The sequence below is a fragment of the Peromyscus leucopus genome, chromosome 8a, assembly GCF_004664715.2.
Source record: "Peromyscus leucopus breed LL Stock chromosome 8a, UCI_PerLeu_2.1, whole genome shotgun sequence".
Classification (NCBI taxonomy): Eukaryota; Metazoa; Chordata; class Mammalia; order Rodentia; family Cricetidae; genus Peromyscus; species Peromyscus leucopus.
The window spans coordinates 50,126,918-50,271,096 of record NC_051085.1 but is presented as its reverse complement, the minus strand read 5'-3'; the positions used below and the strand labels follow the sequence as shown (position 1 = coordinate 50,271,096).

The 144,179-nt window shown below is 48.2% G+C and overlaps 1 protein-coding gene across 1 annotated transcript; it reads left to right on the top strand.

Moving 5' to 3' along the window:
- The first annotated feature begins 54,420 nt into the window (after positions 1 to 54,420).
- On the top strand, positions 54,421 to 136,007 carry Agpat4 (1-acylglycerol-3-phosphate O-acyltransferase 4). Its single transcript, XM_037200439.1, is given in 10 exon segments — positions 54,421 to 55,056; positions 62,291 to 62,388; positions 62,391 to 62,552; positions 114,343 to 114,512; positions 126,085 to 126,246; positions 126,464 to 126,617; positions 128,777 to 128,879; positions 131,566 to 131,641; positions 133,253 to 133,451; positions 135,335 to 136,007. Coding segments are annotated over 10 exon segments (1,401 nt in total). The 5' UTR covers positions 54,421 to 54,874; the 3' UTR covers positions 135,430 to 136,007.
- Positions 136,008 to 144,179: the final 8,172 nt, after the last annotated feature.

Here is a 144,179-nt window from a genome sequence, read left to right as displayed (position 1 = left end):
TATGATAACTTTTTGAAAATGTGTCATACATACATACATACACACACACACACACACACACACACACACACACACACACGTGCATACACAATGAAGTTTTGCTCAACCGAAGAGAAAAAGAAAATTATGAAATTTGCAGGAAAATGGACAGATCTATTAAGTGAGGTGTCTCAGGCTCAGGAAGGTAAGAATCCCATATTGTCTCTCATGTGTGGATCCTAACTTTTATTGTTCTGCGTATGTAATAAAGGGGTGAGACAGTGCATGTAGACCGTGGGACTAGCCAGGAGCCCACCAGAGAAACGGGAGGTATTGAGGAGGAAGGGGAGGGCAAGAGGTCACTTGGGAAGAACAGGAAGTTACCAGGAGGAAGAAGGAGAGGGAGGGGGAAGAAACAAACAGAAATTGGTTTGGAAAGTGCCATGAGAGACCTAATATTTGTATGCTAGTAAGAAGAAAATTTTAAAGAGGTCAGTTGTCTGCTCAAGGGTTATTTATGCATTAAAAAAAAAAAAAGGTCCTAGAACCATTACCATGTCTGTCTTCCCTGCCTCATTCACTGTAACCTGAGCCACGAAAGGGATAATTATGGACCAAGTGGTGTCCCAACCATCAGAAGTTACCAGTGTTTGGGAAAATAAATAGCCTTTGAAGAGATCAATTAAAGGGGCGCCATTAGGGTGAGCCCTAAATATCATGACTGGTGTCCCAATAAGGAGGTCAGAGTGCTGACAGACACAAAGGAGGGGACGCCTGTGACCCAAGGAGAGCCATTTGTAAGCCAGGGCAATGCCCACCCTGCAGACACCTTGCTCTTAAACATCTTCCTTCAGGCCTGTGACAAATGGCCGCAGTTTGGTGGCCAGTCCTAAGAGTAAGAGTAGGGGAAAGAAGTTGGGATTCTCACAAAGAAGGGTGCCGAGGCTGCCCCAGGGACCTGAGACAGCAGGCAGAGAACAGAGCTGGGGTTCACGCGGAAAGGCTCCCGTGAGCCCCACTGCGGTATCTCATGGCCGTGGAAGCCCCGGCAGAGGAGCACTCTTCCTCTAGTCCTCCCTGCAGGAAACTGCAGAGGCAGAGCTGCAGGGGGCAGAGCACAGGGTGGTGGCCTACCCTGCCGAGTGGTGTCTGGCCCGGCAGCACCCACAGCACGCGTGGGTGGCCAGGCTTCGGATGTGGGAATCAGAACCATGACCGAAGGGTGAAGTGGGAGCTCCAGACCAGCCCCCTCCAAATGCACAGCCCATCCTGCACCTTCTCAGCACCCCTACACCTCCAGCCGGGCTTCTGGAATATGGACAGCCAGAGATAACTGGTCTCCGAGGTGCCTTTTTGCACTAAAATTCTGTGTTTTGGATTCATAATGATGATTCATGATGAGTCAACACGGAAAAGGTTAGAGTGTGTTCTGAAAACCCTGCTGAAGAGAACAGGCAATCATGCACTCCATTGTACAAAGGCTTCAGAGCTGAAAACCACTTTGTTGTTGAACCATAGAACGCTCCGATGCCGGGAGGACGGACTTCAGCGGAGCGGTTCGGTGTGCGGTGCTAACAGATGGACGGTCTGCAGGCCCAGCTGCCCCTGCCGAGCCCTCTGCTCGGGCATGAGACTGTGTAGTGTGGTCCTCACAGTCAGAGAATGCAATTGGTGTGAAAGAGCGGGTGACGTCAGTGTGTGTGATAGCATTAAAGCTTGGCATCTGCACCAGTCAGTTTTTCTCAAAAATACCTGGAAAAAAAATGCAGCTTCATGAAGGAATGCTTTACTTTGGCTCACAGCCTAGTGGTAGTGTCCATCAAGGTGTGGAAGGCGAAGCGGCAGGAACGTGAGGCAGCTGGTCGCGTTGCGTCCACAGTCAGGAAGCAGAGAGAGATGGACACTGATGCTCAGCTTCCTTTCTCATTTTCATTCAGTCTGGGCCCCCAGCTCATGGAACAGAGCTGCCCACAGTCAAGGCGGTGGTTGAAAAGAAAATGGCCCCCAAAGGGAATGGCACTATTAGGAGGTGCGGCCTTGTTGGAGGAAGTGTGTCACTGTGGAGGTGAGCTTTGAGGGCTCATATATGCTCAAGCCACACCCAGTGTCTCAGTTCACTTCCTGTTGCCTGCCGATCAAGACGTAAGGACTCTCAGCTCCTGCTCAGGCACTATGCTTGCCTGCACATCACCATGGTGTGACATGGTGGTAATGGACTAAACCTCTGAAACTGTAAGGTACCCCATTAAATGTTTTTATTTATAAGAGTTGTTGTGGCCATGGTATCTCTTCACAGCAATAGAAACCCTAACTAAGACAGTTCTCCCACCTCAGTCAACTCAATCTAGAAGCATCCCTCCAGACATTGGTGATTTGTCCCTTGTGGTGATATAATTGTATATCCCAATAAAGTCACTAGATTAGACTAGAGGCCAGACAGTGGTGACACTCACCTTTAATCCCAGTACTGGGAAGTACACATGCCTTTAATCCCAGGAAGTGATGTCTGGGCAGAGAAAGGTATGTATATAAGCCGTGAGGAAACAGGAACTCTCTGTTGAGGCTGAGGATTTCATAGAGGTAAGCTAGTGGCTGGCTGTTCTGCTTCCCTTCTTTCAGTTTTCACCCCAATATCTGGCTCCAGGTTTTCTATTAATGAGACCTTTTTAGATCCACTTTACAGTCCCCTATGTGAATCTAGCTCTTGTCAAATTGACACAGTGTTAACCATCACCACACTCATATGTAACTCCAGCTTTCCTTCAGAAATAGGGTTATCTGTGAAAACAAGTTGTGAATCTATAATGCAGCTGGCATTGCCTTTCTTGAGAACTTGGTGGTTTCCAAATATTAAAAATCTTGTCTTAAAAAATTGTTTCAAAATTAGAAGGACAGCATCATGGTTTGAATGTGAAATGCCCTGCATGGGATTCATGTATTTGAACGCTTGATCCCCAGCTGGTGGGAGTGTTTTTGGAAGGCTGTAGAACTGTGAGTCTCTAGAGGAAGGCCTTGAAAGTGATCCCTGCTTCTGCTGGTACCCAAGCTTCTGTTTTTGAATCTGCCATGATGTGAAAAGTAGCAGCCCGAGGCTATGGTAACATCCATGGAACAGGTACCCACCATGCCCTCTCCACCATAATGTACTATAATCCCTGAAACATAGCCAAAATCATCCTTCCTCTTTAGTTGCTTCTGTTGGAAACTAATTAACTAGTTATTTAATTTTTATGTGTATGAGTGTGTTACCTGTATGTATGTCTGTGTACCACATGTGTGCCTGGTGCCTGGGTAGAGCAGAAGACAACGTTGGATCCCCTGTGACTAGAGTTATACATGGTTGTGAACTATGCTGTAGGTTCTAAGAATCAAGACCAAGTCCTCTGAAGGAGCAGCTAGTGCTCTTATCTGCTGAGCCATCTCTCTAGCCCCTTTTCTTGGGTATTTTGTCCCACAAAGAGAAAAGGAACAAATATAGAAGGTCTTTAAAAATCACATTTCTGGGGCTGGAGAGATGGTTCAGAGGTTGGGAATGCTGGCTGCTCTTCCAGAGGTCCTGGGTTTGGTTCCCAGCAACCACATGGTGGCTCACAACCATCTGTAATGAGATCTGGTGCCCTCTTCTGGCCTGCAATCATACATGCTGTATACATAATAAATAAATAAATCTTTAAAAAAAAAATCACATCTCTGCCTCTTTGCTTTTGGCTGAAAATAAATATTTTTTCCCAAACAAACCCTTCCAAGTAGACAGAACACTTTTCTCTCTCCCTCCACCTGCAGCATCTCCAGCTGCAGAACATGGCTCAACCCCAGGAGGATCGTTTTGCCTGGGGAGACCCAGTTCTGACCTTCCTATCTGGATCCTTCTGTCAAGTTGTGATGTCCTCATCCTTCCCTCACCCTTGACCCCTCAGAAAAGCATCCATTACCCTAAGAACATGGGTCATTATCTCTGTGCCCATCATTAGGAACACCAGAATTTCCTTCTTGCCCTGAGATTAAGCAATGGAAAATACCTTCTCTGACTTTGTATGGGCAGAGGTAACAAGTGCTCAGCCCTACCCTGCTTCTTCCGTCCCTCTAGAGGACCCTCCCCCAGTTCACTCTTGGGACAGGCAAATACTTATGCTCACTTTACTCATTCAATAAACAAGCCTAACATCTTCAGGTAGACTGAAGAATGCTGGAGCTGCAAGGTATTGAAGCCCTAACGAGGTCTACCACTTTCCTGCTGGAGTGAGAAAACTAAAGGTCCCAGAGAACTGAAGATTGTGAAACTCAGCATTGACAGAACAGGACTGGAATCCAGTTGCCTCAGTCCCAGCCTGAGCCTGTTGGGGTTGGCATCATTTTCTGCAGGCTGTAGCATCAAGAAGGGTGAGGAAAGGGGTGTCAGCCCCACGCCCATGAAGACATTGTTCCCAGGAAAGAATGCACACCCTCTCCCTGCCCAGCACCCATGGAGAAGCTCCTCGTGGAAGCATCCTTGGCCTAATTTGCAGGTGTCAGCACACACTGATGATGGACGAGAGCATTTCTGAATAAAATACCCTAAGACTCATTGCATTTTCTTTCTTTCTATCTATCTGTCTATCTGTCTGCCTATCTATCTGTCTATCTATCATCTATCTATCTATCTATCTATCTATCTATCTATCTATCTATCTATCTATCTACCTGTCTATCTGTCTCTCTGAGTGTTATATATATGAGTGTGTGTGATGTGTGTACACTTGTGTATAGGACGGTGAGACCAGAGCAGGACATCAAGTATCTTGATGTATCACTTTCCACTTTATTGCCCTGAGACAGGGTCTCACCTTCAAGTAGAGTTCATGTTTTTTGTTAGGAGCCATCAAGTCCCAGCAATCCTTTCTCTAAACTCCCGAGGTGCTGTAGTTATAGGTATGTGCATAGCAACAGCCAGCTTTTCACATGGGTGATGGGGATTTGAACTCAGGTCTTCATGCTTCGCAGCAAGCGCTCCTACTTACTAAACCGTCTTTCCTGCCTGCCCCCCTAATCTTTGGTAGAACGTACCATGTTCCATTTTCACTGTTAGTGTTCAGTGAGTGGCATTTTAACTGCATTCACATCAGTGCACAGCATTGCTATTGTTCATTTCCAGAACTTGTCATCACATCACTCACTCTGTCCCCATTTGCAATGTGCTAGGTTGTGTCCGCCCCAGTGATTTATGTTGAAATTCCATTCCCCACTACCTCAAGTGTCTTTACATTTGGAGAGGTGCTGTGGATATCACTCTATGTAAATAAAACACTGATGGCCAATGACCAGGCAGGAGGTAGGTGGGACAAGGAGAGAGGAGAATTCTGGGAAGCGGAAGGCTGGGAGAGAGAGACACTGCAGCCACTGCCAGGAGAAGAGCATGTAGAGATGCCGGTAAGCCACCAGCCACGTGGCAAGCTATAGATATATAGAAATGGGTTAATTTAAGATAAAAGAGCAGTTAACAAGAAGCCTGCCACGGCCATACAGTTTATAAGTGATATAAGCGTCTGAGTGATTATTTTATAAGTGGATTGTGGGACTGCAGGGCTTGGGGAACCTGGAGAGAAGCCCTCCAGCTACAAATGGCGCCCAACGGCTCGAGTTTCCACCTTAAACCTGAGAATATTTAATAACCAATTCTAAACAGAGCCAAAACCAGGTTCCTGCTTCTTGTCTCATATGAGCAGCTAGACGCCGCAAAACGCAGGTTTGAACACTGGCGGGTTCCTGGCGGGTGCGTTTGACCGGCAGTATGGCGGAAATGAGGCATCTGCCAGCGGCAAATTAAGCTGTGTGGTAGATTTAGTCTTTACTAGTATTTAAAAAAAAAAAAAAAAAAAAAGAGGTTTCTGGGCTACATGCTGCTTTGATAAAAGCTTAGACCCACTATTTCTGAGACTTGATGACTCCCAGAGCTGGCGGAAAACTTACCACTGCCATGTTGGGAAGCTGAAGTGGGCGGAGCCAGCAGCCACAGCGCCGTTTCAGGCTTAGAAGGATGCAGTTTAAAGCAATAGGCTCACAAAAAGACTGATTCAGATAACATCGTTTACAATGTGTGTAAAATATACGTAGGCTTGAAAGAGACAAAACATTAATGTAAAAAGACACGTAAAGATGAATATTACACAGACAATCTGGATTGTGTTGTCTTTGGGATTTTTAACTGCAAAAAAACATTTGATCAAAAAAGATGTTGAATTAAACCAATATGTATATTTTAAAGGTAACTTGACTTCAAAATTTGGATATAAGGATATGTTACTTTGGAAAAGAAGTTCTGCTTTTGTCTCCACAGAAAGCCAGAGGCTGTGGATTTGTTCCAGATTAAGATACATCAGGTTTCACCAGCCAAGACCCCCTGAAAGGTCTCCGATGACACCATGGCCCAGATGATCCAACATCCAGACCGGTTTCAAGGCAACTGGTTCACACAATACAGCCTCACGACTACCCCATAGGTCTAAAATTTTCTTTGTATCCCCATAAGATACAGCGCCCCCCTCCAGCAGGAAGTAGTAAGAGATGCTACGCCCAAATTCCCAAATATACCAAGCTGGCTTTAGAGGTGGAATTGGCTCACTCCCCCTCTAAACCCAGACATATTGCTTTAAAAAAAATGGTTAAGAGATTCTTGTGTCCCAAATCAGAAGAGCCCTCTGGTGTGGGACAGAGAAAAACCAATATTTTTATTTAAAACAGGTTGATTATAAATGTGATCTCTTTCTAAAAAAAAAGAAAAGGGATATAATATAGATATATAGGAGGATATGGAGATGATAAGATAAAAGGGTAGATTAATGAACCTACTTTTAAAGAACAACTTGTTTAAAATGTTTTACATTGGTATAGATTTTAGTTTATGTTTAAAATATTTTACATTGGTATAAATTTTAGTTTATTAATACAAACTTGAAGTTAATTTTGTTATACTGTATATATATATTTCTATTCTTGTTTGAGGTATTATGTTTAACTCATTTAAAATTGTAATGGATGATTAAAAATAGATTAATAATCAGTCATCTATGATAATCATATTTGTAGCCATGTTAGTTAAGTCTTCTAGGTATACATAGATATATTTCAGATAGATAGGTAATCTTCAAACACTTCATAGACCTAGAGAATATGGCATTTAAATAACTTAGAATTCTGTTGACGTGAGACACAATTGCTCCTGGCTGCACCAATTGATCCCGAGAGAATGTTGGGCTTCTAAGACATTTCCATTTGGAAGTTTGTCTTTTTGGCACAAAATGGCCTACTGGGCAAAGAACTGCCCTTGCCTTGACGGCTGACAGTACAAATGCAATGCTGTCCTTTCTGGACAAGCGGGACACAAGGAAAGCGACCACTGTACTCTGCCAAGACAGGGTAAGATGGTCTCTCAGAATTCCTGCTTCTGAAAATGGTCTGTCAGATACTCTAGGCCTGTAGCCAATTTGAATGCACCAACAATGCTGAAAAACATCAGGTGACTGTCCAGGCTGCCAGCTGTCTTGGTCTACTCTTGCAAGATTCCCGAAGTTGCTTGCATCCGTCTACCATTTCTCAGGTACCATTATGTTCCTTCTCAGGTCTTTGATGTGGTTGAAGGCTAGATAGTCGTAATTTCCTCAGTTATGATAAAAGATAAGTTAGCTATAAAACCTTAAACTCACAAATATAAGATAGATAGGACATCTTCTTTAATATTGTAACTATAATTCTTGCTCGGTAATTGTTTTGTTATATGTAATTTTACCATGTTAAAGTTAAAACCTTCCTTTTTAAAAAAAGAAGAAAGGGGAAGTGCTGTGGATATCACTCTATGTAAATAAAACACTGATGGCCAATGACCAGGCAGGAGGTAGGTGGGACAAGGAGAGAGGAGAATTCTGGGAAGCGGAAGGCTGGGAGAGAGAGACACTGCAGCCACTGCCAGGAGAAGAGCATGTAGAGATGCCGGTAAGCCACCAGCCACGTGGCAAGCTATAGATATATAGAAATGGGTTAATTTAAGATAAAAGAGCAGTTAACAAGAAGCCTGCCACGGCCATACAGTTTATAAGTGATATAAGCGTCTGAGTGATTATTTTATAAGTGGATTGTGGGACTGCAGGGCTTGGGGAACCTGGAGAGAAGCCCTCCAGCTACAGAGAGGGGATCTTTAAAGAGGTAACTGGTTGGGATGAGGTCATTCAGGTGGGTCCTAATCACTGTGAATGTGCTCTTGTAAGAAGTGGAGGTCTGGACAGAGTCTCACATAGAGGCCAGATCACATGAGAACACGTAGAGAGTGGAGCCATCTGTGAGCCCTGGAGGGAGGTCCAAGAAAAAACCCACCCGCGACACACTGAACTCAGACTTCTGTCCTCTACACCTGAGAGAAAATGGATTTATTTTGTTCAAACCTCCTGGTTGTCGGTATTTTGTTATGAAAGTCCTAACAAACTAGTGCTCCATTAACTCAAAACTCCCCCTTCCTCCCCATGCCCAGCCCCTGGCAGCTTCCATTGCCCAGTCTCTGTCAGCCTATTATAATATCACATATAGTGGAATTACACAATGTTTGTCTTTTTGCCTCTGGCTTTTTTCTGTTAAGCATGCATCCATGATTCATCTATGCCACATTGTGAATCAGTACTTAGTCTGTTTATGTGTCAAAGTCATATTGCATTGTGTGTATATTCCTGTAATGGTTTGAATCTAGAACGTTCTCCACAGGCTTGCATTTTAAGCACTTGGTCCCCAGCTTGCAGTGTGTTTTGAAGGCCATAGAGCCTTAGAGGGTGGGGCCTGACCAATAAAAGTCATGGAGCCTAAGAGTAGGCCCACTCTTCCTGCTTCCTGATCAGAGACTATGTCAACAACAGCCACCTCACACCTTGACCCCCTGGACCAGGACAGTCCACTGTGACAGTCTGCAATTGTCTTAGTTACTTCTCCATTGCCGTGTTATACACAATGACCAACATAACCTATAGAAGCAGAAATTTATTTGGGGCTTACAGTTTTAGAGGGTTAGTCTACAACCATCATGAAGGGAAGAAAGGCAGCTAACAGGCAGGCATGGTGATGGAGCAGGGTTAGTCTACAACCATCATGGAGAGAAGCATGGTAGCTGACAGTTTACATCTCGAGACACAACCAAGACCTGGGAACCTTCCAGAGAGATAAATTCTCAGGTTCCACCCACATACTGAATCATAAACTCTGGGGGTGGGGCCCTGAGCTCTGTGAGCTGACAAGCCCCCGAGGTGGTTCTAGTGTGCTCTACAGTGTGAGAACTACTGCTTTGATGAAAATGAAAAGGCTGAGTTTGCAGGGTGGTGGAATTCAGCCTCACCACTTTACCTCTGGGAAAATAATAAAATGGGAATGGCATGTGTTCAAAATTTGTTACATGTTGGAAAAAAAAGTCACAACACACAGCTTCTGTACCAGGCTGCACTGATTATGTTCTCACAAATAATTTATAAATATGTATCCTCCCATTTATTGTAATGCAATAGAATACTTTATATTTCCTATAGAAAAACCAGCAGCATGGTTGACCAGTTATCCCCATTGATTATGTCACACATAAATAAGGTCTTGTTTTAACTAGTTTGTGGAGATCCCAGAAATTGTCTTTCAAGCCACACCATTGACACTTTCAGGTGGATAACTTGGAAGAACAGGATGAATAAGGTGTAAGGCTGTGTGTGCCTAGTCACAAGGTTGTGAGAGTGAACGTTATTCTTTTAAGTCACGTAGAGTACCCCTACCAACTTCCAGCTTGTCGTGAGTGCAGAAGTGGGAGCTTTCCAGCCATGACATAATTTAAGTGGACCAAAAGATGAGTTCTGTGTAATCAAGTATGAATGGGAATGGTCTGAGTTGCAGCCTTAGTTTGTTCTCAACGTGACAAAATGCCTTAATCTAGGCTGACATTATACTGTGTGACAGTTGCCTCTTCCCCCACACTCACCACTGTTTTCAACAGCTGAAGGCTGAGATGTGAGATGTGTATTGTCTGTATCTCTTTTAGCTCTAAAATGAAATCCTATTTGCTGTAATACAGTGCTTTTCAAATGAACACGGAATGCTGTTTCCCCTTCAGTTAAGGAACTTAATGCTAGTAGCTACATTTAAAAAGATGTAAAGGATTCACGTGGCACCAATGAGTCTCCTTTTCCAGAAAAATAGACTTGAAATCCAGGTCTCAGTGTGCATTGCAGCAGGACAGTTCCAAGAGTGCGCAGCTCTTGAGCAGCATGGTCCCCAGCCAGTCTTACCTTCCCGTTCCCCATGGTCACAGGAGTAAGGCTCAGCCGCCTCCGTGATGCCCAGGATGGTAACCCCCATCCTCTTCTTGTAGGTCAGCTCATCTGTCGTCCCTGTGCGTGCTGCCCCTTGTCTCTGTGACTTGATGTGCTCAAGGCTGCTCTTCCCTGAGGAAGACTAGCAGCGAACACATAGAAAACTGGATTGTTTGTATTCTCTGGGGGCAACGTCCAGGAGGCAGAAGGCAGGTGTGAACCACAAAATGAAATTCGTCATCCACGCTTTTAAAAACTATTGAATTGCTCATGTTGTGTACGTGGGCTTCTGTGTGTAAGTGATGGGGGGAGGGGAGACCACAGAGGACCCTTGCAGAAGTCAGGTCTTTCCTTCCACCTTGTCGGTCACGATGGGGCTCGAACTCGGGGCATCAGGCTAAGCAGCAAGTGCCTTTATTTGCTGAACCCTTTTGCCGACCCCCTCTTCAACACTGTTCTCCACTGAGTGTGAATGAGCAGACCCAAATCTAACAGTCACAGCTTTGCCAAATGCTCCTGGTCTGGGAAGATCCTGCCATTAAGTCCCCAGTGGCTGCCCCAGTGGCAGGCACAGGTTAACTGACATCTTTGTCAAAGCCCTGGAGACCTGAGGATCGCGTCCTCTTCTCTGATGACCTTTGCCCCCAGGTGTCCCAGGCCGCTGCACACCGGGCACTTCCTTCCTGTCTCAGTCACCATCCATCCTTCTTCCTTTATTCTCTCTCTCTTTCCTAAACTCTTTTTAAATATTTCCAATTGTATTTTTAAATATATGCATTTTTTTTTCTGCATATAGGTCTGTGCGCCAGGTGCATGCAGTGCTCACAGAGGCGAGAAGAGAGCATTAGATGCCCTGGGACTGGAGTTACAGATATTGTGAGCCATGGTGTGGGTTTGAGGACCTGAACCCAGGTCCTCTGGAAGAGCAACCAGGTCTCTCAACCACTGAGCCATCTCTCCAGCCTTCCATCTGAAACTCCTATTACTACAGGACCCAGATTTCAGTCTTAGCCCCCCCCCTCAGTGTTGCTTGGACACGTGCTCAATAAAAGGGCACAACTCCAGGTTAAATTTAAATTTCAGATGCGTGTCTCATTTTATAGTGCAAGCATGTCTCACCTATCACGTGGCTCCCAACATTTACCTGTCAACCAGGTACACGTGAGCTTCATGGAGAAGTAAATATTGCATCAAACAGGCTGGCAATTGTTCCCTGCTTATCTGATTGAAATGTAATTAGTGTGCTGTGCTTCACCTGTCTACCCTAAGGTCGCAGCTGCCAGTATTCTGCTGACAACACCAAGATGCTTATCTCCAGTTTAGGTCTCTCTTACATCTCAGACTCCTGCTGTACAGGACCTTCCACCGCCCAGGTAATGAATGGGTGCTTAATCTTAATATTAAAACTGTATAAACTGTCCCCATGACTGCTCCATGGTGTGGTCAAAGGGAAGGTTCTTACTGTAGATGTGTGTGTGTGTGTGTGTGTGTGTGTGTGTGTGTGTGAGAGAGAGAGAGAGAGAGAGAGAGAGAGAGAGAGAGAGAGAGGAAGGGAGGGAGAGAGAACAGCAGTGGGCATCTGGAAGAGTCCAGAACAGAGAGAGAAAGAAGTAGACTGAACATGGCCTGCTGTTGTGGAATAATCTTTTTGTACACTGTGAGGATGTGTCTTTGCCAAAGTGTCTTCTTATTGGTTTAATAAAAAGCTAAATGGCCATTAGCTAGGCAGGAGGTATAGGCAGGACAGCCAGACACAGAGGATACTGGAAAGAAGAAAAATGGAGAAGCCAAGATACAGAACGAGTTGGACACACAAAATGGGATAGAGGTAAAAGCTACATGGTAGAACATAGATTAATAAAAATATGGGTTAATTTAAGTTATAAGAACTAGTTAGAAACAAGCCTAAGCTTTCATAATTAGTAAGAAGTCTCCATGTGGGTATTTGGGAGCTGGCTGGTGGGACAAAAAAAGGTCCTACTACAGCCAACAGATTGGACCTGGCCATGAGAGAAGCAGGCGAGCATAGGGAGAAGGAGAGAGGGAGAAGAGATGGGGGAGACAGATGGTGAGGGGAGACCAAGAGAGGAAGAGCCAGAGGACAAAAAGAAAGCATGACCAAAATAGCAGGCTTTAAGGAGAATGAGCAGCTGAGCAGACAGGTTTAGGGTGGGGAGGAGGTACTTGTGATACTGGGAAAGCCTGGAGGCCAGCAGGCACTTGGTATGCTAATAGGCACCATAGATAACCATCGGTCCCTTCTGACACCAATAAGGAAAATGACTCCTTTTGGTAGGAGGAAACTGGCTTCACAAGTTTCTGAAGAATGCTCCATTTTGCCTAACTGCCAGCATTTGGGGGAAATGGAGTTTCCTTTGGACCCTACAATAACCAGTATTAACTTTCAGTGATGGTCTTAGTTTGGGTTTCTATCGCTGTGAAGAAACACCAAAAGCAAGTTGGGCAAGAAAGGGTTTATTTGGCTTACATATCAGAATCCCAGTCCATTGAGGAGTGTTAAGGCAGGAACTCAAACAGGGCAGGATCTTGGAGGCAGGAGCTGATGCAGAAGCCATGGAAGGGTGCTGCTTACTGGCTTGCTCGTCATGGCTTGCTCAGCCTTCTTTCTTATAGAATCCAAAACCACCAGCCCAGGGATGGCACCACCCACAATGCGTTGGCCGCTCCCAGCCTGATCACTAATTAAGAAAATGTCCTATGAGCTTGCCTACAGCCTGATCTTCTAGAAGCACTTTCTCAATTGAGGATCCCTCCTCTGAGAAAACTATATCTTGTGTCAAGCTGCCATAAAACGACCTAGCACAGCCCAGATCTTTGCAGAAAATGTCCTCCAGGTATGCCACCTAAAACCTCAGACTCTTCTTTATTACCTGGTTTTATTGTTTTGTTTGTCTTTCCCATGCCACAAGTCCAGTGTCAGCCAGTCCTTTGGTCCATCCTAACCTGAACCAGCAGGCTGTCTTCCTTGGCTGGATCATTTTGGTCAGCTCTTGCCAATATCCATCAAACCCATCTTTAATAGGCCACTATTTATTAGAAGCTTGCCAGCACTATAAAAAAATAATAATTAAAACTACTAAGCTATGGGATGTGTCCTCATGTCACAGAAAGGTGTCAAAACAAATGCCTGTGGGATCAGAAAAACCCACAGAATTACCACAAAAAATCTCTCTCAATAGCTGCGTTACAATGTATGCCAATCATATCCAGCCACACTTCCTAAAATATGCTTCCTGAAGCCCTTTTTATAAGTCAAAGCTAAAATTAATTCTGCTCCAGTGTACCCTGAACAAATAGAAACTTACTTTCAAATCAGTGCTGGGCTTTGAGAGACTCAAGTTGGCTGAGTTGGAGGTGAGGTCGAGAGTCTTCCTTTGAACCGAAAGTGGAGAAGTTGGGTGTCTTAGTTAGAGTTTCTACTGCTCTGAAGAGACACCATGACCATGGCAACTCTTAAAAAGGAAAACATTTAACTGAGGTGGCGGCTTACAGTTTCAGAGGATCGGTCCATTATCATCATGGTGGGAAGCATGGCAGCATGCAGGCAGACATGGTGCTAGAGAAGGAGCTGCTGCATGTTAATATGAACCAACAGGAAGTAGACTGTCTCACTGGGTGTGGCTTGAGCATATATGAGACCTTAGTGCCCACCTCCACAGTGACATACTTCCTCCAACAAGACCACACCTACTCCAATAAGGCCACACCTCCTAATAGTGCCACTCCCTTTGGGGGCCATTTTCCTCAAACCACCACATTGGGATATGTAGTTTTCTCTTTAGCCATTTGATTTTGAGTATTTTGCATCAATTCTAGAGCCTCATACATCCTAAACAAGCACTCTACCACCAAGCTGCATCCCACAAGTCCCCTTTTGAGATTTTTTTTTTTCTAAAACAACGTGAATATGAAGGGCACAAATCTTAAGGGTACATAAATCAGTTTATTTCCCCAAAGGGAATAAATCCATATAGTAGTTGATTGAAAATGAGTAGCAGAATGTAATGGCACCTCCTGAGATTCCTGTCCCCTCCTACTCTGTCTTCTTCTGGATCTCCAAAGTCAGGGCACTTGCCTGTGTTCTGACAACACAATTTTAACCTAATCAGTGGAACTGCAGAGTAGGTGATCTTTTATTTTATTTTATTTTATTTAAGGCAGGGTCTTTTTATATAGCTCCTACTGTCCTGGAACTCACTATGTAGACCAGGTTGGCTTGAAACATAACAGAGATCCTCCTGCCTCAGCCTCCCAAGTGCTGGGACTAAAGGCATGCTCTATTACTAAACCCAGATGGAGTAGGTGATCTTCAGTGCCTAGCCTTTGGGAGTTAAAAATTACAGGTGTGATAGTCTTTCCTGTCATGACATATAGCTGAGCTCCATTCATTTCCATGGCTGAATAATACAGCATGGACATATCAAAATGGATGTGTTTACTTCTTATGCTGTGCATGAGCATCCAACTGTTTGCTATCTCAGCTCACCCTCAGATTACCATGCATGTTCTGATTCTCCTGGGCATGTGTTTCCTCTGGGTAGATGCCTAAATGATGTAAATGCTGGACCACAGGCTCGGCATGTCTTCAATGTCATTGGAACTATTCCATGACTATCCAAATTGACTGGGACAATTAGAAGGATGAGAGACTCTCAAAGGATGAGAGACATCCTTTGGTGTCTATCTCTCTGTCTCTGTGCCTCTCTCTGACTCTCTCTGTCTCTGTCTCTCTCTGTCTCTCTCTCTCTCTCTTGTTTTTTTATGAGACTGGGTCTCTCTATTGTGTAGCTATGGCTGTCCTGGAACTCACCATGTAGACCAGGCTGTTCTTGAACTCAGATCCATCTGCCTGACTCCTGAGTACTGAGATTAATGGCGTGGGCCATCATGCCTGGCCACTTTGTCTTCCAGTGCAGTGTCTCTATCAACTGTTCTATGGTCTTGGCAGGCATATCCCATCTTTTGTTTAGCTGCCATTCTGATGGATGTGTTCCATTGAAGTTGGCCATCTTGAATGTTTGCTAGTGAGTTTGATATTTCCTTCTGTAACATGCCCTTCCAAGTATCTCACATTATCTACGGAGTTGGTCTTTTCTTGCTTATTTGAAGGACATCTAAATACCTTCTGGATAAGGGCTTTTTGTCAGCACCACGTGTGACAAGTTTGTCCCTGAGCTCTGCAGTTTGCCTTGGGACTATTCATGGTAGCGTCTAGAAATCAGAACCTCTTCATTCTAAAGTAGCTCAGTTTCTTTCCTTTATGAGGAGGCTTCTTGAGTCCTGCTCAGGAAAGCTCTCCCTGAAGGTGATGAAGGTAATCTCCCACTTTGTACTGAAGATGTCTTACCCTTCTCCTTTGAACTCTGACTCCCTGGGCGGGACTTCAGTGGGTAGTGTGAGGAAGGAGTCACGTTTTGTTTTTGCTGGGTGGTGATCCAGCTCACTCACTCGGCACTGTTCATTTCTTTTCGTTTTTTACTCATTGTTCTTCACTTCTCTACAGTGCCACTTGCATGATAAATAAGTCCCTGTAAGTACTTGATTTTCATTCTGTATCCTAATGATATGTGTAACATAAGAATATCATATACTGTGTTATGGTATCAAATATACTATAAATTAATTGTAATATTTAATACAGTGTTGCATATTATATAATCATAGTTATAATGATATGGGTCTATCTCTGTAGCCTGGGCTAGCCTCATTCTGCAATCCAGGTTGGTCTCAAACTGTGGTGGTATTGTGTTCCCCAAAATATTGTGCATGCTAATAAACTTATCTGGGGTCAGAGAACAGAACAGCCACAATATTAAACATAGGGGATAGGCAGTGGTAGCACACGCCTTTAATCCTAGCATTCCAGAGGCAGAGATCTACCTGGATCTCTGTGTGTTCAAGGATACAGCCAAGCATGGTGACTCATCCCTTTAATCCCAGAAAGTGAGCCTTTAATCCCAGGGAGTGATGGCAGAAAGCAGAAAGGTATATAAGGCGTGAAGACTAGAAACTAGAAGCTTTTAGCTGGTTAAGCATTCAGGCTTTTGAGAAGCAGTTCAGCTGAGATTCATTTAGATGAGGACTCAGAGGCTTCCAGTCTGAGGAAACAGAATCAGCTGAGGAACTAGTGAGGTGAGGTAGCTGTGGCTTGTTTTGCTTCTTTGATTTCCCAGCGTTCACCCCAATACCAGGCCCTCAGGTTTGATTTTATTAATAAGACCATTTAAGATTCATGCTACAACAAACTCATGATAATCCTCCTCCCTCAGCCTCCTAAATGCTAACGTCACTGTAACTTTGCAATACACACACACACACACACACACACACACACACACACACACTCTTGGAGTCTGAAGCAGGTGGAATACCCATCTAGTTCCTAGTGGTGTTTTGGCTCTTTGCATTTCCATGTAAGTATTAGAATCAGCCTGTACATTTCATAATTTTTATAAGTTTAATACTTGAAAACTATAGACCAGTTTCATGAAGATGTGCAGCTCCACATAAATATTTGAATCTGTGTTTTTCTGTAATATTCCCCTACTTATGCATGTTGTCTTTAATTTCTCTTATTTTACTGTCCTTTTCTCAGTGACCAGACATACTTCCCTTGGATTTATTCTTTGGCACTGGGTTTTTGGTGCTATTATAAACATTTTTTTATTTCATTTTTCTGACTTTATTAGTACATGTTTTGCTTATTCAAAACTATATGGTAAACCATTCTAAACTTTGAGGTTTGAAGGTCATAGAGGTCAGATGAGCAGTTCAGATCACACACACACAGAGGGGTTCTCTCTGCTCCAGATATCCAGGGCTGCATGCAGCTGAGAAAGTAAACAGATGGACTGACTCCCGTGGCCAGGCCTGGATCCCTCTGAAAGCTTCTCTGGTCACATGTTGCATACTTGGACTGGTCCGATACATAGGCTAGATTCTATGGGGACTGTCCTTAAAACCCCTCCACAGGACCACTCCTGTGCGTGGGCTCTGAAAGGGACAACACAGAGTGACTTTGGAGACCCAAGAACTTCAGGAGCCCCAGGAAGTCTACCAGCCTTTCCAAACTCTACCCTCGTAGTTACACAGTGACATTTGTCCCACCATCTGGGATATGGGCAGGCCATGCTGTAATCCTGAGTCTCAGAAGGGAAGGAAACCCCATCTCAGGGGGGATGGTGTGTCCTGAGGACATGGAGGATAGCAGGTACAGCCAGAGCATCTTTGGAAAGATGGGTTTCTCTGGGATGCGTACAGGCCACTGACTTAGCATGTCGACTTTGCTAACATCATTTACTGATTCTTATAAACTGCTGTAGATTCATCCAGGGTTTTAGGGATACAGATGTGTCTCCTGGAAATGGTTGTAATTTTAGCACTTCTTTTTTTTTTTAATTCTTACACTTTGCATATCATGTTTTGCATATCATTTTTCTCGTTGGCTAGTGACACCACTAGACTATCGAGGTTCCTTGTCCTCTCTTCTCAGGATGTAATCCTCTGGAAAATATTCTATTGAAGGTGAAAAACCAAAGAAAAAGCATTCAAAGAAAGGATGGAGGGAGAGGGTGGTGGGTATTGAAGGGGTGGGGGAAGGGCAGGAAGGTTGGAAGTAGGAGGTGTTAGGAAGGGAGAGGACAGGGAAAATGGAGGACACGTTTTCTTCCTAAATTGAATGTTCAAAACTCTCAGTTGAATTTTCCCCAGTAGGCAAAACTAAATAATTATTTTGGAACAGTTTATTTCATAATTTAGATAATCCTATGTTAGGGTTTCCTAACAGTGGGAACTGGGGCTGGCTCTGACTCTGTTGCCTGCTTTTGGGACCCTTTTCCTCCTACTGGGTTGCCTCGTCCAGCAGCTTTGATATGAGGGGATGGGCCTAGTCTTATTGCAACATGTTATGCCGTGTTTGGTTGCTGTCCCTGGGAGGCCCACTCTTTTCTGAAGGAAAAAGGAGGAGGAGTGGATCTGGGAGAGAAGGGATAAGAGGGGGTGGGAAACCGGCCCGGATGTAATCCATGAGAGAAGAATAAATAAAAAAGAAAAGAAATGCACCAAGGGGTTTCTCTGAGAAATAAATGACTCAAACCTCCCTTTATTTTAGCAAAAATTGCCTTTAGGAGACACCTAGTCTTTGCTAGGCCACTCAAGGTAGAGCCACCAGAGAGCTATCTGATGAGGACCTGCAGTCTGGAGACCTAGCAAGAAGGGCACACAGAATGTGAGAAATCAGGGTGCCCACAGAATGTAAGACACCAGGATGCCCACAGAGTCTAAACGGATGGAGCAGCCTAGGGACAGTGCTCCCCAGCTCAGCATTGTCCTTGCAATGTTGGTTTGCAAATATACCAGACAAAGCACAGGAAACAAAGAAAGCACCAAAGGGTCCCTACCCCATGGGAGAGGTCAGGGAATGCTGAGCTGGTGAGGTCCTTGCCAGCTCTGCCTAGGGAGACAGGGTAGAGCAGGCTGAACAGTCAGGTGCTGCCATCTGTGCCCATGACAACAGTCTCACACTCATGTTGTCTTTGTATGTGCATGTGTGGGGGGGGATCGGAGGACCGCTCCTGGGAGTCGCCTTTCTCCTTCCACCGTATGCACCCAGAGAATGAACATGCTCACTGGCAGGTCCCTCTCCCCACAGAGCCATCTCCCTGCTTTCTCCTTTAGAATGTTCCTGCTCGGCTGCCTCAGCTCTTCCCATTGCTCTGGGCTGCTCGAGTCACTAGAAGACACTTGGCTGCATTCTTGGCCTGAAGCTTCAACCTGCAGGCATGCTTCTGTTCTCCAGACTGGCTCCGTTGGAGTGTGAGTGATGCAGGGGAAGGAGAAGTCTGCCATTTCTCTCTGTCCTGTATTCCTAAGCCCTGTCCAGTGGGGAGTCAGAGAAGCGTGGGAACTGTACAGGTGAGCCTCCACAGCCAGGATCCTAAAAACTGTTTCTTTAAAGACCTACACTTTTAGTGGCAGAGCAATTCTCCAGCATGTGTGAGGTCCCGGGCTCAACCACCTGTGCCCACGGGGAAAAGAGTGTTAGTGAAAGATTCATTCTGACAAGACAGTGCGCATGTAGGCTGTATGGCTGCAGACAGAAGAGTCGTTCTGTGTCATGCCACAATGGTGGCAGCTGGTAATGATTTACCTCTCTCTCTCTCTGAAAACAAGAATGTGAATAGAAAATGGTGCTATGCTGTAGCTCAGTAGTAGAGCATTTGCCTAGCATGTATGAGGTCCTGTGTGTTCTCATCCCCAGTATCAGGAAGGAAGGGAGGGAGGGAGGGAGGAAGGGAGGAAAATAAAAGAGAAGAGAAGCATGAGGTTCAACTGCGATGCAGGAGTAGCAGCCAAGAGTCCCAGCTGCCAGTGGTCAAAAGAAAGACTTTTTCACTCATCAGCATTTACAGAGCCCACGGTGCCAGGCCTCTGAAAGGGTGAATCCTGCTCTCACAGGCTAGCATGGAGTAAACGTGTGAAACAACCAAACAGATTTCGCCGCAATATTTGCATGAGCAGAGATTGGCCTAAGGTAACTCTGCCTTCTGGAGATCGAGGCTAAGCATGGGCTGGAAGCAGACAGCCTGCTGGTGAAGGCTGGGGGACAAGGAAGCCACCGAAGAGGATGGGGGGAAAAAGACTTGAGAGATGCGGCCAGATCATAAAGGGTCTTGCATGTGACCTGAGGAGTCTGAGTTCTACACAGAATTGAAATATTGCAGGATTTTGCAGTGACCTCAGAATGAGAGAGGCCTGGGCTGGTACGAGAGCAGTGGAGTGAGGAGAGGATTGGTCACGAACGTCTTCAGAAGTGGCAGGATGGTAAGGCAAAAGAAAAGCAATGATGATAGAGAAGAATCGAGAGACTCGGGACAGCAGTGAGTGCCACCAAAAAGGATGCGATACTCCAGAGACGTGGGGCTCAGAGGTCTTGTTTTGAACCTGCTCAGCTCGAGGCCTTTAGACTACCTGCATGAGAGCATCATGCTATTGAACAAACAACTCTGGGATACGGAAGAGCTGTGTCAGCCACATGGACACATCTGCCCATGGATGATCGGGATGGGGAGGGGGAAGCAAGCTTCTCTGCAGCTCCACAGTGCCTCTGGGCCTCCATGAACAGTGTCCCATTAGGTGCCCCAGCCCCCAGAGCTATGTGGACAAGCAAAGCAAGGTGCCTGCCTGAAGCTTTAGGAAGGAATCGGTACTCTGTTGCAGGCAACAAAGCCAGGTAAGTGGTAGAACTTGCCTGAGGACACAGGGGACTCTTGTAGCACCCAGAGACGGCAATTCAAGAGAACAGCATCAGCTCTTCCTGCCACAGCATGCCGTCGGCCAAAGCTGGGAGGTGAGTAGTGATCTGAGTGCTAGGAACTAAGAACAAATTCTCTACAAGAGACTTACACACTCTTAACCATTGGGCCATCTCTCTAGCCCCTAAAGATGCTATTTGAATCCAATTTCATCTTCCCTGGTCTGGGCTGCACCTGGCATTCTGTATTTCTAACAAGTTTCCAGGTAAAATGATCACACACTAAGGAGGTCACTTATCATGATGGAAGCTCAAAGTCTGTCAAACCAACATGTCAGTTCATGACAATACATGTTTATTGTAGAAAATAGGCTTACGTTTATGTTTGTAAAAATTATACTAGATAGGTAGGTAGATAGATAGATAGATAGATAGATAGATAGATAGATAGATAGATAGATAGATGATAGACAGATAGACAGGCAGGCCTGGGATGAAGCTGAATGGTAGAGCATTTGTCTAGCATAAAGAAGGCCCTAAATTTGATCTGAATATATATATTGAGCTGAGGATCGAACTCAGGGCCTTGCGCTTGCTAGGCAAGCGCTCTACCACTGAGCTAAATCCCCAACCCTTACTGAATATATATATATATATATTTAGTTAAAATTTAGTTATTAATATAAGATTATACATTCCCAATGTCAAATTAACCTCATTAATACATACTTTCCCTTTGCCCCATCTAGGCAGCCACAGTTTCTGACTGCATCTACAATGAGATTATTACAACTGCAAACTTGTGAGCTCTTTAAACTTTATAACAAGGGAAATTGCAAACTGTGAATATATCTACATGGACATCTATATCAATGTTCCCAACAGCAAGCAAAACATTGCCCATGTAGGGCTAACACCATGCTAGACAAAGAGTAGTTTGAAATAGCACCCAGTGCAACAGTTAAATATATAGTATGTAAGTTCACATTTCACATGAGCAGTGGGCATCATAAATACCAGAACCTAGTGCAGAAAAGCATTTCAGACACACAGACCTCCCCCTGCACAGGAGCCTAGGAACACACTTTCCTCTGTGATGGAAAACTCTGTAATCCTCTGAGTCTTTGCGTCTGCCCTAACTTTCGCTAGAATGCTTTTAGGAATCTTAGACCATTTTTTAAAAAAAGATTAATTTTAATTTTTAACTTATGTGTATGTTTGGATCTGTGCATGTGTGAGTGCAGGTGCCCACAGAGTCCAGAAGAGGGTGTCATAGACCCTGGAACTGAAGTTACAGGCATCGGTTGTGAGTACTCCAACGTGAGTACTGGGAATGAACTTGGGTCCTATATACAAACAAAATGTAAGATTAACTACTCAACTGTCCATTCCAGCCCTAGGATTGTTTTATTAGCCACAATGTTCTTCCGATCAAAGTCATATATGTAAATTGCAGAAAGTGCACATGAGGCAATAAACAGCCAACGAAAGGCTGAGTTTCCTTCTCGAGGAGAGGTTGGTCACCTTGAGCGGTGGAGCAGCCTGTACGTGTGCCGTGCTGGCTTCCCTGGGGTCCCATGGGGAATGGCTGCATATCATAGGCTTTAAAACATGAACAGTATGTGCTCTCGGCGGCCAGTAGACTGTGCCTGAGGAGTCAACCGGGCTGGTCCTCCTGGAGGCTCAAAGAAGAGCCTGTTCTGGTGTCCCCCCAGCCTTTGGTGGTGTTAGCAGGACTTGGTGTCCCTTGACTGATGACGTCAGCAGTCCAGTCTGCCTGTCTTTACTTGTGCTAGGTCTCTCCTAGTCTCATAAACTCATCGGGTCTAAGGGCCACCCTAATCCTTAGGACTCTCTCTCCCAGCTCCCCCAGGGTACAAATGAAGACCCAACACTGCATACCTCTGGCCAAGGCTCTGGCCAAGGCCTATGCTTCTAAGCTACACCTCCAGCCCCATCATAGCTAATCACATCTACAGAGACCCTGTTTCTAAGTAAGGTCACATTTTGGGGTTCTGGGTGAACATGAATGTTGGGGGACACTTACTGAATCACTACACACAATACAGTTTATATTTGTGTAATTGTTATAAAGAAGGCATGATAGTGAGTGATTTGTCAGGTTGACAGAGCTTGAGTCAAGGAAGAGGCAGGCCCCTGGACATGTCTGTCAGGGATTCTCTAGATAACTGAGATGCTCCTCTTGCTCTGATAGATTACCATGACAAGGGGTTGGAGAGATGGTGTGGTGGTCTGAATAGGAATGCCCCGTGGGCTCCAGTGTTAGAGCTCTCTCTCTCTCTCTCTCTCTCTCTCTCTCTCTCTCTCTCTCCCTCTCTCTCTCTCTCTCTCTCTCTCTCTCTCTCTCTCTCTCTCTCTCTCTCTCTCTCTCTCTCCAGCTATACCTAGGAAGTGGGCTGGGAATTCCGTATAGGAATAGGACAGGATGTAGCTCTCAGCTACTGCTCCAGCATCCCTCCTGTGTGCCGCCATGCTTCCTGCTATGATGGTAGTGACTAAACCTCTACTGCCATAAGCCGGCTTCAGTTCAATGTTTTCTCTGATTATAGTTGCCTTGGCCATGGTCTCTTCACAGCAGCAGAACACTAAGACAATTTGCTTAGTGGTTAGAAGCACCTGTTGCTCTTGTGGAGGACTTGAGTTCAGTTCCCAGCATCCATGACAGGCTGTAACTCCAGCTCCTGTGCTGTCATGGTCACCTACCGTATGTGGTACACACACACACACACACACACACACACACACACACACACACATTTTTAAACACCCTGACAAAAGCTACTTAAGATAGAAGGGTTTCCTTTAACAGTTCAAGGTTCTGTCCATCATGACAGGAAGCCAAGACAGCAGGTGCTTGAAGTAGCTGGCGGCATCACATCCACGATCAGGAAGCAGAGAGCGATGGATCTATGCTGGTGCTTAGCTCCATTTCACCATTTACACAGTCCAGGATCCAATCTAGGGAACGACTCCACCCACGGTGGTTGGGTCTTTCCACATCCATTAATGCAGTCAAGATAACGTCCCAAGGAAGGCCATCTCTCAGGTGATTCTAGATTCTGTCAAATTGACAACACCAACCCTCACAAGGTGGGAAGACCTACCCTAAGTGTAGGCAACACCATGCTATGGGCTGAGGTTCCAAACTGCTTAAGGGGGAAGCTAGCTGAGCACTAGAACTGATCATTTTTTTGCTGACTGTGGATACAATGTGACTAGCTGCCTCATACACCTGCAGCCTTCCTTGACTGTGAGTGGAAATCAACTCCTCCTCTAAGTGGCCTTTGCTGGGTATTTCAACACAGTAACATGAGAAGTAACTAATACAGAAGGTTGTGTTTTTACATAGCCTGGCTCCCTTTCCACTTATTTTCTATAGCATGAAAATCTCCCTGGTTTTCAAAAATAGGAGTTTCCATCTTTGGAAAAGGCTCACCTGGTGGCCAAGCCATGGTTTACAGAGCTGGCCTGCAGCTTCCAGCATGAATACACTCCTGGACTGCCACTGAGCTGCTCCTAATGGGTGGGCATTGCCTACGCCTTCAGGGTTTCCCTGCCCACTTCCTAGGTATAGCTGTAGTGAGGGACATGACTGTATTAGGGTGTACAAGTATTTTAGAGACTCATGAAAAGCCTTGTTTAAATGAATCCCAGAGCATGCGTCAAATGTCAGAGGAGAGGTCCATGGCATTCTGTTCTCTTCACACTGAGCATATGGTGTCTGCAGGGTTTGGAAAGCCCAGGGAGAGAAGCTTGTCTTCCCCTGGACTCATATTTTGGTGTAACTTCGGTTTTTATCTTCTCGTTTATGCCTTTTCTGAGTTACTGGTTTTTGCCTTGTATCTCATTCTAAATTTGCTGCTTCTTCCTCCATTAGACAGGCTGACTATTGCTTACCCAAAATGTTTATGATCAGAAGTGTTTTAGATATTTTTTTCCAGATTTGGAAATATTTGACTATACATAGTGATTGATGTATCTTGGAGGCCAAACCCAAATCTAAGCATGAAAGTTTCATTTATTTATTTTCTTGTGCATGTGGGTGTTTTGCCCTCACATATGAATGTGCCTGGTGCCTGCAGAAGCCAGAGGAGGGCTTTAGATCCCCTGGAACAGAGGTTACAGACAGTTTGAACTGTTTTATGGGTGCTGGGAATCAAACCCAGGTCCTCTTGAAGAGCAACTGGTAGTCTTAACTGCTGAGACATCTCTCCAGGTCCTAGGTATGAAATTAAAAAAAACAACAACAAACTTTTGTTTTATTTATATATACCTTATAAGGTAGCCTAAAGTTAATCAGCATGTCTGTACTTTGACTGCGGCACAGGACAAGAGGTAGGTGTCACACATAAATTCTAGAAGGTCTGGATTTTGGAAGGCTTTGGATTTTTAGGTTAGGGATTCTCAGCCTGGGCTGACTTCTTTGCAATAATCATTTCTTACTGTCATAGAGAAATCATTTCTTACTGCCATAATGATAGAGATAGTTCCCTTCCCTCCCCTTAGAGTTTGAAATGAACTGAGAAACTTTGCCAACCCAACCCCACCCTGTTTGCTTTTCCCATTCTCCTACACACTGGAGTCACTGTGTCCGTCTGCATCCTAATTGTTTACATGTCTCTTTCCGCTTTAAGAAAGGGCACTCATGTCTTGTTTTTGTGGCATGGATTCCCAAGGGATATTTGCTGAACTGGATTGTTAGATTATGACAGAAATGTTCATAATCCCTTGTGAATGTGGACATAGAAAGCAGATTCTAAATGGAACTCAATAAAATACCTAGAATTCAATCCACTGATGTTGATTCCACTTTAAAAAGTCAGAAGTGGTGGTTTTCCTTCCTTCCTTCCTTGTGTATGTTTCTAAGATCATGAGTTCTTAGCAACATTGGCTAATAAGGCAAAGCTGTAGTGATAGCAAGGGTCATAACTGAATTATGATAATGCAATAAACATTAAATATTAAGCTTAGGACAAGAGTTGCAATTGTCAAATTTTTAATTTCCTGTTGCTTCCACCAAAATAATTTACTGTACCTGTAATCAATATGGCATAAGTTTATGTAAGTCTCAGATATTGTTATTATTATTATTATTATTATTATTATTATTTTTCCAGATAGAGTTTTACTGTATAGCCCTGGGTATCCTGGAAATAGCTCTGTAGACCAGGCTGGTCTCAAACTCAGAGATGCAATTTTCTCTGACTCCCAAGTGCTGGGACTAAAGGTGTGTGCCATCACTCCTGGCAATAATTTTCAAGTTCTAAAATTAAATTTCCATTCAAATATAATTATGAAAAAACTCTTAACTATCTGGAAAGTATTTTGGAAAACTTGCTGATTCCCACCAGCAATGAAAGCATAAAATAATAACTTGAAAAGTGATAAAAAGAGAATTATTTGGGGGAGAGGAGATGTTGAGATCATTTTTCTACGTCACCTTACAACCTTCTAGGAACTGGAGTTTACAAAGAACTCTTAAAGATTGCATTGGATGCAGAAAACAAATTTATAGACTAATTAATATTATTTATGTGCATGTGTTTGCTTATGTGCACCACATTCATGCAGATGCCCCTGGATGTCAGTAGGGGGCATTGGATTCCCTGAAGTTCAAGGTGGTTGTGAGCTGTCAGATGTGGATGCTGAAAACTGAACCCCCATCCTTTATAAGAGCAGTAAGCACTCTTAACCACTGAGTTATCTCATTTCTAGTACTGACAGGAAACTTTTTACTAACATTTTTAACAGCCCTTACTAGCGGATCAAGTTAATTTTTAAACGTCACAAATGGACTTCTGCTGGTTTGCATCCTTATGCCTTCCACCTCCACCCCATTCTGCTTTGTTCTTTTCACATTCCTGATGATCTCCCGGATGTCAAAGTCCAAACCCTGTTTCCTGTTTCTTGAGTGCCTTCTGCGTCTTGGCCCCCAGGTCTGTACCACGCTGTTTGCCGCGTGCTTTTCCACTTAGGAATTCCGCAATACTGTGAGCGCATCCCCAGAGCAGAATGACCACCGGGGCTTTCTTTCTGTAAACACATCAACATCTGTGACAGTAGCTGGAACAGCGCGCATTTGAAGGGCACTGTAAGCACCACCCTGTGATAGACATCACCATTCCAGGAGTGTCACGCACCTGGACTCCGTGCGCTTCCAACCCTCCACCCTCCTTGAATGTTTCACGACTCTGTTCTGTTAAAAAGGTCTGCTCAAACCCTTGCTAACACCCGCGCGCCAACGCCACGTGCATGCGCGTGTTGCCTGCGTGTGCGCACTTGCAGCGGTTGTCGGCGGCCCTGGTGCCTGGCTTTGGAGGAAAGCATCCATCCACCCGAGCTCCTGGCATCCAGGGTCTGCACATCTTGGTCTCCGGAGCGCTGGGTGTGATCTTGGAAGGGGCTTCCGGGCTGGAGGAGTGAAAGGGACAGCCTCCTTCCAAGCGCGGGGATCCAAAAGAGGTGAGGAGGGCACTAGGGTGCGCGGGCTTCAGCCCTCAACCTCTCTTCTTGCTGAACAAAGCAAGAGGGTGATTTCCAGGGCAGAAGGCCGAGGTTGCTCAGGCCTTTTCTGCGCGGGGACGCAACAGGGTTCGTGAGCCGGGCGAGCGCGGCCAGGCTACTGGGCTGGGCTTTGTTGTCCACGCGGGCGACTTCCAGATCCCGTCCGAATCCTACAGGAGGCCGAGCCGGACACTTCCTCACACTTATTGGAAGGACAAGAGGGTGACTCATGTTACACGGGTCCGAGCTTCCCTCCCCGTAGCTGCTAAGTCGAAGCTTTAAAAGGAAGTGACATGGGTGGGGAGAGACGTCAGCCGAGGACCACCTTTTTTTTTTTCCCTTTCCGAAGGGTCCACCCCTTTGGGTGGAGTCTCGCTTTTTTCTTTCCAGTGTTGGCTGACTTACAGCTTCTATAAAGTAGAGGCAGTTTCGGAACCCTAGGCAGCTGCCTCGCAGTTGTGGCTAGTGAGCGCCAATGCACACGGCTGCCGGGAACGAGGTAGGTGGTATTCGTGCGGTTTCCAGGCACCTTCTCCTGGGGTGGGGCGTGCGATGATCAGATGCCCTTCTCGAGCAGGGTTTCCTCTGCTCGGCTGGTTTTCCTGAGACTTTGAAAGGGACTGGCTGGGAGGCTGCTGGGGTGGCGGAGATTGATGTAGCGGGGAGGGAGGGAGGGCACAGGGGCTCGGCCGAGGACCCCTGCTTTGTGCCGGGCTGTGAGGTGCCTTTTGGGGGCTCTGCGAGCCTCTCTCCCAGGATGGAAGCGTTTTCTTGGCCACCGGTGAAGCTGTAGAGAATCCTCTGGTTACATATACCGGTTCTCTTTTGTGTTCGTGCAACACGTTCTTCTGCCTCTGGTGTTTCTATGGCAACCACAAAAAATATACTCTACAAAAATACAGTCGGGATCTTAAATGGATTTATTTGTGTTTCCTTCCTGGGCTTGGCCTGGCTGGGCCTCGCCGGAGCGCGGCATGACTCTGTAGATACCCCCTCCTCGTTTTCATGTTGGTTTTTCCCTATCGCACAAGGGTGGGGGAGGGGAGTTGTCAAGGAAACAGGCATTTGTAATCACCGCCGTATTTACTTAATTTTAAGCTTCTGGGTTCTCCATCAGACGTCGGGATTTTTAAAGGGAGTGTTGTGATGTTTATGAAGCTCTCGAGTGTTTTTGGGTAGTTTTTAAAAACTTAAATATTTCTTAAGGCACGATAGTGAACAAGCTAAGAGGGGAAGGAGGGTTTAACTCTTTCCGGGACGGGAAGGCTTTGAAATAAAGTTTTGGGAAGTACCTGAGAATTCACACTGGTAAATATGTTATCAGCTGCTCAGGCTTGCCCACAAGTCTAAACATGTAGGAGGTGAGTCTTGGCTCTAGTCTGAACTTCATTTAGCCACAAATCAAAGTTGGGTTACTGTAAGAAATGCTAACTACCTCGCAGGGTCCCCAGGGTGTCCTTCTGCTGTGTGCTCTCACCTGCGTCAGCCAGTGTCCACCCTCCAAGTCTTCCTAAACCTGCGAGGCCCTGCTCATCTGAAGAGTTATCCGTCAGCATCCTCAGCTACGGAAAAAGTTAGAGAAGGGAAAGCGTGCATGTGTGTCTGTGTAGAGGAGGCTCCTGCGCGTGTGTGTGTGTCTGTGTATAGGAGGCAGGCTCCTGTGCATGTGTGTGTGTATAGGAGGCAGGCTCCTGTGCGTGTGTGTGTGTGTGTGTGTGTGTGTGTGTGTGTGTGTGTGTGTGTGTGTGTGTGTATAGGAGGCAGGCTCCTGTGCATGTGTGTGTATAGGAGGCAGGCTCCTGTGCATGTGTGTGTGTGTGTGTGTGTGTGTGTGTGTGTGTGTGTGTGTGTAGGAGGCAGGCTCCTGTGCATATGTGTCTCTGTGTATGGGTGTAGGGTGGGGGTGGGGTGGGGTTCCTGTTTAAGAAAAAAAAAATCAGGAGTCCCAAGTTAAAAGTATGATATCCTCCTGATCAGGGGTGGGGGGGTAGGAGGGCTCGTGTGTGTGTGTGTGTGTGTGTGTGTGTGTGTGTGTGTGTGTGTGACAACAAACCTTTAGAAGAAAACTAAGATGTGAGAGGAAATTACCACCTGCCTAGTGCTAACCACAGGTAGATAGTGATGCCAAACAATCCACTGAACCCAGGCAGGCTCATTAGCAGGTGTGGCTTAGTTGCTGTCTTTATTCAGTACATCTGAAGAAAGCCTTGATAATGGACCCTCTTCTTGTAATGTGCACGGCCAATACCAGAATTATCTCTTTAATGGTGCTGATAAGAGTCTACTGAGATCATCTGTAGTAAGAACTGCAAAGGCCTCAGGACACCTTTGGGCTATTAAAGCCCAAACCATGGCTTTGAACCATGGTCCCCTGACTATGTACAATCAAGAAGGACCAGTAGTTTCTAGAATGTTCCTTATCTAACTGCTGTTATTTCTGTCTTAAAAATTGACCATAGCGCCAGAGGTCTTAAGCATTTCAGATACAAAAGTTAGCTGTAATGGGAGCTCAGGGGCCCAGCACCACACTGGAGTCATGAATGCTTTTGTTTCTCAGTGGTGGAGAAACCCTCAAGACCAACAGATCCAACTGGAGAAAACTGGGAAAGACTAGAGACCTGGGGGAAGAGGGCAGAGCACAAAAAATCTATGCAAAAGAAGGACTGGACTTTGATTTTGCCATGCACGCGTTTTCGTACGGCCTGGCAGTGGCATCAAAGTGTATCAGAAGTCTGTTAGTCACAGCCTGTCACTCCTGAGTTTCCGGACCCAGGCACTTCACCCAGTCCAGAGCAGCGGCAGCAGCAGCAGACACCCAGAGAGACAAAACCACTCTCTGCTGTCCAGACACAGAGTGACATGTTGGGCCTGTGGAAGACAGCTGGAGGGAGCTGTGTGGAAACAAAGTCCCCCAAAGTGACTCCTAGAAGGCCAGCCTGTGGCATGACCTGGGCTGGAGCTTGGAAGCTGTGGGGGAGGGGAGAGGTTTCATCTTCATCTTCTCGGGCATTGCCTTAAACCACGGATGCTCAGGAGAGGAATTGGTTAAGGCACACTTTTAGTAGCACCTGCTGTGTTCTGAAGGAGGAAGATCTGGTGGGCAGGAACAGAGTCATGCACATTTCTGAGTGGCTCTTGATTGAGAGATGAATACATGGTCAAGCCTGGCTTGGTAATCCTCTGGTATGAGGAGAAGCCTGTGTAATCTACTTCGGCAGTTTTAATCTACGCAGAGTCACTCTGGAAAGCTGGCATTAGGCTCTGGAATTCTGTTTCCAGGGAGTTCTGGGGTCGGCAGGCCAGGGCTGTGGGAAAAGGGTTCCTGCAGGTCTCTCTTGAGACTTGTAACTATTGTGTGTCTACTATGTGTCAGGTGCCGAGGACATACCAAGTTAAGCAGTTATAGTTTTAAACCATGTGAGGGGGTGTTAAGAGAGTTCAAAGACTGGCCAATCTGTTTTATTCTTCTAATGGCCAAATAAGAGAGAATGCCATAAACTGGGAATGATATATGTTGGACCTGCTTTTCTATGCCCAGAATACACTCGAGTATCACAAAGATTTCTTGTCCGTTTCCTCATTTTTCTTTTCATTTGTTCTAGTGCTTTCCTAACCCCTAAGGATTGTTAGTCCATTATTCACTCAGCTTATGCATGCCTCCCTGTTGTCCAGCGGCCCTTCATATAGTCATTCATTCACAGAACAGCATCGAGTACCATGTTGCAGCGCTGTGTGTTGTGGATTTGTGCTCAGGAGCTAGCACCTGGAAAGCATCCTCACCCCTGAGAATACTGATGGAAACAGTCATTAGCTGGTGACCCTGAATGTTGTTTCAACAAATTTTATATATATATGAAATTATTATGGCTACTCCACATAGTTAAAAGGGAGGTTTATTTTGTGGGGTAACTTACAAGTGAAGAGATAGTTTACAGGGTCTGGGAAAGGTGTAGCACAGTCCGGCGGTGTTCTCTGGAGAACTCTGCTCCGTCTACCTCCAGCGTCCAGGGTCCAGGAACTAAGAGAGCCCGCGCATCCGGGTCTTCAGCATCCTCTCTTGGCCCCGCCCTGTAGGAGTGACCATTACCGAAGCCTCAATGGGGGTTGGAACTTCCAGATCAAAGCTGGAATGGCTACCCACTACATACATACATATCTCTATCTCTATCTCTATCTCTATATCTATCTATCTATCTATCTATCTATCTATCTATCTATCTATCTATCTGTCTATAGAGAGAGAGAGATTGCACTGGGCAGTGGGAAGGAAGTGGTTAGCTGTTGACTCTTGCCCTGCTTAAAGTTTTCTTGTGTTTTTTATATTGATTGAGCATAAGGCTGAGAAACACCTGTTAACCAAAACAGGAGGGAATAGGAGTGCTGGATCCATAGGAGAATAAAGACTGCAGAGTGAGCTAGTGTGGGCTACCCTGCCCTTCCTGTGGCTCTTCCCAGCCGACACAGAATATCGTTTTTTTGCTTTGCTTTGTTTTTAAAGGCTACTTGCTTCAAAGTTCTATGTCCATCGGTTCACTGAATCTTCTCGTGTTCTTTGGAGCTTTCTTTCCATAATGCAATGCTAGCCCATGTGAATAGAAACAAGAGTCTAGACCCCTCGCAGACCTCAGGCAGTCTGTAGCAGCAGCTGCAGTTCACCTCTGGATGGTGGAGCATCCAGTCACCTATGCACTACCTCAGTGTATTTCCTGGGGTGAGAAGGTTTTCTAGGTAGACTGATCTTACCCTACAGTTAGTTCCTTGTCTCTACCTTCAGCTGGAAGGGGTGGGGCAGGGTGACAAGGTCAACAGGAAAAACACCCTCTTCTGCTCGCCTGACCTCCGGAGAAAACACTTAGCAAGTCTTACATTGTCTTTGTTATTTTAATCTCTGTTGAGATTAGTTAGCCTCAAACTAATCTTCTGTCCCTCTGCTGGGGTAGGCCTCCTGACGCTGCAACCCCATCCTGAAACTTCTTCTCTGGGCCCTGGAAGGGAAGAAATACCTTTGGACGTCATGGTGGTTTGAACTGGTACTGAGTCTTGCAAGAGATGATTCCTCCCTCAGTTTGGGGGTGACGAGTGACCCACAGAGACACTGATGTGACTGGCCACCTCGTAGGATCCATGAGAATTCCAGGGGCCCACCGTTGTGTGTGGGGGGCTTCCTATGTGTCAGTTGTTGTTCAAACTTCACAAGTATCATTTGGTTTTGTGCTCCTTGTAGATTTGCGTGTAAAGCTGTTACCACTGTCCATCGCACAAACAAAGATGAGTAAGGGACTCCTCATCTGGGATGGTGACAGGCAGCTTTGGCGTCTGAGCTCTTGCTTTCCGGAGCCTTACCTTAAAGTGACAGATGACACCTCCTAGCCTGGTATGGTGACTTTCATCTCTGCCCCAGGCCGAAGCACAGAGCCTGGAGCAGTGGTTCCCAGCCTTCCTAAAGCTGTGACCCTTTAACAAAGCTCCTCATGTTGTGGTGACCCCCAACCATACGATCATTTTAATTGCTGCTTCATAAGTGTAATTGTGCTACCATTATGAGTCGTAATGTAAATATTTTCAGGGATACAGGTTTGCCAATAGGGGTCAAGACCCACAGGTTGAGAAGCACTGGCCTAGAAGACAGTGGACATGTGGGACTTTTTCCCCCCTCTGGGGGCAAAGCAGGGGTTGGGGGAGACAGGATTCAATATCCAAGCTGGCTTTAAACTCCTTATGTAGCTGAGAATAGCCTTGAACTTCTGATCTTCCTGTCTCTGCATCGCAAGTGTGTGCTCTGATGATACCCTTTTACACAGTGCTAGAGATGGACTCCCTACCCCATCTGTGCATCTAGGAAGCGCTCAACCACCTGAAGCGCATCCCCAGCCGAAGGAAAGAAAAAAAAAAATGTTTTTTTAGGTGAGCAAATCTCTATAGATCTTCCCTCACATGCCTTTCATACTTAGTTTTAAGTCTGCAGAAACCCTGTACGACAGAGAAGTGTTTTAGAAGTTGGAGAAACGGTGCATGTAAGACAAGTAGCTGTCATTTCCAGAGTGGCGGTGTAGTATTCTGGGAGACAGTGGGGGCAGGGAAAGGAGCCCATGATGAAAACGCAGCTGAAAGACACTGCAGTGCATACGGTAAAGCCAATGTGAACTGCTGTCAAGACCCGTGTTTACCCAAGGAGCAAGCCTCACCGAGGAGTCACTTTTAATTAAGGATCCCTGCTGCTGCCCGAGCCCTGCAGGCCACCGGTGGGTGGAGCCCTGGAGCACCCCCCCCTTTTGTTTATGTTCAAAACCCAGTTTAAAAGGCAGATTATCATCTGTGAAGATGCTGGGGGCTTTATCTTAGACAAACTCTGAGACAAGGGTGGGAGAAGTGAATGGACCCAGGAGTGAAATCTGCTCTGCTTCCCATCACTGGGCTCTGTGTGAGCAGTCAATTCCCCGCGGGCAGGAGGCTAACCGAGGCTGATGAAATTTTAAAGAACCCAGCGCAGCATCTTTTTCCCAGGACACAGAAGCTCAACACACACAATCAAGGCAACTGTCAAAACTTTCATCCTGGATCCCGGTTGGCTGTAAATCACCCTTGCTCCTTCCTTCCCTTCCCTCTCCAGCTATAGGGAATGGTGGGTGGGAGGGTGAGGATAAAGGCTAGGCTGATTACCTGCTAGTTACTTTTCTTGGTGCTGTGATCAAATGCCCGAGGAAAGCAAGTTAAGTATGGGAAGGTTTATTTCGGCTCACACTTCAAGGGGACACACAGCAACAGGCCCAGGAGGCATCTGGCCTTGCTGCATTTGTGTTGAAAATTGTGAGAAAACAGGGGGAGAAAGAGAGAGAGAGAGAGAGAGAGAGAGAGAGAGAGAAGGCTTGGTGCCCTCCTCACTTTCTCCTCAGCCTTTATGCACGTGGAAATAAGCTGGCCACATTTAAGATGGGTCTTCATGCCTCAGTTTACCCCAGCCACAAACGCTGTCAGAGATTTGTCTCCAAGGCAATTCTAGGTCCTGGCAAGTTGGCGATCGATCTGAACTCTCACAGCTTTCTTAGTAACCCTGATGCCATCTCTCTCTCTTTTCCTAATGTTCACCACCCACCCTTCTAGAAGGAGTTGACGGCTGCATAATTATGCCATGTATTTCTTTATGACCTACCTTAATTACCATGCTGGGTTCTTACGGACAGTGGGGGCTTCTCAAACCATGTTTAGCACAGAACAGAGCAACAAGCATGAAAATGGTCTCCCAGGCTGGGGAAAAGATGGGCATCAGGCTGTCCAACTTGCGTATCTGTGTGCCTCCCAGTCAGGCTTCCCACATGGCAAGTCTTCCCTTAAAGGCAAGACTGCTCTGTCACATCACTGTTGACATTTGGGGCCAAATAACTCTTGTTTGTGGGGCTGTCCTGTGCCACAAGGTAGGCTAATGACAGCATCCTTGGCCTTTGCCATGAGATGCCAGGAGTAAGTCCTCCCACCGTGATCATAACAACCTAGAATGTTCCAGTAATTGTCAGATACATCCTTAAGGGATAAAATCCTGCCCCCCAAAGTTGAGAGCCACTCTGTAAGAGAATTTTCACCTGTGACTCCTGTACTCAGAAATTCATCTGGCTCAAAGGAAACGATCTTTCAGGGTTAATTTGCATAAGCCCAGCCTACCTAGATTTTGCCCAACTGAAGTGGCAACTGCCCAATTTAAATTCCTAGATACTTTGCTTAAGAATTGAAAAGTGGGGCTGGAGAGATGGCTCAGAGGTTAAGAGCACTGGCTGTTCTTCCAGAGGTCCTGAGTTCAATTCCCAGCAACCACATGGTGGCTCACAACCATCTGTAATGAGATCTGGTGCCCTCTTCTGGCCTGCAGCCATACATGCAAGCAGAACACTGTATACACAATAAGTAAATAAATCTTAAAATTAAAAATAAGAGAGAGAAGAATTGAAAATTATCAAGCTGAGTAAAAGGCAGACATGTAGTCAACAAGCCCAGATTGGAACAGTTCACACCTTCTGTCCTGGTAAGCCTGCTTGTATAGTGTCACTCATCCTAGATGAGCGGCTGGAGGCTGGGTAGGGAGAGACTCTGCCTGCGACCTAGAACTATTCAGGTAGATCTGCCCCTGCTGGATCAGGACCCACCTCCCTCTGGCGAAACAGACCAACATGTCAGAGAACTCGGGGAGCCACTTTGCAAACTTTGTCTCTGCTCCCTTCTGCCGAGCGGGTCTCAGGACTCCTTTAACGCACCGATTAGCTGCCAAGTCCCATTTCAGTGCCCACCCCGACCACAGGCCTTTCTCCCCAGCTCTGACCCTGTGCTTCCCACACCAGGGCCTCCCTGACTGCCTGCTAAGGCCAGCCGTCCCGCCCCGCCTCAACTTCCAATCACTGGGAGACACTGAGCTTCTCTGACTAGCTCTGGCAGATCCAGGGTTTGTGTCTTCTCACCTCCCCATCCTTCATTCCAGCCTTCAAGACTTTTTTTCTTGCGAAATTTTTTCATTTATTTACATACCAACCAGTTTCCCCTCCCTCCTCTCTTCCTGTTCCCTCACCTCACCTCCTATATATTCCCCCCCCCCATCCACTCCTCCTCCATTCAGAAAGGGGCAGGCCTCCCATGGGAGCCAACAATGCATGGCACATCAGGTTGAGGCAGGACCAAGCTCCTCCCCCTGCATCAAGGCTGGGCAAGGCATCTCAGCATGGGGAATAGGTTCCAAAAAGTAAACTCTTGTGCCAGGGACAGGTCCTGATCCCACTGCTAGGGGCCCCACAAACAGACCAAGCTACACAACTGTCACCCACAGGCAGAGGGCCGACGTCGGTCCCATGCAGGCTCGCTAGCTGTTAGCTCATGCCAGCTGTCTCTGTGGGTTCCCCTGCCATGATCTTGACCCCCTTGCTCATACAATCCCTCCTCCCTCTCATCAACTGGACTCCGGAGCTCGGCCCAGTGCTTAGCTGTGGATCTCTGCATCTGCTTCCATCAGTTACTGGATGAAGTTCTCTGATGACAATTAGGGTAGTCACCAATCAGAGTACAGGAGAAGGCCAGTTCAAGCACCCTCTCCACTATCTCTAGGAGTCTTAGCTGGGGTCATCCTTGTGGATTCCTGGGAGTTTCCCTGGCACCAGGTTTCTCCCTAACCCCAAAGATCTTTCATTACTCTCTCCCCTCTCCATCCTGCCCCCAACTCAACCAACCTGATCCCTCATGTTCCCATTTCCCCATCCTCTCCCCTCAGCTCCTCACCCCCAGTTTACTCAGGAGATCTTATCTACTTCCCCTTCCCCAGGAAATCCATCCAGCCTTGATGATTTATGTGAGTAGCTCAAGTCTTTTAATCTACCGTCCCATACAATTCAATCCTCTCACGACATTTCCGGTGAAGTCCTTGTACTCAGGCTGCCCTATACCTACCCAGGAGGTCCAGGAAGGAACCAGACATCTCCAGTGCCCTGGAGGAGGGCAATAGCCTACATAGATCATTCTAGTACTGTAAGATAAGAATCATGCCCAGAGCTCTGTGAGGGCCAGTAAAGAGGCCTGCCTGCCCATCCCTGCCCAGTTTCCTGCCTGGGAAAGCTTCTGAGACCCACCACTCTAGCTTATCCCAGCATGTTTGCTTTTCCTGGACAGGTAACTGGTTTTAGTTGCTTTCCTGTCACTGTGATAAAAAACACCCTGACAAAAGCAACTTAAAGGAGAAATGGTTTGCTTTAGCTCACAGTTGAAAGTGTAGTCCCTTCATGGCAAGGAAGTCACAGCCCCAGGAGCTTGAAGTAAATGGTCGCAGTACATCTGCAGTCAGAAGAGAGCAATGAATGCACACTGCTGCTCAACTCTCCATTCATACAGCTCCCCTTCTCCATTCATACAGCCCCCCTTCTCCATTCATACAGCCCCCCTTCTCCATTCATACAGTCCCTAGCCCAACCAGGAAGAAGAGAGCTATGAATGCACACTGCTGCTCAGCTCTCCTCCATTCATACAGCCCCCCTTCTCCATTCATACAGTCCCTAGCCCAACCAGGAAGAAGAGAGCTATGAATGCACACTGCTGCTCAGCTCTCCTCCATTCATACAGCCCCCCTTCTCCATTCATACAGTCCACTATCCCAGCCAGAAAATGCCTCCCAACACAGCGGGGCAGGTCTTTCTAACTCAGTGCAATCAAGATAATCCCACACAGGCAAGCCCATGTCCGAGATGACTCCAGATTCTGTCAAGCTGACAGTTAACGTGAACCATCTTAGAAGTGAATTCAGACACGGCACAGGAGAGGATGCAGTTGGGTGGTCCAGGGACTGGTCAACAGACAAGTCTAGGGTGTTGTGGCCGAGGAAGGAACACGTGGGCTGTCCCATGGGAGGTAGAGACCGCAGTGAGTCCTCACCAGATCTGTGGAGGAGGGAGGGCAGAGGTCAGAGACTAGGACTTGGTGGCTGGTTGTGTTGCGCCTCTTTGATACTCTGAAGGGAAGGGAAGGTTTTCTGTGCTGTTCTTTCCGGCTGTCACTTGTGTCATGCTCTGTCCTATGATTAGTCGCTTTACTAAACAGTGTCTCCCTGGTCGGCAGTCACTAGATGTCGAACATTTTTCACAGTGCATGCCAACTTATCCTTCTGCAGCCATGAAGGGTATGGATTCTTTCGCTGGTCTGACTGGAAGCTGAGGCCCTGGAAAGGTTAACGCTCTGAAGTCTCGGTGCTAAGAAGTCTCAAGCACCCCAAGTTGGCTCTGTGAAGAATTACAAAACGCTTGCACACACACACACTGCACAGCCGCACCTTGCTCCAAATCGATGTCGATTTTCTTTTGCTGTGAAAAAGACTTTTCTTAGATTCAAAAGGAAATGTACAGACTTTTTTTTTTCTAGTCTCACCCCAGTGACTCAGGGGAAAGATGGAAGGAAAAAAAAATCACACAGATCAAATTATATAATGAACATTTTGTGATGTCACGTAAACCCCAGTTTGGCCTCTTGCTGTAGAGGACTGATTGACACGGTTCGCATTTTAGTGAGGTTGCGAGAGACAATGGAAGGTTTTGAATATGCCCACTTGTTTGATTATTAATTAGTTCCAATTTTGGCATCATTGAGCCTCCCTTCCCTCCCCCTTCCTTATCCTTGCTGTCTGAACTATGGTCTCTGGTCCTTGACCTCTCTCACCTTGCTTCATTTCTTTCCTTAGCCTGACTCTAAGGTCAGATCCAGCTGTGTCCAGCTGTGTCCCGGGAGTGCTGAGCCAGCTTCCAGCTGAGCTGTTGCTCCCTAACTTGTGTTTGTCACCCAGCTCCCACGTACCGGTCAACAGCGCCCTAGCTTGGTCAATGCTGATGTGACACAGGCATCCCATTGATGAGAACCAAGAATGCCCCCCTGCTTTTTAATTTGGTCACTCAGAGGAGGAGCAGCAGCATGCACACACACAGGGAGCCTTTTAGGGACCACGAGAGGCAGCAGGGTGTAGAGAGAAGCAGGGTCAGGGCACAGGGTCTGGGTTTGGGCCCCTTGAATAGCCTTCAACTCACCGTCTGTCCAGGAGACCTTGGCACTGACCCAGAGCCGCTTCCCAGCACAGGCTGCCACTGGCACGAGGGGTCGGCTCATCGGATGTCCCTGTGAGTGTTCCTTTTGTTACCTTTGCCGTCAGCAAGGAGTCCAGGGCAGAGGCAAACTTTGTAACCAAGGCGCCAGCTCTGGGGCCATCTGTGGCGTGCCGACCGAACCCGGTCCCCTCTATGGCCTCAGTGGTGCTGAAAGGTCTTAAGGAAGAGACTTCGAAATGTGGAAACAGTCAGAAGTGACTGTGTTCCCAGCACCCTGGAGGTAGAAACAGGAGGATCAGAAGTTCAAGGCCAGCTCCAGGCACATACAGCTTTTGAGGCCAAGCTTGGGCTGTGTGAGATCCTGGTCGTAAAACCTAAAGCAGGCTGGTGGGATAGCTCAGCAGGTAGCTACTTCCTGTCAAGCCCGATGACCTGTGTTCCACACGGCTGAGGAAGAGAACTATCTGCTCTAGGTTTTCCTCTGACATCCACAGGCATGCTGGAGCACGCATGGGCCCTCCCCAATCAATCAATAAATAAATGCTGGGGGGAAGCAACAACAACAACAAATTAAAACAAGAGCCAGCAGAAGGCCCTTGGTTCTTAGCTATGAGCTCCCTTGCTCGGGGAATATTTCTGGAAAATTTTTGAGGAGAAAACCAAGTCGGATGGTCTCTTAGTAACCGTGGGAAGGAAGGGATGCTTGCTGGCCCCGAGTCCTCCAATGCCTGTCTCTCTACCATCTATCTCTAGATGTGAGTCTGAGCTCTGGAAGGAGCAGTGTGGTTGCATGAGACACAGTCCTCCCAAGACTGTTCTTACCATGGCTGCTTTCCATTCCCGGTCTCTTTCCTGCCAATGGTACTTTTAGTGGAGGCTTGTTCTTTCTCATCTTGTCTCTGGTTACCTACCTTTTAGGATCTTCCTCCCTTCTGCTAGAATGAACGCTTCTGGGTTTTTCTGGGACATACCTTGTTCTTTCTGAGCTCTGATAAGCCTATCACCATGGGCAGAAATTGCTTAAGTCATAACGGCAAGTTACTCCTTGGCTCTAGAATCCCTGCTCTGGGGTCAAGGTCAGTACCTTCACACTACAGCCCCTTCAGGTGCTGGGAGCTCAGGGTTTCAGGTTGTAAGAATTCGGAACAGCCAAAGGGTCCACTCATAAGTAAAGAGAAAAGGAAAATAAAACAACAGACCAGGCTCACTACAGGAACACCCCTCTTGCCCTGGTTTTGTTTGCTTCCTTTTTTCCTGGGGTTTTTTAATAAGGGGACAAGTCCCTGTAGTCTAGATGTATTTCTCTGATCAATATTCATTCCCAGACAGAGATATTGCTGAGGTTTCCCATGTGAAATGCAGCTTCTCCACATTTTGATGTTGGCTGGGTTGGTGGGAGTGGAGCATCCTCCTGAACCCAGGTTTGTTGCTGAAACTGCCTCCATCAGATGGATGAGCACAGCTGCTATGTTCTACCTATGACCAGACCACCTGGGAGCTGCAGCTGGGCATCCCTCAAGAACAGCGGGTAGAAGGGACCGACCACCACCCAGTTCCTCTTCTGAGTATTTCTCTGTCATCAGCCCTGGCCAGGCCTGCCCGAGACACTGTGTGTACAAGGTTGGAAAACTGTCCTCTCCCAAGGACTCCATCTTGGTGGGAAGGCAGAAGGATGTGAGGTGGGAAGTAACGTTTCATCCTCATATCCGAGGTCCTAGGCTGCCCTTCATGTCACTGGCCTTGTAGAAAGTGTTCTGCTCGGCTTCTGTGGCAGTGAACGTCACAGTATAGAAGCTACCCCGAAAAGACAGGCCAAGAGGCCCTACGTGAGTGGGAGGAAGATGGTGTAGGCTGTGTAGGATTTTGAAGGGTGGGTATTCATGTACTTGACAGTCCACAGTATAGTGAGGGGGGATGAACAGGCGGAGGGAACAGAGAACACAGCGGTCCAGAAGTGTGGGAGTGAAGGCCGCTCAGGAATGATATAAGTGGGAAGAATCCCCTGCCCTGGTCCCTGTCTCCACTTTTCAACACACGCTACACCTTCCCCTCCAGGAGGGAGGCGGTTAGCATTGACTTTGTTACTTGGATTTCTCACCGTTCTTTCTTACAGTATAGCAAGCTCCTTTGGAGGTTCAGTGTCCTGCTCTCCTGCAAGGGGCTTCCAGAGCGTTTGTTGGCGGGGCAGAGGGCATCCTCTGAGGAGAGTCCCCCATCCCAGCCACTCATCTGAAGCCCACATTGCATCTCAGCCCCCCGCTGCTGGACCAGTTGATGCTTTGATTCCGGGGCGGCAGGCGGGGGGGGGGCTCCTATGTTTTGCTGTATTTCAAAGTGGTATGAACATCAGTTCCAGTCACCATCCCAAATCCTTGCAACAGAGTTCCCTCCACAAGACAAGTTCCTAGACGGTCTGTGAGCAGAGACCAGAGGCAGATGCAATCTAGTCATATGCTTATTCCTGGGGCGGAGGTCACACATGTTCAGTTGAGCTAGTTTCTGACTTTTGAAAAGTCCCTTTTCAGATGATGCATGTGGACTTCCTGAGAGTTATAGATGTCATCCTGCTTGGTCAGCTTGCAGGAATAATGGGTCAGTTAGGGTCAGGCTGGCTTCATAGATTTATCAGCGATTCCATTACCATGTAGGACCCTGCCCTTTGAGTAAAGCTCTACACCCCTAGTCTTCATAGTCCTTGGAAAAGAAGCCCCACCTTCTTACTTGGTCAGGCCCAGAATCCTCACAGCTCATCCTGCACCAAGTCTGGAGTTTACTGGGTTTCCTGTGTGCCAGTTTGTGGAGGGTGCCCACAGGCCTCCTGGAATTCTGTGTGGCCTTGCATGCTCATGACCTTGAGGCAACTGGTTACCTAGGAGGTAATTGTGGTGTGGCTCGTTTTGGAGACAAGGGCACCCAGTGTAACTAAGGCTAACCTTGAACCCGCTCTGCAGCCAGAGCTATTTTAATGAACAGAAACAAGTTTCTCTCTTGAACCACCATTCTCCATCTTGGAGATTTTGTGGGGAGTTTTGCTTGGTATAAGTACAATTCCCTGGTCTCACACACTAAGAGAGTAATAGGTAGCACCTTTATTCCAATATGTGGCTTAGACTCAAATCTGCCACTATGGACATCCAGGTCATATGGTATCATCTCCGTATAGGATGATCCTGTGCTGTTAGAACCTGAGATACCCAGCTTCACTGCCACGATGGATGGTAACACTGTGTGCTGTCCGCTTGGAGAGCCTGGCAATCCCATTTGTAGGAAGTTTGTTTTCAGATAGGAAATGATGGGCCAGGGTGAAGGTGAATTCCTGCCATCTTGAGTTGTTTCTGGTGTCCCTACGAAGACACATCACTGTTTAAGGAGCAGGAGGACCTAAGATTTTCACCTGGAGCCACCCACTGATTCTTAGTCTTTGGGATGTCTGAGGGAGACTGGAAAAGTGCCACAAACCCAGGGATGAGTAAAATGCCTGATCTCAAAACCTCTGGGGAGGCCAGGCGGCGGCGGCGCACGCCTTTAATCCCAGCACTCGGGAGGCAGAGACAGGTGGATCTCTGTGAGTTCGAAGCCAGCCTGGTCTATAGAGTGAGTTCCAGGAGAGCCAGGGTTGTTACACAGAGAAACCCTGTCTCAAAATAAACAGTTTCAAAACCTCAGGAGTGTAAAGGCCAGAACTATTGTTCAGGTGGCCTAGACCATTCTGGGCCACCACTGCATACACTGGAACTGAAACCCACTGGGTAAAGTTTGTCTCTGCCATTGCGACTGGTACTGGTGAGTCATTTGGGAAGATGCCATAGCCAGGGTGTTGTTTTTGTGGCAGCATTTGACAGACTGAGTCACCTCTTAACGGCTTGTGTGTATGACGGAAAAGCAGAGCTTAGGAGGCCAGGCGCATCAAGAGCTCGGCTTCCGTGGGCTTCCCTGAAAAACCAGACCATGGGCCAAAGTTGTCTTGGTCTGTTTTCTAGTTCCCAGTTTTCTCACTCTTTCTGTCCACATTCCTTTTACATCTATGTGAAGAAATTTAATTTAATCTCACAGTCAAAGATTTCTTATTGATACTGAAATTCCAGTCATTTAAATGTTTTCCTCCTTCCTTGCATTGGTTCATTTACGTTCTTTATTACATTTGTTTTATTTTACTGTGTGTGCGTGTGAGTGTGTGTGTGTGTGTGTGTGTGTGTGTGTGTGTATGTGTGTGTGTGTACATGCCATGGCACGCATGCAGTCAGAGGACAACTTACAAGAATTGAGTCTCCCCTTCCACCATAGTGGTTCCCGGGATCAAACTCAGGTTGTCAGCCTAGCTGCAAGTGCCCTGACCCTCTAAGTCAGCGGTTCTCAACTTTCCTAACGCTGGAACCCTTTCATACCTACCATTCCTGATGGTGTGGTGACCCCCAACCATAAAAATATTTTTGTCTCTACTTCATAACTGTAATTTTGCTGCTATTATGAATCATAATGTAAATATCTACATTTTCTGATGGTCTTAGGTGACCCCCCCTGTGAAAGGGTCACTTGACCCAGAGGGTTCGCGACCCACATGTTGAGAACCACTGATCTAAGTCATGTCACTGGCCCTCATTTAAAAGGTTTTATGGCATTATTTAAAAGGTTTTCTGGCATTATTGAGATAGAATTTGGGGGGGCATAAAACACAGCCTTGAGGGGCGGTGTGCGCATGCTTTATCCGCATCGGAGCAGGGCTGCGATTCTGTGAGTTCGAGGCAGCTGAGCTCCAGAAAGGCAAAGCACAAGAAAACCCTGAAAAAAAAAAAAAAAAAAAAAAAAAAACCACACAGCCCTTGAAGTGCACAGTTTAGTAGGTTTGGGTGAATCATGTACTTACTATGTAACATCATCCAAACCTGGCTTAGAACCTTCTGATGCTCCCTAAATCCCTTGTACCCCATCAGTCGATCCTTCCTTAGAGCCCTGGGTCCGAACCACCAGTGGTCCAGACTCCAACTGTATAGTATTGCATGTCTGTGGACCAACTCCGTCGTCCTATTCTGGTTCTGGTTCAGCTCATGTAGCGGGTATCTTGGGGGTCCACCCTATTTCACATGGAATGGCACTTGCTGCCTTGACTGTGGCGAGCGTTACCACAGTGGGGTGCTTCGTATTCATCATTCAGTAGGTAGCATATAGCTGGGATTGTTGTATGTTCACCTCACTTTAGCTTTACGGTCCTTATCTCTCATTCAAAGTTCTACTAGCAGCAAGTCCCATTCATCTCGCCACTTGACCTCCACCTCAGCACTCTGTGCAGAAGACGAGCATTTCTGTCATGAGGGCGGAGAGGGATGGTTAGAGCACCTTCCTCTACAAAGCCATGGCGGAGGTCATCAGACATGGGGGCTTCGAACATGTTGCTGTTCCTTATTTGTTTGTGAGTTGGGGCCTCATGTAGTCCAGGCTGGCCTCGGAGTTTTTATGTCGCTAAAGATGACCTTGAACTGTTGTTCCCCCTGCTTGTACTTCCTGAGGCCGAGATTACAGCAGTATGGCACCATGTCCAAATATGTAACAGCAGGTTTTGGGTTTGACACTGTAGGGTAGACTTCTGGGGAAGTGGGAAGTCTCTGGCCAGATATGAAATTGAAAAAGGGGACGTCAGTGTTCGATTCCTACCTTGGGGTGAACTTAGTTCCTAGCCAATATGTTTGAATGTATTTCTTCTCCATTATTTACCCCCCTCCCTGACTCCACTAAGCGAAGCTTCGGTAACTCCCTATACCTCATCTTCTGACGGTCTTCCCCAGCATCCGCTGAGTGCCACCATCACAGGCCTCAGGGAGCTGACTCCAGAGACACCGGCTACCAGAAGTCAGCTTCCTCCCCGTCTTTTCTCTCACATGTTTGAGTCATGAAGTTTCTTGGGAGTTGCCACCTGGTGAGTCCGGCGAATACAGTCACCCATTGCATCCATTAGTGAGCACTGCTCTTACCATGGGCGAGAGCAGACAACTGAGCCTCGGGTTTTCGGAGCAGCCTTACGTGAAGGAAGCAGTCCTGTGACCCACTCAATTTTTCCTTTGAGACTTCATGCCGAGCCTGGTTTTTCTCCATGGAGGCAATCACCGCTTGGCACACCGGCCTCTGCGTGGCATGCTTTGGGATAGACTGTGTGCAGAGCCACTGCGATGTCCCCACGGCCTTTCCCACCTGCTGGCTGTGCTCAGGGCCAGTGTGATGTTGGGTGCTCCAGATTCACAGATGCAGTGCCAGTGTAGGAAGCCCGTGGTACTTCCCAAAGGTGCGTCGACAGTTCTGACCCAGCCAGGGCCCTGCTGTGCCATGGCTGAGGACGGACTGCCTTCTTCTGGTGATTGGAATTCCCTGGGTCCTTTCTGCTCAAGACTCCACTCATTTCCTTGGTTAAAATAATACAGTAAGCCATATCTGGACCTCAGCTGCTTGTGATTAGGCTTGTCTTCTGTAGGACCAATGTTGTGGTGTGTGTGTGTGTGTGTGTGTGTGTGTGTGTGTGTGTGTGTGTGTGTGTGTGTGTGTGTGTGTGGTCCAGAGGTTGACATCAGCCATTTCCTTGCTTGTTTCTCAACCTTAATTTTTGAGACAGGTCTCTGAGTGAACCTAGGGAACATTCATCCCAGCAGACCAGTTGGCTAGCAAGTTCTGGGGGCCCATCTGTCTTCTCCTGCCCGGCACTGGGATTACATGTACACACCGCTGTTTCTGCCCCTTACACAAATGTTGGGCTTGGGTTCTCCTGCCTAGGCATCTCTCACTGAGCCATCTTCCCGTCACAGCTCTGGAGCATCTTGGAATCACATGTAATATCAGCCTTTTAAGCACTACCCTCAGGGCAGCAAACATGGCCTGTGGTATGTTCTACCATTCAAGGAATTTGCTAAATGGTGTGAGCTATGGCCCTCTGTGTTTCCAGAGCCTCCAAGTTGCCAGGATTTGCTTTCTTAGAAATAGAGTTCTGAGAAGAGAGGAAACTGCCTCCAAAGACACTTGGCTTTCAGCACGAAGCCCAGGGCGGCTCTCATTCTGGCCAGTGGGCAATGATCTTTAATTAAATTACTATTAGCATAAGGCTTAGGGCCAAGGCTTAAGAGAGGAAGTTCTAAGTCCTCTTAGTAAACCTCAGGATTTGCTAAATCATGCTTCTGAGAAGGGTCAAATGAAACAGTGCCCCGAGGTTCTGGAAGAATCCTTTTCTCCCCTGCGCTCTGCCTCTCCGTCATGCCTACTGTGAGCTAAAGGGGAGCACTGCCCAGCACACAGTAGGTGCTTCTCTGTGTTAGTTAGGACTGCCTGTGGGTGCAGACATGCACACTTTTAGCCGTTCACAGTGTCCACACCCCCTCAGGCCCCCCACCCCCTCCACCCTCGGTCTTCCTATATATATATGTTGGCAGCGGTTTTGTGAGGCAGGTCGGGAGGAACTGTGAAAGAGGAACCCGGGCTCTGAGAGAGGTTTGGGGGCAGACAGCAGGGTAGTGGCTGAAGAAAGCAAGTCGGAGAAACTTCCCCGGGTCTTCCTTCGTTACCTGTAAAATGTATGAATAAACCACGAACGACAGATCCCACAGTCATCATCAAGTGATGACTACAAACTGGCTCATGGATTTTAAAATGCATGATGAGGGGTGGGAGAGGTTGGCCATCAGTAAGAGCACTGGCTGCTCTTGCAAAGGATCCAGGTTCAGTTCCCAGCGCTCAGATGGCAGCTTACAACCCCCTGTGACTTCATTCCTAGGGGACGCAATGCCCTCTTCTTAGTCCTGCAGGGACTGTGCACACATGGCACACATATGTACATGCCCACACGCACACACGCGTGCATGCACACACACAATTAAGTAAATATTTTTTAAACTCACTGTAAAGCTTTGCACTTTAAAAAATAAACATACAGCCGGGCAGTGGTGGTGCACGCCTTTAATCCCAGCACTCGGGAGGCAGAGGCAGGCGGATCTCTGTGAGTTCGAGGCCAGCCTGGTCTCCAAAGTGAGTTCCAGGAAAGGCACAAAGCTACACAGAGAAACCCTGTCTTGAAAAACCAATAAATAAATAAATAAATAAATAAATAAATAAATAAATAAATAAAAATAAAAAATAAACATACTAACCGAATGGTAGATAATCTTGGAAAAATAATTGGGAAGCCCAGAGAAACATGAAGACGGGAATGAATACTTCTCGTAAGCTCACTAACATAGAATGTCCATGGAGTGTGGCTTCTTGAGAGTAAACTGGCGGGGCAGTGGTGGCGCACACCTTCAGTCTCAGCACTGGGGAGGCGGAGGCAGGCAGATCTACGTGAGTTCGAGGCCAGCCTGGTCTACAGAGGGAGTTCTGGGACAGCCAGGACTGCACAAAGAAACCTGTCTCTAAAAACAAAAGAGAAAATGTACACACACACACACACACACACACACACACACACACACACACACGCTCACACACACACGAAACAAAGAAGAGAGAAAGTAAACTGTTAATACATGGTGAAGTTGGAGCTGTACACATCAGAATGCCATAGTGATTGCAGGCCCAGCATTTGTTACTGCATTGCCCATGACCGTGAAAAATAAAATAAAATGAAATATCCACCAATATGGGAAGAGAGTCAGTCTGCTGAAATCCTTCTAAAGAATAGTCTGTTGTTGCTAAAATGACCAGAATGGGCGATGGAGATGGTTCAGTAGTTAAATAACTTCCTGGGAGAGTGCGAGGACCTCAGTTTGGATCCTTGGAATCCATGCACATGTGGTGACCCACGTGGAATTCCAGCCTCAGAAGGAGACAGGGAACTCCCCAGAGCCCGCTGGCTAAGGAGGAGCCCTGGGTTTGATTGAGAAACCCTTCCTCATTGAGTACAGAGGAGGAACAATCATGAATATTCCCAGTGTCAACCTTGGATCTCACATGCACCCCCACATAAGTGTCATACACACACACACACACACACACACACACACACACACACACAAGGAAATAAACATTAAAACAACTGGAACTGAATATGTGAAAAAGAACAGAAAACAGTGTTAACTGTGGAAAAAGCAGGTCAGAAAAGTGAATATTTACTCATTTTCTGCAGGCTGAGAAATCTGCTTAAACATGGTGAAAAACATCACCATTCTTCCTTCATAGTAAGTTAAACCCTCCCAAAGCCCAAAACAAAAGCTAACAAACTGATTAAAGAAAAAAAAAAAAGGGCTGGAGGAATATGAATAGCTCAGCCATTAAAGGCTAGGCTCACAACCAAAAAAAAAAAAAAATGCTCACTTTAAATGTTGTAGGTCAGAGGTTGTTTAACATACAAAGAGCTTGATTTTTGTTTTTTGAGGCAGGGTCTCTCTTTGTAGCTCTGGCTGTCCGGGAGCTCACTATGTAGACCAGGCTGGCCTCGAACTCACAGAGATCCTTCTACTTCAGCCTGAGGAGGCAAGAGATAAATGAGCATGAGGAGCCAGAGTTCAGGGCCAGCCTGGGCTACATTTAGAGACCTGTCTCAAAGAACAGAGCAGAACAAAAAGTAATTTAAAAACAAGACACAAGTTTTAAGGTATGACGAATTAGGGTGTTGATGATGTGCTGGTGAGGAGGTGAACAGTTACACTGTCATAAAAAGTAATTGGACAGTGTTCACTGGGTACCTTCAAGTGATTGTTTCTTATACCTACATGCACTGAAGAAATAGCCCCAATAATCAGGGAGAAGAACAGCTTTGTCTCCACAATGTGGACCACTTCATTATTTATTCTTGAAAAGAAAAACAAAACAAAAACAAAGCTAGGCATGGGAAGTGTAGTCTTGTCATTTCAGAACTGAAGAAGGAGGATCCCCCCAAAGTTCAGGGCCAGCCTAGGCTACATAGTGAGTTTCAGGTCACCCTGAGCTATAAGGCAAAACTCTGTCTCATAAAAGACAAGAAGAGAGAAGAAAAGTATAACCGGTACCACAACAAAGCCATGAGGTAGGGATTCCCATAGCCCAGCGTGACTGCTACGTGGACAGTTAGATGTTAGGGTCAAAGAAAATACTTGAAATCGCTAACACACAAGATTGTAACCCTGTTTAAAAACAAGTCTCCTCGGTAGTGGGTTAGCTAGCAAAGAACAAAACAAAGCCTTCTATGATGTACTAAAAGCTAGAAGAAGCCCAAACGAGGTTAGAGTGTTCCAGGCAGGTTGGCTCTCCATTTAGAGCTTTACAAGCTTTCCTAGTGTGTGTGAATTACCATAATAATAGGGATAATTTCAAAGCGTTAGTGACTCTGTGACTCAGTAAATGACTCATTCAGTAGTACAGAATCCTCTGTTTTTACCAGATGGATTTGTATTTTAACGGAAAGCTCCTTTTTAAAAGGATGAGTATGTCACCTGTGAGTTCCTCCATCTAGTATCTGGGGTTTAGGAAGCTCATCTGCCTTCATGTGACGCTTGAGTCGGCTTGGTATATGGCTTGGTACCTTTACAGCATTGCCATGAAGAGGCTCTTTGTGCCGCCCGCCCGGGAGGTGTGATGGGTTGGTTGGATGGCAATCCTGCAGGTTCGTCTGCTGGCCTTTGGAAGCGGGCCACGTGATGAGGCCTCTGCCCTGTGCTCACTGCAGTAGCGAAGGACGGACGGACGGACGGACGGACGGACGGAGGGTCCATCTGTTCCTGCTGTTGATTTCAGGTTCTTTGGGAATTCAGAGTAGTCAGCACGGAAATTAATTATGTCACATCATTTAGAACTTGAAATCCAATCAATGTTCATTGAGGATCTGTTTATTCTGGGGGGTGGGGAGGGCGGGAGTCTGTTGGGTTTGATGTATGACCCGTTAAGTGTTTTACATTGTTAGATGCAATGCCTCTCTGCAAACCTAGAGAAGGGCCCATTAGGACCCCAAGTCTAATGTAATATGTATATAAAGCAACCGCCCAAATGTGAGACAATCGATTTAAAAAAACCTTAAATTACATTTAGCGTGTGTGTACACTACACAGAGGAACACCATATGGCATATGGAGAGGTCAGAGGACAACTCGCAGAGGTGGTTCCCTCCTCCCGCCATGGGGGTCTCCAGGACCAAACTCAGGTCGTCTGGCTTAGTGGCAAGTTCCTTTACCAGCTGCTCTATCTCGGGGGCTCAAAGCAATGGATTTTGTTTGATTTGGTTTTACTGATTTTTTTTTTTTAAGTTAGCATACCAAATAATGACTTTTATCAGGTTGCTTCATACATCTGTATCAATGGATTTTTCAACGTAATGAATGAAACTCCTAAGACAGACAACCTAGTGAATAAATAAGCTTACCCATGAATAAGTGAATGAGCGTGTGACTTAAGAATCCCATCCTGGGCTCCACATAGAAACTGGCACAACATCACCCTTTCATGAAATGTCTGTATGGTTCCTGAACTGTAGAACTGAAGAAAAGACAGGGAATGTGAAGGCCCTGCCTGGTTCATGCTTCGTCATCGTTATTAATATTGATGAAGCTTTTCGAGGAACAGGCAGTCCGCAGTGACCCCGAAAGCGTCATTCAGACCTGAGTGCTTTGGGTTTGTGGCTGTGGTTCAGAGATGTCTAGAAACAAGGGTACTGGAAGTCAACTTATTTCGGGCCCTCACAGCCAGCAGTTCTGTCTGCAATAAATGATTCATGCCAGAGAAGCACCTAAGTGCATTTGTGTCCTAGGGAGACTCTTCAGCTCCATTATGCTTGAGTCTACTTGAGGAAATGGCCTGGGTTCCTTTGACATCCCTGTATGAAAATCAAAGCAAAGATATTTTTTTTAAAGGTTGTTATATTGATCTCTCACCGATTCCACTGTCCTTACCAAAAAAGAAAGATTGGCACAGGCAGTCTCTCCGAGAATTCAGGGGTCAAGGGCGCCTCACAAGCAGGGACAAGAAGAAAGAAGAGCCCAGTGGCTGGTATCTGAGAGGCAGAAGGGAAAGAACGGCCTATTTCCCCCAGCTAACCTTTTTTGGGCCGAACTCCCCTGGGTCAGCCACTGAAGACAAGTTCCTGGGACACCGTGGGGCTATGACAACACGTTCCTTGGACTCCTCGTGCGGGTATCTGCCACCTTACGTACAGACGCATGCTCATTTCCACAAACCCAAACATCTGGGTGCAGGGCATGTGGACAAGTGGCCCCTACCTCGTGTTCTGAGCCATGAAACTGGCGCTGGTAACAGGGCTTCTACCCAGCCTGGACCCCTGGAAATAGACCATCGGGGAGAATTGGGACATGGGGAGGTCAGTGTTTTTGGATGACAGATGAGGAAGCTGAGATTTGGCACAGATGCTCAAGAGTCAAAATGCCATGCCCTGACTGTAGGGATTCACCTCTTCCTCTCTGCACTCCATCCCACCATGTTTCTAGGTTTCCGGGCAGCACATGGCACCACAAAGCACATCTCTTTCTCAGTGCTTTCTAGGACTTTTCACAAAGCACGCTGGTATGTAGAGTGTCTCCTGCCTGAGCAGCTTTGCTATTGGCCTCTGAGCCGTGGCTCCTCTCACTTCAGGTCTGAGAATTTATTCCCAACCCAGGAGCCCCCATGGGGCTGGAAGTTGGACCCCGGTCCATATGGTTCACCATCTCTGTTGGTTTCCAGCCATGCCGTGTGGCCAGAGATAACATTTTATCCTGTGTGAAATGCCAGTCCCAAGGGAGCCGTTGGCCTGGACAGACTGGGTGGGTGGGACCAGAACAGATGGAGACAATGTGCAATCCTGCCAGCTTACAAGGGATGGAGAGGACTGGTTTGGCCGCCTCTGGTGACTGGGATTGTCCCCCACATAGTGTCCAGCCTGCCTATCCACAGAGCAGCAGGATATGGCTGTATTTGGTCTTGCTGCAGTCAAGTTAAGGATCACATAGAACCAAAATGATTATGGTTAATGCCTTTCCCCATAGTCATTAAAAATGGGAGTACAGAGCTGGAGACATGGCTCAGCATTTAAGAGCACTGGTTGCTCTTGCAGAAGAACCCGGTTCGATTCCCAGCACCCACATAGCTGCTCACGACTTGTCTGGAACTCCAGTTCCAAGGCATCCCACACCCTCTTCTGGCCTCCAGATACCAGGTTCACATGATGTATAGTCATACATGCAGGCAAAAACAGCCATACATGTACAGAACAAGTTAATTTTAAAAAAGAAAATACTAGATGATAAAATAACTTCAAGGAAATTCCCAACAAAGTTTTGAAATTTTCCCTAAATCCTAATTTTAAGACAAGATGAGGAAAAATCTGACTAATTCGAATTGATGACCAGAGGCACAGAGGAAAAGCTAGTAAGAAAAACATCTTCTGAGTTGAGAATCCTGTGGCTGAAATGGTTGAGACCTCAAGAGTTCTGAATTTGTTTTGTTTTTTTAGATTTTAGAAATATTTGTATATACATCATGAGATGTCTCAGGCACTGGACCCAAGTCTAAACTTGACATTCATGTGTTTCATGTTCTGTACACATATAGCCTGAAGGTGATCTTTTTTTTTTTTTTTTTTTTTTTTTTTTTGGTTTTTCGAGACAGGGTTTTTTGTGTAGCTTTGTGCTTTCTGAACTCACTTGGTAGACCAGGCTGGCTCGAACTCACAGAGATTCGCCTGCCTCTGCCTTCCGAGTGCTGGGATTAAAGGCGTGCGCCACCACCGCCCGGCTGCCTGAAGGTGATCTTAAATAATATTTTTAATAACTTTGTGCATGAAACAGTTTCCTGGAGAGACTTTGGGGCATTGGTGCATTTTGCGTTTAGATTTTCAGAGGAATGCTTATCCTATAGTTAAGCCACTTGGGGAACTGTAGGGAAGTAGAGGTGGAGTAAGAGAGGGAGGCCTATAGCAGGGGTGAAGACAGAGGCGGAGGGTAGAGTTTGTCCTTTGTGGCTGCACTCTGCCCTCTATGTCAAGGAGGCTGTAGATTGTAGCTCCATTAAATGAATGCAGAAACCCAAGGCTCATTGATGACCGGCTACATGTTCAAGGTCACACAGTTAGCAGATGGGGCACTCCACCAATGTGTCTATCTGCAGCTCTGTTGAGGACCATGTGGCAAGGACAGCAGCAGCCCCCAGCAAGGCTGCTGGCCCTGGCCATTGACAGCAAGGGTAGACCAGGAGGTAGCTGGTGTAGTGAACAAAGTTCTGTTTCCAGTGTCAATGACAATGCCCTCTCCTCATGCCTACCTCTCTAGGCCCAGAGGTGGGATGGTCAGCCATTTCCCCCCCTTTGATGGCTCCAGGGGAGGCTATGACTACCTTTCATGTTCCTCAGCCTCCTTCATGGACCCACCATCATAGGCTTATGACCTGTCAACTAAGGTCCCTATCATATGGTGGTTGTCATGATGACAAAGATCACAGCAACCTTCAGTTCCAGTTCAGCATCCGCATGGTTCCCCTCCAGGGTTTGAAATGTTTCCTTTATTAACTGACATCGTCTCATGCTAAGCAGGAACACAGAGACGGTCACCCATTTAGAAGATGAATTTTCCTTTCTGCATTTCAGGTTTGGGTTTTATGTTGTGGGAACTTAAATTTTTTTTTCTCCAATTTTTCATGGACTCAACATATTTTAAAAATATGCAGTCCAGGCTTGGGAGGTCGCTCAGTGGGTAAGATGTTCGCTGCTCAAACATAAGGGCCTTATGGTCGGCACCTGTCTCAAAAGGTGGGCAAACAGCATGCGCCTGTAACCCAGCTCAGGGAGGGCGGAGAAGGGAGAATCCCAGGGTCTCACGGCTGGCCGTCTACTTAAGCAGGGGTTTCTGGTTCAGTACAAGACCCTATCTATACAGAGACTTTTGGGGGAGACATCTGACATGGACCTCTGGCCTCTGCAGGTACTCACACCCATACACCACATGGTATATACTTTCTTTTGAGCATCTTTTTAAATAGCTCTTGGCAATGAGACCAGCCAACTGGATTCCACAGGTTGTGTGTAAACACTGTAGTCGGCACGCTTTGAGGGTCAAGCCCTCAGTGAGGTGGGGAGAGCAAGGCTGACCATGAACATCCTGCCTGGAAGGAGGGCATGTCTGGGGTGCTCTGGGGCTGAGCATCAACAACTCATCATCACTCTACCTCAGACATGGGACCAGTGATGGGAATCTGGAGTGGTCTCGTGAGGTCGTGGTGAAGTTGCCCAGCTAGAACCTCTTGTCTTCAGAGAGTGTTACCGTGATTAAAGGCATGAGGCCTGGTCCAAATTTGGCCCTGCTCATGGCTGTAATCACCGCACTGGGGAGGCTGAGACAGGAAGACTGTTCTGTACTTGAAGTCCGTCAGACTACTTAGTGAGCCCTTGAGCTACAGTGGAAGACCCTGCTCAAAGAGGAAGGGAGGGAGGGAGGGAGGGAGGAAGAAGGGGTCCAGGGGACAGTTAAGCAAATAGAGGTGACTGTCACATCTAAGTCTGACCAACCCTACCAGCCCCAGGCCCATATACAAGTCGGAGAATCATCTCACAAACGTACCCTCTGACCTCCACAAGCATAGTCCTGCGCCCCCCGCCCCTCTCTCTCTCTCTCTCTCTCTTCTCTCTCTCTCTCTCTCTCTCTTCCTCCCTCTCTCTCTCTCTCTCCTCCCCTCCCCTCCCCCCATGTCCTCATGATGAAGAGAAAGGTCATCTTTCTGCCTCTATTTTTTCCATCTGTTCTTCTGAGTTTTTCGTTTCCTTGGATATGAAGCTCTTTATATTTGCTTTTCTCCTGTAAGCGTCTCAGAACTATTAAATATAAACAAAGATGTATATTTTCTGTGTCTTCTGTATTTACCATCCTGTCCTTAGATCCTGGAGAGGGATGAAGGACTGTTCATTAGAGGACATAATGAAGTCCAGAGTGATTTATGGGCTCCATGGTTTGGCATTCTTTAATGGACACGGAGTACCACACAGACAACTTGGACAGAGCCCTGTTCTATGAAATTTTAAAATAAGCTAATTTTATATAAGCGTCTGCCAAACCATTAGACCATGATGAGATTTTAATTGAGGAATATTTTGGTTCAAGATGGTCCTGTGGACAGTTAAATCCAGTCTGGAACACTTTCTCTCTGTATTGTTTTTGGGACTTAGGCCAACATCGTTGCAGAGATTCTGAAACCTAAATTTAACCTGTTTGTCAGGACGAAGCGGCTTGCTTGGGGTTGCACAGATTCCTCGCCATCTTTGCGGAGAATGGCTAAACTCATCCAGCGGAAGTGCACCCCGTAATCAGAATGCTCTATACCCCAAGATGACTTCACCCATCCCTCCCAGGATGGCACCAGTCCCCTCCCATTGCCCCTGGCTGATCTCTGCCCCACAGACCACAAACACTGGCCTAGAAACTGAATTTGTCAACGGTGCCCACCGAAGCGGCACTTGCGCTCATCATGTATCTGGTCACTCGGGTCTCCTCGGGGACCTTTCGTGCAGGTGGGTGTTGTGGAAGGGTTTGGGAAGGACCCGGTAACTTACCTTTGCCCATTCTTCCTGAGGTGGTTACCTTGGGCCAGGCTCCAGGCAAGCTGGCTTGCACAAGCATGGTGTGCATGTATGTGTGAGGTGAGTGTACACACCTATGTGGGATGTGAGGTGTATGTGGACAAGTATGTGTGTTTGATATGTGTAGTATGTGAGTGCATGTATATATGGGATGCATTGTGTATATATACTAAGATATCTGCTGTTAACATTCTGGCTAGCCTTTGGTTGTTCTTTCTATATTTAATTTCAGAATTGTAATTCTGTATAATTTTGTACCCTTTGTCATTCAATATCATAGTGAAAATTTATCCTTTTCACTATAAATCTGCTGTAGGACAGTTAATTTTCTCCTTGAGATGGATCACCAGGGGTCGGTCTGATCGATCAAGTAGTGTGAAGATGTTTAGGGCCCTGAATGTGCTTGATTGCACAAAGAAGACAAGTGCGTTTGTATTCCATGGAAGCTATGAGTCCCACTGGGCCTCAGTTCCTTCAGAATGGGGCATTATAGTTACAAACAAACAAGCTTTGTTCGAATGGAGCCTTCAGCTTCTTTGTTCTCTCTTTGTGTTTTGTCCAGTGCTCTGGATTTGGAGATGCTAAGGTTCTCAGATGGTTGTAATGCTGGTGCTCAGTTGGCATGGAACTTACTTTCAGCAACTCTTTTTTTCTTTTTCTTTCTTTCTTTTTTTCTTTTTTTTTTTTTGAAACAGGGTTTCTCTGTGTAGCTCTGGCTATCCTGAAATCTATCTCTCTGGAGATCAAGCTGGCTTTTACCTCCCAAGTGCTGGGATTAAAGGCTTGGCCCGTTATTGCCCAACCAAGTTCGGCATTACTTAGGTTGATTTACTTAAGAACACAGGAAGAGATTTGGCCTCTCTACAAATCTGGTCTGGTTGGGTGCTATAACATGAGCGATAGATACATAGATGATTGATAGTTAGTTAGATAGATAGATAGATAGATAGATAGATAGATAGATAGATGGATGGATGGATGGATGGATGACGGACGGACGGACGGACGGACGGACGGACAGACAGACAGACAGATAGATAGATAGATAGAAATGGTGGGTGGGTGGGTAGATGATTTTAAAATGAAACTGTTGAGTCCTAGTTCTGGTTTGGACTCGGCCTCTCCTCCTGAGTGTGGTTGTTCTCCTGCTTTCTTCATAGCCGCAGATCCCGGGATGAGGCAGAGTGCGTAGGTCTCCTATTTGTTTAAGCTGTGTCTCTGTTTAGAGAAGAGTACAGTTTGAACTCTCCTGGGTGGAGTCTGCCTGTGTCTCCATCGATACAGCTAGGCAGCAAATGGACCTGTCTGCTTTAGCATCCATAGCATGTCAAGAATAGAAAGACCGTGTGTCTGTGTGTGCGCGCACTTGTGTAGCTCAGTGTCCATAAGCTCCATGTTAGACGTCCTCCCTCCCTCCCTCCCTCCCCCTTCCTCTGTGTGTGTGTGTGTGTGTGTGTGTGTGTGTGTGTGTGTGCCATGTGCATACAGTGCCTGCAGAGGTCAGGAGAGGGCATCAGAATCTCTAGAATGGGAGTGGCAAATGCTTGAGAGCCCCCATGTGTGTGCTGGGACTTGAACCCAGGTCCTCTGTAGGAACAGCTAGTGCTCTTAACCCTGGAGCCGTCTTACCTGCCTGGTCCTTAGAGTGTTTGAGGAGCATCTTCTCCCATCCCAAGTCCCTGCCAGGAAGCATAGATGAGAATGAAAGCATGGAGAATGGGCAACGTGACCTGCTTCGAGACACACCGAGGAGACACCAGCGTCTAAGTAAGATGGACGGAGGATCTAACTAAGAGGAGGAAGACAGTCCGCCCCAGCCCACAACTTCCTCAGAAACACCACACTACTCTGTCTTAGCCACTTCCTCCTCGCTCGCTCGCTTTATTGGAAGCGAGAGAACTTCCATGCTGTAGTATCGCCCTCGTATCTCAGACACGCCATTCTCTTCACCCTCACAACCGCCTGGGTAGATGGAGCCACTCTGATTTCACAGAGAGAAACTGACAGACTGGGAAGTGGCCGAGCTTGGATTTGGGTCTGAGCTGCCAGGTTCAGGTCTCATTCTGCAGAAACAGTAAATCACAGATCTAAGCCATAACTCTTCTACTAGTCAGGGCACTGTTAGTAGAGGGCTGTGGATGGAACACAGAGGAGAGGTGGTTCGATCTCTTTGTCTCTATCTGTCTGTCTGTCTATCTATCTATCTATCATCTATCTATCTTCTATTTCTCTATCTATCATCAATAATCTTATCTTCTATCATCTGCCATCTATCTTTCTATCTATCTCTCTATCATCTATCATCTCACTTCTATTTATCATCTATCTACCTGTCTATTATCTATCTATCTCTCTATCATCTATCTCTCTATCATCTATCATCATCTGTCACTTATTATGTGTCATCTATGTCTATTACCTATCATCTCTCTATATATATTTATCTCTTTATTTACCATCTATCACCCATCTATCATTTATCTACTACAACCTATGCATCTATCATCTATTTGTAAATCTATTATTGACCAATCACCTCTCTATCACCAATCTATATCTAGCTACCCTTGATCTATCATCTGTAATTACTATGGATCTGTCATTCATCCTATCTATCTATCTATCTATCTATCTATCTATCTATCTATCATCTACCACCTCTCTCCTTACACCTGCCTCATGCTGATTCATCTATGGGGAAACTGATGGCTGAGGAGATTAAAGCCACCGTCACTGTGTTGATCACTTGCATCTTTATTTACAAAGTTATAACTTAGAAACAGCTTTGTAGTTATGTGTTGATCTCTGAATCCCGTAAGTTATTGCTTGGATGTTCTCAGAAGTAGTGTGCAATTCTTTCATACTCTTGCCTCATAAGATAATAGACCACACGAGTGGTTTTACTGCGATGATTTCCCACATATTCTAAGAACTTCCAAGGTGAAAAAAAATAGGCAAAGTATCTTACAATGTTCTCTCGCTATTTTCATCTCGGTTTAGATATTTATACCATCTTTTCTCAGCCTGATGTGAAATTGGCTAATTGCCACATTTAGAAGAGAAAGTTCTTTTTAATTCAGAATGGCAAGTCCCCCAAGCTTCTTTCTGGAATTAACATTCATATCATCTTTTCCACATCAGACGCACCTGATTGCCTCTCTAATGATATAGTGCTCTCTCTCACTCTCTCTCTCTCTCCCCCTCCTCTCCCTCCCTCTTTCCCTCTCTTTCACATTGTTCTTCAGGTGATTATCTGACTTATTTTGTTTTACATATAAGTTTGATAAACTCTGTATTAGGTTATTTTCTATCTCTATAACAAATACTAGAACCTGAATGGTGTATCAAGAAAAAAGATTTCCCTAATTTTCAGTTCTGGGGGTTCTGCTTCTCCTTGGCTTTTGGTTGTCTTAGTCAGGGTTTCTATTGCGGTGGAGAAACACCATGACCAAAATGTAAGTTGGGGAGGAAAGGGTTGATTTGGCTTACACTTCCATATTGTTGTTCATCATCAAAGGAAGTCAGGACAGGAACCCAAACAGGATAGGAACCTGGGGGCAGGAGCTGATGCAGAGGCCATGGAGGGTGCTGCTTACTGACTTGCTCCCCGTGGCTTGCTCAGCCTGCTTTCTTATAGGACACAGGACCACCAGCCCAGGGATGGCCCCACCCACCATCAGTCGGGCTCTCGCCCATCAATCACTAATTAAGAAAATGCCTTACAGCTGGATCTCATGGAGGCGTTTTCTTGTTTGAGGCGCTGTCCTTCCAGACAACTCTAGTCTGTGTGTCAAGTTGACACAAGACTAGCCGGCACATGGTGCTGGCATTATGGCGGGTGCCCTCACGATGGCGGACACATGTGAGAGTCAAAGTTCACCTGTCAAGACAGGAAACCAGAGACTGAGAACTCTCCAGAGAACTAGCGTATCCCATGAGACTTATGGTAATCTCTTCCAAGGGCAATTCCCCCCATGACCTAGCCACCTTCCTCTAGACCCCCTCCCCCCCCATCAAAGCTTCTACCACCTGAACATCAACACGCTGAGGCCCAAGCATCTAGAACATGAATCTCTGGTGGACAAACCTCATCCAGACTGTGGAAGTCAAATTAAGTTCCACAGAGCCAAGAAACATTATCTCCTTTAGAATTTTGATTAAAATGGAGTAACCACTAGATCACAGCTTCAAATCCAAGCTACCCAGGGAACCCCCAAGTCTTTACCTACACCTTAACACATGTGAAAACATATGTGGCCATTAACAAGCCAACCCAGAGAAGCTAAGGCCTCTCTGGTTCCTCTTATGACGTGTCAATATGTGTGACGTCCCTTAACATCACTGGCACCATGTTAGTCGCTGGCTAGTGTGCCATCAGAGAAGGTTTACCAGAGGGTGTGATAGTTCTTGGAATTTAACAGTGGAGAGAGGAAACTTGATTCCTGACATTGAGCAGAACAGTGAGGAAGCCAGCATTTAATCCCTACACATCACTTACCAGTGACTTCTTTTTCTGAGTGTCCAGTCCTCAAGGCAAGGGATTTGTCAAATTCTCACAATGTTAGACCCCCCGAAACCCAATGAAGACTTAAACTTACTTGTGCCCAGATTGTTTTGACGCTATTTGTGGTTAATGCAGGAACAGTGAATAAGTTCCGGGGCTGTTCAACATTTAACTGCTAATGTCGCCAGGCCGTAGCCTGTGTGAGGTACCTCTGGGTATGTTGTAGCATGAATCCTAATGGGTCACAGTAAAAACCTGGAGCCAGATTTTGGGGTAAATGCTGAAAGATCAGAGAGACAAAGGACCAAGCCACAGCCACCTCTTACCTCACCAACTCCTCAGCCGAAAAGAACCTGAGCTTCTGTCTCCTCCCGCCTTATAGTCCTCTTTCTGCCCAGCCATGTCACTTCCTGTCTCCACCTCCCTAGTGCTGGGATTAAAGGCGTGAGATCCCAAGGGCTGGGATCAAAGGTGTGTGCCACCACTGCCTGGCTCTGTTTCCCTTTTAGACTGGATCAATCTTGTGTAGAACTCAGAGATCCGTCTGCTTCTGCCTCTCAAGTGCTGGGATTAAAAGTGTGCACCACCACTGCCTGGCCTCAATGGCTAACTAGTGGCTGGGCTCTAAAATCTGATCTTCAGGTAAGCTTTATTTGTTAGATCACAAACAAAATCTCACCACAGTATGTGGTCACTGACGTCCAGTTAGAGCAGAGCAAGCTGCTAGTTTCATGCTACAGTTCCAAAGAGAAAGGTTTGGGGTGTGTTGGAACCACGGAGGAAGTTTCACAGGCTGGGAATGTCTGGGAGTAAATGTGGGAAGGACCAAAGTGCAGGGTTGGAGATTGCAACCCGAAAGCCAGAGTGGAGCACCTGTGACCCAGAGGATGGGCCATGTCTGCTGTGCCAAGCTGACTGCTAAGGTATTGGGCCTGCTTTCCCCATACATTTCTCTCCTTCCAGAAAGGTCTGGGAATTGCACAGGCTTGCAGGTACCTCCCTGAAATCCTTAGCAAGTATCAGGATTCCTCCTGTGCTCTTCCTCACTGTCAAGACCACCTTAAAGTCAGCACAGGTGACCTAAAATTGAGTCCCTGTTTCCATTTCCCCACCCTCCAGTGTCCTTTGTGACTGAACTACATTGCAGGCCACCCTGTCTTTTGCCCTTTGGGAAATGTGTGAGCCGCTTCACAGAGAAGAGTTTTGAGTCTGGGGGAACAATGCCATGCTCACAGTCTAGGGGCAGAACAGCCCAGACAGGGGCAGGGCAGAGAGACTGAAGCCCTAAAATCAGCTATCAATTGCATGACCTTAAATCATCACCCAGCCTGGGAACTACCCCATTCTTTGCTCTGAAAAATGGTTCAGTTGGTAGGGTCCTTGCCTTGCATGCCTGAAGCTCTGGGATTCATCCCCAGAACCGCATAAACCTGGTGAGTTGGCACACACCCATAACCCCAGCATTCAGGAGGTGGGAGCAGGAGGGTCAGGAGTTCAAGGTCACCATTCCTGGCTACTCAGTGAGTTTGAGGTCGGCCTGGGGAACATGAGACCCTGTCCGAAAACAAAAGCCTCAACGCGTGGGATTCTTGGGAGTCTCGGATAAGCTAATAGATGTGAACGTCCACAGATTGGTCATCTTTGGCATGATAGCAAATGAACGATTTTACCCTTTGCCAGCTGTGAGGAATTTTCTCCTAAAGCTTGAGGCTTTTCTAGGTAGTCTGCAGTCATCTTGGCTCCTAGGAGAAGCGAGTCTGCCTCCACCCTTCTTCCAAGGCCCTTTCTGCTGAACTGTGAGGTCATTTAATTTTTTTGTTCCAGATCTAGAGGCTGGTTAATGGTCCTATGATGAGTCTGGCCTCTCTGGGCAGGCTGAGTTTCTTTCTGACTTAACAACTCTTATGGGGTGGGTACACACATATCTGCACGAATTTTTTTATGTATATGCATGTATGTATATATATGTACATATATATATATACATACACACACACACACATATATATATGTATATATATATGTATATATGAATGGCATTACAACCTTACACTGAGGATTGGCATAAGGTACTGGGAGAGAAGATGAGCTCCACAGTCCCAATTAGGACAGCAGGCAACTTAATGGCAGATTGAATTGTCCACTGGAGTAAATGGGAACTAGTCTAAGGCCCTTGAGGGTAGAGCCAAGCGCAGCTGGGTCCCTCCAATGTCACGGGGTAATCTTGAGTTCAGGGAAGTCCTGTCAGCAGGAAGAGGTGAGGTCAGGTCCATAGGAAAGCAAGCAGAGGGAGATGGGGAAGGGTTGGGTAGTGCTGTGTCGCCTGAGGAAGGCCCCGAGGAGGGGCCACTCCGTGAGTCTGGGAATCTGTGCCACCATGGCTGCTGTTTGAACGGCGACTTGAATGACCTTGGTCTAGTCGCTTCCCTTTCCCAGGCCTGGTTCCTTACCTCTTATAAAGGTACCAACCCCAAAGGCTGCTGGGAGGATTCAAGGGAAGATTGCCCGATCAGGGCCCAGACCGTGCCAGATAAGAAGCAAACTGTATAAAGAACAGTCAGTCAACTTTTACCTTCCAGCCTATCCTCTTCCTGCAAGTGTGTTAGCTGGAATCTAAAGCACACCATGCTTTTGCTAATGTCTGCCGTTCATGTGTTTCAGACACTGTCCTGAGCCCCGGATCTCTCTCCCTCCTGGAGCTATCCCACCATACCCATTTCTCTATTTTGAGAACCCCTCCCACGTCATGGACCTCATCGGCTGCTGAAATCCCAGTTTCTATGTCACCTGGTCTTCTGCTACGTGTTCATCGCCTCGGGGCTCATTGTCAACGCCATCCAGCTGTGCACACTGGTCCTCTGGCCCATCGACAAGCAGCTGTTCCGCAAGATCAATGGCCGACTGTGCTACTGCGTCTCCAGCCGTAAGACCCGCGCCCCTCCTTCCTTCCTTCGTTCATGCTTGCTTCTTCCCTGAGATGGGAGGCTCATCACACACATTCGCTGGGCTGGGCTGCTGTGTCTCGCTCTTGGTTGCTTTAGATCTGAAATGCCCATTTTTTTCCCCCCATGCTACAAAAAAAAAAAAAAAAAAAAAAAAAAATTATCCTGCCAGTGAGAAATGCCAGTAGCACAAAGCTGTTCAGCCAGGAAGGGCGAACTGGGCACAGTAAATATAGCTTCTGTAGCCGCTTCTCCCACTTTCCTTCTCAGAAGTGAGTGGTCCGTTTTTGCTTTGTTATCTGATGGTAGTTGTGTATGGCTGGTGTATACCCGAGAGCAGGGGGATCTCTCTGGGTCTGTGGGTAGATACACAGTTCACACGCAGCTTCGGTGTGGTTTGGTTTGCTGGAAGTCAAGAATATATGCGTCTTTAAAAACTAAATGGCAACATACATGCCATCTTTCTCTCCCTGATTTTGTTTTTTCCTTCTTATTTTGTGATCATCATAGACGAATGTGGCGTTGTAAGAGACAAAACAGTGAAGTCCCAAATTCCCTACAGGGTGATGTAAGGGGAAAAAGGGATGAACATGACTCTACACCCAAGCACCTTGCACTGGTTCCCATTAACCGCAGGTAGCTGTATTAGACAGGGATCTCTAGAGGATATATATACATTCTAATAAGTCTAATAACTTATTCACTCTAACAAGTCACATATATGCCTATATATGGCACACACACACACACACACACACACACACACACACACACACACGTATGTGACTTGAGTGGCTTATGGCTGTGGGTCAGCTAGTCCAATAATGGCTGTTTCTCGATGGAAGTTTCAAGATTGTTGTCCAGTCCATGAGGCTGGATGTCTCAACTGGTCTTCAGTGTGTGTTGGACTCCCCAAGAAGTAGGCTCTAGGCTCCATGCCAGGGAAGGAATGCTCAGCAGCAGGACAGATAAACTCACCAGTGAGAACGAGGCAAGCAGGCAAAGAGCAAAAGCTTCCTTCTTCCATGTCCTTTATATAGGCTGCCATGAAAAGGGTGGTCTGGATTTAGGATGGGTCTTTCCACCTCAAAAGACCTGGAGTTAAGGTGGGTCATTCTATCTCAAAAGATTCACATAACTAAAAATCCCCCACAGGTGTGTCTAGCCACTTGGGTTTTTAGTTGATTCCAGACTTAGTCAAGTTAAGAACTAAGATTAGCCCTGTCGTAGTAGATCATTGGAGTACAGTATTGTAGCCAGGAAATTCATGTTCATATAACCCACCAAACACGCTTAGCTTTCTTCATGTTGTGTGTGTACACACGTATATGCACATATGTATGTGTGTCTGTGCATGCTTGTGTGTGTGTATGTGTGTGTGTGTTTGTGTGTTTGTGCTAAGCCGTTGACACATAACTCACTTGGCCAGAGCTTCCACAATGAAAGCAAGGTATCAGTATATTGCAACATCTAGTGGTGAGTTCTGTACTGATGAATGCTAAGCTGATAATTATTCCCTAACCTAGAAAATACTGTTTCATTATCAATTATATATATTATATATATATATACACATATATATATATGACTGAAAATATATTCAAAATATGGCCTCTTTCATTCAACTAAGCCATGAGAATATCCATGTAACCTTAGATTATGGCCAAGAGACAGAACTATTATCTTTCTGAAACAAAGAACAATGAAGTTAAGCCTAAACCTGCTTCTTACAACAGGAAATCCTCTACTGGCGGTTTTTATTTTGCTTTTGTTTTTGAGACAGGGTGTCACTATATAATTCAATCTAGCTTCGAGCTTGGTAATCTGACTTCCCCGACTCTTGAATGTGTTACTGTGCCCAGCTTTATTATCTTCCAGTGTGTGTGTACCTGTGTGCACATTTGTGCATGTGAATGTAGATGATGCCCATGGAGGCCAGGAGACTCCATCAGATTCCCTGGAACTGGAGTTACAGGTGGTTGTGAGTCTTCTGACTTAGGTGCTGGGAACTGGACTCCAGTCTTCTGCAAGAGCTGGAGTGTACCCTGTGGATAACTGCACCATCTATCCAGCCCCATATACTTTTAATTGACACAATGATCATGTATGTTTGTACGGTCTATGCAGTGCCGTGTTACACATACCCAAAGCGGGGTAGCGGGTACATCCATCATCTCGCGCACTTTTTACTCTTTGTGTTGGGAACATTTCAGATCCTCTCTGCACACTCTACAACCACACAATACACAATTAATCTTCGTGCTTCTCCTCCCATGCCATTACGCCGCCTCTACAAGTACACCCACATGGAGAAGCTTTTAAGCTTGTTACAATTACCATTTCCAAATTCTGCTTTTGATGTGTGTGTCCCTTGTCTGGAGACCCACGTCACAAAACGTTTCCTCTCCACTTTCTTCTGGTAATTTTGCAGTTTCTGGTCTCACATTTAAGCCTCCACTCTAAGTTGATTCAGTACATGGCGAAAGATGTGCTGGTTCCATTCTCCTGCCTTTGGACACCCAGTTTTCCCAATTCCAAGTGTCTAGGAGACCGTTTTCTCTGATGTATGCCTTGGTTGCCAGTCAGTGCTGTAAACACAGTTTTCTTCTCAGGTTCTTTGTTCTGTTCTCTTGGGGTAGGGGTCTATCCTAGGCCAGCACTCGGCTGTTTTAGTGCCGTGGCTTTGTGGAATGTTTGAAGTCGAGCTATACCCCTCTGCTCCCAATTGTCCCTTTGCCCCTTGGCTCACAAATGCTTTGGCTATGCAGAGTCTCTTGTGGTTCCATACACATTTTATGAGTGAGTATTTTGTTTGTTTGTTTTCTATTTCTGAGAAGAATGCCAGTGGTATTTGTTAGGGGTTATATTACATCTGTGGATTCCCTTTGGGCCGTCTGGACATTTTAACAATATTCATTTTTTCATGCACATGGAATGTCTTTCTCTGTGTGTGCACACGTGTGTGTGTGCCCCCTCTAACTTTTCTTTCCTCTTTGGTGGTGCTGATGAAGGCCTCAGGCCTGACACATAAGCGCTGCGCCACTCAGCTGCCCCCTCTACCCCCTCCTCCATTCCTTTAACCCGGGTTTTGTGGTTTTCATTGTAGAGATCACGTGATTCCTGGGCTAGGTTTTTCCCTGCGTGTTTTATGATTTTCTCGGCCCTTGTGTGTGAGATGGCTTTCTGATTCCTCCCCGAGCTGCTTCACTGTGGTTGTGCAGTGCTGCTGATTTTTATGTGTCAGTTTTGTGTCTTACAACCTGATTGTTTGTTTGTCCGTCTTACTGGGGTATTGTGTTTGCTTTTGGTGGAGCCTTTAGTTTTTCTCTATGTCTAAAATCATGTCATCTGTGAACAGGGATATTAGCCCCTACTTTTTCTTAGATGCCATTATTCTTTATGTTACTGCCCTAGGTGAGACTTCCAATGCTAAGGTAGAGTGGTGAATGTAGATTGCCCGTTCTTGACCTAGAGGAGAGAAGCGCAGCCTCATGGAAGTTGTTGGCTGAGATTCTGTGTTCACGGAAGAACATTCCTTCTGTGTATAATTAGGGTGGGGACAGTTTAATCAGGCAGCGATACTGGATTTTATAAAATGCTTTTTTTGTACCTATTTGAGATAACTACAGGTGTTTGGCCTTCATCCTATGATGTAATGGATTACTATGTTCATTGATTTGATTTTGTTAAACTATTCTTGCATTCCTGAGGTAAATCATGGTATATAATCTTTTGGATCATATATATATATATATATATATATATTATATATATATATATATATATATATGTTGTTGTTGGCTATTTTATCAAGAATTTTTGTATGTTTTCATAGGGGACATTGGGCTGTAGTTTCTTCTTTCTTTCTCTCCTTCCTTCTTTCCTTCCTTTCTTTTTCCTTTCTTGTAGTTTCAATTTTGGTATTACAATAATGTTGGCCTGATAGAATAAGCATGGATAGGTTTCTTCTGTTTCTGTTTTTGTTTGTTGTTGTTTGTTTTTTCCTTTGTGATTTGAGAAAATACAGCGTCAGTTCTTGGTAAAGAGCTTGGTAAAATTGAAGCGTTGGGCCGGCTTTTCTTTCTTGGGAGACTCTGACTCACCGGTTCTCTCCTGCAGTTCATTGTTTTCCTTCAAGTTTTCTGGTTCACTTTTGGCAGCTTGTACGTTCCAGAAATGTAGCCGTTCTTCTAGGTCATCCAAGTTGTTGGCGGCTAGCTCTTCGGAACAGTCCCTGATGACCTTTGTTTCTGTGGCACAGGTTCGAGTCTCCTTTCTCCTCCCTGCTTTAGTTGTTGTGGACTTCTCTCTGTTTTGCTTGGTTAGTGCAGCGAAACATTCATTTTGTTTTTGTAAAACTTCGTAAACAAGGCCAGGTTTGTTTCATTTATCTTTCCTATTATCTCCATTCTATTTGTTTCTTCTCTGGTCTCTGTTACTTTTCTTCCACCAAGTTTAGGTTTGTTTTTTATTCTCATTTTTTTTTAGCTCCTGGATTTGTATCCTTGGGTTGATTACCTGAATCTTTTCTCTATATTTGATATAGCTGCTTATTTCTGCAAGCTCTCCCTCTTAGTTCAGCTTTGGATTTATCCCGAAGGATTTAGTATATTGCATTTCCATTTTTATTTGTTTCAAGGAATTTTGAATTGTCTTTCTAACTCCTATTTTGAATTCCTTTTAGGTAATCCATCACTTTCGTTTTCTAGTCTACTGGAAGGAGAGTTACCATGTTTCCTGAGAAGTGTGGTCGCCTCTCGTTTATCGTCGTTTCTTTGTCTTGTGTCTCTACATTGCCATTTGCACATGCAGTGGGTCAGTTAGCTCCCCTGGTTTTGTAGGGTGACTCCCGTGGTAAAAGACGCTCTTCCAGCTCCGTGTGGGGCGTGGCTTGAGTACGCCATGTTGGCCTTGTTCTGAAGTTGGCACCGTAGTTGCCTGAGCAGCGTCATGAGCTGTAATAAACGTTGGCAACGTTTGTGTGTGTGTGTGTGTGTGTGTGTGTGTGTGTCTGTTGGAAATTTCTGGAAAGTGGAACAGTTCCCTGACTGCCCTGACTGTATGTAGTGTTGCTCACCTTTGGGGTCAGTAAACACATGTAGGTGTTGTGTCTAAGTGGGGAGAGTGTGTACATTGTAGTGTGTGAGGACCACACTGATGGCCAGGGTAGTTTCCTAGCTCTGTGTTTGAGCTTGGAAGGTGTCTTTGCAGAACCTTTCTGTAAGGCTAAGGGTGTGGGGGAAGGGAACTGGCAGCCTGCTCAGGGAGGGCATCCTAGCTGCTTCCTGGTGTCTGGGTCGGCCAAGAAGCTCAAGGAAGGCTAGATACCTTCCAGGCCATGGGATGGTGAGTGGCCCAGCTTGACTACCTCGCAGGACACATGATAGATCAAGCTTTTCCTGGCAAGCTGACTAGCTGTTCCCCAGGTTCAAAGATGGGTAAGCGGGACCATCTGTCTACTCCCCAGGTGTCTCTGTGGGCTGAGCTGCTTAGGAGGCATCTCAGTTGCTTCCTGGGGGGAAAGTGTGGGTAGACACAACCACCTGCCTGCTTTCCCAGGGGGGGCCCGTGGACTGAGCTACTTAGGATGGCAGCCTGTTGCTTCCTGTGGTGTGGGAGTGTAGCAGGGCCACCTGGCTGGTTTAAGAGCCAAGATGAAGTAGTTGGAGACAGCTGCCAGGTTGCTTCACAGAAGCCCTGCTGGGCATGTCTCAAGATGGCGTTTTGTAGCATGGATCTGGGTCAGGCGTGGTACATGGCAGGCTTTCCTGTAGAGCCATGTAGCAGTATAGCAAAGGCTGCATGCCCCTCCCCCCCAGCAGGCACGCTCTGGGTATCTGTCTGTTTACTGAGCAATCCCTCTTGGGATGTATGGAAGAAAGGCGTTATGTAACTCAGTCCCTTTATAAGCCAATGAGTGGCCCTGTTCTGTGCATCCCTGCATTCCCCCACAGGACTGTGGGGTTCTGCCTGACACAGTGAGAACAGCTGTTTGATATTTGTTTCCCTCCTTGGTTGTGGAGAGAAGCACTTGCAGCACTTCGAGTCAGCCATCTTGCAATCCCATCATCCTTTATGTGCCATATTTTATAAATTTCAAAAATACTTATGAGGGAAAAAACGTGACAGCCACATCTTTCCTCAGGATCCCTTTACCGGCTCGGAGTTCCCACATACATCTGATACTGCTTCTGATGCTTGTATTGGAGGGTTTTACATATACGTCAGGAATGTTCACGGAATCGGAAGACTAGGAGTCTTCAATCCATCGTCTGTGGCTTATTGGATGCAAACACCCATTCAGCCCATACCATGTGGTGTGCCTTCCTAGGCCACCTTTATTCGGTTCTAGTATTAAGGCATCTATAGTGGTGTAGAAAAAGGAAATCTTTGTCAGAGCCCAGCAGAGAAAGAAGTAGGTGGAACTGTGGCTGTGTGAAGAGGGAAGGATTTGCATCGTTAAGGGAGAGAAGTTAGCTGACTGAGATGAATATTACATTTTTAAAAATATTGTTTCACACTGCAGCAGGAGGGGCTATCTATATAAAATCAGGCTTATCAAAGCAATGCTGGTTGTATTTTTTTATATAAAAAAATAACATTTAGAGGTCTTGCATATACTTCAGGTTTGCACTGTCATAAGCCCTGTCCAAATTTCAAACAGATGGCTAAGAGCCGGGCTTTTCAGTTGGAGTTAGAAGTCAGCAGTGAGGTTCAGGCTCACGTCTAAGAGCGGGATTACTCGTGAAGATATTTGGAGGGGCCTTTACATACTCGTTTCTAATGGAAATTAAAATAAGTCACAATTTAGTAAGAAAGATGATTTTTTTTTTCTCATTACAAACAAACCAAAATATTCAGGATAAATTCCAGATGAAACTCCAGAATTAACTATTTGAGACAATTGGCATTTCAGGGCTGAGTGAAGTTAGGGTAAGCGGTCTAAATATACTGAAAGACCTGCTGTCTTGGTCTGTCTCACATGCTCTGTCCCTGTTTCCCCAAGACACTGCTCATGGGCTTTAGGTCATTAGCAGTACAGTCATTTCTGCAGTGGTGTGAATAGAAAGGGGGTGAGCTCTCTGTGAGGAGCCAGCGTGGTTCCTGGGGACAGAGAATGTGGTCCGAAGGGTGTGATCCATGCAGGGCATGGCTCATGGGTTCCATCTGATGCATCTGATGAGGAACTGTGCCCCCATCTCCACGGCACCCCTTAGCTGGTGTCCCAGTGTTAAAGAGCAGAGTCAGTTTTTAACCCATCTTGTTTTCCCAGCTTTCCCTGATTGAAAAACTGCAAAAGGCCAGACTGTGTGAGGCGCTCTCCTGGGCCTTGATTCTGCAGCCTACAGGCGACAGTCTGGGCAGCACCTTGACCAGTTGAGAGCTGGGCCATGTTGACTTGGCTTGCCTTACCATATTCTCTCCAAGTTAAGATTAAAACCTGTTCTTGGGGGTGGTAATGGCTTCTTCTGGCATATGAATCACTCAGAGCAGAAAATCTGCAGCGTCTATCATTGCCAGCCGATCCTCTAAGAGAAGGCAGGATGAACTGTTTCCTGGACTTGGACCCTGGTCACATTTCACTAACAAACTGTCGTCTTCCTTTCTTCTGTCAAATATTTGAGTTCCTTATTGTCACCAGTGAGTCCAGGGCAGCATCCAGCTCTGAGCACAATGGCCTCAGGGACAAAGCACAGTATGGACACGCCAGTCATCAGCAGGGCACAGGGAGCAGAGAATGTTGATTTAGCGGACTGGCCTGGGGGGTGGAGGCAGTGGTGGTGGGGGTGTGTCTGGCTGGCTGGTAGGTGATGCTTTGCCTTACTGCTCTTACATTGCCTCACTATCCAGACAGAAAGTGCTAAGTCACCCCCGCCCTGGGTGCTGGGAGAGGAGGGAGCCGCCTGAGCTGGTTCCTGTAAGGTGGAAAAGGAAGCCGCTTGTAAGAAGCAGGATGGAGGTTGGATCTCACCGCCTTTGCACTGTGCACATTAAGCTCCAGGACAGCGTTTCTCAACTTGTGAGAACCACCCCTGGGGTGTGTGTGTGTGTGTGTGTGTGTGTGTGTGTGTGTGTGTGAGAGAGAGAGAGAGAGAGAGAAATATCAGATATCCTGTATAGCCGATATTTACATTACAGTTCACAACAGTAGCAAAAATTACAGTTATGAAGTAGCAACAAAAATAATTTTATAGTTGGGGTCACCACAACATGAGGAGCCGTATTAAAGGGTCTCAGCGTTAGGAAGGTTGAGAACCCCTGCTCTAGGGGATCTGTGCTTTTCAATCTCTAGGGAAAGGAGGCTGAGGCAGGCTAGTCTGAGGTTTTTTGTTTTTTTTTTTTTTAATTCCTAACACTATAAACTTCCAAAAACAAACAAACAAACAAAACCAAAGCAAAACAAAACCAGAAAATTTCATGGTCTATTAATGTCAGGGAGAAAAGATGTTTTTGTTTTTGTGTTTTTTTTTTTTTCTAAGCAGGGCTAAAATGGAGCTGCTATTTTAGAAAGGAGGAGGAAATGAACATGCTTCTCTCCTCAGCCCCAGCCCCAGCTCTGGGGCCTGGCTGCCGAGTTCACTGTTCCTGCACACGGGTTCGGGAAGCCTGAGCCTGCTTAGGAGAGTCCACGAGCTGTGCTGCTCCTGGTTTCCAAGAGCTGCTGGCCACATCACCCCACACTGCTGGCCACATCACCCCACACTGCTGGCCACATCGCCCCACAGAGGCCTTCCCTGTGCAGGTCCACATGGGGGAAGGAGAGAAGCAACTTGCTGTGCTGGGAGGTCAAATAAAGTAGTCTAAAGATTTTTTAATGTGTGTGTGTGTGTGTGTGTGTGTGTGTGTGTGTGTGTGTGTGTGTCTGTCTGTCTGTCTGTGTGAATGTTAGTTTGTGTGCCTGAGTTCACATGCCCATGGAGACCAGAGGTATTAGATTCCCCCTGGAACTGGGGTTACAGGTAGCTGTGAGCTGCTGTCATGTGGTTGCTGGGAACTGTATCTAGGTCCTCTGCAAGAGCAGTACATGCTCTTAATCTGATATTTGAAAGAAAGATAAAAAGCCCTGAGGAGGCAAAGCATAGATAAAGAGAACAGATTAAAATAAGAGCTAAGCTAAGGCCAAGCATTCAAAACTAATAATAATAAGCTTTATTATTATTAAAACTGAGCCATTCTATAGCCTCCAAATAAAACATCCTGCCTACCTGCAGGCCAACCATTGACCAGTGCCACAAACCCTCAGTCCAAATGATAAGATCCCAGTCACTGCTGGAAGACAAAGAATGAGGTGCCCTGTACAAAATGCTTCCTAAGTTGCTTACAGTCAGACTGGAGATGTAGCTCAGTGGGTAGAGTGCTTGCCTAGCATGGGTTAGACCCTGGGCACTCATGTAAATCAGATGTGGTGATGCTTGAGTTCAAGGTCATCTTCAGCTACAAAGCTGGTTTGAAATTAGCCTAGGGTGTTGTGGAATGTTACTAGGCAAAGATGTGTTACATTTGTTTATGTTGTGGACTATTACTTTAACTGTATAAAGATGTGTTACATTTGTTTATGCTGTATTTGTTGAATTATGTTTACATAATTTAGATGTGTTGCATTTGTTTCACCTTGCCTGCCTAAGGCACCTGATTGGTTCAATAAAAAGCTGAACAGCCAATAGCTAGGCAGGAGAGGGATAGGTGGGGCTGGTGGGCAGAGAGAATAAGTCGGGGAGAAATCTGTGTTTGAGAGAAAGAGAGAAGAAGAAAGAGACAAGCCACCAGCTAGTCAGACACAAAAGAGGAGGACATACAGAAAGAAAGATAAAAAGCCCTGAGGAGGCAAAACATAGATAAAGAGAACAGATTAAAATAAGAGCTAAGCTAAGGCCAAGCATTCAGAACTAGTAATAATAAGTCTCTGTGTCATGATTTGGGAGCTGGTTGGTGGCCCAAAAGAAAAAGCTTGGTACACAAGGATATGTGAGATCTTGTCTCAAAAATAAACCGATAGGTAAATAAGTGAATTTTAAGATGAAGTTTAAAACTTTTTGAAAATGCAGGAGGCTGGGTAAGCATGCGTGTCTTTTTCTTCCTGTTATGGCTTGTTACTTGGGCAACTTTCAAAACTCTCCATGTTTGCTATACAGAGGATGGATAGAATTGACCAAGAGTCCCATGCTTCTGGGATAGTGTTTTGATTTGCCGTTGTTGTGTTCGGTCACAGGAAGGTATTTATGTCCCCTTTCCGTACCCCAACCCAAGCTCCCCCCAGAGGTCACTTGCCCAGTGTTGCAGTTGGCTGATTGGCAGTGGCTGAACAGAGGAGCAAGCTCGAGATATCACTCAAGGACTTGCATGGGTTCCTCTTGGGACAGGCCGATTCACTTGCCTCACAAGTAAGTTGTGTCTCAGGGAAGTGTAGCAGGCCTGGGAGAAGCCGTCCTGCCCCTGTGTGAAGGGGGCGGTCAGGGCTTGGTGCCTTGTCAATCACAGCCTCAGGAAGGGCTGACCGTGAAGGAAAGCTCCTGTGGTGTCTGAAGACATTGGGGTGGCGGTACTGATGCAGGGGGTCCAAGATCGATGACCACAGGAGTCAGTTCTTGTCCTCCCGAGGGAAGTAGATTTTTCACCCAGTCCGGGCCCTCAGTGCAGTTTTTAAAGCAATCCCATCTTCAGGCTGAGTGGAGGACTCATCTTACTTGTCACGGTGGGATTCACTGGGAACTTCTGCAGACAGCACAAGATGAGGGTTTTGGAAGAGAAGCAGCCTGTGGCCCATGGATTAAAATTCTGGATGAGAGGAGCTCAGTTCCTGTACTCCTCGGAGACAGCTGGGGTGGCCGCTGTTTCTGTCCGTTGTTCTGTTTGTCTGTTCCCTCCTCCTCCCCCAACGCAGGACTGTAGACCTTCCCCACCCTGAGACCAGCAGGCCCTCCGTGTTCTGCCATGTTGAAAAGCATGTCTGGGTGTGACTGCTGAGGCCCTGCTGTGGGTAGACCTGAGTCTGAACTTCCTCTTCCTCACTGACTAACAGCCCCTTGTGCATTATATTGAATGCAGCAAATTGCAACACAAAACATTTTTTTCTTTTTCTTTTTTTTTCAGTAAGGATTTCACTTCCTGCTTCATCTGGGGAACTCTTAGGAGGTGGGCTCAGGGCCACTGAGGCAGAGACAGGACCAGGGTGATACCGTGGCTGAAGGACCTGCACTTGGTCATGTTGCTGCTGTGTGGATTCGGGGCGTGGCTAGTGCTTACAAAACTAATACTGCTCCCACTTTTTCTGATCTGAGGAAGTGGAAATCAACTAAAGGTGGTAGCTTCCTCAAGCTTATTAACAGACACGAGAAAAACAGTCGCCCTATGAGGCCAGGCCCAGGCCTTGCACAAGCAGACACTATCGAGTGTGGCTGAGAGAAGGCTCATGAGCTGGTGGTGTGTAGGGTTAGTGACAAAGATCGTCTGGACACCAACCTAGTTAGAAGCGAAGGAGCCCGGGGGAGAAGCAGCCCTGGTCAGGGTGGCGGAAAGGGAGGGGCTGCATGGGGGAGGAGAGGAGGACCCGACATACCCCCCAAAACTCTGGATTCTAGGCTTGCTCTCCAGAGCCCCAGCTGGAGACCCCATAGGTGATGGAGTCCTCAGCAGCATCTGCAGAGGGTGGAAGTGGGCTCACCTGGGTCCCAGAGAGGACTGTCTGTCTGTGAGAGGGAAGCTCTAGAGAGGCCTGTGAGGAACTGAAGAAAGGAAGGAGGCTGTCTGGAACTCCCAAGAGAAGGAGCTAGGGGGAACCACATTGGCAGACACCACCAGGAATGAATGGCACCCTTGTTCTGTGTGTCACAGCCTTGCCAAGGACTGCAGGATTCAGCCAGTCCCAGTCAAGATTTGTTTAGGCCTTCAAGTCTAGCCCCCTTCCCTGGATGTTGCCTGGACTACCATCTGAAGCACGGAGGCCACCTGGACACGTGGACTCACACTCGGCCCCAGGACAAGGCTCTCCTGTGCCAGGGAGTGTTCTCACTGTCAGGGCCTCTGAGGCCAGATGGCTAACGGCATCATCCTACTCTGGTCCCACCAAAGGGATATTTATCACCAGGTGACAGATGGACAGTGGGTGGACAGACACTGGAAGACAGGCACTCTTCCCAGAAATCTCATCAGGGACCCAGACATTACCAGAGAGTCCTGCCTGATGCTGAGGAATACTTGTAAAGTACCTCTGGGGCACCCCACCCACCCCTAACCCACTGATTACAAGTTGCTGGATTGTAGGCTGGTTCTGGGACAGGTTGTGTTGACAGGCATTGTGACGGCTATTCTTGGTTGTCAACTTGACTACATCTAGAATTAACTAAAGACTGAAAACTTCTGGGCACACCTGTGAGGGATTTTTAGCTAATTGGATCATTTGAGGTAGAAAGACCCACCCTAAATCTACGCCACACCCTCTCCTGGAAGCCTCTCTAAGGACATGGAAGGCAGCAGCTTTTCTCTTTCTGCCTGCTTGCCCTGACTGGCAAGTCCATTCCTTCAGAGGCTGTAGAGCCTACTTCTTTGGGATTCCAGTGTACACTGAAGACTCACTGAGACATCCAGCCTCATGGACTGAACTACTGGATTCTTGGACTTACTGTTGGGAGACAGCTGCTGTTGGATTAGCTGGACCACAGCCTGTAAGCCACTTCAGTAAATTCCCTTTTTATACATATATATCCACTCTATTAGTCCTGTCCCTCTAGAGAACCCAGACTGATATAGGCATTAAGACAAAGCCCTTTCCTAAAGCATGCATTTAACCTGCATCCACTCACTGCTAGTCCCTGGGGCCCTGAGCAGAGAGTTGTAGGAGGCCTGGGACAGGTGGCTATGAGAAACAGGATTACACATGAGCTAGGCACATTCGGCTCTTGGCATGACTGGCGATGCCCTTGAAGGAGAACTTTTGAGATGATGCTCCGCTTGCATGGCTGGTGATGCCTTTGAAGTGGAACTTCTGAGATGACTCTCCACAGGTCTGTAGAAAGAGAGGTAACCAGGGGTTAGCTCGGTGCAGTTCCCATCACTACAGTTTCTATGGTTTTTCGAATGTTGGTCAGCCTTGGCTCTGAGCCTGTGTATCTGTTGCTGTCCAGTCACACAGCTAGCTGCCTTTTAATAGGTAGTTCTCTATTTTGTGAATCGGTTCTTAAGGCGTGAGAGCCAGAGTGACTTCAAGGCCATGCTGTAAGAGAGCAGAGATTTCAAGGTAATCTGTGTCTACTTCTTGAGATATCCAAATGCCATGCTTTTGGGGGCCTTTGTTAGCACCTGTAGCTTTTTAAAGCTGTACCAACTCAAGCTAATCCCTGACTCAGGCCCCAGGCAACCACAAGGTGCTTGCCCCTGCTCAGCAGGTGTCTTGGTTTTTGTGTTTGTTTTGGCTGCTGCTGGTTTTAGACAGGGTTCCATGTAGCCCAGGCCGCCCTTTGTGTTTCTCTTCTTCATGTGTAGCCCAAGATGGACGTCTGATCCTCTTGGCCCCATCTCTCAAATGCTAGGATCCCAGGCATGAGTTTACAGGATTGGTAGGGATGGAACCCAGGGCTTCATGCCTGCCAGACCACTAACAGCCACACCCTGAGCCTCTCAGCAGGTGTTCACAGCCAGGCCTTTGAGTTTAATTCAAAGGCACACCTGGAGGGCACTTGCTGAACAGAGATGGGGCCAGAGGTGGGATATTGCCTCTGCTGGGAATCCAATCTCATGGAGACTTCTAGACCCAAACCACAGTAAACTGAGGCATAGTTGGATTATAGGTACACAAAGAATGATGCGGAGCAAGAACAGCCCAGTTCCCCTGACTAGGCCCCTGTGCCTCTGAAGTTGATCGAAAGCCAGGTGTTAACGAATGGGCTTGAGTGTCTGTTGGTGAGAACCCACAATGTTGTCATAGCCTCTTTGTCATAGCTTGGTCTAAGACCACCTTCCGTTGCTGTGACTGAATACCACAGGCTGGGTACTTACAAAGAAGTTCATGGAGCCCCCCAGTCCTGGAGGTGGGACGTTCAAGGGCATCTGGAGATGATGTTTTGCTGCACCTTGTCATGACAAAGGGCATTCATTCCTTGGTGATTTGGAAGAATATTTCTCAACTCTTTCTCTTCTTCCAAAGCCGCATGGGACCTCTGTCCTCCCTAAGATCCCAACGAATCCCAGCTATTTCCCAAATGCTCCACTGCCAGATACCATTAACGTAGGAATACGGGGGTTGCTTTCTAGTGCATGGATTCGGGGTGCACGCAGGGGTTCCATGGCGTCCTCTCTTTGCCATGAGGCTGCAGTGGGAATGAATGGGATCCTAAGAAGCAGTCCAAGAGGCCTGTAGGAGAGTGTAGTATACACTGGTGCTCAATAGTGGCTCTAAGCTGTTGGCACTGTCACTTAAGTGCACTATGAGGTAAAGATAGCATAATGCAAAACTGTGGACATCATCTAGCACCAATTTCGTAAATGTATTCTGGAGATAATTCTGTCAAAGCGCTATTTTTAGAAGCTATAATTGGAGATAATATTTAAAATTTGTCTTTATAAGTGTTCTGGATATCTTTTTTTTTTTTTTTTGCAAGTATACATTTTTATAAGCTGGGAGAAAAAAGTCCAAACACCAAACAAGAACTAAGCGGGAAACAGCCTGGTGAAGGGCATAGAAAAGGTCAATATAGGAGATAGAGGAAAATGGATGACTGGTTGAACCATCGCTTAACTGGTCAATTGCATCTTCCATGCTGGGTGACAGGTTAGGGCCCTGGGTTAGGGATGGTAGGGGCACTTCAAATCTTTGTTCACAGAGCCTGAGTAGAGTGTAGGTAGTGGAAAGGAACTAGGCAGAGAGAAAGGCCACAGCGTGGGATGTTTGGCATGGGCCAGGAGGATGGCGAATGTCCGTGCACCTGACCTTCTTTGGAAACAGCCTCTTCACAGATGATGAAGTTAGGATGGACCCTAATCCCATGTGGGTGGTGTTCTTTTAGAAAAGAAATCTGGACACAGAAAGATGTGCATAGAGAAGATGGTGTGAGGAACAAGGGGAATGTCATTATGAGCAAAGGAACATACGAGACCGAGACCACCAGGAACCTGGGCAGGGAAATGGAACAGATTTCATCTCAAGACCTCAGATCTTCAACTTCAGAACACCAGAGCTGGGAGACAGTCACTTTTTATTGTTAGTCCCCTAGCCTATGGCCTTCTGTAGAGCAGCCCCTGGTGAAGAGGTGATTCCTAAGTCCCTTCTCATCTGCTTATCTCTTCTCTGCTGATGCCCCACCTCCTGGTTTATCTTACTGGTTATACAGGAAGCAAGAGATTATAATAAAATGTCTTGCTTTTCTTCTTGGACCCAACCAAGGAGTCCAGAGCTTTCTTTTAAAGTCAGGAACTTGAAAGAGTGAACCCGGCTGGGGCATGAAGAAGAGCAGCTGTAAAGGACCGTGTATGGTCCCAGCCCTGCTCTCGTCCAGCCAGGGATGGCTTGCAGGAAGGCAGTTCTGGGGTGGGGGTAGTGGGTAAGGAACTGAACATAATTCATCATGTCTCCAGTGTCTCGTCAACAGGCTTTTTATTCCACCTCTTCAAGCACACCACTCAGGCCCTCAAATCTGCTTCAGCTAACCCCCAAAGGAGTCTGCCCTGACAAAACAGGATGAAACTGCCCCCCAGACCTGGAGAGAGCTCTCCCAGGTGACCAGAGAGGGCACCCTGATGATCAAATGAGGGCATTGCCCTCGGGTGGTGCAGAGTCCTGTCCAGCCTTAATAAGAGCCGGAGGGAAGCAAACCTTTCTCTTTTTTCGTGTTTTTGCATTAAAAAGTCCTGGGAGGTGAGGTCCTCTCAGCGAGGCCACGTGCTCTGTGGCCCCAGATCCTGAATTCTGTATTCTGACTCTCAAGAGAGACCTGCCCCAGCCCTTCAGCTGGGCTGTTGCTCTCTAGTCGCTGTGGTGCCGCCACTAGTGACGTGATTTTAACATTGAGCTTATTAGAAAAGTGCCCCTTGTGCTAACACCCTTCTGTCGGTTTTGGGGAAAGGAGGATGGACTGCGGTTGACTTCTGGTGACACAGTCCATGAATGGCTGGCTGGCTTAGTCTATCAAGTAATATTGCATGCTGTGTGGCAATCGATCCGGCTATTGGCAGCAAATTGAAATGTCTGTAGCTTCATACTCTGATACAAACTAACAGAGGAGTGAAAAAAAGGGGCTTGAATTTTTACGTTATTCATTTATGCGTTCATGCTTGTGTGTAGTTGTGTGTGTGCGTGCATGTATGTAGAGGGTGAACAGCAAAACACAGTGTCTTCCCTCAATCACGCTCTGTCTTAGTTCTTTTGGAGGCCCAATCTCACTGAACCTGGAGCTTGCCGATTTGGCTCCGTAGGCTAGCTAGCCAGTCCTGGGATCCTTTAGTCTCTGCCTCTCCCGTCGGACACCCCTCCCTCCACTGCTGGGATTACAGGTGCTTGCTGCCCCGCCCAGACTTTTATACATGGGTGTTGGGTATCTAATTCAAGTCCTCTGTTTGTACAACAAACACTGGGGTTTTTAAGTCCTTAGCAAGAGTAATATAATTATACTACCCTATTTATTTTGAATAACGATCCACTTGCTCCTGCTCCCCGCCCCCAACCAGTGCCTCATGCGCGTGCGTACGTGCGTGCGTGCTTTTATTTCTCGTATGATCTCTGACCCTCGGTAAAAAGAAATGACTTTACATCCTTAGAATGGAGGGAAGTTTACAATATAAAGTTTATAGATAAAGTTTATAGTTTACACTGAAAAAAGCCAGCAAATTTGGGGATTCAGCTGCCATCCTGAGCAGTGTGAGCGGGTGCCGGGTTGGCTTAGCCGTTGCTATGGGTTAGGAAGAAACAGGGTGTCTTTGTGCTCATGTTTTGGGTGATGTTAAGTTTCCCTGGTGGCTTGGCTTGCAGCTTTCAGTTTGGCTTGGCGCGTGAGTTTGGTGTCTTGGGTGTGGTCTTGGGAGACTGATGTTGCCAGGAAAGAGACCTTGGGATCTCTACCTCTGTTTCTTTTGTCCCGTCAATCTTCTGAGGAGGAGCAAATAGTTTAATACATTCTATAAATTATGTACATTTTGCATTTATAAAATTTGCAGATGCTAGGGATACATATTTAATTTTTTTTAAAGAATGAAAAATATTTGAAAAGCATTGTGGTTAGCCTGGCACATTTTGTTTTAATATACCAGAGATGAAAATAAAATGACTTAATTAGAAATTAAGTAGAGTCGGGATAGAGTTCTCATCAGGCCGTTATTCCTCATAGCAAAGCACATTTCCTGTTTCCCTTCAGGTCACTTTATCTTGGGTCCTGATGGGATAGGAGGCTTTGCTCTCTGGACTGATGCCAGGTTGCTGGGAAGAAGCATTACCCACCTCCCTCAAATCCTAGGGATGCCTGTCATCCCACTGACTTGAAATGTGTCCTGCGCCACTCCCCATCCCCAGACAGAGCTCGTGGTGTGGGAAGCCCTGAGCAGAGCAAGCATCCCCAGTGTTGAAGGTCCCTTGGGAGGCTGCCTGCAGCTGTTTAGGGGAGACCAACCGTGGGCTCCCTAGGAGGAGGACTTCTTACTATGGAATTCAGGGAGCCCTGTTCTAACGTTGTGAACTCAGTCACTTCACCTGAGGCTTTGTTTTGTCTTTCACTGTGGAAACAGGAAAATACATTTCAACCTGCTCCAAAACCCGAAAAGGAAGATGAGGGTGGTCTCGGGGGATTTCCCACCTGGTCAGAGAATCACACTATCAGATGGGACAGAGCATGCATGCTCTTCAGGGAGCTGACAACCAGGACTGTGTGCAGAGAAAGCTTTCGGGTGGGATGAGGGCGGGGGTGAGGGCCAGAGGAATGTGGAAGGAGGTAGATGCTAGGGAGCCCTGGGCCATGTCAGCTGTCCTCTCGTGTTGAAGGACATCTTGTGGAAGAAGTACTCCCTGGCAGCATTCTCCTAGCCTGAGAAGGCACCTGGAGAAGGTTCCCAAGAGATGAATGCAGAGGCCTCGGCCTCAGCATAGGGTCTACCCAGGATGACGCAGACCCACAGACTTGGGGAGTTCCCTTTTCCAGCCATTCTGTGTAGCCTGGCATGAACATGAGGGGTTTCTCAACATGGAGGCCTTGCTCCCTAGGCCCTTAAGCCATAGAAATCAGCCTAGGCAGGCTTACAGAACTGCAGGTGGTTGATGCTGCTGGGTTCAAAGTTTCCCCTGGACTCCTTAAAGGCATCCTCATGAGGTTGACCCTTAGTGCTCAACAAAAGAATCCGGCTTAGTTCAGATGTGTGGAGAGAAAAGAAGTTAGCGTAGGAGAGACCCAAGACGGGAAGATGCTTAGCTTGTGCTCAAGTGGATGGCCAGAAGGATGGACACAAGCCATGAGAATGAGGTTAAAACTGTGGGCAAGAACTGTTGTTTTTTGAAGTGACCAGAAGGTCTGCCAACACCGTGGGGAAAACCCGTGGCTGTGGCCATGATGCTGGGCTTAGCCCAGGGGGATGGGCAAGGTGGGGGATGGGGGAGGTGGGGAAGGACCGTTGAGCCCAATGCACCTCTTCCCCCATCTGTGTCCTGTTGCCCCGGGGGACTTTGGGTTACTCCACCTTACTCATCTGTCTCTTGCTTTGCATGCAGAACCTTCTTTTCTAAAAGAGGGCAATACCCAGTCAGACCAGGAAAGGTTGGTCCCCTTAACTTTGTTCAAAGTGTGGATCCCTAGACTTTAACCAATGCCCACAACTGGGCCAGGCTGGTGTTCATCCTTGGCGGGTGACTGTAAGGCAAAGAGAGTCGACACTGTGGTAACATAGACTCTCCAGTTTTGACCACTGACTCCTATTCCTTTTATCTCGAGACTCTGCCACTGTCCATTTTCTAGAAAGTGTTTTTGGAAGAATTCTCAGGTGATGTGTTGGAGTGAATGCTCGGGGTAAATAACGCGACTGATCACGCTGTGCTTTTATGAATACGACCTTCATGTGTGTTGCATCAGCCAGCAGCTAGGACTGGCAGCAACGAGTCACACAAATTCCACAGCAATTAATAAAACTGAGGTTTCTGTTTCCAGCTCCCTATGGCTGGGTGGTATATGAAGGTCACTGTACTGTGCACATTGTCCTGCAGGCCGCTGTGTGGAGAGTTAGTGGCAGTCCTGTGAAGGTGGAAGACCACTTTCACGTAATTTGCATGTGTGTCACACTGGGGATTCTTTTCCTGGAATGAATGGAAGGTTTGAGGCATTCAGAGAATTAAGTAGTCTTCCACCAAAGGCAGTTCCTTCCACAGTGTGTAGCATGTTCTCCCACAGGCATGTAACATGTTCTTCCACAGGTGTGTAACATGGTCGTCTGGTTACTGTCTCACTGCGGGACCTGGTTGGTTCCTTATCTCCTGAGGTCTCTCTCTCTGACGTGTTAAACCACTGCCTCTGAGACTTCTGAAACCCAGCTGCCGCCACTCAGACCACTGGTGGATGATGCATTTCCCCACCCTTTCCTGTTCACCTCTAACAATGCTCATCTCCAGCTGAACACTGCACACTCCAGGGCCAGTAGGTTAGGTTAGGGGAGACACCCAGAGCGGCAGCCCCTGTTATCCTGGCCCTGCATGGGGTCCCCTTTCCTGTGTGGTTGAGTGAATGAGCAAGGCTACCTACCACTCCTGGGGCCTGGTGAGCGCCCCATACTGGGCCGAGTGCCTCTAGACTGTACAGACTACTAACTTTGACCCTGAGGGTACTTTTACTTAACCTTTGGAGTATGGGAAGATCAGGATAATTGTACTGAATCCCATTCCTTGCAAGTCGTCATGAGTTCATGAACTCAAGGCCGTGCAGCGAGGACTCATCCAGCTGTAGCCATGTAAACAATTGTAATACATAAGAAGAGCACACAGCTGCATTGCTCATTCCTTCATGTAAGAGACGTGAGTATCGGGATGTCCCACGGAGAGAAAAATGACCAGGACTGGAACTGTGTCTCAGCTGACAGAGTGCTTGCCAAAGGCGCCCAAACCCTGGGTTCGATCCCTAATACCACATGACCAAGTGTGGTAGCCCACACATGGCCTCTCTGCACTAGGGAGATAGAGGCAGGAAGATGAAATTCAAGGTCATCCTTGCTACATTGTAAGTTTGAGGCTAGCCTAGGCTACCTAAGACCCAGTCTTAAAAGGAAAAAAACAAGTGACCGGGCTAGACAAGGCATAGAAGGCTTCAAGAGGGGCGTCATATCCTTGCCCAGCCTTGAGAAACGGAGGGAAGATCGGTTGTTCAGGATGTTAGTGGTGGGGACCTGAAAACCAGCTAACTCCAACCAAAGTCAGGGGTGGGCTGACTCACAGACCTCACTGCAGGCAGACAGGCAAACGTTAGCATTCTCACGTGTGGCAGATGCCGCATACTGCATGTTCTGTGCTAGGGAGGTGCTCTGGGTTCGGTCCTCTAAAGATGTCTTCTCTTCCGGAAGCCTGTCTGCCAGCAGCTGCCTGCTCTCCATGTCTCTTCTACTACCCACAAGGTCAAGGCTGGGACTCATGCGCCTAGCCTGGTCTGTAGCAGCCCAGTCCACATCCAGTAGTGTGCTACAGGCTGGCTGCTAAATGTCAGGGATTTTCCAAGTCATTGTCGAACAAATGCTACAGATAAGTGTTAAGTTATGTCATATAACCAAGTCGATGTTCCAGACCCGTCACTACCCAGGTAGCTGACTGCATTGTACTATTGTCTGCGTGCCAGATGTTAGGCCTTTCCCCAACTTCCCATTCAGTAATTTCCATTTCTTTTCTCTCCAACTTCCCATTCAGTAATTTCCTCCCCCCCCACCAACTTCCCATTCAGTAATTTCCTCCCCCCTCCACCAACTTCCCATTCAGTAATTTCCATTTCTTTTCCCCTCACCTTCCCATTCAGTAACCACCACCCCCATTCCCATTCATTAATTTCCTTTTGCTAGCTGCCATCTACCATGGTGGAAATATGGAAACTGGCAAAGCTATTTTGATGGCAAATATCAATTGTCAATTTGACAGGATCTAGAATTGCCCAGGAGACCTTTAAGCACGTATGTGAGGGAGTTTCTAAACTGGGCTCACTAAGATGGGAAGGACCCCTCTTCCTGAATGTGGGCAGCACCATTTATCTGGGCTAGGGTCTTAGACTGGGTAGAAAGGAAAAAGCAAGCCTGGCATCACCATTTATCAGTGTGGATTCAATGGACAGTACCCTCAAACTCTGAGCAGAAATAAACTTGTCCTTAAGTCGCGTTTGTCAGATAGTTATCATATGACGGGAAAATCAGCTAATATAGTTAGAAATCAGGCCCCTTTACCCTTTTCCTGAGTCTCCCCAGCCAGGGGTTGACTGTCTCCCAGAACAGTGCTGTGTGCCTGCCCTGTGGACAGCCACAGCTCTACACCAATCTGGGCACGTGGTCCTCTTACAAAAAGCAAAGGGTATGGCACTGGTCCGAGACCCCAGGCATCACAGGACATAGCTGAGGTGAGAGAAGAGACACATAGGTGTCTTTTAGGGTCTCATTGGAAGACGGTGCTCTGTAGAAGAAGTAGGCTGAGTGCAGAGCAAACCAAGATGATCCAGGGACCCTGCCCTCAACCCAACTGTGGCCTCGTGGGAGAGCAGTCCCCTGGCTGAGGGTGGTGAGATCACTCCAGCATCTGCAGAGTGGCAGAACTGACCACAGAGGCTCTTCCCTGTGCGTTTTCACAGAGCAGGTGTGGAAAGGACCATCTTACTATTATCCCAGGGCTATGTCTCAGGTGTTTAAGTTGCTGTGCTTCTGAATATGCCTTCACTGGGAGGCTTATGATGGTCCTGAATATGTGACATTCTGTGTAACTTCTACCTCAACACCCAGGCTCCTTAAACAGAAGGCGAACGTTATATACCCACGTCTCCAACTGAAACAGACCGACAGAACAAGACCCACACCTTTGTTTTGGGTTACCATAAGCAGAACTGGGTCTCAGTGTGCAGGAAAAGGAACTTACAATGTGGCAATTGGCTTGAACAGTCTTGCATTAGAATCTTCATCTAATGTCCAAGCATGCCCAAACAATGGAATGACCTTTAGTGACATTTAGTGAGCACCCACTGTTGACACATACAGGCATCGTGTTTAAGTGCTGGACCTGGAGATAACTGGGGCCATTTTTCTGTCTTGAGGCTACAGTTTCCAGCCTCAGCATTAGGCTTTGGCTTACAAGCAAGGTGGCCATCTTGTCTTTCCATGTCCCACACTTATGCCTCGTCCGTATCTCCTGACACGGTTCTTCATTTTCTCTGCTCTCTGAGATATCTCATGGCAGAGGCAGGCAAGCATGAGGACACGCCTTAAAAGAAGTAATGCAGGAGGTGAAGAAGAAGAATAGCGTGGGTATAGCATCAGCAGGAGGGAAGGAAGACGTGAAGCAAAACCTCGTGTAGGAAGGAAGACTGCACTGGAGAGTCAGAGCGCTGGGTCGTGGACATCCTTGGGGCCGGGAGGTATGATGCATGTGTATCGTTGACTTCCACACCCGCAGCGTAAGGAGCAGGAGGGCAGGGTGTTTGTGTGTGTGTGTGTGTGTGTGTGTGTGTGTGTGTGTGGTGTGTGTGTGTGCACGCCACTCCTTCCACGGATGAAGCTCAGAACTGGAGAAGGCGGTGATGCTGCAGCTGTCTGCCCTCCTGAAGATCCTAGAGACGCTGCCTCCCGAGCCTCGGCCCCTTGAATCGGTCATCTGTTCATCTCCTCTCACCCAGCCCACGGTGAATTCGGAACTCTGAGAAAAGAGACATCTCCAACTTGCATTTGTGTCAAAACATGGCACAAGCCTCTTTGTTAGGCCGTGAAGGAGCCGCCTTGTCAAGTCAGGAGGGGAGGGAGCCCTTGGCAGCCTCTGGGGTTTGGCTCGCGTTGAATGGCAATTTTTATTTGTTTTCTTTAATCCCTGTCAACCAGCGGCAGGGCCGCAGAAAGAGGCGAGTGTGTGTGAGCCCAGACAGCCTCCAGCTCCTGGGCAGAGAGCAGCAAGCGGCCCTTCAAGGGGGAAGGCGTGGAAAAAAGCACTGCTGTGTGCCACCCCCTCCCCCCTCCCCCGCTCCAGGCTGTTTTGAGTACTAGAAGAGACCATGGTGTCAGGTAGTTCAAGCAACCAGACCCTTAGCTGTCAAAGGATCTCACTATTCTCGGATGTGCAAGTTTAAAACACACAGTCTTCGCTGATCACAGGAGTCCAAGAGACCCCCCAGGCAGCGCTCACATTGAGCATCCAGACTCTTAGGTGGGATGACCGCGCTAGACCATTATAAGCTGCTGGTGTCCTCCAGTCGCCAGTGTGAACATGTGCTGCCGAGCCAGCTCAGGAGGGAAGGTGGCGGAGATGGAGCAGGCTGAGAGTCAGGGAGCTCGAGGTCCAGCAGAAGTCAGTTGCTCACTGGGGTTTGGCAAACTCTCCAACCCACAGAAGGGCAGAAGCTGTTTGCAAACGAATCAACACACGAGAAACTTGGCAAGCAGTCCTATGTGGGAGTGGGGTCATCAGTTAAATAGGATAATTAGTGTCTCTTGCCAAATTGGGGAGACTTGTGTAGCAAGCATTAGAATTGTACTCCAGCCTGGAGGAATGAGAAGTGGCGAGCTAGTCCCTTTGGAGGGTTTAAATCAGTATTTAAATATCACAGGAGCAGACAGGAAACAGTGTCAAGCTGGACGTGAACTTGTCTCATTGTTGGAGACGAGGGACCATACTGCCCTATCTCAGTCCCTCAGGTACAGCATCGGGGAGGCCACCCTGTGCTCTGAAGCACTCCTTTTAGGCACTGGGGGTGGGGGTGGGGGAGTGAGTTCTGACAGCCAAGTTTGGCACAGCACATTCCTGCTAGCCTGATAATGAATTAAGTCTTCCATATTCTCTGAGGCTTCTCTAGGCAGACATGTTGCAGGCGGGCAGTTCCCAAGTGATGGCGAGGGAGGCATGTGAGACCAAGTGTGGTGATTTGAAAGAAAATGGCCCCCAAAGGGAGTGGCACTATTGGGAGATACGACTTTGTCGAAGTCGGGTACGGCCTTGTTGGAGGAAGTGTGTCACTGTGGAGGCAGGGTTTGAGGTCTCTCTTGCTTCGCTCAGTGTGAGAGTCGATGTCCTGCTGCCTGCAAGATGTAGCACTCTCAGCTCCTTCTCCAGCACCACGTCTGCCTGCACACAGTCCCGCTCCCTGCTATGATGATGATGGACTGAACCTCTGAAACTCTAAGCGAGCCCCAATGAAATGTTTTCCTCTATAAGAGTTGCCGTGGTCATGGTGTCTCTTCACAGCAACAGAAACCCTAAGACACCAAGGAAGCGACTTTTGAATTCAGCTTACTGCAGGTAGATGTAACTGATGACCCGAAGGGCCCAGGCCAGCCAGGCTGGGTCTGGTTCTCACTTCCACAGAACCACACAGGAGCTGAGGTTCAGTTAGCCAGATGAGTCTCCCTCAGTTCTTGCCTTCTACAGGCTCCTGCCTGATTCCTGTCTCTGACCCGCCATCTGTCTATGCCTCTTGATTTACTTCATTTAGGAAACATTTGTTCACAATCTTCTCAAGCCACACTCTGTTCTTGGAGAAGGACAGTCAAATGAGAACGTACTTGGGGCTTGTATCCCTGTTGGGAAAAACCCCAGGATGTGACTTCAGATCTTCCTGTATGTAGCTCAGCAGTTCTCAACCTTCCTAATTCTGTGACCCTTTCATATAATTCCTCATGTTGTGGTGGCCCCCCCACCATAAAATTATTTTTGTTGCTGCTTCATAACTGCAGCGTTGCTACTCTTATGAATCATGATGTCAATATTTGATATGTGACCCACAAGGGGCCACGACCCATAGGTTGAGAACCGCTGCCCTATAGGTTGAGCAACTCCTAGTTCTGGAGGCTCAGATAAGGAGTCTCACTGATGTAAGCGGCCAGAATAAACTTGGCTGCGCTCCCTGGCTGTGGCCTGCCTTGCCTGGCTCTAACTCCTTCTAGCCCTGAGCTTTCGGTCTTGGCTTTGCAGGTTTCAAGCCCCCCATGTGCCCGAACTGTGCTGCAGATGGAGATGAATATGAGAGGAAACTAATATCTTCAGCTTCCCTCCCCACCCCAATGCCCTGTGTCAGAACTGTGGATGCATTTGTAGCTGCCTTGGCGAAGCCTTTCTTTCCCTGGGGCAGGGATTGGTCCTCTTTAATGAGTGGTACCTGAACTCTCTTCTCTAGGCCTGTGGTCCACATTGCATCCCGAGCCATCAGAGAACGTGACATAATGCCAGCAGAGGTCGAAGCAGATCTTGGGGGCAGTCTTTGGGTTTCTTTTCCTCCCCCCCCTCTTTAGGACCAGTACAACTCAAAAGAGGGCTGAGATTAGAGGTGTGTGTGCCCAGGCCTGGCTGAGTCTCTGAGCTGCTGCTTGCTCAGCTCTTCCTCAGAGGATCCTGGCAGGAGGGAACAGCTTCCACATGTCCTACTTTAATGAAGAATGTGGCTCATCCAAGGACTAGGGAGTCATCTCTCTTACATTGGGTGCAAGTCCAGCTTTCCCTATTTGGGTTACGTTTCCATTTTCTGCTGGATGTGAATCATTTCCTCCTAATCCCCGGGAGGTCATAGATGGTCTGGGGATTCCCTCAAGGGCGGGCCCATCCTGTACCCAGGTTCCCCAGGGGTGGTGCTGACAGCGTCATTCCATGCTATCATGAACAATTCTTCCTGTTGGCTGGCCACACATTTCAGCCTGTCTTCTGCTTCAGCAGTTACAAATTATGAATGAATGAAGCATAAACTACTTTATTGTGCCTTATGTAAATATTTGGAAAAGTATTCTCTAAAAGTATTGTTTACTTATTTATTTGGCTTCCTCTTGACTACATCTACTTTTCCATTTTTTTTTCTTAATTTTATTTTTCTGCATCTATGGTAATGAACATCTGTGTCTAGACTGATAATTAGGCCTTGAAAACTAAGTGGTGAATGATAGCTATTTTTAACTAAGGCGCTCATTGCAAACATTTTTTTTGTGTGTTGTTGTTTTTAAGTGAATTTTTATTGGACCCAAGGAGACGGGGTAGTCATGTGATTCTTGGTATTTTGTCTCAAGTTTAAGGCTACAGATGTTGTCTAGTGTCTGTGTGTGGTCCACCAGCTTCTTAGTGTCATAGTTAACAAGAAATGACTGAAGATAAAGGAGTAGCTTATGTTAGCACCTAGGCTGCTGCTATTGTTATGATTTTCAACTTTTTATTTAATTTTTAATTATATTTAGAGAGTGTGTGTTTTCATGCTGTGGTGTACACATGGAGGTCAGAGGACAACTTGGAGTTCCTTCTCTTTCTGCCATGTGCCTTCCAGGGCTGGAACTGAGGTCACTGGACATCTCCATGGGATACTGGCTGAGCTGCGGTCCTGCTCAGGTCTGATGCAGGAGAGAATAGTCTAAGCTCAGTGTCAACATGGGCCTGGGGAGGAGCCTTGTGGCTGCCCCTGCCACGGTCTGGGAGCATTCTCACCCTGGACCCCGCGGCTGACTTCTCTGTCAGGCTCGGCATGGGGCCCATGTCGGCAGGACACACAACCTAGCACCTGCTGTGGAGTAACGGGGAGAGACAAAGGAGCCAAGCCTGGGTTTGGAGCCGGTTTTGCCCACTGGGTTCTGGGAGCTGTGATTCTGGCCAAGCCAGCACCGCTATGTCAGGGAGCGGCACAGAGGAGCAGTCTCCTTCCTTTGCTCCATCACTAGTGGTGACCTTGAGACCTGTGTGTGTGTGTGTGTGTGTGTGTGTGTGTGTGTGTGTGTGTGGTTTGAAGGCTGTTTAGCCAATAGAGCTTTTTAAAATCACAACAGGAATTACGCTAAAGCTAACCTCGAAATAATTCAGAGCAGTCGGTGGGTGAAAGGGATGAGAACTGTCCGAGCCTTGCTCTCCCCAGCACTTGTTGCATTAACTCCTTTTAACTCCTTGCTGTCGGAAGAACAAATGCAACTTGAGAACGGAAGGTCTCTGTCGGCGCTCAGTTCGCGGGTGCAGCGGCGCGTCATGGTGGGGAAGTCATGGCGGCCCGTTACATGGCATCCACAAGTCAGCAATCGGAGGGATGAACGCTAGAGCGCTGCTCACTTCCTCTTGGCTGTTCCGTGGAGGATGCCAACCCACACAGTGGCGGTGCTGCCCACATTCAGGTTGAGTCTTTGCCCTGCAGTCAGCCTAACCCAGAGACTGCCTCCCAGGCATGCCCAGAGGTGTGTCTCCCAGGGAGACATCCATGATGGCCATCACGAATGTTCACGCTTGGGACCCGCTTCCTGTCTCGACTCCACTCACCGGAGTGTGTGGTTCCTCCACACGTGGCACCAGTGCATTGAAATTCTGTACTGCTTCTGATAACAAACAGCTGTAGATCAGTCTTGATTGGCACTTTGTTTTTTCCTTTTAAGATTTAATTAGCATCTGTAAAGTTTCAGGGAGTTGAGCTTAATCATGAGATAATGGGATAATGAGAAAGAGAGCTTTTTTTAGATAATTGTCTTCAGCTGAAGGACAGATGTCAGGCTTCATGTGGGGGTTAAGTAGGAACTGAATTATTTATTTACCTTCAAAGGAGGAACTGGTTATACAGTATGTGGTATGAATATTAATTGGAGTATTATTAAGCCCAACAAAATAACAAGTCACTGATTCAATAGAGAAGCATTTTAAAAGCTCACTGGTAGAGAGTAAAGGCGTTTTGAAAATTCACTGAAGAATATTTATCCAGACTCACTCCAGGGCCATGTCTTCAAATCAGGCAGATATGTTGGACGTACATACTACATTTATTTGGAAAGATAAGCCAAAGTGATGAGTGGACACATAAGCTCCTAAGCATTTATTAACGTGAAGTTTCAATGTATCCCACTCATCTGAATGTAAGTTAAGATTTTTAAGCACATTCTTGCCTATGCGTTTAGACTTGAGAAGGTCAAGTCCACTCAAGAGGCCACTATTGTAACAATCTAGCATTGGCATTAATCGTAAGTATCTTTGGCTGGAGGTCACAGCCACTCTTAGAATCCCTGTGACTATTTGATTATGCTAATGCTATGTAAGTGCTTCTGTTATGGCAGAGTCCCTGGAAAATGTTTTCCTTTTGAATTCCGAAGGTCTGAGGAGCGTCGCAGTGAAACAGAACAGCTCTTCAGAGGGTGGGAGATGGGTGGTGTCACCAGGTGTCAGCAGTAATTCTCCTACAGGGCTTCAAACTAGTGGACCCCGGGAGCTTCAGCCACAGAGACCTCACCCAGCCAAATCCCACCAACCCTGATGCATTCATTCTTCGTTCAATAAACATGTTGAACGTGTATCACATTCAAGGCCCTGTACTGTGTACTGGCTTTGATACATTGAGTAAAGTGCCACAGAATGTCCCGAAGACTCATTATCTAAGAGTCTAACATGTGTGTTGTGGTCAGAGCAAGCAAGGGCATGAATAGACAATGGAGAATGTGTTGCGGTTACTAACTGCTGTATGACAAATAGTCCCGGCACCTGAGTGGCCGAAAGCAAGCATTCATTCCGTCCTTGGGTTCTCTGAGCCTGTAATCGGAGCAGGGCCCACTGGACACAGCTGGAGTCTGCTCCGGGTCGCCTGGCTTTCACTGGGGGATTCTAGAGCTGTGGAGCGGGAATCAGGGTGCTGTCCTTATTCACATGCCTGGTAGTTGATGTCAGCTGCCTTCTGTGGCCTCACCCGAGCTCTTAAAGGAGCTATTTATCAGGGAAGCATTGTCAGTGTGGTGAACCTCTCAATCTGGTTGTCCCAGGCTCTGAAAGTAGGTGTCTGTGCTGAGAGGACAGAGGACTGCTACCTTTTACGGCCTATCCTTAAAGTCAACCGTCAGGGGTTAGGAGGCTAGCTCAGCTGGTCAAGTGCTGGCCACCCACGCATGAGGACCTGCGTCCCGATTCCCATGGTAGATGCAGGCACAGCAGCGAGAGTCTGTTAGACCAGCACTACTGAGACAAGTGCATCCCAGGGCTCACGACCACCAGTCTAGGTTCATGGAGAGACACTGTTCAAAAAATAAGAGCATAGGATAGCTGAAGACCCAGATGCCCACCTCTGGCTTCCATGCTCATTGCACATGAGTCCCGTCCCCCGCCCCCAACACACACACACACACACACACACACACACACACACACACACACACCCATGTCACTTCCACCACTTCCTCCTGGTTACAGGCAAATTAGTTGTCCTCCCGGTCAGGTCTGTCTCTTGATGGGGGAGTGGCTGTGTTCTAGAAGAGCACAGGAAATCCACAATACCACTACCACCATTTTTAGAAAGTATAATCTATTGAGGATGATCATTTAAAAGATATCGTTGATGGTTTTTCTTGTAACTAATGAAACCTAACTCCCTATTGGCTGTAGGAAGGACTTCGTGTCTTCTAGTAAATTAAGTAGCATGGATGGTAAGTTCCAAGGGAGAGCCATTAAATCATAGCTTCTGTTTCCTCTCCTCTCCTCTCCCCTCCTCTCCTCCCTCCTCTCCTCTCCCCTCCTTTCCCCTCCTCTCCCTCCTCTCCCCTCCTCTCCTCTCCTCTCCTCTCCTCTCCTCTCCCCTCCCCTCCCCTCCTCTCCCCTCCTCTCCCCCTCTCTGATTTTATGTGTATGATTACCTGCATGTATATATGTGCACCATGTGTGCCTATTGCCCACAGCGGGCAGGAGGGGGACATTATGTCCCCTGGAACTGGAGTTACAGACATTGTGAGCCACCATGTGGGGGCTGGAACCTGAACCTGGGTCCTCTGGAAGAGCAGCCAGTGCCTCTGAGCCATCTTTCCAGCCCCTTTCTCTTTCATTCTTGAGGAAGCTACCTACCAAGACCCTGCACATCCAAGCAGCCTTCAGAGAGGCCTTGAGAGAGCAGGCAGTAAGATCTACAATCCGTTGCTGGACATGGCTTGTTGGCCTCAGTCAACCCTGGCTTTGACCACGTCCTTGACAGAAACCCAGTGCTGAGCCATGCCAGTCTGGATTCTTGACCGTCAGAGATAATCCGCGTTCACTGTTGCTCTGAGCCATTGCGCTCAACGGCAGGCAGCTGATGGGTCCAGCTTGGCGACATGGCGTGGAGGAGTGTGTCCGTTCGAGGTGTACACATAAGAGCACCAGAACATGAGAACATCAGAAACAGGAAAAGAATGAAGAGGAAATGATGGCCCAAACCTAGATCATTGTCCTTCAATGGGGCCTCCTCTGGCCAGGTTGGAGCTTGACTGGAGTCATTAAAAAGATGAGGTGTCGTTCTGGCCTTTGGGATGCAGTGACCCCTCCCCCAACACACACACACACACACACACACACACACGCTCCTGCCCTTAAGTCAGCCTGGGCATCACGCTGCAACTGCTTTTTAAAAAATGCAGTCAGCTGGGGAGGATGGCTTAGTTGGTGAACTGCTTGGACCTAAGTTTGATCCCTAGAACCCCCATGATAAAGCTGGGTGTTGGCATGTGATTGAAAAGCATCAATGCATCCCTGGGGAGGTAGAGACAGGTGGGTCCTCAAGGCTTGCTGGGCAGCTAGCATAACTTTCTCAGCAAACCCCAAGTTCCAGTGAGAGGTCCTGTCTCAAAAAGTAAGGAGGTTGGTGCCATGGGGAATGATACCTGTGTGGGTGACCTCTGACCTCCACATCCGTGTGCATACACATGCACCTGCATATACATATGCATGTACATCTGTATGCATACACGCAAATACAAAATGCAGAGTCTTGGGCCATTGCCCCTGACCCAAGGCTCGGCACACTAGCATGGGCAGCGTTTCAGGGACCTCCCAGGAAGCTCCTGCTGGGGAATTGAGATGACAGCCTTGAAGCCAGAAGTGACTAATAAAAGAGCCAGAAAACCAACATTTCTCCTGGTTTTTATAAATGGCTTGCTTTCTTCTGCATTCTATTTTTAACCCGAAGTGCTCTTTGAATAAAAATAAGACTCAAAAAAAAAGTCAGTCGGCCCCTGTAATTTCCTTTCCTTCAGATACTGTAACATCTCCCTGGGGACCATAGCGCTCATTAATCCAGTCCCAGGGAAAATTGTCATTTGTCATTAATGACTTCTTAACCTTCACCTTATCTGATTAGGTACAGAATTGAGTCTGCCTGGACAAGCATCAGCCCCCGCTCCCTCCCCCAGCACATTTTCTCCAGAAAGGACCTGACCCATCAATACTGCAGGGGAGCCAGAGCAGATCAATGGGGTGAGATTTCCTTGTCACACCGCTCAATTATGATGACTTCTTGGCTGACTGCTGCCTGGGTGGCCGGAAGCTTGGAGCGTCCAGCAGCTGCTGATAGAGAAATCTCTCGGCTCACCCCTATTGGCTGTGCGGTCACCAGCCTCCTGGGCATAGACATGTTGTTTTGGTGCCTTTTGTAACCTGTACTGTGACAGGGAGTAGCTGTTTTGTGCTGATGAGTTTGGACAGTCAGAAATTGTGGGATCTAGGGATATGGCATAGTGGTAGGGCACCTGTCTAGCATACACAAAGCCATAGGTTCAATCCTTAGCATCATCAAGGCGGGGGGAATCAACCCCAGAGGCTAGTACTGCCTGATGGTCATGTACCAAATGAGCCATGTGCCTGATTGCTTCAGGAACACTTGGATCCTCATTGGATCTGGAATCTGTACATGGAATCTGTACTTGGCCCATTACCTGGAGCAAGGAAGGGCCCATACCTGTGGTCCACACCATCTACACGCTTGTGTTCTCCTGGGTCCTGGCCAGATCTGTTAGACACAGGGCCAAACTTCTCGCTGATAGTTAGGGTCTTAGCACAGATATCTAAAGATGGAGTGGTATATTAGCTAAGAGAAAACTTTGAGTCTAGACAACCTACTCCATTATTTTTTGGCTTGTAGACCCCTTCCTGTGGGGTTGTTTGGCACACAGAACTTAAAATATTAATAATACCCATTGAACGCATTCAGTTCAGGCGTTCAATGTAGATAAGTCTGGGCTTCCCATGGAAGGAGCGCTTGCCTGCCTGGAAGGGCTGGAGTGGACTTTCAGTTTTCCCATTGGCCTTCTGTCCGTCCTCCTCTCCTTCCATCCCCACCAGACCCATCCACCCGCATGCCAAGTTTGCTTCTCTAGAAATATACTTCAGCGTCTTTTTCTGTCCCCTGTTCTCCGTCTTCCCGTTGTTCTGGGCACACTGAGACGAGACTTTTAAAGTGCCAGACAGCGTTGTTCCAGGAGTCCGAAGAATACAGAGTCTTCCTACAGAGTTAGCACTCTGGTGGCCTGGGGTAAGGAAAGTAAGGGGGTAGGGATGCAGCTGGGACCATTTCTCCAGCTGGTATGATGGGCATGGCCCTCAATCCCTACCGCTCAGGCTGCTGCCAGTGTGGGCTGCTCTGTCAGCCAGGCTTTTAAAAGGATCGATGTTGTGCGTTTACTGGTGTATGTGAGGACATAACCACAAACTGACCCCTTTGTAGCAGCACCCGCGTTCACGTTTGGTTAAATCACTGGGTACAATAACCCGGCCAAGTGGGCAGTCCAGCTGCCATCGCACCAGCCATGGCAACGTACCCTCTGGTGGTTTTTACCCTGACTGTTGGTCACACTGGCATGATTTGGCCAGAGAGGAAGAAGTATGGTTCATACAAAGGAGGGGGGGGGGGGGACTCAGAGGGATGCTGGCCAGGTGAGGGCGCGCGATTGCTTGGATATGCTCGCGGTGCCGTGCGGCAGCTCTTCTGTGGCTCCGGAAGCCGGACGCGGGGTTGCCTTGTGTCGTTTATAGAGGAAAGACCAAGGGCCAGTCATCTCTCTGTAATTAACGGACTGGAATCCTTTGAAAACCTGTGTCGTTAGCAAGCCTGTTCCATGCAAGTGACAAGTGCTTAGCATTAATGGAGATCATCTTTCTCAAAGGCACGCTGTGGCATGGGTTTCTCTTAGGGTGTCAGAGGAGGAGTCTACATCAGCGGCAAGTCTGGTGTATGTTACTTTAAGGGTTTCCTAGAGAGAGAGTTCAAATACAGGATCCTAGCTCATAGAAGCAAGTTATTTTTCCTTTCAGGTTATACTCTTCTCTTCCATTTTAGAAAGAATCTACAAGGCCAGTCCCCAGCTTAACATTTACACATGTGGCTTATAAAAGGCCATAAAGCAGAAAATGCCTTCGGCACTGCTCCCATGACAGATGGGGAAACTGAGGCAGCATGAGGTTAAGTGACTCCTGAGAGGTTTCACAAGTAGTAGACCTGGTGGTGCCAGCGCACAAGTGCAGAGTGTGAGTAATGGTGCAGCTGACGGAACCCTAGCAGGAGGATCGTGTCCGCGTCTCACCCTTGTGATGGTGAGCGGCCATAAAGCAGGTTCACTGTGGTAGCGTGGCGGACATTTGATGCTGTGTGATTGCCGTAGGAACATCGTAGGATGCTGGGCTGCATTCCTGACTTCCACCTCCCAGTGCCAGCAGCACCCCTTCCTAGTGTGACAAACTGAAGTATCTCCAGACATTGCCAGAATGTCCCCAGGGAGGGGATGTCATCAGGCATGGGATAGCTCTTGGCTGAGAGATGCTTCCCAGCCGTTGAGAAGCCATTTGCTTCTTCGAACAGGAAGCCACACAGTTTAGAGTGTTTTTTTCATGTTTAGGAAACAATATATAAATTGTTTTTCTTACCCACCTTTAAAACTGAGGAACAAGAAACATAAAACTCTTTGATAGAAATGCCTATTCCAGTTCCTTTATTTTTAAATAGAGTTAAGAGAAATATTTTAAAATACAAAGCCAAAGAACCACACTATATTTTGATTGAGAAATGTCCCCTGCTGGCTCCAGTACTGGGAGTGGGTTGCCCTGGTGATGGGCGTCATCCCCTTGGTGGACTCCTACTGTGGCATTATTGGGAGGTGGTGCCTTGTTTGAGAAAGCAGGTCGCTGGAGGGAGTATTTTGTCTCCCACCCCTTGCCTTCCTGTCTCCTCTTGGCTTTGTGTCTGTGCTGAGGTGAGCAGCCTCTGTGTCCCCAGTATGGACCCTTCCTCTAGATGCTCGCTTGGGGATTCTCACAGCCCACCTCCCTGGCGTATCTTCTTTTCCTGTGATGTTTTTCTCTAAGGCATTTGCTAACTCTTTCCCTACAATCATATCTCTTTCCTGAGACTCTGAGAACATGGACTTTGTCCGGGGCAGTTCAGGCACCTCATCAGGCTTCTAGAACAACGACTCCATATGAACAGGAGTCAGTGTTTACTCCCCCAGACATCAGGCTGCTGCTGGTTCCCCCAGGATAGCCTCTCCACACTTCTGGGGGCTCACACAGTGAACTGAACATGACCTCATGCTGCTTCTGACCTCTTTGGAACCCGAGGTTCCCACTCCCCCCAACCTTTCTCTGTCTTAACTGCCTCATCCAAATCCCCTTTTCATCTTTGATATCACTTCTCTGTGCCATTTGATACAATTTCCTCCTCCTTCCTTCTCAGTCTCTTCACTAGGTTCTTTCTGACCCACTCCCCACCCACCACACCCCTCCACCACCACTATCCGCTCCTCCCCTACACCCTTCCACACACACCCCCTTCCACACCCCTCCACCACCACCACCCACTATTGGAGAAATTATTTTGGCCACTCCACGTAGTTAAAAGGATATTTATTTAATGGCGTAACTCACAAATTAAGTAATAGATAGGTCACAGGGTCTGGGGAAGGTGTAACGCAGTCCAGCGGTGTTCTCTGGAGCTCTGCTCAGTCCACCTCCACCGTTCAGCGTCCCGGCACAGAGAGAGCGCACCGAGAGAGCGCTGGCCCATCCAGCTCTCGGGTCCCCAGGCACCTCCCCTCGCCCCACCTCGTAGGTATGACAGTTGCCAGAGTCTCAATGGGGGTTGGAACTTCCAGATCCAAGCTGGAATGGCTACCCACTACAACCCACTTCCCCCCACACCCCTCCACCACCACCACCCACCACACCCCTCCACCACCACCCGCCCCTCCTTCCACACCCCTCCACTACCACCCACCTCCCCCCACCCCACCCCCGCATCCCCCTCTCCACTGCTTCCACCCTCTTCAGTACTTTCCTTCCTTTTTTCTCCCATCTTTATGAAATTTTGTAACTGATGGATTGATTTTTGAGATGGGTCTTCCTTTTTTATCCAGGTAGTCCTGGAACTTACCATGTTGCCCAAGGCTGGCTTCAAACTCACAACCCTTCTGCCTCCACCTCCTGTGTTGGGGAGACAGGTAACGGCACCACACCCAGCTTTGCATTATTGTAAGACGAATTGCTAAACTGTTTTATTAATAAAAAAAAAAAAAAAACCAGAGCCAGATATTGGGGTGAAAACTGAGAGCTCAGAGGAATAGGACAAGCCACAGCCAACCTCACCTCACCGACACCTCAGTCTCCAAAGAGACCTACTTCCTGTATACCCGTGCCTATGTGTCTTTCTGTCCCTGCCATCTCATTTCCTCTCGCTGCCCAGCTACATCATTTCCTCTTCTTGCCCAGCTCTGTCACTTCCTGTCTGTACAGACCTCCAGACCTTTATGGTTAGTGCTGGATTAAAGGTATGTACCACCATGCCTGGCTGTGTGGCCTTGAACTCACAGAGATCCAGATAGATCTCTGCCTTCCAAGTGATAGTATTAAAGGCATGTGCTACCATTGCCTGTTTAGTAAACCTCTGTGTTTACTATAGTGGCTGGCTTTTTTCCTCTGATCCTCAGATAAACTTTATTGGGGTACACAGATAAAATATCACCACACATTATTATTCCCAATGTTGCTCTCCAAGCAAGGACCTGACACTTGGCACTTCCTGTCTTCCTGGGTGGTCCCCCACCTCCATCTCTTCCTCTTGGCTAGAATTCTGTAAGAACAGGCCAAACCATTCAGGGGAGGCATTGAAGTCAGCTTTCCATTTTCAGCTGTGATACCAAAGCTCATTAAGTTGTGTGTTCTCAAAGTCTAAGCCTTTGAAGGTTCTTGAATGCCAGGTGCAGCAGCTGTCACTGGTACAGCTTTGTGAGAAGCTGCCAGGTGACCATGCAGAAGGGCGAGGCGAGTGCCAGCAACGTCATGATCCTTAGGGAAGAGATAAGCCTGAAAGCCAGAGTCTTGTTTGTTCCCTCGAGGTTGGAGGCTTGACCTGCCATCCAAGGGCCAGTCGAGACAGGACACTAGTGTTTGTGGGTCCTTTCCTGTCTCAAGTTTCTAGGCATGAATAGTTTGGGATCTGAGAGCAGAGGCGTTCCTGCAAGGTTCCCTCCTGGAATTCTTCCTCCTAGAGCAGCTGCGGCTGCCTGTGGCCTGCTCAGCCTGTACAGTGCATGCCCTCAGCTTTCTCACCTGGGCCACTTGGTGAGTTTTGCGTCGGCTTTCACTGCACACATCACAAACATGCCTGGTCAAGGGTCCCATCAAGTGCACTTCGGGAAATCCTTTCAGCTCTTTACAGTGCTGCACAGAACCCGGCTGCTGCCAATCACAGGGTCGCTGTGTTTGCAGATGGTTTGAATGACCTAAATTCGCCACATAGCTCAGCACCCGCGAATGTTTGCCCAGGTGTTCGGGGTGCAGCGTGCATTCCTGTCCAGTTGTCTGTGTGTTAGCTCTTTCCCAATGCTTGCTTCTGGCTTGCAAAGGGGAAGTTAGACTCGTCCTGAAGATGGATACCACTTTCTTACCTTGAAAGCTTCTGGTAGGGTTAAACCAAGTTAGATAATATCCATCTAGGCAAATAACGTGATTGGCGTTGTCCTAGGTGATGGTAAAGGCTCTCAGAGGGTCCCAGAAGTAGCTCCCTTTGTTAGGGAATTTGAGAAACTGAGCAAAGGCACAGAAGGGAATAGACTAAATATCCCCTTTGCTGCTAATAGAGCCTGAGAGGTCACAGTTCTGTGTGAAAGCCAAGTGTCCTGTTGGCCGGACCCCACGCTAGGCAGACGGAGCCAGACACTGTCATGCTGCCCAGGGCAGCCCTCAGAGGTCAAGGAAGGAGGACCACGGAGGCAGCAGGATTCACATGTGAAGAATGACGTCACCAAATCCAGAGTGTCCATCTCCTCTTGCTAGAGACACCAGACACTCCTAAGAAAGAGTCCAGAATGCATGCCGGGGTTTCCTGGAGAAAGGACCTGCCACGAGAAGCCCTGGCTAAGGAGAGGCTGTTCTCTCTCTAAAGGTCACGGGTATTGATCTAAGGAAATGTGGCGTCCGTTCACATCACAAATGTCTAGGTCCAAGTCTGGTGACAAAAACAGGTAAAGCAAGTTTTTTTTTTCCCCTCAAGTAACTGTTCTATGGAGGAAGTGTGCACATAAACAAGAGGACCTCAGGTGTGCATGCATGTGTGCTCACACACATGGTGCAGGGGTGGGGGAGGGGAGGGGGGAGAGAGTGGGGGGGATGGCCTCTGGCAACCAGGCTGACAAAGGGTCCAAGGACAGCTCACAAAGTCTCTGTGAACTTTATAACTGTATCTTTTTATGAGATTTATTTACCATGTTTATACTTATGTTTGTATGTGTACCACGCATGGGCCTGGTGCCTGTGGAGGTCAGATCTCCTGGAACTGGAGTTGGGGATGGTTTTGCGCCCCCATGTGGTTGCTGGGAACCAAACTCTGGTCCTCTGGAAGAGCAGCCCATGCTCTTAACCCCTGAGCCATCTCTCCAGCCCCTGATTTTGTGTCTTCTCTGTTTGGACTGACCACATTTCAAATGCTTGGTGGCCACGTGGCCGCGGCTGTCATGCTGGGACAACTGTGGACAGTGGCAGCAAATCATTTTCCATGGAGAGTCGAGGCTCCAAAACCTCACCTACCTTAAAGTAGTCCAGACTCACATTTCCAAAAGTGCGAAATGTTAGGGTATTTTGTCCTTCATCTATAAACAACTCGAAATACTGGGTAACATACACTTAAAATTCTTTAACATACTGGGTTTCAGTGCCATTCAGCACAGATATGGGAGCTAGAGCCTCCAAAGGTCAAATGGGAAATACTTGATATACAAAACAAGACCCTGAGTAGCTATAGCATCGCATAAAAGTGTGTGTACGTGCACGCACACACCCCTAGAGGTCAGAGGACAACCGTTAGGAGTCAATTATCTCTTTCCACCTGTTGAGACAGGGTCTCTCGCCTTCCTACTATGCTTTGTACTGCAGCCAGGTTGGCCTGTGAGCTTTGAGGCAAATCTCCATTCACCTCATGTCTGAGTCTGTTTTCTCCTACCTCCAGAGCTTCCAGGAGCATCTAATATGTTGGATCCTTTTTGATCCTATTTAAAGAAGCCTGCGGGGTTGGCCTGGTTGGCCTAACCTAGCATTCAGAGTCGCTCCTGGGGTGGTGTTTATATCACAATTAAACTGTTTTAATTTTAGCACTGTTGGGAGGTAAGAGAACCTAGAGAAACGAGGCTCTGTGGTGAGGAGGTCTTTAAAGGATGCAGAGGGACTCCGTGAGGAAAGGGGCGTGTCCTTTCTTCCCGTTCCCACCGTGACTCTGAGTCCCAGCAGTGGCAAGAGAGAGAGTTGGTGAAGGCACAGAATTGGGCACAGAGTGCGGAGAGCGTGGCCCCAAGCCACCCGGATCCACTGTGTGGGAAGTCTTGGCTTTCCGTGGCCTGTGGCAAGCCGCTCAAACTGTGACCCTGTTTCTTCATGAACCCTGACAGGCATCTGTGCAGTTGAAGAAATGAGTCCCTGAGTGACCTAAGCCCTGTCTACTGTCTGTGGTGTGTGAGCCATCAACCTTGTCCCGGCCCCTTGACTCCTCATCACTTTCCTTGTGCCCATCAATGCCTTTCCCTGGGTCCTGTGCTGCAGGATGTCTTTCTGTACGCTGTGACTATATGTTGCTCTCATTGGTTAATAAATAAGCTACTTTGGCCTATGGCAAGGCAGCTTAGAGGCAGGCAGGAAATCCAAGCAGAGATACAGAGAGAAGAAGAGCAGAGTAGGGGGAGACACCAGCCTGCCACCCAAGGAGCAACAAGATGCCAGCAGACTGGTAGCCACAGCCATATGGCAACACATAGATTAATAGGGATGGGTTGAGTTAAGTTATAAGAGCTAGCTAGCGAGAAGCCTGAGCCATAGGCCATCCAGTTTGTAATTATTATAAGCCTCTGTGGGTTTACTTGGGATCCAGTGGCTGCAGGACCAGGTGGAACACAGAAAAACTTCCGTCTGTAGTCCTGGTTGTCACCCTGAGCTGTCTGGTCCCCCCCTCCAATGTACCTGCGGCGCTAGCCCTGTATGTCCAAGCTTCTACAACCTTAGATTCAACGCCTTGATGGTTCTTTCCACCAAAGGGCAGGAAAGTCCACACCCTGACTCCTGGTGTCCTCAGGGCTGCCAGGCCATTAGGACCGGGACAGTCACTCAAACTTCACTGGCAAGTTCAGACTAAACATTGGGGACATCCTCTCTCAGGGGCTTCTGAAAAGGTGAGGTGCAACTAAAGTCGGGATTTGCTGTTCTGACTTATTAATGTTCTGTGAAACGTGTGTCCTGCCTTTGCATGAAGCCAACAGTCAGAGGCCTGGACCCTCAGTGGGCCGGTGCTCTGGGGTCTTGGTGACTCGGGACAGCCAGTGTGCTTCCTTGAACCCGTGTGACTTTGGGAAAGCCTCCTCTCTAATTTGAGGTGTGGACATCCCTCTGGCCAGGTGCTGTTGGCCAGTGAAGGCCCTCCTCCCTGTTGGAGGCTGTTCACCCCTGAGAGGTTACTTCCCCATCCTCCTGAGCTGTATCCATGAGCTGCATCAGAGCTTGTTGCCATGGCTACTGCTGGGCCAATGAGGACTCAGACTGCCAGACTTTAACAAATAGAAACTCAGGGCCCCAGCCACATTTGAATTTCAGGCAGACAATGAATAATGTCTTAGTGTTTGGCTCCAGTGGTAATGGCTCATAATCTATAACAAATATGTCTTCCATTTGATGGCACATGGTCATGTTTATGTGAGCAAAAGATGTGTCTATGAGAAATTAATAGTTAGCTGTATACCTTGTGTTTTACCTGGTGACCTCAGTAGGGACAGAAAATCACTTTTTTTTACCAGAGTTGAAGATTTCACTGGCAACAAGCGGTATTAGGGGAGGACCCAGAGCTGGGCGGGGCGGGGGAGGGGGGACCCTGAGAGCTGAGTTAGGGAGGACTCAGAGCTGGTTGGGGAGGAGCTCAGAGCTGAGTTAGGGGAGGAGCTCAGAGCTGAGTTAGGGGAGGACCCAGAGCTGAGTTAGGGGAGGACTCAGAGCTAAGTTAGGGGAGGACTCAGAGCTAAGTTAGGGGAGAACTCAGAGCTGAGTTAGGGGAGAACTCAGAGCTGGTTGGGGAGGACCTCAGAGCTGAGTTAGGGGAGGACTCAGAGCTGGTTGGGGAGGAGCTCAGAGCTGAGTTAGGGAGGACTCAGCTGGTTGGGGAGGAGCTCAGAGCTGAGTTAGGGGAGAACTCAGAGCTGAGTTAGGGGAGGACTCAGAGCTGAGTTAGGGGAGAACTCAGAGCTGATTGGGGAGGAGCTCAGAGCTAAGTTAGGGGAGGACTCAGAGCTGGTTGGGGAGGAGCTCAGAGCTGAGTTGGGGAGGACTCAGAGCTGAGTTAGGGGAGAACTCAGAGCTGGTTGGGGAGGAGCTCAGAGCTGGTTGGGGAGGACTCAGAGCTGAGTTAGGGGAGGACTCAGAGTTGAGTTAGGGGAGGACTCAGAGTTGTGGGGGAGGACCTCAGAGTTGAGTTAGGGGAGGACTCAGAGCTGTGGGTGGAGGGAGTCAGAGTTGTGTTAGGGGAGGACCCAGAGCTGTTGGGGGAGGACCTGAGAGCTGTGTTAGGGGAGTACTCAGAGATGGTTGGGGAGGATATCAGAGCTGTGTTAGGGGAAGACCTAGAGCTGGGGGCGAGGGGGAGAGGACCAGAGATGTGGGGAGGGAAGACCCCAGCTATGTGAGGGGAAGACTGCAGAACTATGTGGAGACTTCATTGGTCCCCAGCCTGACAGAAAAACATACAATATATACCTATTTCTCCATAGTTAAAATTTTTGTTTTATATATACATGCACATATATATTTGCATGTGTATTTGTGTGTTTATCTGCATATGTTTTTGGGTGTGCTCATGTCCTACATATGTGTGAAGGTCAGAGGATGATTTGTAGAAGTTCACTCCTTGCACCCTGTGAGTCTCAGGGATGAAACTCCTGTCAGGCTTGGTGACAAGCACCTCCTTGGTGACAAGGACCATTTGGCTGGTCCTCCCTATGTAATTAAGCTTATTTATTAAAGGTTCTGTGTCCCTCAAGAGACAGAATTAGATATCCAGAGATCCAGCCTAAGGAAAGATGTCTCTTGGGAAGAACTGTTTTTAAAAAACTGCTTCAGTACAATTTCAGAACTATGTAAGGAAGCCACACACTCTTCATGTTTCTCTCCTAGGCAGTTTGGTAGTTGTGTGCATTTTAGCATCTTTTTATTCCTTTCAAAATTCTGATAAGCCTGGGAGGGGATTGTCTGTGTGCGTGTGTGTACATTCCTATTTCTCTATGAGTAATGAGTTTGTATTTTGAAAATAAGACTTATTCTATTCCAATGTGGAGAAAGTGAAAAAAAAGTAATGAAACTTTAAAGCAGGTATTTCTTGTATAGATTTAAAATTTAGTTTAAACATCGCCTAAACAATACTTAATGAAATGGGAGAGAGGGCTCAGAGGTTAGGAGTAGTTACTGTCTTTCAGAGGATCTGGGTGTGAGTCCCAGAACCCACCTGGTGGTTCACAAGCCTCTGGAATTGCAGTTCCGGGGGATCTGGTGCCCTCTTCCGGCCTCCACAGGCTCCAGGCCTGCACATGGTACACATCATACAGGCAGACAAAACACTCATACACATAATTTTTTTTAAATTCAAAGATGATTATTTTTGTTACTTTGGGGACACAGTCTCAGTCTGTAGTCCAGGCTCACTTCAACCCCTGCCTCAGCCTTCTAAGTACTGGGATCACAGGTGTGAACCACCATACCCTGAAAAACTGGTAATTTCTGATGTTGTTTTTAGAATATTTTTTAAAGGCTTTAGGACTGAACCATTTTTAGTTTTTATTGTTGTTTTGTTTTATCTAATGCAAGATCTCGCTCTTTAGCCCCATTGCCTTCAAACTTGTTATCCACATGCCTGAGACCTGAGGTTCAGGTGTACACTATCATGCCTGGTTCCTTAGCTGGTTTTAAAAAAATTTAAAGGATATCTTGTAGTCTAGGCTTACCCTGAACTTACTATATAGCAAGGGGAAACTTTGACCTTTTTAGCTTTCTGTCTCCATCTCCCAATTTCTGAGATTACAAGCACACACTATGTATGGCTCCTTAGTTAACTTTGGTGTGACCCTGGACCTTGGTCACATCTCTTTCCGAATGACTTAGCTACAGCCAGGTTGTTGGCTTTCAGGGCAAAGGAATTCAGTGTGTTCCCAGGAACAGTCTTAGCCAAGGACACACGGTGGCTGAGGAGTTTGTGGTCTGCCTAGCCTGTGCTGTAAGGAGTCCGTGGAAGTGTGTGACGGGATTCGAGTAGCAGCAGGTTGTGAGAACCCAGGATGTTGAAGACAGAGAGACTGTATAGAAAGCCATCAAGAGACAGTGAGATCCACATTGAGGATGGAGGATGTCTTGGTTAGGGTTTCTGTTGCTGTGAAGAGACACCATGACCACAGCAACTCTTATTAGGAAAACATTTAATTGGGGTGGCTTACAGTTGCAGAGGTTTATTCCATGATCATGATGGGACATGGTGGCATGGAGGCAGATATGGTGCTAGAGAAGGAGCTGAGAATTCTACATCTTCATCCAAATGGGCGTAACTTCAGCACAGGAGACTTCAGAGCCCACCCCCACAGTGACACACTTCCTCCAAAAAGGCCACACCCACTCCAGCAAGCCACACCTCCTAATAGTGCTGCTCCCTATGAGCTTATGGGGCCCAGTTACATTCAAACCACCACAGAATGGGAAGAGGGCAGTAAATACCAGAGAGGTGTGGGCAGGGCCAGGATGATGAGCAGTGGGTCGCAAGAGCCATGGATACGTGAGCAGATGACTCCAGAGTTGGCCATAAGTTAACTAGCGCAGAGAGATGTCACATGACTACTTGTAGAACAGTGCAGGGGAGAACAGTATGGTGTATGGAGTTTCCTGGGTATGGCGGGGTTCGGGAAGTAAGTCCCTCCCAGAGTCTGCTTCTCAGTGTTTTAGACTAAGAATTGCTTTCTTTTTGGACAAAGGGCCTCGTCGGGCCCGGACTGACCTTGAGTTTCTGATCCTCCTGCCTCCCCACACATGTTTTTCATGGTCCTGGGGACTAAACCCAGGACTTTTTTCATTGTGCCTTAGGCAAAGAATAACTGTGTTACTTACACAGCTGACAGACTTAGAATCCGGTGCCATTTTAACCTTGATTGGCTTCTATTGAGCAATCTTATGAGATACTAAGGTTTGGAGCCTGTAGGGCAGTGAAGGCATTTCTCAGCAGAAATACTGAGATGGGTGGAGTCTTCACTCTGGCTGATTGGAATGTGTTTGTCCTGGGGACCAGTCCACAGTTAAACTCCAACCACAGGAAGCTTGGAATCCTGGCCATGGGAGCCGGGTGCACTTAGCTTTACTTGTGACTCGGGAGATGGGGACAAGAGTGGCCGAGGTGGGGCCCTGTGTGAATGGAGCATTTAGTGCTGCTTAGGCCTCCATCCCCAGCAGTGAGCAGGGCTGCGGCTCTCGTCTTCCCACAGATGCGCCTGCTTCTTAAGTCGGTATCTGAGCCTTGTAAGGGAACCATCTGTGTCTGTCCACCTTCCCCATCCCCTGCACCTGTCTGTCCATCCACCACCCCCACACCCCTGCTATTCCTTGCTATTTCCTGTTAACTTTGATAAGACCATTTGTCCATCCCATGTGCCCATTTTTTTTTCTGCAGCTATAATGAAATACCTGAAGTTAGAAACTCATAAAGAAAAGGTTTATTGAGCCCACATTTCTAAAGCTTCAAGATCATAGTGCTGGTATCAGTTTGATGCTGGTGGGGACCTCCTGACCATGGCATCTCGAGAGTGACAGAGAAGGATCCTGTGGCCACATAGAAAGCTAGGGTGTGACTGGAAGGGGAGGTGGTGAGCACTCAGGGTCTGGATGCCCCCGAGCATGAAGCACGAAGTCTCGCCCTTCTTTTGTGCACACCACGTAAGCTGTTGACCAGCCCTGCCAGGCACTGGGGTCATCGCTCAAAGACACAGCCCCAGCAGAACTACGCACATCTGTAGACACAGGCCCAACCCCAAGAGAACTGCGTTTTAATCATTCGTTTCAGCTAATTTTTAATACGTACATAATTACATAGGTGATTATGTGTCATTGACGACACAGTAAGTACGTGTAATTATATTTTATAAGGTCCTTTTATAATTTAACTTGTAACTGATGATAATTTAGGTCAGAAATGAAATCTCTCCTCCTCAAAAGCCTCCGAAATACAAAGCACACCTGGAAAGATCCTGGTGCAGGACTGTGACATTGACTCCCAGTGTTAAAGACACACGGGTGTCCCCCAACCAGAACAGCAGCCCTACTTTATACACACAGCCACACCACCACCCCAGGGCCGGTCCACAAATCCCACACCGGCTCCAAGCCCTGCCCAAACCTGAAATCAAAACACAAATTCAGTTAGTGGGACCTGAGCACACAGAAAGGCTTCGGACTGAGGCCTGGCTGTGCACCCAGAAAGGCTGTGCTGGGCAGGAACAGTGCATCTGATGCGTGTGTGTCTTGGTGCTGCAATGGAGAGTCTGGGATCTCTCATCCAAGATGGAGCGCCACCCGCAGGCGTTATGTGGAATCACAGGTCGCTCACACTCGCTCTTTGCGGGCCCCAGACAACTCCAGAGGACTGAAGTGGCGACTCCCCACCATCTGCTGTACCCCAGTACCCTGCCCCTCATCTTTTCATTTCTCACTTCCACCTTCTCAGCCAAACGTGACGCCCTCTCGCAGGATCCCCAGAGGCCCATATTTCCAAGGAACTTCATTTGAATCTCAGGCCTCAGGGACAACAGGTCCTTCTGACAAGTGAGTGGCTTTATGTACAGGGCACTTCCTCTTATTGTATTTTTTAATATTTTTAGTTAATTCAGCAATGCATAATTTTTTTTGTCATGACTTTTTTTCTATATCACTGTCTCACCAAACTGGGACAGAGTAGTTGTGTCTGTGACATTTCCAGCCCTGCCTGCGATCTCTGGAGTATCTACTTTTCCCACTCAGGTGCCTGGACCATCAGGTGGAACTGAGGCATGATGCCTGGTGACTAAAAAGGTGGCTGATGGGAGGAGGCCCGTGAGGAAGTGGGCTCTGGCGCAGTGTGTGATGGGGTTTCCCACTCTGAAATTCCCCCTCAACTTCTCTGTTGAGTCATTTTCCATGTTCCCCAACATCTCAAGACTTGGTGTGTCTTGATATATCAAGCATTTATGATGGGGTGATGTTGTCCCCAAAGGGACAGAAAATGGTCAAAGAGGAAAGAGAAAAATCTTTCGGGGCTGGAGAGATGGCTCAGTGGTTAAGAGCACGACTGCTCTTCCAGAGGACCCGGGTTCAATTCCCAGTACTCACCTGGCAGCTAACAGCTGTAACTCCAAGACCTGACACCCTCATACAGACATGCATGCAGGCAAAACACCAATGCACATAAAATAAAAAATAAGAAAGTTGCGGGCGGTGGTGGCACACGCCTTTAATCCCAGCACTCGGGAGGCAGAGGCGGGCAGATCTCTGTGAGTTCGAGGCCAGCTTGGGCTATCAAGTGAGTTCCAGGAAAGGTGCAAAGCTACACAAGAGAAACCCTGTCTCGAAAAACAAAACAAAACAAAACAAAAAAAGAAAGTTTACAAAAAAAGGAAAAATCTTGCTCTTTTAGTCAATGTAAATACACAGCTCTATCTCAAATATATATATATATATATACATACATATATATATAGTTTATATGTTTATAGTATACACACACACACACACACACACACACACACACACACACCACAGTTTATTCTGGAGTCAAAGATGAATGACCGTAGCCTGGGAACCCAGATTTAGGTTACTCCATATACTATGCCCCCTACAGTAATGATTTTATGGAAAAAAATGTAAAGATAGATTATATATATATATATATACATACATATACATACACACACAAATATATATGTATATACGTGTGTGTGTGTATGTATGTGTAGGGGGATGTTTTGCCTGCATGATGTATGAATGTGTACTATGTACATGCCTGGTGCCTGCGGAGGCCAAAAGAGGGCATTAGATCCCCAGGAACTGTAGTTATAAATGGTTGTGAGCTGCCATGTGGGTGCTGGGAATTGATCCCGGGTCCTCTGGAAGAGCAGCCAGGGCTCTTCACCACTGAGCCATCTCTTCAACCTGTCTGTGAAACTTTTACAATAACAGAACAAGGAAAATCGTAGCCTAAGATACTTTAAAATGCGTTGGTAGAAACATAAGGTGGGCGGGATACAGCAATGTAAGAAAACTGTACAATCGGCTTCTGGTGTTCTCAGACGACATTCTGAGCCTTGGGGTTACTGAAGGCCAGGGGTCTGCTTTTATATTTCCAAAGGATTTTAATTGACACTCACACACTGATGAGGGCAGTACATGATTAGCAAAAGGAGTTAAAGATGGGCCGAGGTCATTTGGCTCTGGATCTGCTACATTCCAACTCGCTATAATCTCTGAAGTTTTGATAAGTCAGTCATTCTTGTAGAATGCTGAAATAGACCTAGCTACCTCGGAATGGGCCTAGGGGCCACGTGCTTCCTGCTGCCTATTTCTTTTGTGTTCACTACGTGGTCATCAGTAATAGTGCGAGGAGAAAGCCCCATGGCGGCAGGCGGATGCTAGTGCTGTGAGGATTGTCAGCAGATAATCAGCTTTTGGGGATGTGTATTTTTACCTTTATGTGGTAGAGAAGTTGAGCACAGGTTTGCTCAAGGTCAAGGTGCGTCCCCTCCCTGCTGGTCCTCCTCTTACCCAGCCTCTTCTTGACTCCTCTTCTACACAGTCATGGCTTTTAGGTGTTCAGCATCTCAGGTTCACACGGGGCACCTCCTGGGTTCAGCCTTGATATACCCACATCTTCTATGCATCGCGTCTTCAGGCCATCGTCTCCCCTCTCCGCCACTCGACATCCTCTTTTACAAAATTACTCTTCTAGGATGTCACACATGCCTCCCTTACCCGCGTCCGCTTTTCCTTGTGTCTTCTTTCCCCTCCCCATAATTTCTTGAAGCTGAGTGGCACAAGAGCAAACATAAAACCAAACCCATAAGGCAGGCAAGACATCTACAGCCAGAGTTGAAAGGTTTCATCTTAGCCGGGCGTGGTGGCGCACGCCTTTAATCCCAGCACTTGGGAGGCAGAGGCAGCGATCTCTGTGAGTTCGAGGCCAGCCTGGCTACCAAGTGAGCTCAGGAAAGCGCAAAGCTACACAGAGAAACCCTGTCTCGAAAAACCAAAAAAAAAAAAAAAAAAAGAAAGGTTTCATCTTTCAACTAACCCTTAAAAGCAGTAGTTGAGGATTTTTTCCCAGTGATGTCACTTCCTGTAAACACGCCCCTTCCCAGCATCAAGTACCCAAGGACCACTCCAGGAGTTTGGAGAATACATAGCGCCGGGAATCAGGGCCAGGGCTGGACACCAGGTGCAGCTGTTCTGAGGAGGGACAGCCGTCACTCTCTGTTCCAGGGAACAGCCTAGAGAAAGCTGATGTGGGCAGCATTGGGCAGACTGAAACAGGAGAAATGAAAGACTCTGAGAACTGCAGCTGACGCTAAGAGACCCCCAGACTCTTCACTGTCCCCCACTCTCTGAGTTCACAAGTGCTGACCTTTCTGTGTTGATTATTCCAAATTGAGGAGAAAGTGACTTGTGGATAGAAGTGGGGGCCTCAAACAAGGCCTGTGCCTTGTTTCTTAGTAATCTGGGAGAACTCCCAAGGATGGAGGTACTGTTACAGGTGGCCAACTGGGCTACATGTGTGTCCGGATGCTTCGGCCCCCCAAAGCTTATGCTTGTGGCCAGGGAGCTCAGGCTGTCTGGAGGCCCTTGATAGTGATCACCGGGCTGCAGCTTTGGTCACGTCATCCACTGGGCTGCTGCAGAGCACAGTACATTCTTGTCCTGGGGCGATGTTGTGATGGAGTGATCCAGGCCACAGAATCCAGAGGGCTCTCGGGACTGAACAAGGAAGGACAGTATCCAAGAGGAGGAACGAAGAGGGAGATGGAACCCAGGTTCCTGCATGGGTGATGGAAGAGTTCTTTCCTTGTACAATAATCCAAGTCCTAGTCAGGAGGCAGAACCCTGGGAGCCCCACTATCTCAAGTTTAGATGTGGAAAGGATGGGAGAGGCTTGTCATCATCATTTCAGCCCATCTGGGGTACCGGAGTGAGCCGTCGGGATTAAACCGGAAGAACTGGGGCAGGAGCCTGAGGTCTGCGTCAATAAATTAAGCAACCTCGATCAGACCATGGTCTTGGCTCAGCATCTCAGTTGGTTCTGCATCTCAGGTGGACCTGGAGAGGGAGGCCCCATTGCATGGGACAATCCCATTCCCAGGAAATGAGTGCTCCTGCTTGGGGTCAGGGAGTGATCTATAAGGCTCTGTTCCTGGAATCCAAGGTGGCTGCAGGGTTAGACACTAGCTAGAGACTTTCAGGCACTTTGGAATCGGGTGCTGTGCAGGATACTGTGACCCGTGACAGTGACGTATTAGTCTTATCCATCTCCTCATGCTTGAAGGGATAAGATAGCTGATGCCCCGTTGTATTTAGACAGGTACCCCTTCAGTGATGGGCAGGCCCATCTGCAGAGTTAGGCAGGTCTGTCCCAGCAATTTAAGACAAGACAGACACAGAATGAAGGCTCCAGCGCCAGGCTTTTATCCCACTTTTAGTTGCCATCTGAGACAGAATTTTCCAGCAAAAGCAGTTTGTAAGTGCTGGAAGTATGAAGAAATTCTGCCTCTAGTCTCCTCAAATGGGATTTACTGGAAGGACAGCGGATGACCCACACAAAGTGTCTAGCCAGAAAGTCTCAGAAAAGCCAGCCCTGAGGATTTGAAGAAGGTGAAGTAAGATGGTCACACTCACCTGTGTGTGACCCACCTGACATTGTCCCATGCCTGACTCCTGTTTCTAGAATGGACTAACTGGCTACGATGAGCCACGAGCCTCACCCACATGTAGGGCTCCAACCTACCCACAAGCCCATGGGAACATGTCAGATGGCTCCTTTGCACGAATTATGAGAGGGTCTCATTCATAAAAACAAACCTGGAGCCAGGTATTGGGGTGAACGCTGGAAGATCAGAGAAGCAGAACAAGCTACAGCTACCTCACCTTGCCAATTCCTCAGCTGATCCTGTTTCCTCAGACTGGAAGCCTCTGAGTCCTCATCCAAATGGATCTCAGCTGAACTGCTGCTAAAAACTTAAAAGCTTAACCACTCTAGTTCCTGGTCCCCACACCTTATATATCTTTCTGCCATCACTTCCTGGGATTAATGGTGTGAGTCACCATGCCTGGCTGTTTCCAGTGTGGCTTTGAACTCACAGAGATCCAGATGGATCTCTGCCTTCAGAATGCTAGGACTAAAGATGTGTGTGCCACCATTTTCTGGCCTCTATATCTAGTGGCTGTTCTGTTCTCTGACCCCAGACAAGTTTATTAGGGTGCACAATATTTTGAGGAACACAATATCACCACAGGCTCCCATGTCTACAGTTATGGTAGAGTCAGGCTTTTGACTTGCATAAATAGGACAAAGGCCCAGAGAGACCAAATATCTACAGTCCATGGGACTTGGCAGCTGTTGGTGTCATTTGAAATGCCAGACTCACAGACTGAGCAGGGGAGAAATGTCTGAGTCATTTCAGTAGAGTCAGTCCCTGGGGATGATCTGAGGTGACAAGGGGGTTCTCTATGGCACAATATGTCTATTTAGTCTTCTCTCTACCTTTTCTGTTAGTGGACTTGAGGCCAGCAAGTCCCCACTCAGGTGACTCAGCCTTAGGGAATGGGGGCATGCCTTGGCAATGATCAAAGGTATATCATGGAGGTCAGCAGGATCAGTGACATTCTCTTTACCTGACAGCCCCTGACACATCCCAGGTGGCCTTCCTAAGAGGGAACTGGAGTGATTCTGACTACCAGCAATTTTTACAAGACCCCCTGAAGCATACACACACCAAAGACAAAGACATGACTAAGGCATGGTGTAGGCAGAGGCAGAGCTTTTTGTCCCATCTGCTCCGATCCCAAATACCCAGCAGCCGCTTCCCAAATTACCACACAGAGGATTACATTAATTATAAATGCTTGGCCAATTACTAACTAGCTCTTACATTTAAATTAACCCATTTCTATTAATCTATTTATTGCCCTGTGGTCTGTGGCTTACTGGTCCTCTGGTATCTTGTTCCTTGGGCAGCTCCCTGACTCCACCCTTCTTCATCTCAGTTCTCAGTTTGATTGTACTGCCTAACCGTATCCTGCCTTGCCATAAGCCAAAACAGCTTTATTATCAACCCATGGGAGCAACACACATTCACAGCATACAGAAGGACCATCCCACAGCACCATGGGGTTGGCTTATGGAAAGCCCACAATGTCACTACTTAGAAACTAGAATATGGGGCCTTCTAGATGGTTCTAGTTGTTCCATATTCTTCTGAATGTTCCATATTCAGCCTCCAATCTGGAGGAGAAAGGTTTTTCCAGGGCAATCGAAGTCAGACCCACTTGTCTTTGTGTGCATGTAGGGTGTGGGAGCCCTCTACACAATGTACCCCACTAAGCAGTATAAACAAGGGTGCAACCTTCATAGAGAATTCATATAGCACACCCCCCCTGCCAACACCACTCACTCTAAAGGTTCACTTCAAGGGGCTGTGTTGTCATTTAAATTCAACTCTGTGTCTAGAGTGTCCACCACCCAGTCTTTTCCTGAGACCACCAGCCTCAGAAAACTGGCCGCCTAGAATAAAGGCATCACCCAAGAACACAGATTGTCACCTGGAAGCAAGTCTCAATTTTCATAAGCCCCTCCAAAGAATATGGTAATAATTTTGTCACACCTACAGCATGACAACTCTGAGTCACTGAAATGGAGAAACTTGTGTTTTCCTCCACCATGGTTGCTGGTCATTCTTGATGCCAACATGTGTCATCAGTGGGAGAGAAGGAGTTGGGTTCATAGTGTTCTTTGATGGGGTTTAGAAGCCTATCCGCCAGTCATTTTTTAGAACATATATCATCTCATGCTGTTAGCACCAGGACATGGATGTGGCTGGATCCAGACTCTAATATTATTTCTCCCAAGTCACTTCATCAAGAGGTATAAAGGACTGGCCACCTGGAAGTTTCCTCTCCTTTCCTGAAGACTGTTGCCGCGTCTTGCTTATTTATAACCCTTCTGCTCTGAAACCCTTTCAACACCTGGGGTCCTGGCTGAAATGCTCTGCAACATTAGCCTTAGCTACAGCTTTGTCTTAGAACATGGCCCAAGAAAAGCAGACCCAGACCCCCAGGACAGTGGAGTAAATACGTGTATGTCCTCTGGTTTGTTGCAGAATTGGTGATGCTTCTGGAGTGGTGGTCAGGCACCGAGTGCACCGTCTACACTGACCCGAGGTCCTCCCCCCACTACGGGAAAGAAAACGCCATCGTGGTTCTCAACCACAAGTTTGAGATTGACTTTCTCTGCGGCTGGAGCCTGGCTGAGCGCCTTGGGATCCTGGGGGTAAGTGCCTTTTCCCATCATGCTTTTCTCCACGTCTGCCATGCAACTTGCCGTTTGCTCTCAGTCACTCAGAACTTCTAGAATCCGCAGGCTTTGTTGTTGTTGTTGTTGTTTTTATTTAGGGGGCAGAAGTGAGATAGGATCTTGCCATGGAGCCCAGGCTGTTCTAGAATCCCAAAGAGTCGGGATTAGATGTGTGAGCTACCATGCCCAGCTTTGGCAAAGGTGTTTTTACTTTTTGTTTTATTGTGATTATGACTATTGGTTTTTATAGTATGAGATGATCTCAAAAGCTGCTCATCTTGGTTATTTTTCTCCTTGCTGTGACAAACTGCCAGGCTAGAGCAACTGGAGGAGGTAAAGACTGGTTTGGGCTGGTCTGTGGGCGGAGTCCACTCTGGTGGGAAGGCTGGCAGCAAGAGCTGAAGGCATCTGGTCGGTGGCATTTCCTCTGCAGTCAAGAAGCCGAAAATGATGAATGCTTGAGCTTAGTTTGTTTGATCAGTTTCCACCTCTAACTCATCCTGGGGCCCTGGGCTTGGAACGTTACTATCCACAGTCACGGTGGGTCATTCCACCTCAGTTAATCTAATCTGGGTAATGACTCACAGGGGTGCCTGGAAGCGTGTCTCATCGGTGCTGGTTCATCTAGAACCAGCCAACTGGACAGTATTAACCGTCATGATGCATGGACTTCTTGCTTAGAATCGGGATTAACATCTCATGAGGCATAGCAGGATGTACCCAACTGCACCACAAGCCACTTAAGTTTTACTGTTAATTTATTTTTTAACCCTTGTAGAAGCATTTATGAGTGGATATACAGCACTGTTCCAAAAAATAATAATAGAGTGTCTGCAGTCTGCTCCGGGCCACCCAGCTGTAATGGGATTTGGACTGGAACTTGTCTAGTTTGGCCCCAATTCCTAGTCTTAATTGCTTAGCTCACAGGCAGATTTTGAATCGCTCCAGGCTTAAGAATGTTGAGTCTCTGAGTGGCAAAGTTTCAAGAGCAGAATTTGGAATTATTCCTAAGTTCTGTTTCCCTCGAATTACTTCTTGCATGCAGCCTCCTCGCTTTCCTAACGGGGTCTCGTCGGTGGTTGGCTTTTGTCGTCTTTAACACACAGAGCCTGTACCTCATTCGTGACTCCAAGTCACCAACAGCCTTCAGACAGTGCAATGGAAACAAGTGCGTTTGGGCCCCAGGGTGGAAAAGGCCCCCCGGAGTGTGCATGAGAACTCAGAGGTGAAGTTTTGCGTTTGTAATGATGGCCCACAGGTAGACGGGGGAGGGGGGGGCTTGCTCATGGCACAGTTGGTTTTGGTGGCACGCGCACACACTCCGTTATGTTTAGACTACTGAGCTGTAACCACGGAGAATGGCAGGGGCCTGAGTGTGCAAAGCACATTTGCATTTGTGTTCAAATATGTTTTCCAAACGAAAATGAAAATTCTAGTATAGAGGTTCCCCCTTGGTCCACGGGGGACATGTTCCAAGGCATCCCAAGAGTACCTGACTCGGTGGGTGATATCAGATCACATATGTGCTGTGTGCTGGATTTGTGTTCCGACCTAAGAGTCTAACTTGTAAATAAGAACAGTGAGAGGTGAATAGTAACTAAAAGAGAGGAGTTATACTCATGACCTACAGTAATCTGTTTACGTATTTAAACTTTCTATGTAGCTTTAGAATGTTCCATTTAACGTCTCCAGACCACATTGCCCCTGGGTAACTCAAACCATGGGTGAGGTAGGAAGCTGCCATGTCCCTGACATCTTGTGCTTGGAAGGCAGTTAGTGATCTCCTGGATGTTCCAGGTGGCTTTGGTGGCCTTTCTGTTCTGAATGTGATGGATTTCCCATAAGTCAAGAGTCTCTGTGGTAGGGGGCTCTGAGGCCCAATCAGCTTCTTGCTCTACCCAGGGAGCAATGTGACCCTGATCCCCGTGGCCTTATGCTGGCCATTCGTGCCATTTCTCATCCTTACACACTGTGGTGGTTTGAATAAGAATCCCCCCCCTCCCCGCCACAGGCTCAGAGACTTGAATGCTTGGCCACCAAGGAGTGGAGTTCGGAGGTGTGGCCCTGTTGGAGGAAGTGTGTCACTGGGGGTAGGCTTTGGGGTTTCAAATGCTCAAGCCAGACCCAGTGTCTGTCATACTCTCTGCTGCCTGCTGATGCGGATAGAGGACTCTCAGCTACCTCTCCAGCACCACGTCTGTCTGTGCACCGCCATGCTTCCTGCCATGACGACAATGACCCCAAACCTCTGAATGTAAGCCAGCCCCACTGAGATGTGTTCCTTCATAAGAGTTGTCGTGGTCACGGTGTCTCTTCACAGCAACGATGACTAAGACACTCATTTCTCCTCACTTCCGAGTAAGCCCCGGAGTCCCACTGGCTCCTCAGTGTGCGAGGAAGCAACCCGTGAGTCTGATTCCAAAGCTTTGGAGACTCGACACCACAGGCCGACTGCTGGCAGGCCAGCTTCATGGATACACACAGCACTCCTTAGGAGGAGCAGGAGTCATTGGTAGCTTTAAGGGGTCGGGGTTGGGACCCCAGGAAAGGGACACTGAAGTTCAGAGAAGCTCGTACACGGCCCAGGATCCAGGGAGAGGAATGCGGCCAAGAGTCCACAGCCAGGGGGAAGTAGGCAAATGCACATGGGATAGTGACACAGAGAGAGGCTTGGGGACGGAGGGGTGACCCCAGGTCAATCGGAGGACCTGTGAGGAGAGCGTGGAACTGTAACTAGAGAGGACACCCAGGGCTGGAGAAGGGCCTCCGCTCCAGAGGAGGAGCTGGGAATGGAAGGCGTACTAGGGCCAGACCTTTATGGAGCAGAGACGCCATCTCAGCAACCTAGGGTTTTCCCCAAAGGCTTTGAGCCCTGGGAAGGCTTTCCACCTCTGAGCACTGCGTAAGATACAGATGCACCCAAAGCAGAACATCCGCCCTTCCTGCCGGCCCAGGATTTCAGGTCTACATTGATATGTTAAAGGAACAGTAGATTCGGAGAGTTTTCATTTTTATTATTATCTTTAAATCCAAGCCACCGGAGCTGGACATAATGGGTGCGAACATTCCCACTGGTGGGGCTGGCTGGAGATTAGGAACTGGGGCGACCCCAGCATGAGGTTCAGCAAGCAGGTCCCAAACCTGAAACCAGAGCAGGGTGACACACCATATTCTGCAGCCTGGGAGCCAGGTTTCCCTGCACTGCCTCCCCAGGTCTAATGTCCCCTAAAGAGCTGAGGGAGAGGAGGGGAATCACTTTTCAATTTTCTCCAGTCACCAAGAAGCAGGCAGGGCCATTGCTTCTGGATTGCAAGGCTTTGGGGGGAGAGGAGGGAGAGAGAAGGTGGGGGGAGAGGGGAAGAGGAGGAGGAAGGGGAGGGGAGGAGGGGGAGAGGAAGAGTGGAAGGAAGATGGGGGCACTTTCACTGGTAGTTGCTGCTGGACTGTGACCTGCCGTGAGAGGAAGCAACTTTGCCGTCCCTCAGAGGCGCTGGATGAGGTGCCTGCCCTCTTCCCAGAGCGACCCATAATTCCTGCCGCTTAGAAAGGACAGGGGAGCCGGGCGTTGGTGGCGCACGCCTTTAATCCCAGCACTCGGGAGGCAGAGCCAGGCGGATCTCTGTGAGTTCGAGGCCAGCCTGGGCTACCAAGTGAGCTCCAGGAAAGGCGCAAAGCTACGCAGAGAAACCTGTCTCGAAAAACCAAAAAAAAAAAAAAAAAAAAAAAAAAAAAAAAAAAAAAAAAAAAAGAAAGGACAGGGGAAGTGTCTGGTTAAATTGATTGACCCACCAGACCCCTTCGTCTTCAATGACCTTTAAAACACCACCACCACCTCATCCATCTTTCTGCCTCCCCTTGTATAACATGGTATTGAGAACCTTCTGGAGTTTGAGGGATTGAAAGATAGAGTGATGGAGGGAGGTGATTGATAGATAGATAGATAGATAGATAGATAGATAGATAGATAGATAGATAGGGGATCATATCAATCCTGACTGGCATTTTTTTAAAATCATCATCTGGAATAGCCCAAGAGGAAATGAGTTTAAAATAATGTAATTTACAGAAATTCTTGACATTGAATATGAAGGACAAGTGATAGGATTTTCTTTAAAAACAGGTTTGACCTTGTAAAAACACTGAGCCCTCACCCGGGTGGCCAAGGCCAGCCCAGCACCCTGCCCTGGAGACTCGGGTTAGGGTTGGGCCATCATTGCTTGATGGGGTCGTCCCCAGAGGCCATGATGATGTCTCTCAGACACAGGCTGACCTTTTCCTCTTGGGGCCAAGTGTGACCTGGGGATGGCTAGGGAGGGTGCCACCATTCGCTCAGTGAACTAAAGCTTCCGGTCCTATTTGCTTATCTTTTTGCCTCAGTGAAGCATGATGTGTCAAGGTCAAGATTGTAAAGTCTCAGGGCAGTGCCAGGCTTGGAACTCCATTAGTGACGTGCTACCCTGCCGCTGTTACCAGCGCGCATCTGCCACCCACGCTGTGGCATGCCGCCTCACTCTGAGGCTAGCTGGGAGATTTTGCCTCAGCTCCTTAATGAAGTGATATGTCTTAGTCATCTGCGGCAGCGTGTGGTCTCCGAAGTGAGCAGATGAACGCCCAGGCATGGAGACCATTGACTCGCCTGCATTGTTGGAAGGGCAGGCACCAGCCAGCTGGCCTTCTGGAAGAGAGCTAACAAGGCCATGGTCATGTGACTGCAAGAGTGATGGTCTCATCTGAAAGTTTGGCATGCACTGGCTAGCCTCCAAGCTCAGTCACAGGCTTATTGTCCATGCCCCAATCCCTAACGCATGGGCCGGATGGAGGGTTTCCCCGCACAGGGTAGCCCCTTCTCATAGGGTATGCAATGCCAAAGAGAGCAGGAGCAAGCCCCCAGGGCAGAAGTCACAGCGTTGTGTGATGGAATCTTGTATCAGATTCCACTTGTTAGGAGTGAACCCGGAGCCCAGCCCACACCCAGGGAAACCTCCAGGTGGGGGGACCATCTCAGAGGCCGCCCGCCACACCATGATGTTTTCTTTGAGACCCTTGCTCACTTCCTCCTCTTGGTAAATATCAGTCAGGTGATGCAAGGCAGCCTGGTCTGAACACAGGTGAGAATATGTTGGATTTCTCTGTGCAGAGAACAAAAGAGAATTGATTTTTCCTTCCTTCCTTCCTTCCTTCCTTCCTCCCTCCCTCCCTCCTCTCCCCTCTCCCTCCTCTCTCCCTCCCTCCTGTGTAGACTGTCCTAGAACTCCATCTGTAGACCAGACTTGGCCTTGAACTCTCAAAGGTCTTGCCTGCCTCTGCCTCCAAAGTGCTGAGATTAGTGTGAGCCACCACTGCCCAATTTGTTACTTATTTTTTTTTTAAATTTTCATACAATATATTTTGATCAGGTTTTTCCCCTCTCCCAACTCCTTCCCACCTCCCTACCCATACAGTTTTATGTTTTCTTCCTGCCTCATACACACATCCCAAGACAAAGAACTAGCAAGACAAAAACAAAAGGGAACAAAAAGCCCACCCAAACCAACATGAAGTTCATTTTGTGTTGGCCAACTCCTCCTGGGCGTGGGGCCTGCCCTGGAGTGTGGTGGGTGTGTACCCCGTGACACTCCATTGTTGAAAACTGACTTCCCCTTTTCAGTAGGGATCAATTGCACATAGCTTCCGGTTAGGGGGTGGGACCTCAGATCCTCTTCCCCTCTCAGTTCTGGGACCCTGTCTGGCTTGAACAGGTATAAACCACTGTGGGCTGTGGATGTTAACCCTTCATGTGACGAGGGGAGTGGCAGGACAGCTCCTAAACCCACCTGTGGGGGATAAACTAAACTATTTTAAGGGGTCCAGCATTTGGATGGTTAGGAGCCTCCTAAGGACTTTCAGAGGGAGCCTGGAAGGACAGGTATGACTCTAGGAAAGGAAGAGAGGTCTAGGTGAAGGGACCCACAAGGGAAGCCACAAGTGTGGGTGCTTGAAAAGAGAAATTATAAATGGTATACCCGCTTGGTGAGTGATGTCCAGGGACCATGGCAGCCTGGGTGTGACATCTGAGGCTTCCTCACCAGAGCAGGGCTAAGTGTATGCATTAGCCCTACCCCCATCCTCCAACTCCAGCACTCAAATCATCAGTGGGGTGAGTGACCTGGGTCTGGATTTTAGTGATGCTGTTTGAGCCGAGTAGAGGGATGGCATGGAGCGAGCACCCAAACCAGCTCCTTTCTCCTACAGGCTGGTACTCCAGAGGGCTACAGTCTGATGCTCTTCCAGCTCAGTCCCTCCCATCCCCTCCTCTGTTGGTTTAGGATTCTCCCTCTTAGTTAATTACCATCCTGGGCTTGAGATTGTCCCCTCTTCTGATGGTGGGCTCAGTCATGAAGCAGACGGCCAGCAGCTTCCAAGCTCTCGGAGCTCTGAGACTGCATGCCAGCCGCCAGCCGCCAGCCGCCAGCCAGGGGAGAGGGGCCTAGCGCCTCCTGCTTGTCTTGGACTCTCTGAAGGGCTCTGAGGGCACCTCATATTGAAAATGGGCCCTAATGATTCGTTTTTTTTTTTACATCTCAACCAAGATGAATTGGCACCCTACTGCAGATTTTGGCAGGCTGAGTGGACAGATGCGCCGCTTTAGCCCTTCATTTACTGAGCCAGGAGTTGGGGGACAGGGTGGGAGGAACCTGGTGTGTGCAGATGAGGAACCCAAGTAAATGGTACTTACAAGGTGACCAAGTGAATCCTGGGTAGAGAAGGTCCCCGGCAGCTCCCAGAAGCACAGCCTCCTTGAATGCTCTCCTGAGCTGGCCCTAAAGGGTAGTTCTAAGCTAGACATGGCAGGGACCCTTCCCTGACCAGAACCGACTTTTCTGGCAAGCCAGTTAAGTTAGCCTGTGCTGGCCAGGAGGGAACCAAGCAGAGCTCGGCTGCCCGACTGCAGGGCTGGCCATAGCCGCCTCCCTCTCCTGCAAACACCCCCAGCCAGCGACATCTGCGCCGAACAGCTCTGCTCCTCACTAATTACCCCCCACACCCATCTGTTCCTGCCCAGGGCCCTGCACACCTGCCTGCCCCTGGAACTCTTTCAACTGGCCATAGCACCCCACACCGGTCAGAGCAAGGCGTCCCATGATCCCCTCTCTGTAAGGGGTCCTATGTGTGTCCGTCTGTTTTGTACCCCCCCCATCCCCACTCCAGCGCCTCCTGCTCATTTTCCCAGATAGTCTAGCCTAAGGCCATCCCGAGATAGTCAGCTTAGACAGTGAGGGGGTGGGGTGACGGAGGGGTGGGGGCAGGGGGATGGTGAGAACCTTGCACAGGAACTCCTTTTGGTTTTTTTTTTTTTTTTTTTGTTCTGGCCACGCTGGCTCCTCAGAAGGTCTCAGCATACTTCTTAGCCACCAGACCCCTCCCCCCCCCCCGCCCCCCCCGTCCCCCCCCCCCCCCCCCCCGTCCCACTGCCCTCTGCACACCTGTCAAATCTAGAAAAGTCTAGGGCTTGCCAAGGGGAGGGAAGCGGCTGGGTGAGGGAAATTCTATTCAGAGCTGAGGGACCTTGTACCCTGGGCCTGATTTTGATAAATGATACATGGTTATTTTCCAGCCGGAGAGAGACGAGTTCTTAGAGAGTGCTTTTGTTTCGCATTTGGCCAGTGCGTTTTCCCCCCGTGGCTGTGACTAATCGTGGAACAGGGTTCATTTTGTCTGCAGACTCTCTTGGGACTTTCTGGTAGGAAACTCTCCACAGCATTTTCCTGTGTGTGAGGCCTTGGGAAGCCAGAGCAGGGCCAGCATGGCAAGCAAACTGTACCACATCACAGGGTCTCTCACTTTCGATACCCACTGCCACGCCCAGGTCATCGTTTTGAGCCCCACCCTCATCTCCTTCATCACACCAGAGTTTCCTTGTGCATCTTGCTCTCACACATGGGCAGCCCCTCGGCCCATGCACGGGGGACGTGACTAAGCCAATCTCCACTGTGTAGCTACTGTTTGCCTACCTTGAGGTCACAGACAGTCCGTCCCATCCATCCCCCTTTGTGCCTGGCCCAAAGGGGGTCCTTGCTAGATAACATTTGCATGGGCTGGTCAGTTTGAGGTTAACGATTCCGGGAGATAAACTCTCCTGTCACCAGTGGGCACCAAGCCTGAGCTGTTGCCTGGCTTGCTTGTCCTCTGCTGTGATCAGGTGAGGCCTGACCCAGGGGCAGACCCCCACCAGACTTGGGTGTGTGCTACTTGTCTCAAGGAACGTGCTAGAAGTATGACCTTCTGACCTGGTTACTTTCAACAAACATCTCGCCGATTTCAAAATGTCACCGAAGTGACCTCATTTATTCGTTTTTTCATTTTTTTAAAAAATTGTTTTTCAATAGAAACTTCAAGAACAAAGTGATGAGTGACAGGCTCATGATCAGTGGCATCACTAAACTTCAGTAACTAAAAAGTTTTAATTGCATCTATTTTGTGTGTGTGTGTGTGTGTGTGTGTGTGTGTGTGTGTGTGTGTGTGTGTGTAAAAATGTGTAGGTGTGTGCAGAGGTCAGAGGGCAGTACTGGGTTCTGCCCTCTCCTTTCCCGTGGGTCTGGGAGCTCTAACTCAGGCCACCAAACTCCCTTTCCCGCTGAGCCAACATCTTGCCAGCTCTAATTTTTACTTATTTAGTAGAAATGACCAACCATGGCTAGGCCCAAAGAACTAACTGATTTAACCTTCAGGAATGGTTTTGTGTTTGGAAGCTTGTAAGGTATCAATGTAAATATCGCTTTGACCAGGAGCCACCCTGCAGAATAATGACCTCGGTCCTGAACAGGTTTCTGCCAGACCCTGGGGGTTTGCGGTTAGGGGACAGGGGACAGTGCTGGGCACAAGTCCTAACCTGCAGGCCAGGTACTAGTTGGCACCTTCCACTGGGCAGGCTGCCGTCTTGGACCTAGAAGGGGTCTGATTGAAGTCTTGTAGTGAAGTGAGTTAAAAGCCAACACATTTGAGGGTTAAGATGCCCCGAGTTCCAGTGCTATTAAAAGCAGCTCTTGCCCTGGCCATCCATCCGGTCACACGCTGTTCCATCTTAGTTGGAGATGCTAAATCCTGGCTCACAGAACGGCTGTTTTCTCTGAGAGATGGGTGATGTCCTCCCTGGTGGGGTGGGGCCCCCATGGTAATGAAATCCTCCTCCCTTATGACTCAGGAACACCCTTAATTTTCACATCTCCCCCTCCCCCCACCACCACCAGAAAATTTTCAGAAATTTTCAATTGTAGGATGTACTGTGTGACCTAAAAACTGGCCAAGGCAGACACTTTTGGTTGTAGATTACCCTACATACACGTTAGGTTTTCCTACTCATGTTCATGTCTTTCTTTCATAATAGTTTCCAGTCATAAATTACCCCGTGAAAGATGTGGGCATAGCTCCCCCCCCGCCCCCCCATCTACCCATCTCCTCCTTAGTGTAACACGAGGATTTTATCTGGAGTGAATATTAGTGGCTGTAAATTAAGGGGCTGACCAGTTTGATTTGTAACTGGCCAGCCAGAGAGTGAGCGTGTTCAGCTCCACGGACCGTGGCGGCGGCGTAGTCTCCACGACGACAACGTCTACGACGTCTACGCAGCCCCAGTGTGGCCGCTGTATCGCTGCTCCCTATTGGAGTGACTGCTAGCCCTTGGGCCAGTAAAGCTGCATGGACCGCGGCGGGAGGCGGGGAAGAGGGGCCTCGGTGTGCGGACTGACCCCTACTGTTCGTGGGACAGTAAAGCGGCTCTGGGTGGTGTACGACAGTGCTGGGAAGACAGACCCTTAAGTCGCCCCCCCCCCCCCCCAGATCCCACAACCCGCCAGGGCAGCCTTCTCCACTGGCTACCAAAGGCCCAATGCTAACCCACACTTGAGATTCTTAGGAGACCCACACACAGGAAGTGCACCTGAGAGCGCAGCCGTGATTGGCTGGCTGAGACCGACCACCCAGCCAGCCCAGTAGCTGTCGTGTTACAGAACCAGAAGCATCTCTCTGGGTGGCAGCGTGGGTCATTCCGTCATTCCTGATCACTGCCACGTGTAATTTTTGCAAGATACGTTACATAGAATCTTAAAAATAGTTTTAACTTCCAGAGAGATGAGCTTAATTAATCCGTGGAGGCTTTTGCTTTGGTGCCGTTGGTTTACATCCCAGAACCTTTAAGTTGGGAGGGGAAGGAAACCGAAGGTGAGGGCCAGGGGCAATGTCCCTCCCTGTCACAGGCAGGAGCTAGAGGCAACTCTGGGGTCCGAAGTCTGTAGTGTGGACACAGGGCAGTGGGCTCCCAGGGAGAACTGTGACCCCCAAAGACAGTTTGGTTTCCAGTGTGATGGACACGGGAGTAGGATCTTCTCAGGAGTCCAGCAGTCTGCTCCCCTTCTGAGACTGCCAAGTCAGTCTATGCTGAGAAGAAAAGCTGTGTAGATGTAGGCGAGTCCTCCTCAGAAGCCTGCCTCAGGGTCCCAAAGCAGGGTAAAAATGCTGGCAGTATGAGGACGCTGAGGAGAAGACGAGGAGACAGAGGGGAGGGGGCGGGGTGAAGCATCTGCTCTCCCTCCAGGCAGCTAAGGCTCACGACCATGACTAGACAGACAGCTGCCTCCACTGTCCACACTGCCAACTCGGGCATCGTCTCGAGAGTCAGGGAGCATCTTAGTCAGTTCCACACTGAAGGGTAAGAGTGTAAGGAGGAGGATGGCGGCAGGGGGTCCTGGGAGGTGGCTGAGTTAGCGAAGTGTTTGCCATGTAAGCATTGAGGACCTGGGTTTGGATTCCCCGGAACTTCCCTAAAAGTCAGACACGCAGTTGAGTGCAGTCCCACAGCTCCTACATGGAGGTGCGCGGTGGAGACAAGAGAATCCCCAGACACTTGAGGGCCAGCAAATAACAAGGAAGTTCTGCCTCAAACAAGGTATAAGACAAGGGCTGATGTCTGAAGTTGTCCTCTGGCCTCCACAAACGTATCATGGCACATGTACCTGCATTCATACACATGAATGTGACCGCACGCACACACACATGGGGAGGGGGAAACAGGCAGGCAGACAGATGTGATCCAGGTTGACTTCTCAGCCTCCCCGGCCCCTCGTGCCAGAGATGGGGCCCCTCAAACTCCAGTGACTTCCACTGCCGAGGGGATCTTGCCGGTCTTGCCTAAAGAACTCAGTGGCTTTGCCGATGGTTCGATCTGTGGGATGGTGTAATACGGACTCGCCAGATCGAGCTTCAGGATGGGCTTGGTGAGCACAATAGATGTCAATAACCTAGGCGGGCTCTGGTCCATGAGCGCATCCTCAAGCCTCGATACCCTCAGTTGATAGGTGGCACTTTCATAGGCCCCTGACCATGGAACAGTCCACCCCTGAGGGATGAGTATGATCTTGACCTCAGGTCAATGCAGTGGGAAGGATTCCAAGCGCCAAGTCTTTGGTTTATAGCCTTTGGTATAACTGGTCCTAACTTACCCTAAGATCTCCAACAGTCATGAAGTAACTTCTGTCTCCTTCACAGACACCCTGACGTTCTTCCTCTATTTCAGAACTCCAAAGTCTTGGCCAAGAAGGAACTGGCTTATGTCCCAATTATTGGCTGGATGTGGTACTTTGTGGAAATGATCTTCTGCACGCGCAACTGGGAAAAGGATCGGCAGACGGTCGCCAAGAGCCTACTGCACCTCCGGGACTACCCAGAGAACTATCTGGTATGTAGGCACAGGAGCAGTGTGCCATCTGGCTCCTAGGGCCACCACACTTAGGTGTCACTTCAGGAACATGAGTGAACACAAAACTGAGTGTGACCTGAAATTATGTATAACGAACATGAGGGCTTTAGAACTGACCTGGTTCAAGTGTGATTATGAACCTCTTTGGGACTGTGGTTGACCTTGGGGCTGTGTGACCATATCCTTTGCTTTCCAGTTCCTGATTCACTGTGAGGGCACACGGTTCACAGAGAAGAAACACCAAATCAGCATGCAGGTGGCCCAAGCCAAGGGGCTGCCCAGCCTCAAGCACCATCTCCTGCCACGCACCAAGGGCTTTGCAATCACTGTGAAGTGCCTGCGAGATGTAGGTAAGGATGACAGCGGAAACGGGGGTCTTCGAGGCTAGGTGGACCCTGGGACAAGGGGCAGGTGCAAGTCTGGCTGGGCCCCTTAGGTTTCTGCATCCCAGTGAGTGCTTCCCTCTGCTGGTCAGTGGTGTCATTGCATGGTAAATGAAGAACGCGCTGGGTCCCTGGAGGGCCCGTGATGGCCTGATCACAGAGCTGCAGGGTCTTTGGGGCATTTCTTGCTTGTCCATTACTATCAACCACCTGCAGATGATCTGACCTGTACACTATGGCAGCTGACCCGTGAGTCCTGAGCCTCAGGCCACTGTAGATAAACACAGAAACAAGCGGTGGTCAATTGTCCCTGGAGTCCATTTCTTTTTAAACCCTCATCTCCAATAAAGAACATGTTTTCTTGTTCCGCTAGATAATGCCTTTCTCTCCCATCTGTACTCCCTGGTCCCGGGGCTCCAGAGAGGCTAGACGGCGTGCTTGGGCCGGATAGGACTTAACACAGCTTTAAGTGTGAGGGCACCACAGCCTTGGGCAGGCCTTCCTCCAACTCCATGTGCCAGGCTTTGCCCTGCAGGCAGTTGTGGGCAAAGCTGTTGCCAGAGCCGGGTCGGAGGTGGATTCCGGTCCCATACGCGCCACACTTCCATAGCCTGGTCTTTACTTACCTCATCTTGTGAGGGAGGCTTCCTTAGCCCCATGTCAAGGATTTAGCCAGGTCACCAAGGACATAAACAGGTTAAATATCTTCTGGCTTAGTGCCCACCTTAGCCAACAGTGCCCACCTACGACAAGGAGAGTGGTTAGGTCCTTCGGTCCTTCAGGGCACTGCCTCTAGGCATCCCTGCAAGTCAACTGGGGGACTTCTCCCATCAGCAAAGACAGTGGACCTACAGACCTGGGTCAGACATCAGAAAATGGATGGTGATTTTGATCACCTTTGAATCCTTGTTCTTCACATTCCCAAGTGGTCCAGGTACCGTTGAGGGTCCCTGTGATCCCCCACACGACTTTTACTAACAGTCACTGTATATATGGAAAGCTCTCAGCTCAGGGTCATGATCATAGCGTGGGTATAGCGTGTTGGGTCTGCAGTTATGACCGACTTCTGTCACCTCCGCTGCTGTGTGTGTGATGGCAGCTACGTGAGGCCACTCTCCAGGAGAACACCTAGGTTGGTTGGAAGACTGAGTGAGGTGTCTAAGCCAACTGCCCACTGCTGGGAAGAAGTGGTCATGGGCGCCAGCCACACCCAGCCACACTCTGGGACTCCTCTACTTCCTCCGCTGCCTTGTGCATGAGGCGGCGGCCATCTGCCTCGGCCATGGCTTTCCATCTTAGTCACTTGCTTCTTTGTCATTCATTGACCCAATAAGCATTTCTTGAGCCTGAGCCGGGTCCCAGGGCATCGCACAACAAGCGTGGATGGAATGTGGAATATGCTGACAGGATAGCTTACCGTCCAGGATGTGGACGTCATATCCTGGCTTTGCGCCTGCTTCATGGGAGGTGGGGGGGGACACAAACATGTTCACAGAAAAGGCCACACTGGGGCTGGAGAGATGGCTCAGCGGGGACTGGAATTGCAGAGGACTGGAATTCAGTTCCCATCACTGTCTTCTGGTGACTCACAACTGCCTGTAAACCCAGCAGCAGGGGATCTGTCGCCCTCTTCTGGCCTCATGGGCACATAGAACCAACCACATGTATGCATCCACATAGTTAAGTAAATCTTTAATAAATTCTACATTTATAAAATAAAGGACGTAACGTTCTGTAACAGACACAGCCTTAGATAAGGCTAATTCATGTCCTACCACCCGTATTTGTTCAAATATCTACATTTGCTGGCCACGAGAGGCTCTGCGTACTAGAAAGTCATTACTGTCAAATCTAGATCTGATAGACATTGCTGCTTTAAAGCCCACGTGACCGCAGGAGTGACTGTTTGTATGACTAGTTTACAGTTGGCTTTCTGGTGACAAAAGATGACACATACCCAATGGAGAGCACGTGAACAATCTAGGAAAACCCCAGGCCGAGAGCTCTAGTCCCCTGAGTTATCGGTGGATGGGTTACGGTGTGCTTATGTCTTCCAGTGTGTGTGACTACCGAGCAGAACCGGCCTCACCCGCTATGTACTGCCTTGTGTTTGTCTTGTCTTATAGTCCCAGCTGTATATGATTGTACACTCAATTTCAGAAACAATGAAAACCCAACCCTGCTGGGAGTCTTAAATGGAAAGAAATATCATGCCGACTGCTACGTTAGGTAAGTTGGCCCGTTTCCCTCCCAGAAAAGGGAGAGCTTGTTTCTCAGTACTAAATCACTACGTGCCGCTTTCCAGAAGCACCTGGCTAGCATCTCGCTGGAAGTCACCTTCCCATTCAGCTTCCGTCCAGTCTTTGATTTATATATGAACTCAGGAGGCACACTCTCTGCTAAGACCACTGTGGGAAGCATGCCTTTCTGATCTGCTCACATGCTCACTCCTCTCAGAGCTCAAGGTAGACAGACAGAAGACCAATGTCACACAAAGCACCTAACTCCTGATCTCCAGCATGTCACCAAGATCAGTGGAACCACAATGGGAAGATGTAGCAGACAGGAAGCCACAGGGCAGCTTGTTCAGTAAACCAGTGACTTACACACTAAAATCCAGTCTGAGTTGGGTCAGGTAGCACTGGTTTCTGATACTGTGGCCATCCTTGAAGGCCATCCAAGAGCCCCTGAAATGTCCACACACAAGTAGACAAATGGTACGGAGCTTTCTGGGTAAAGACCCTTCAGATGCCAGCTCCCAGCACGTGATGAAAACCCAGTGGCTAAGCACCCTGCCACGTCACTCAAGTCACTGGAGTGCACCAATGCTTTTGTGGACTGACAGACAGCCTATGTCAGCCCCCTGGAAATGCTTCCGGCTCCCCCACAATACGGAGAGGCACCATCCTTTTCTAACAACACTCGCACAGGCTGCCAAGGCAGACACAAAGGCACCATTGTTACCTGGGAAGACCCCCAACAACCTCCCCCCAAGAGACAGAGCGGGCTCTTCCTCTGACATTTGGCAAGAGCTCCACTCAGCTGGACCCTGGTAGGGTGCAAGACTGACCTCCACAGGGGGATTTTCTTAGTAACTGCAGTTCTTTGGAGCATGTATGGGAACTGGAGTAGAGTAGACAGGCACTTGTGCTCCTTTCAAGTTCACTCACCAAAGCCAGCGAGGGTTCATGGCCACTGAGGAAGAGGCCTTATGTTATCCAGCATACCTGTAACGTGTAGTAACCCTCTAAGGCAACTGGGACATTCCTCAGTATATGCTACAATCCATATAAAGTATTGCCACTTCTGGGGCGCTGCCGTCCGAAACGTTATTAAAAGAGTAAAACGCATAAGCTCCCACCATCTGAGACGAGAAATGCTTTGCACGGCATTGCTCGCCTCTTTCCTGAGACACGTAATGATCTTCTTTGCAGTCACGGATCACAAAGAGCGAGAAGTGTCAATTTCATGGAAACACAGGCAGGGACCAAAAGGTCAAGGGACGTGTTTCCTGAGGAGCTGGTAGGGATCTTAATAACAGGACAAATGTGCCAGTGGAGAACCCTGCCCCACAAGGAAGCCTAACCATAGTGGCTGACGGCAGACAAGATGCAACCCCACATTCTCTTCCGAACCCCTATGAGGTGCTGGGTTAATCTTTGAAGTCTCTTCACAGAGATATTTCTGGGCACACTGGGGTATGAAACGTCCCATGGAGAATCATGACAAATGCACTTTCCCATGGACCAAAGCAGACATTCTTGAAATTTCAAGAGCCAGTACCCTGAGAGCATAGAGCAGCAAACCTGGAAGCTACTTCTCCCTGTTGAGGTGGGCTCTTCACTAACCGATCAGCCTCCCTGCCCTGTGCCAGCCCCAGCCTGAGAGTCACCCAGGAAATGAGCGGCCACTCAGGGGCAGAGTACCTTAGGGGTCTCTAGTCTGCCCAGACCAGATGCCCTACCTTCTCATATGCCAGGGGCGCCTGAGCTCCAGCATCTGCCGCAGTGTGGGCGTACCTCAGTCAGTGGAGGCTGAAGGAGCCACTCTGTGAGATAGCCCGCCATTGCCATTCCGGTTGGTCCTTGGCTGAAGGAAGTACTAGGGTGCTGCCCCGCATGCATGGATTCTGCACCTACTGGACTGCGTCAGATGGAAAATGAGGCAGCGTTGTCCTCTTGGGGGGAAGCAAGTGTCAGATTTGGGGAGGTAGAAGATGGAAAAGGCAGGTCCCCACTCCTGACACCATCTCTGTGCCAATGACTCGACTCTTGCTTGGTTCTGTTTGGCTATGACTGCATTTTGGGATTTCCACCTGTCTTAGGATTTCTATCGCTGTGAAGAGACACCATGACTACAGCAGCATTTTTTGTTGTTGTTTTTTTACGAGACAGGGTTTCTCTGTATAACAGTCCTGGCTGTCCTGGAACTTGCATTGTAGACCAGGCTGGCCTTGAACTCAGTGAGATCTGCCTGCCTCTTCCTCCTGAATGCTGGGATTAAAGGCATGCGCCACCACTGCCCAGCTACAGCAACTCTTATAAAGGAAAACATGTAATTGGGGTGGCTTACAGTTTCAGAGGTTTAGTTCACTATCATCTTGGTGGGACATGGCAGTGCACAGGCAGACATGGAGGAGGAGCTGAGACATCTTGATCTGAAGGCAACAGGAAGTGAACTGAGACGGTGTAGCTTGAGCATAGGAGACCTCCAAGCCCGCCACCTACAGTGACCCACTTCCTCCCACAAGGCCACACCTCCTAATAGTGCCACTCTTGATGATCTTGAAGGGGCCAATTACCTTCACACCACCTATGGACTACCCGCCCCACACAGACCCAGAACTGTGACTCAGAACTGTGGATTGGGTGCTCAGCGTGGTGCTCTCCTTGCTAGCCATCCTCTGCTTTTACAGGAGGATCCCCATGGAGGATATCCCAGAGGATGAGGACAAGTGCTCGGCCTGGTTACACAAGCTCTACCAGGAGAAGGTGGGTGCGATGAGGTGGAGGTGGATGAACCTGTGGGGTTTAGGGTGGAAGACACCATTCTGATGGGTGGGCACAGGGAGCTAGTTACTGTGTGCCCCGAACGACCTACATGTCAAGCAGCAAAAGACACAGCAGGTGTCCTCACAGACAGTGAACCGATGGTGCGGGTGCAGGAGGAGGATGGTGCACGAGGCCATGGCTGTTCTGTATGGTCCAGACAGTACGCGACAAGGGCTGGACTTTCAAGTGAGTGAGTTTGTTAACATGCGGCAAGCAAAAGGAAGGGAATAAAGAGCGAGAGGTAGGAGATGGCAGACATCTTCAGTCAGGGACTTGGAGCATCCAGGAGGAATCACCGGGGTGACAGAGTCATGCTGGAGTTCTCAGCTGGGTTCTCTGTCCTTGGGTGAGCTCTGGCTTCCTCTTCCCATCCAGGCATTTAAACCACGGGGTAAAACGATGGTAACTTCTTTCCACTGGAAATGGACTGCCTTCCAGCTGTTCTCCAGGGCTCAGTGCTCTTACTGGTCTTAGCTGCTTGCTGTTTTCCATTCTCCTTGTCACAGAGTTGTGGGAGACACTTGAAATAAATGAGCTCAGTGAGACAGGGGAGAGCGCCTCCTTGTTCCCAGAGTCCCCTTTCAACAAGCTTGAACGGCACATGGCAGTTTACCACAGTAATGCATAGCCTTGGTCCCCAGCCCTGGTGTCTTTTCCTGCCTCTCGCCCAGGCACAATTCCCTATGGGAGAGCTCTCTTTAGTGATCGGTGTGGTCTCGACTACCCCTGAGCAAACTCTCTGGTGCCTGTGTCACTTTAAAGTGTGACCCGAAGCCAGGCAGTGGTGGCGCACGCCTTTAATCCCAGCACTCGGGAGGCAGAGCCAGGCGGATCTCTGTGAGTTCGAGGCCAGCCTGGTCTCCAAAGTGAGCTCTAGGAAAGGCGCAAAGCTACACAGAGAAACCCTGTCTCGAAAAACCAAAAACAAATAAATAAAGTGTGACCCGAATAAGAACGCGTCCCCGAAGGGTCCCTGATCCAGCTCGCCCGGCTTGTTCTTCCTCCGAGCAGGGCCTTGGCTTTCACGGGCTTCTCTCTTCCAAAAATCTAAGTAGAGCAAGGAAAACCGAATTATCATCACCCTAACTTGATCTCATGGACGTTGTCCCCAGAAGTGCTGACAGCGCCTGTGAGCGGGACCTTGTGGACCCACAGCCCAACCCAAGCTCAAGGGCGGCAGACGGGCTGATGGGACTGGACAGGGGATGTTGGGAGGCCGGAGAGCGGAGCCTTGATTGCGGGTGGGCGGAGCTCGAGGCCTTGCATTTATGGTCTCTTCCACCTGTCACCGCTGTCCGGCTGTGCTTCCTCAGTGCCTGGGATATGGTGAGCCTGACTGAGGCTGGCCAGCCCCAAGTTTGAGCTCCTCCCTCCCGCACAGGAAGGACAGTGGCAGGCAGCCACTTGATGTGACACTGGAGGAAGAGGATGCTAGACGGCACTGAAAATCTCCAGTAGCTGCCCAGAAAGCCCTTGCTGTAAGGTTTTACCAGAGGCCCAGCAGGTGCCCCTGGAATGCAGCAGTTTCTGAGGTACTCTTTCTGTCCCCAGGATGCCTTTCAGGAGGAGTACTACAGGACAGGGGTCTTCCCAGAGACGCCCTGGGTTCCCCCACGACGGCCCTGGTCTCTGGTCAACTGGTTGTTCTGGGCGTCCTTGCTGCTCTACCCCTTCTTCCAGTTCCTCGTGAGCATGGTCAGCAGCGGTTCCTCGTTGACGCTGGCGAGCTTGGTCCTCATCTTCTGCATGGGTGAGTCCCGAACTGCAGGCGCAAAGCAGTGGAGCCAGCGTGCTTGGCGGGCGCCGGCTCTGTGCGGTGTTCCCTGCAGGCTGTGTAGCGCCCCCAAGGGCTCACAGGGCTGTCTGGGGTCTAGAGGTGCCCACGGAGCAATCCCCCAGCCCAGATGGTGTGACGTGGAGCTGGAATTCCTCATCCCTGAGATTCCTCCCTCCTTCCTCCAGAGGGAAGCATGGCATGGGGCTTGAGGAACCTAGCTGTAAGCTCTCTGCCTTGGAAGCAGACATGGGGCCCTCCCTCTGGGACTCCTCCTGTAACCAGGTGTCTGGGCTTGAGTGAGGACGCTCAGAAAGCGCCTTCCTCATTCTTCCCAAGGGTTTGCTTACCCAGTATTCTCCAACTACAGCAGTTCCTCTTACACCAGGCCTGTGTGCGTGCTGTGTGTGACAGTCCCCTGCCACCTGAAGGCCAGCTCTGCTTCCGAGGCTTATAGGAGCGTAGGCAGCTTCGACTTTTCCACTACTGAGGAAAAATGGCCCAGGGCCAAGGCCAGGAGATTGGTCTATGTGTGTCCCGAGCAAACAGACTGGTATTTCTGTGAAACACAACATACTGTGGTCTCTGGGCAACACATGGGGCTTAAGCAGGAAGCCTCTCAGGAGGGACTCCCACTTGGAGCCTGGTGCTGACAGCCATCTCTTGGTGACTGCTGCAGTCTCAAGCACGAGGACACACCCACTGGATGCATCTTCTGAACAATTCTCTCACTTAGTATCTAGTGAGCACCCTGGCACGTCTGTCTGCACCAGGGTGCTGGGAAGGCAGCTGGCCAGCAGAGGCCATGCCCTCCAGGGGAAGAGCTATACTCCTTCAAGATGAAGAGGGATGGGGAAAGCAGTGCCCAGGGGCCTGAGCACTCAGCCTGGGGTGCTGTGATCATTTAGAAACGTCCCCAGAACCGATCACTATGTCCTTGTTGACACACCCCGAGTCCTGTATTCCTCCCCTTCCTGAGGTCTTTGGACCAGAGTCTACACCTCTTACCATTTCCTATATCACTGTCCCTCCTGCTGATGAGGCGATCCACCCAAATGCCAGAATTGGGACAGAGCTTGTATCTCAATGTCTCAACAGGTGTCCGAGCAGACAACTCTTCATTTGCACAGGCTGGCTTCCCCGTCCACAGCAGCCTCCATGAAGAACACGATGCTAAAGATTTGTGACATATACTCCCTAATTTGGGGGCTGCATCTGCTCGTTCCCATAATGGTACCCACTGTACCATAAACTGTGCGTGCAGACTGTGTGTTCAGTGGCTAAGATGTGGCCTGGCACACAGGAGTCACCCCTTCTCCAGAGGTGACTGCTTAACTTACATGGCAGTTTCTGAGCGAGTTCCTCGATGGGTCCAGCACCTGGACAGCCAGAGCTTCAGAGGGCAAGGGCTCCCACTGAGGGAGGCAGTGATTTTGCTCTCTGCTACGGCCCAAACCATGGGAGTTTGTGGACATGCAGCGCCTGCATGTCCTAGGCTCTGCCTGCATCCTCACAGAGTGGCCTTCCTCTACCACCATCTCCAAAGAACCACCTTTGTTTGCCTTAGAAAGTGGCCTGGAAAGCAGAGAATTCTGTGAACAGCTGCATGCTGCTTGCCCAGTTCCGTTTATCTCCACTGTGCAAGGATGCCTCCCTCCTTCCCTCCCTCCCCCTAGAGCAGCCCTATCACTGTCCTTTTAATGCCATTTCAATGTGCAGGGGAATGCCCAGAAGCTGGGGTCAAATGGTACCCCAGATTCGCTTGCATTTTGCGGCCAACAGCCTCCTCATGGCTCCCTGTCGGCACAGCGCCCCCGGAGTGCGTTCAGACTCTTAACTGCTTTTTCGTGTCTCTGCAGCCTCCATGGGAGTTCGATGGATGATTGGCGTGACAGAAATTGACAAGGGTTCCGCCTACGGCAATATCGACAACAAACAGAAACAGACAGACTGACTTGGGGATGTCACCTCCAAAGGGAACCTTGGGGAACTGTTGGCCTCTGCCTAGCCTTCTTCGTAGGGTTCAGTGGTGGAGACTGGGGAGCCTTGCTGGGAACGAGCAGACACCACAGCCTCTCCAGTCAAGAGTTTGTCTCAGCGCTGGATGGGAAAGGAAGACGTTCTTCAGCCTTTTCCCCTGTGTGAATTATTGGGTTTGTTCATCTTTCTTTTCAGTTGCACACGTGTTTGTGTGTCTCCGTACGTGTTTGTGTGTGTGTCTCTGTACGTGTGTGTGTGTGTGTGTGCGCGTGCGCGCGAGTGTGAGAGAGAGAGATGCGGAAAGGAGGATGGCCGCCTGTACACTTGCGACCCTGTGACAGCAGGGTCTATGAGGCTGCAGGGAAGGGTGGGGCTGGGGGGGAAGGGGAAGGTGTCCCTGTCATCCCCATCCCGTGGTGCTGCGTCTTCTCTAACCCTCGATTGCCAGAGACAGACTGAACAGTGCTTTAGGTAAGATGACTAAATTATGCCTCCAAATAAGGAAAAAAAAATTAAAGTGTTTGTCTGGGTTGTCTGTGGCATGTGTTTACACAGATGTTCCTCTCTCTCCTCTGCCCTCGATTTGGTATTCCAGGCAGCAGCTACTCAACAACTGCGATCCTGGTCGGGGACTGCTAGGGGCTTTGAGTAAAGATTCATACAAGACATGTTACTGAGGACCCCCCCCCCCAAATGACCTGTCAGTGTAACAGAATACTGAACATCCGTGTAAGGAAGGGTTGGTTCTGGCTCGCAGTTCAAGGGCACCATCTGTCACGGTGGGGAACACAGGGAGCCTGCTCAACGTCAGAAAGTGGCAGAGATGAATGCTAGTGCATTCTCTCGTTCAGTTCAGGACCCCAGCCCATGGCTAGGTGGGCCTGCCCACCACGGCTGTTCTGACCTAGGTTACCTGCAGAGGCACAGCCAGAGGCTGGCCTCCCAGGCGATCCTAGATCCTGTCAAGTTGGCAAGCAGCATTAATCACCACAGTATGCCAGTGCAGGGATGTTGCCTGTAAGAGATGGGGATGTGGAAGCCCCTCTGAGCAACGGTAAAGACCAAGGCGCTTGGAGACCAGCGGAGGGCTTCCCCGAGACACAGAGGGGGCCAGTGGAGAAGAGCATTGGTTTCCCAGTCTTGCTGAAATGGCACCCACTAGTCTTGAAGGACTTAAGCTGATTTTGAAACCGAATGTTACAAAAATATCAAAAACAGTCACAGGAGTTGGGAAGCCCTAGAAACAAAGGCAGGGTTATTTACAAAACTATACTACCTTCCTTTTCAGCTTGGGTGTGGGTACTTACTAAGTACCCACACCCCACAGGGGAGCCCAACCCAGGGGCTCTGCTTACCCCACCGGGCTTTTTGTTGGCGCCTGTATCTCCAGATGTCTGCAGACTGAGAGCAGTCAACAGAGGCCAGATGCAAACACAGCAAGAGGGAAAGGTGGCCGTGCTCCCAGAAGGGATCAGTGCAAGACTAGGAAGGGATCAGTGCAAGACTAGATAGTGGCCTCTTACAGCAGTGGTTCTCAACCTGTGGGTCTTGACCCCTTTGGGGTCACCTAAGGCCACCAGAAAACACAGATATTTACGTTACAATTCATAACAGCAAAAGTACAGTTATGAAGCAGCAAGGAAAATAATTTTATGGGGGGAGGGAGATTCCCCACAACATGAGGAAGTGTATCAAAGGGTCACAGCATTAGGAAGGTTGAAAACCATGCCTTAGATGGAGAGGCCAGCAATGCCTGGACTGATACCTGTGTGCAGCTACACACCCCCTGGTACAAGCCCCCACTAGAGAAGCTGGCCGTATGGCCCACCAAAGGCACATCCTCTCCAAAGTCACTGCAGACAGATGCTTGCGCACCCAGTCACTAAATGTCATCCACATGACTTACCTTCAAGAGCCAAGGAGTGACCAGAGTTCTAGAACCCTTTCTGTTTAAGGGACAGCAATGTATTACCGATACAAATGAGTCTGAGTTAGCAGAAATCAGACCACCGCATTCTGGCTTTCTGTGGGGCAGAGCGAGCCTGGAGGCTGAGTTCCCACAGTGCATCTGCCCAGCCACGAGGCCCAGAGTTGCGTGGAGAAGACTGGACACTACTCTTCAGGGGAACCCGGGGTTGCAGAGGCTGTTTGTGAATATCCAGGAAGGTCTCCCCTGGATCCTAAGGCCACCGGCTGGGACCTAAGCTAGGTGGCCTTAGGTGGCTGGTGCTTGCAGAGCTTGGTTAAGCCATCCATCCATCCAGCGTACAGACCTTCATGAGCCCAGCTGACCATCAGTCACTGGGAGTGATGCTCCTCTTGCGTTGCTGCAAGGGTACCGAGAGGCTTGCTTTGAGGAGGTAGGATCATTAACCAATCAGGTGAAGGAATGAAATGCTGCCTCCATTCCGCAACTTTTCAAAAAACTTGGAAAGAACTGGACGGTACTACAACTCGTCTTTTTGATCTGGCCTTTGGTGCCAGGTCAGAGACATTTTAGGAACACTGGGTGGGTAGTGGTGTTCTGGATGGCTTCAGAACACAAAAGCAAAGAAGGTATGTGGCAGGGACCCCAGCAGCCAGTACCTCAGCTACTTGACCTCCCTGAAGAACAGTGCTGTGTGATGGTGTGCCTGACCCTGTTCCCTTGATGCAGAGGGGGAAATGTGCAGGGGTCCTCTGAAAGAATCCTAACACAATGGCCACAGGAGAATCAAGGTTCACTGGGAGTCTGTCCCATTAGGTTTTCAGTCAGCTTTTTCCTTGTGTTAACATGGACCTGGCATACATCTTGACTGCTTCATTTCTAAATTAAAAACCTTGGAAAAGGAACAGGATGTTCAAAACATTGCCACATCAACATCTTCCTTTATGCTCACTGGGGTCTGAAAGAGTGATCGAAATATAAACTCCAGTGGTACTGTCCAGCCCAGACTGGTCACGGGCAGCTAAGAGCAGTGTGGCCAATCCGGGTAGAGCAGGCTCAACACTGGCTTCCCAGCTTGTCCATAGAGATGAAAGCAGTGGACCGAGGTGGCTGCTGGGTTCTCTGGGACGGCCCGTCTTCACCAAAGCTGGTGCAGGTTCCCAGGCCTACCAGAAGAAAGGTTAAGAAGAAAAGCAGATCATGGGGCTGCAGCTGTCTGGAGGAGAGCTGTGCGCTGCATCTGAATGGAATGATTAGCATCTGAATTGGAGGTTGAAAGGGGGAAAGACAGACCTCTGGTGTCTGAGGCTGCCTGTGAGGCACCTCTTCTTTCTCCCGGGAGTTCATCATCAAGTAGTTGAAGTGCAGCATCTGAAGAGCAAAGGCAGGCAGATGTAAACAGGTGGGGCTTGGGATGAGTTGGCATTGGCTCCCTCTCTGGCACCTCAGGCCTCCTCAGGGCTCAGTGCAGGACACAGAAGAGGCTGGGCTGTGGTGGAGGCACTGCCAGTCACCACTCTGGGACCCAGAGACAGTCCAGGCTGTGGTTTTAGAGCAGTATTAAAAGGTTCCAAAGTCTACCACTGAAGGAAACGTGATGCCCTCCCTGCCTGGGGTGCCCTGCCTGGTCTGCATGTGGCTCGCTGTTCTTACAGACACCTGCTGTGAACGAAGGGGAGGACAGTGGTGACAGCATGGGGACTTTGTCTCTTCTAAGCACTCACTTGAGAACCTAAGACCAGTGGCTTGCACTTTTTGTCTGGATTCTTCCTCACATACATAAACATTGAGTGTCTGAAGGTATCCGAAATGGTTGTCTGTAATAGGGCAATTTTCTAAATATGCTTTCCCAGACTTCATTGCAGATTGCTTCTTTTCTTCTCAGAGTGAATGAAGCTCCAAAGTGAGCCTAGAATTCTAGCATGCTAGCCAAGGAGGATTATGCTAGCTTTGTAGAAACGATCCCTCTGCCCTCCATAATCAGACCAATCAGGTAAGCAAGGGGTTCCTCAGGCCTGCCTGGTGCCACCAACTCCTCATATGACCCAAGTGACCATGCCAGCCCTCCCTAAATCACATCTTCAGCACCATACCCCCCCACCTCCCTCTCCACCCCCCACCCCCCAAAGCACAGACTCTGGCTCAGGAGGTTCCTGATTTAAAATTTAAAGGGAAGTCAAAGCATACTTTGGGGCTTTGATCTGTCATGCACTGGACATATCACAAGAGGCCCAAGGCCTGAAGAGGTCAACACTACTCATGACATCAATCACCAACCGGCAAAGTACCTGGTTTGTGATATTCAACTGTCCAAAATTATTATTTTGGTTAAGAAGCAAATTAAAAAAAAAGTCACCTAAATAGTGCACGTCTCTTTAGAAGACCATCTGAGGCAGAGATAGCCTCCCGAGCCATGGCTTCGTCACTCTGAATACCGGCTACAGAAAGACAGACACACGCTTAGAAACTTAACCAGAATGCCCAGCATCTTAGCATCCTCCTCCCTAAAGCATAAAGGCAAGCGCCTAAGCACGGTAAGGTGAAATAAATGAGGTCTTGGTACAGTGCCAAGCTGTTCTCCAGAGGATGAACAGGGATAAACCAGGCTCCGCTGCAGCCTGCTCCTGGTTAGTACTGAGGCTGTGGACTGACTAAAAGGCTGAATTAGCTGCCTGCTTTGATCTTTCCAGTGTCTAGAAGCACTTCCTACGGCCGGTGAATAAAAGTTTTCACTGGGCATGGCTTTCGGTTACACCTTTAAGATGGCCACACTCCGCATGCCCAGTAGACAGTGTTGACATTTCTAGCATCTATGCTCTGCTCAACATTCAGGAGGTAAGAGGTGTGAATACAGTGAGGGCCGTTTAAGTGCCAATTCCTTCAGGTTTCTAAAATGAGCCAAATTGTATTCATACTGCTTTCCCTTTCTATGTTCCCTGGAGCTGATTTTAGCCTGGTATTTGTCAACCACCCTAGGACAGTGGCAGTCCCCATCTGTCAGTCCCAGTGGGGTCTGAAGGGACGTTCTAGCCAAGCCCTTGCAGGAGATGAGGAAGAAAAGCTGAGGATATGGTCCAGTGGCTCGGGCTCTCCAGGTGAACAGAAGGAAAGCTGCAGCCTGCTCCGCACTGGAGACAGGGCTCGGGGAGGATGGGAGACCCAGACTCCCAGGCTGGTGCGGCCTCCTGCACACACAAGGCTGGTGCATAGGCCATGCTGCTCCCTAGCTTTGCCTATCAGGGAAACAAGACCCAAAGCAGGAGGACCAGGGTGAGGTGCGATGTCAGAATGAGGTGTTCTGGGTGAGCAATGGGTCGCTCAGGCTGGGGGTGATCGGGACCCACCTTAGCCAAATCTTTAAGGAAGAGGACTCCAGGGAAGCCTGGAGGGGAGAGGAGGATGAACAGGCTTTAAAGCTCGTTTGTGACAGCATTCGGGCAAGTCACACAATGGGAAGCGGTGGTGCCTGCCACGGAGGCAGGACACCTGACTTTCAGCCGAGTATCGGACAGAATGCAAGTGTACCAAGAATGTGGGCTGGGCTTTTACTATAAAAGACAGTAACGAGGCTGCAGTGTGCCATAGCAATCTTTTCTCATTGCTTTACTGAGCACACTGGGCTGAGCAAAGATAAGTGGAGTGTCCGGAAGACAGTATTGAGAGGCCCAGCTTCAATGGCTGGGATAAAACAAAAACAAACTCTTCCGTAACATTTCGATTTGAGAAAATGGGGCTGGCGAGGAGGCTCGGCAGGCCAAGGTGCCTGCCGCCAAGAGACACCGGTTCAGTCCTCGAGACTCACGTGGTGGGAGGAGAGAACGGTTCTCACAAGTCCTCCTGACCCCACACACCTGCTGTGCACGGCACCTGTGCAGGTACCCGCATGGCCACACGGTCACGCTGGCACTGCCTACTGCTTTTCAGCTGTCCTCATGCCACACTGCGGAGCACAGTGGCTGCCACCAAGCCCGTGTGACCCGCCAACCAGGCTTCGGCCCCTCTGGACCTCCACAGACGGCTCTGGCCACACGGGCTCTGCGGAGTGTAATGGCACCTCACGGAAGGTGCCATCTCAACAGCCCTGGTGCCTGGGCTACAGCGGACTGTCCTCCCTTGGAAGTTACCTTTGGACGCAGGCTTGATCTCTAAACGACTAACCAAAGCAGCCTGACGGGTTATTTTTACCGGCATTTCGTCTTCACCATCTTCTAGCCTTTCAAATTTCTGAAAGACGGGCAGATGAAACCCAAACCACAGAGAAAGAAAGGAACAGTAAACATCACCACAGAAGAAACAGAAATCATGAGAGAAAACACTAATGAAGCCAGAAGTGACCGACAGGCTGGACAGGCCTTTATCTAGCAAAGAAAAAGGGAAGACGGATGGGTAGGCTCAGGAGCAAGCGACCCAGACACCAAGTGTGACGGGCAGATAGTGAACGGCCGTCTGCGGAGAATCCCACAACTTGTGAGACTGAGTGGAAATTCTAAAGTCGATTCAGAGGAACTTAGAACAGCCCTCCATGAAGAGAGGTCCGGCCCCAGCGGGCTTTGTGTGAGTTCTACCCAGGACACAAAAGATGAAGGAAAACACGGCCCACACCACCTGGAGAAGATGGAGGAAAGGAGATGTCTAATTCACTCAAGGAAGGCTACACCACCCTGACAGGGAGCCAAAGACAGCCCCAGAATGAAAACTACAGAGCAAAACCGTCTGAAAACACAGAGGGGAAAAGTTGTTGTCTTCTCAAAAATACCATGAATGGGCTTGAGAGGTGGCTCAGCGAGAGCACTGGCTGCTTCAGAGGACCCGGGTTCAATTCCCAGCACCCACATGGCAGCTCACAACTGTCTGTAACTCCATCTCCAGGAGATCTGATGCCAGTGCACATGAAATAAAGTTAAATAAATCGTTTTAAAAACACCATAAATGAATGCAGGGATGTACAGAAGGACACACTCAACTGCAAATTAGATTTTACTCCAGAAAGTTTCTGGGCCACATGTCTCCGTAGATGGATGGAGTCAACAAAAGCAGCCACTACAACTTTTAAATGAATTCAGCAAGGTCACACAATAAAAGACCAAAACACAAATTCACTAGCTCTGTATCCATCTGCAATGAATGGCTGAAAGTGAATTAAAATGTATTTCCATTCACAGCACCATGAAGAGAGATCCACAGGGGAAAAGCCTCTAGCAGAGAGATGGAGCTCGACCCCTGGGTTATTATTTGACACCAAAGTTAACTGAAAGAGAGGGGGGCCTAATTCAAGAGCTAAAATGAACTGGTGGGCCAGGCAGTGGGCACAAGCAATAAAGAACAAGACAGTGAATGGACTTCTAAAAAAATAAACTTTTTGGTTCTCATGGACACTACAAAGAAAATAAAAGACAAGATAAACCACAGACAGGGGAAAAGACACCTTCACACCACAGATTAGGTAAAGGAGGTTTACTCAAGAGCATGTTAAAAAAAACTAAACACTTACAACTCAGCAAGATGGCAAAGAAGCTAATTCTAAAACTGGCAAAATATCCGAATAGGCATTTCCCTAAGGAGGAGGCATGAGTGGAGCCAGCAAGATGGCTCCGTGGGCAAAGGGGCCTGCCACCAAGTCTTAGGACCTGAGGACAGTGCCCCGGGACCCATACGGTGGGAGGAGAGTACTGACTGACTTCAGCAATCTGTCCTGTTGTCCACACATGTTGTCCACACGTGTGCTGCGACAGACAGACAGACAGACACACAGATGCCAGCACATACACACACAAACAGTAAGTCTATCACATATCAAAAAAAAAAAACAAAAACAGTAAGTGGCTCTATCTACATATCTCGAGAGAGACGAGAGTTTCACGAATGGCCAACAGGCACTGGGATGAAAACTCTCACCATCACTAGAGGAACACACACCAACACCATAGGGAAGCCCGCTTCACCATCACTGGCAAGGCCACTGCCGAAGAGTATGTCAGCAGGGAGGTCAGTAGGGAGGGGACAGCGACCAGAAGCCTCACAGCGGCTGGAGGCAATGAGGTGATGCAGTCCCTTTGGAAAAGCTCAGAAGTTGCTGAAAATGAACGCAGACTGACCACACAGTCCAGCACTCCCGTCTCCTGAGACACGCACGTCCACACAAATACCTGTGTGTTCAAGCAAACATCCCAACAGAGGTGCAGTCCACTGCCCATCCACACACGCGCTGATAAAGAAAGCAGGCGGCACGTACGGATATATGTACGTACGTATGTGCGTACAGTGGGACAGGGCCTTGCACTGAAAACAAAGACGTGCTGGCACATGCTCCGTCCTGACAACCTTGGGAAAACACCAGGTGAGAGGGCACAGAGACCACCACGCTGTAAGATCTTAATTAGACAGAATGCCCACGGTGGGCAAATTCCAGGCAAGAAGTAGCTTAATACCTGCACACAGACAGGAGGGACATGGGAAGGTTCTAGAACTAGACTGTGAAACAGGTCTACAGCTCTGCAACAATGATACAAAGGCCTGGCGTGAACCCTTTACATAATATAAATTATAACTTAAAAGACTACACAAGAATACTTTCAAATCCTAACACCTGTATATCCTCCTCGGCTTTCTCTGGGCATTCATCTCTTGGCGGAAGAGACCAGAAACCCTTGGGAACCCAGCTGGGGTTGGCTGCTATGTGCAGGGAGGAAGTCTGGGATCTAAAGAGACTTGGGGAAGCTGCCCCTGCCCCACTGTCCCCTGCCCCAGCTTCTACACACCCAGCAACACCCGGGCTCCAGCACGGGACAAGATCCAAG